Raw genomic sequence first — 144,179 nt, 5'->3', positions numbered from 1 at the left:
GAAAAATTTGTAGGATTCGATTTTTTCTAGTTTTTTCCTGCACCGTAAATTTTCTGAAAAATTTATTGATAGATAACGGGTAAAAAAAAAACTGCAGATTTGGTCGGAGTAGTTTTCAGAAAATACTCCGATATTTTCATATTTTGATAAATAACCCCCTTAAGGTGTGACCATTACAGAAGTCTGGCTTTGAAACTCCTACAGTGGCTTAAGGTAGAACCATAGTGCTGGCACCATATTTAGATGTCTGGATTGACCAGAGGTCCCACTGAAACCTGGGCCCACAGGGAGATCACCTGGTATCATGGAGGGTCTTTCAAATCCCCTGCCAAGAGCGGTAACTGTAGTCAAGAGGCAACACTACATCCGCAAGCCATTGTTTGTATGAGACTTTGTTAGTCCTGGGAACTGCCGTACAAGATCAGCTGGAGGGCTACAAAATTAGGACACGCTAGGTCAAGAACTTTTTTCTTTGTTTGCAGTATGGCTTACAGAGCTAATGTAGGTGATGGCAGGAGAAAAGAAATGACTTTTGATGAAAGCAGGCACGGTGTAAGGGTCAGCTATTGTATATGTCTTCTCACTACACTATCCTTATTATCTAAACAACAAGCCTGACATAGGCAGAGTTTTGCAATTCTAAACACAAGAACGTAGATTGGTAATCCAGAAAGAATGCCAAGTATAATAAACAGAAGAAGGCATTTGTGCATTGTTGGACCATTAGGGAGTGCACACCAGCGCTTACGGCATTGTTGTAGTGGGAGTTCTCTATAAGTGATAAAAAATAGGTGAGGAATTCCAATTGTTGAGAAGGAGTCAGGCTATCCAGACTGGTAAAACAAACAGCAAACAGCTAGTCTTCTTCTTGTAAAATAATTACTGGTTCTTAAACCAGAACGTGATGCCATCTTGGCTTAACTCTAAACAGTGCAATGCCTTGTTTGTTCTCTTATTTCTTATGTCCATTGGGACAAAATCAATGACTGTTTTCAGGCTTTCTGAAGATAAAAATTGTGCTTGTTAATACACAGGTGATATAGAGTAACCATAGATCCTGCTTATTAAATGGATGAATCAAAATGTTTTTGTTTTTTTTTCAATGAGAATTTTCCAGTTGGGGGCATTCAGAGTGTGTATGTGAATACATTTTAGAAAAATGATGGCCCAATACAGAGAGAGTGAAAAGGGTGGACATTATCCTTCCTTTCTTTTCAGTACGGGTATAGGATCTATTATCTGGAAACCTGTCATCCAGAAAGCTCTGAATTACGGCATTTCGTCGCTGGCGAATAAATTTGCGAAACTGCGTCAACAAAAATTTGGGCGCGTGTCAGAATAGTCAAAATTATTCAGACGCCCATTGACTTTAATGCATTTGGACCAAATAGGCGCTTGTATAAAAAATTGTTGTGGAAATTGACGCACGTCAAAATAATTTTCACACCCATTGACTTCAATGTGTTTTGCAAATTTTTCGCCATTTTGCGAAGCAAAACAGGACAAATTCGCCTATCACTAGCCACAACCTCTTACTCAAGCAGCAGAGCTATGGTACAGAAGCAAAGTTGATGCCATCAGGGAATGACCTACCTGCCATATAAACAGCTACAGATGGATAACCGAGGAACGAGTCTTGGAAGTCATTGGACTGCTGAGCTTCTGGAAGTCTGGAGCTACTGCCACCCTGGACCACACGGCAGCATCAGTAGAGCCACCAAACTTGCGGGTAATCAGATACAAACACAAATGTATACGCACTGCGATAGTGATGCCTGACGCAACTTGCACCTGATTTGTGTCACCAATCACCATGCAAGAGCAGTAACAGATTTTCTACACCCTGGGCACAATTGTGCTGGACAATGGGCCCCACAACAAATTCAATTTACCAAAACATTGGGAAGTTGACCTATTTTACCAAGATACATTACAAATGCCAATTAATTAGGGCATGAATGGGCCCTCTACACTTCTGGACCCCCTACAGTCTCAGGGTCTGTTTCTTCTGTAGTTACGCCCAAGAGAGACAGTCAGGGGGAAACAGTATTTGCCTGGGCCCAGTGGTGTAACTAGATGTTATTGGGCTCCACAACATTCATTTTAGAGCCCCCAACATATCCAGTTTGTCATGTTTTACCAGTATACAGTACATTATATTGAAATTGCTTATTACTTAGGGCCTTACCAGGCCCCTTCTGGCCCCACCTGCAGCAGGGTCTGCTTCCCCCTGGTGGTGGGTACAAATAGGAATGTGTCCGCAATTCTGCTGCAATTGTAGGAGAAAATGCTCCATTGCTCGGCAATTGGAATCCAAATTTGCACTTATGACACAGCACAATGACCTCCATGCATTGACTTGGATACCAAGCAATAATTAGATTCTTACATGTCCTATCTTCGACATAGACCCTCATCTGTGACTCCATAAAATTCAAACATTCCTTTCTATACATACACTGTTTAATCTGCAGCCATGAAACAGATATGATGGAGCTGTTCTATTGATGACTATGGCAAAACAAACCACTAAAAGAACAGGTGGTTAATGGTACTGCAAGTGACATTATTAAAATGTATTTTTCAGTTATCTGAACCCATTATCCAGAAAGCTCCGAATTGTGGCAACGCCATCACCCATAGACTCAATTTTAATCAAATAATAACATTTTTTTTAAAATGATTTCCTTTTTCTCTCTCATAATAAAACAGTACATGCATGGGATCCGTTATCCGAAAACCTGTTGTCCAGGAAGCTCGGGGAAAGCTGTCTCTCCATATTATCCAAATAATTCAGATTTTTAAAAATTTCCTTTTTCTCTGTAATAATAAAACAGTCGCTTGTACTTGATCCCAACTAAGATATAATTAATCCTTATTGGAAGCAAAACCAGCCTCTTGTACCTGTACAGGCATAGAACCTGTTATCCAGAATGCTCGGGACCTGGGGTTTTCCAGATAATGGATCTTTATGTAATTTGGATCTCCACACCTAAAGTCTACAAAAAAATCATTTAAAACTTAAATAAACCCACTAGGATTATTTGCCTTCAATAAGAATTAATTATATCTTAGTTGTGATCAAATACAAGCTACTGTTTTATTATTACAGAGAAAAAGGTTTTGAATGATTTTTTAGTAGACTTAAGGTGTGAAGATCCAAATTACAGAAAGATCCCTTATCATTTTAAAAAATATATATTATTTGATTAAATTTGAGACTATGTTGCCATTACCGTAATTCGGAGCTTTATGAATAATGGGTTTCCGATAACAAATCCCATACTTGTACCTTGTACTTGATCACAACTAAGATATAATGAATCCTTATTGAAGGTGACACAATCCTACTGGGTTTATTTAATGTTTAAATGCTTTTTTAGTAGTCTTAAGGTTCAGTATGGAGATCCAAATGATGTAAAGACCCTTTATCAGGAAAACCCCAGGTCCCAAGCATTCTGGATAGCGTGTCCCATAGCTGAAATATATCACTCTTAAAATATTTGGTAAAAAATTCTGTACAGGTTTGCCTAGGACAGAGACTTTATTATTTAAGAGGTCAGAGAGGAGCTCCTTGGCCCTATGTAATGTGTCTCCTCCTCACAACCATGAAATCAGCCTCCTACATAAGAATTACACGAGTCTCGCCATATCCAGAAGATCTTTGGGACGAGTCAGATATATCTCATGTTTTAATGGTCCAGCTTCTGGAACGAGAGAATAATATTATTACAAAAATGATCCGCTGTTATTGTAACAGAAGAATAATTGATGGGCTCCGTTGTACATGTCATTGGTGCTTGTAGAGGGGATGATTTCAGCTCCATGTACAAGATGCGGAGAGGCTGAGAAAGGAAAAACTGACATCTCTGAGCATTTAGCACATGCCAGCTGTCAAAAATAGGAAATTAGGGAAGTGATGTTTTTTGAAGAATATATTGAATAATAAAACATCTCATTCTTCATGGGCCGTCAGGCTTTGGCTGACATACAAGTTAAACAGGATTTCAATTACAAGTAAAGTACAGTATGTCATACAGATGCAGGGATGTATGTATATGTTTATTACATGGAGCAGTGAAGTACTTACAGTGACATTCATAAAATAAAACTGGGGGGGGGGGAGATACAAATACCAGGAAAGTGGAAAAATCTGAAGCTGAATTCTGTCTGTCCTATACTAGGGTGATCCTATGCTATGAGTTTTCTCCAAATGTAAAGACCAAAAATATATTCAAAAGTTCAAATAATTTATTAGGACATACAGATAACCGCCTAACACGTTTCGGACCTACTGGTGCACTTACTCATAGTCCATTCACTGGCACTAAATGTTTACATCTCTGGCATTAGATGCAAAGACTGACACTGGCTGGTGCAAGTACAGAGGAACACTGTGTATTGTGGGTAAAATACATGGTTGCTTTGATTTTTCTACTGTGTACCTTAACAAGACATACAGTATAGTCCTTCTTCCATATAGTTGCTTCCATTTCTTTAGATATTTAGTTTTATTTGTAACTTACCCAACCTAACATTCATTTTCCTGCAGCAAGAAACACACACACACACATGCTGTGAGTCCCTTACTTATTTTCCTTGTCAAGCAACTGATTCCAGCATTAGTCAAAGCAGCCATACAAAAGCTGATCCCATAGCCTGAAAGGATGGATATGGTGCAAAGGATAGGGGGGCCATACAACTCCTCTTCACTTCCTTATTTGTTGATATCCACAGTGCATCGATATTGGTCATGGTCATTCATCCAGCAAACAGAATTGTGCACCAGCTTCAACGATTGGGTATTATCAGCTCCCAGACAGCCTGACTGAGTGGTCTGCAGTAGAAAATGGTGTTAGTTTGAGGTAATAGATTACTTGTTTCTCAAAAACGTTATGAAAAAATACTGCATATTTGTGCACTGTAGAAGACAAGTTGCTACTGGTAATTAGTCTTCATTAGCAAACGAGTGGCTCACCAAAGTGTATCAAAATCAGCTCACCACTATAATATTGAACTAGTAACCATGTAGCAGAATAGAAGACTAGAACTTTTGATGGGTCCCATAAGGAAGCTGGGCATTAAGGCATCCACTTACCTCTCACCAGAATAGAAAGAGAGCCTTAGAATTAAGAAACTCTCCCTTAGACTGTTTAGCAGAACAATATGTCACTGATTTTATATCAACACAACAGAGGTAGAGTAAAGTTGGTCATAGACACAAAGATATGGTCGTACGAATCTTCTTATGACTTTCAGACCGCTTGTGGATTTTCTCAACATTTTTCATACCATGGCGATCAGTTGCTCAGACCGTTTAGAAGAACATTTCTCTGCCATGGATATAACTTTCTTATGATTGCTGTCATGGGCAGAACATCGTCTGATTTGTTATTTTACTACTTTATTTGATCTGATTGGTTAGTGGCAGGTCAGAAGATTGCGACGTAAGATCGTTCGTCATATACTGTAAGGTAAAATCTTCATGTCTATGGCCAGTTTAGAAACACTGAGGGATCTAGGCCCAACTTCTGCACCTCATCTGACTTCCATGAAAAATCTTGGCCTAATTGAGATAGTACCCCCTACTTGAGATAGTGCCCCCTACTTGAGATAGTGCCTCCTACTTCAGATAGTGCCTCCTACTTCAGATAGTACCCCTTACTTGAGATAGCCCAAATATTGTTTTATTTTATCCCAGAAATTTAAATCTATTAAACATTTAAGACTCATTGTAGCCCCATACCTTGTATATGAACACAATAAGAAGATATTTCAAAAAGTTGATGTTAAATTGCCTTTGTGTGTCTCAATGTTATAAAGGGAAGAGTAAAATGTTAAAGGCTTCTATATAAATAAATAACTATCCCCATACTTAGGGTGTCTTCAGAAGCAGCCCCTTGTGCCTACTCTACATCTCACCACTCTCCGGCAAACGATGAGAGAGATATGTTTAAAGTCTAGTTTGATGATCACAGACTGGCCCTCCAAAAACATACAGTCTGCTTAGTCTCCTGGCCGTATAAAGTGTTGTTACAGATGTCCAAATGTCATCACTTGAGGGACTATGATCTCTGGCCTCTTTCTTCTCCCAAGGAAATTTATCATGAAAATATAAATATACAAGTTTAGCTTCCCATAATGAGTAACCCATGGCAGGACATGTCACATCTCAAGTTACTGTTTTTTTCTCTGTGTGTGACTGTTTTTGATTCATGAATGGACAGCAGCAACCATACCGCCCATTGGTTCTGTCCTGAAAATTTAAGACTAGGGTATAAGGGGGCACATTTCCTAAAGATATTTAAAATCATCTGTAACTCACCATGTTTTTACAGAAGTCCATTTATTAAAGTAGGTACAATTATTAGGGATGCACCCAATCCACTATTTTGGATTCGGCCGAACCCCCGAATCCTTTGTGAATGATTCGGCCAAATACTGAACCGAATCCGAACCCTAATTTCCATATGCAAATTAGCGGTGGGAAGAGGAAATCTTTTTTATGTTTTGTGACAAAAAGTCATGCGATTTCCCTCCCCACCCCTAATTTGCGTATGCAAATTAGGAATCAGATTCAGTTCGGCCGGGCAGAAGCATTCGGCCGAATTCGAATTCTGCTGAAAAAGGCCGAATCCCAAACCGAATCCTGGATTCAGTGCATCCCTAACAATTATATTAAAAACCAGCATCAGATTTTTCCCAGCAGGCAATTTTATTGCTTTGTTTCATATAACGCCACTTTGCAGATGGCAATATTTGAACTTCAGTAAACTTGGATGGCAGAATAGTTGGGCAGGTGTTATAGTAGCCGTGCAACACATACTACTACATGTTTGGGATCGGTTATCTGGAAACCCGTTATCCAGAAAGCTCTGAATTACTGGAAGACTCCATTTTAATCAAATAATTCCAATGATTAAAAATGATTATTATTAACATGTATTTATATAGCGCCAACATATTGCGTAGCACTGTATTCCCGCCTTTCTCTGTAATAATAAAACAGTAGCTTGTACTTGATCCCAACTAAGATATAATTATCCCTATTGGAAGCAAAACCAGCCTATTGGGTTTATTTAATGTTTAAATTACTTTCTAGTAGACTCAAGGTATAGAGATTTAAATTACGGAAAGACCTCAGGTCATAAGCATCCTGGATAACAGGTCCCATACCTGTACTAGTACTAATAATAAACTTGCGGCACTGAATGGAGTGGTTAACTACTAAAATAAATGGAATGCCCTCTTGGCATCTTCAGAGAGGTTCCTGTGGGATTTGGCACCAACCTGAAGGACAGTTTGATTGAGATAGCAAAGTGAGCTATGGTGTCCTAGTCAAATACTACACTACCAAGGAGAAATCCTGGAACTAGATATTTACAGGTATATTCTAGACCAGTATGTGTCATTGCCAGTCAGGTTCAGCCTTTCTCCTCAATACGTTCCACATCAATGCTACATTAATCAATGCTCCAATTATTTCTCTAAGGAGAAGATTTATCAAAGATAAGATGGGAATCCTGCAAGTTTCCATTTGATCTTTGAAGGAATTTTAACGGAATCGATCAACGTAACCAAACTGAACTCAACAAAAGCATTATATATCGTAGCCTTCTACAATTTAATACGTCACATCCAAAGAACAAAAAGTCGGAGGTACTAAATCTTAAAGGTTATGGGTAATAAGTTAAAAAGTTTTAAAAGCACTTTTCCTTTTGAATAATCAATGTAGGTATTGTGACAGTGTCAGACTACCAGACCTACCAGAGATCCTAACATTGAGGGACGACTATCACAATAATTACCTATAGATGTAAATGTCATCAGAAAGGAATAGGAATTATCTTTGACCAGGGCCCACTGGGCCTAATAATCTCACAGGCCAGTCCTAACCAGTATTGGCATCAACCAGATTAGATTTATTCAGTATGGTTTTCTCTTATTCAAATATGTTCAAATTGTAATTAATAAATCTAAACAACTTTATCTATAAATATCTTTAGGGGAAACTAAATGTTTTTGTTTTGATTAATTTGATAAACCTAAAATGTCATTTCATGGTCAGGATTAATTAACTGTTCTCTGCTCCCGCTACTGGAATTCTCTTTCTTTTCTCAGAAATAGTCTGTTTCTGTTCAATGGGGTAATTTGACAACTGAACTAATATATGAAATCAGTTCTTTAAGCAGGAGGACTTGATTCATTTTACAAACTTACCTTTCCAAGTCTGAAATTTCTTGCATTGCATAGAATTATTTATGACTCAAAGGAACTCCACGAAAACGGCTTTTCTTTGCAGTTATTTCAGAACGAGGGGCCATTGGGCACTTTTTGGCACCGTCATGTAAACAAAGGATCAGAACATATAGCAGCAGAGAGATCATTACTCAAAAACCATGAGAACTAGACAAAACAAAGAAAAACTAGAGCTTAGCAAAGCTCATCGAATGCTCAGAACTCTTTAATGTTTATAGCGAACTCTGCTTCCCCTTCTTGGGCAAAATTATCTCATATATGGGAGGGGAGGGGAACCTAATTAACTTGTATTAAAAAATGCTTTGTGTATTATTTCAGCCAGGTTCAAATGTCTGGGTAAAACATTGTGGGATTTTAAAAAAAATAATTATTTAAAACCTTTAGTAAAATCTATATCATTGCTCGGGACTGTCGAACCAAGTGCCTCAATCGACTTTCTAGAGCCATCTGATCGTTAGAGCTATGAATGGAACATCAGCCTTAAGTTTTTAGCCCGTATCAGGTGAAATATATGGTGTGTCCACTAGGGATGCACAAAATACACTATTTTGGATTCGGCTGAATCCTTCGAGAAAGATTTGGCTGAATACCAAACAGAATCCAGATCCTAATTTGCATATGCTAATGGTGGGAAGGGGAAAACATTTTTTACTTCCTTGTTTTGTGACAAAAAGTCAAGCGATTTCCCTCCCCACCCCTAATTTGAATATGCAAATTAGAATTTGGATTCAGTTCGGCTGGGCAGAAGGATTCGGCCGAATCCGAATCCTGCTGAAAAAGGCGGAATCCTGTCCGAATCCCGAACCCAATCCTGGATTCGGTGCATCACTAGTTTCCACATGAAACGTTTTGAGGAGCTCATGTATTGTCAGGGCATTAGATCTGGAATAAGAGGTTAATTACCCGTTGAGCACAGTAAGTATTTTCTTAGGCTTCACCAGCAAATAGGTAATTCGTAGTGTCTGTTTCAATCTGTTCTACTGTTGTACATTACTATGTGTGCCTGCATTACTCTTAGGATGAACAAACATACCTTCTCCTACCTCATGGTACATCAAGAGCAGGTAGCAAGTACCTTATCCTGGATATTATCAATCTTTCCATTCTGCCATGTGCTAGATCAGTGATCCCAAACCAGTGGCTCACAAGCAACATAGTGCTCACCAGCCTCTTGGATGTTGCTCTCAGTGGCCAAAAACCAGCTGCTTATTTTTGAATTCCAAGCTTGGAGGCAAGTTTTGGTTGCATAAAAACCAGGTGCTCTGCCAAACAGAGCCTCATGCCAGAGGCTGCTAGTGCCCATAGGGTCTACCGAATAGCCAATCACAGGCCATATTTGTCCCCCCAGGAACTTTTTTCATGCTTGTGTTTCTCCCCAACTCATTTTGCATTTTGAATGTGTCTCATGGGTAAAAAAAGACTGGGCATAGTGAGCCCTTTTAAAAAAACGACTGTTTAATCTAGAATAAATATTTAGAATCCAATATATATTTATATAAACGTTGAATGTATTACTTTGCCCCTGTAATATGTGTTTTTTAACTGTAGAGACAGATTTTAGAATGCTATGGCAGCCATTCTTCCTTCACTCTTCTTCACAAAGGAGCTGACTTAGAGGTTAAATGTTCTGCATCTAAATCCAGGTAGAAATGTTGGTTCCAGTTCTCATGACAAATCCCTGTAACATCAGAAAAACGACTTAATCTGCTAGATTATTTAGTGTGCCTACCATCTGGTTTACTACTATAAATTATAATACTCTTCCCCCCATTTCTTCTCGTCAGCCTGGTGTGAAAAAGAATTGCTTGATGGAGTGCCCTAGTGGGTAATATGTGCAGGGGTGTAACTGCAGAGGAAGCAGACCCTACATTTGTAGGGTTGGGCAGAGGGTGTAGAGGCCCCAGTGATGCCCTAGTTAAAGTGCCTAACATTTGGCACTTCTTGGGGGTGCCAAATGTTAAGCACCCCCAAGTGATTGTATTGACTTACCTGAAACCCCGGGCCGGTGCTCCTATCAGTAGAAAACTGCACCGACCTGGGGTTATACCAGTGAGCACCATGGAGTGCTCATGCACAGTAGAGCGCAAGTCCGAACTTTAACTAAAAAGTCGACTATTACGTTCAACTGCGCATGTGTCTGCCCCGGGTAAATTTGAAAAATTGAAGAATTGAAGAAAAAGCCAAAAGAGCATCGCTCCGTGGTGCTCGTTGGAATAACCCCGGGCCGGTGCAGTTTTCTGCTGATAGGAGCAACAGCCCAGGGTTTCAGGTAAATCAATACAATCACTTGGGGTGCCTAACATTTGGCACCCCCAAGTGCAAAGTGACTTTCCTTCTCCTTTAATGAGCAATTTAAATATTTGGTATGATAGGTCACTTTACCAATAATTTGGGCACTAAAATGAATTTGCTTTGAGGCCCATCAACATTTAGTTCAACCATTGTCATCCAGAAGTTCGGCGGGTGTTTCTAAATTAAAATATTTAATGGCACAGGCCAGTGACAGGAAAGGTGCCTAGACTTCCCAACTTTCCTTTATAGTCTTTACTGAGACAAGACATAACACTATCACAGACCCAATCATTTCCCTGTACAGAGTACAGTTATGCAGAAAAAATGTCAAGGGGACATTAAGGGGCAGATTTATCAAGGGTCGAAGTGAAAATTCAAAGTAAAAAATTTCGAATTTCAAGCTATTTTTAGCTTCGACTATCAAAAAGACCAAAATTGGATCATGTACTGTCTCTTTAAAACTTTGACTTCGACCATTCGCCATCTAAAACCTGCCGAATTGCTGTTTTAGCCTTTGGTGGACCTCCTAGAACTTATTTGGAGTCATTTGGTGGACTTTGAAGAATCTAAGTTTTTTGGGGCAAATACTTTGATTTGAATTCGGTCAAATGTGCTAAAACTTAGATCCGAACGATTTGAATTCAACCGAAGTTAAAAACTTCGATTTTTTTAACAAATTTAGAATTTTATTCGAATTTCGAAGTTATGGGAGTTATAAAAAACTTACTTCGAAATTCGACCCTTGATAAATCTGCCCCATAGAAATTAAAAAACCGTGTTACTTATTATCAGAAAATTACATTCACTGGTGGAGCAATGCACACATTATGCATATTTTTGGTAAAATTTGGTATAATAAGCTCTTATTAAATTATATTGACTATGTTCTTAGTGTTCAAAATCAATGTTTTAGCAACATGGCAGCACGAGGAACAGTTTTTACTTTCGCTGTTTTCGCACAGCGTGATCTAAACTTAAAAACTATAAAGAAAAGGAGGTGAAGAGGTTTTTTACATTACATTATGTATTTTATTACATTTTAGCAATCTTCCTTGTTTTTTTTTTGCTGGTGTTTCTCTCCTAAACACCCTAAGGTCTTAGAGGTGAGAAGAGCCAGTCTATCCAATGAGCATGCCAAAGTTTTTTCTGTTAAATTATTCTGGTAATGGACTTGAAACTTATAGAATAGATTTTTATATAATTCTTCAGTAGAAGCCTATAGGATTCCGTCACAGTATGAGAAACATTTTCTCAGGGATCTTTGCATTTACGAAAAAACTAATAAATGCATGGCAAGCTAAAATGTGAAAAAAGTTCTTGCAATCTAATAAATCTGCTTTGGGTGCAGCCATGTTTCATGTTTAGCTACATTCCAGATACACAAAGGGACTGATCGAGAGGCATAGGGGCAGATTTACTAAAGGGTGAAGTGACTAACGCTGGCGACGATTCACCAGCATTAGCGCTTTCAGGCACTTCACCGATATACTAAAGGGCGCAGGCATAACTTCGCTAGTGAAAGAGACAGACTCTGTCATTCACACTCTGCCGCCAGGTGAATTTTCGATCTGGCACATGAGCGGTACTCCGCATATTCACTAAGATGTGGGTTTTACTAAAAGTTACCACTTTCTCCAGACTCGCCTTCACCAGCTCAGACCAGGCGAAGTGCAATGGAGTGCCTAGATCTTCCTCAATCTTCTGTTACTTGCATCATATTTTTAGTGGAAAAAGTTTCAAAGTCCCAAAAAACGCTGGCGTCTTTTCCTTTTTTCAGAGTGATAGCCTGCAGAGGTCAGTAACTTTTTTTGGTTAACCGGGTTCCCCCATACATTTTTCTAACATATGGAACATAAACTATACACTGGGCTCATGTGTAGGGCAATATAACAACTCTATTTTCTTTATTAAGGTTCCCTGGACTTGTGTAATGTAATGTATTTGCTGCAACATATACGTCCATTCAACTTTATAATTTCCCGCTGTATGCAAATTAACCTGAGCGTAGACCTCTAACGAATTTGCACTAGGCATTATTGAACGCTAGAGCATTTTCAGTTTGATTGCAGAAGTAACGCTAGTGAAAATTCACCAGCGTTCGGTGCCCTGGACGCAACTTCGTATTGTAGTAAATTAGCGTTGTTGAGGGAATTTTCTTCTGGCAAAGTGTTGCGATAGCTGCAAAGCCGTTGCTGGCGAATTTTCTCTGCTTAGTAAATTTACCCCATAGAATTAAGTACAGGTATGGGGCCTGTTATCCAGAATGCTCGGTCCTGTTATCCAGAATGCTCGGTTTTCCGGATAATGATCTTTCTGTAATTTGAATCTTCATACCTTAAGTATACTAGAACATCATTTAAACATTAAATATACCAAATAGGCTGGTTTTGCCACCAATAAGGATTCATTATCTTAATGTAATGAAAGCACAAGTTACTATTTTATTATTACAGAGAAAAAAGAAAAATGGAGTCTATGGGAGACAGCCTTCCCGTAATTCAGATAACGGTTTTCCAGATGCTTTCGGATAGTTTTTTTTGCATTAAAAATGTGATATGTAAAAAAAGTGTGAAAGACAAAAAAACTCGCAGCTGATGACGCATAAAAAGCTGACTTTTAACAATGATATACTTGATTCCATGCCTCTTAACCAGCCTCTTAGTTATCTAAACAGAAAACTATTTTTATATTTGATTAATTTAAATATAAAATGTCAAGAAGACAAAATCTCAGTTCAGCTCAGTAAATGACTTACCAGTGCTACTTGTCTACAGCCCAACATTATGCAACACCTCAGTGTCGACTTGTTTCACCTCAACGCAGGCATCATCAGTTCCCAAATTTGATACGAGTATTTATTCAGCTGCTTAATCACAACACAGCAAATCAGGAGGCGAAGAATTTAGTATGAATGGATATAAAATGCAGAAGGTCAGATGGCCTTTGATGGTGTGTGCAAGAATACCGGGAATGCAAATCTCATAGCCAGTGCCTTATTGGTGAGTCAGAGTTTAAAATAAACCTGGTGCATAATTAAACAGATTGACAAGGTATAATAGATTGAAGTCAACGTCTTCTAAGCCTCCAAGAATTCTAATTAGGTTATTTACAAAGTAGTTGAGTTTTAACACATCAGAAGTATCCGATGCATATACTCTGCACTCTGCTCATAATCCTAGCACCAAAACAAAAATCGGCCTCCCAAATGAAAACAGACATTTAAAACCTGCAAACGAATAACTTCCTCTTCTGATCATCAGAACATTTTGGAATTTATTGACTGCAATCTTAAATTTATGCTGGAAGATAATTTTACCATTCTTAAAAGAAAAAAATTCCTGTAGGAGGACCACAAAAGAAAAGAGATAAAAGGGCCTAAAGAACATTGATCTTTTTATCTAACTGCTCATTTTACATATGATCTACACAACTGATTTTGTTTAAGAATTATATATTATTATTAAACATTGTAAATAATAATAATCTGATATGTTATTATCACTTCAAGAATTATATATATATATATATATATATATATATATATATATATATTATTTTAGGAATTATACATTTAGGGACAGATATTTTTCAAGGGTCGAATTTCGAGGGTTAAAAAACCCTCGAATTCGACCCTCAAAATTAAAATCCTTTGAATTCGAATATCGAATTCGTAGGATTTTAGCGCAAAAGGTTCGCTCGAACGATCCTTCGAATCGAACGATTTTAAGCAATTGATCGAATGATTTTTATTCAATCAAAAAAAAACTTAGAAATGTGCTCTGGAAGGTCCCCATAGGCTAACATTGCACTTCGGTAGCTTTAATGTGGCAAAGTATGAAGTCGAAGATTTTTTTAAAGAGACAGTACTTTCATTATCGAATGGCCGAATAGTCGAACGATTTTTATTTTGAATCATTCGAATCATATGATTCGATCGTATTTGACCAATTCGATGGTTGAAGTGCCCAAAAAAATACTTTGGTAAGTAGTGGGAGCACTCACCGATCACTGGCTCAGCTTGTGCTGCACATCCGACCGAGGTCCCATCGGTGAAAGTATAATATCCAATTCATGCGTAGATGGAGCACCAAGATGGCCAAAAATCGATTAAAAACTTAGATTTTTATTTCATCATATTAAAACAATCGACAAACAGCATGCCCTTGTAATCCCCTGGGTCATGTGCTCAACGCGTTTCGTGACAGCTCGTCACTTCCTCAGGAGTAAGTGACGAGCTGTCACGAAACGCGTTGAGCACATGACCCAGGGGATTACAAGGGCATGCTGTTTGTCGATTGTTTTAATATGATGAAATAAAAATCTAAGTTTTTAATCGATTTTTGGCCATCTTGGTGCTCCATCTACGCATGAATCCAAAAAAATACTTTCAAATTCGAATATTTTTGCATTCGAACTATTCACTCGAGTTTAGTAAATCTGCCCCCAAATATTAATATATTTAGTAACATTTCCTATGTCTATTCAAAATTATTTTTGGGGAGCAATAAGCATTTTTTATTTCATATGAAGATACAGTATATATATTTATATATATATATATATATATATATATAATACACAAAAGCCATGAATATCCTGTAAATTATATCCTTATAAACGGTGAGTTCTGATGTCATCAGTTATAAACGGTGAGTTCTGATGTCATTTCTGTCACATGACTCACTAAAATTTGTGTATTATAATAAATAAAGTACCCCCAGTTGTAAATATGAGGATATTAGAAGTTACCTCGGAGTTCCATGACCTGTATAAAAACACTCGGCCTTCGGCCTCGTGTTTTTATATGGTCATGAAACTCCTTGGTAACTTATAATATCCTTATATTTTACAAGAGGGGGTACTTTATTCACTATATATATATATATAAAATGTATTTTACTGAATCTTCTGAGGTTGAGCCCATTTTTTATAGTGATGATTTTAGCAGATCAACTCGGCACGTTAGGGACTACTCTGGAGGTCCGAAAGTCAAACAAATTTTTCATTGTGCTTCATTTGCAAGGAGAAAGATAAATGGACAGACAAAGCTGAGAAGGAGAGGAGGATTCCTTTAACTACAATATTTGTACATGACCTTACCTCCTCCAGATGTCCAAATGTAGAGAGGGTTATCTGGCTGTAAATCAAACAATGGTATTTGGTAATATTAATTATGGTCCAGAAAGAAAATTTAGCTTTTCCTTGGAGGTTAATGTTATTTTTATTCAGTTCCAGAAGCTTCACAAACTCTTTAGTACCAGTGGAAGCAGGGAATAGAATTGAAATACACAGATAGTAAAAATTACATTAGTATGGCCATGGAGCTTCAAGGTGATGTTTTTATTAGTTTTATTTTTAAAATATAAAATGAGTGATACATTATAATGCAGAAGTTTTTTGTAAATAATTGCCATTCCTTGTTTTTTTGGGGGGGGGGTAAAGACTTGACTTTTTGCTTTTAACATTTCCTTTTGAAAATAAATAAAATAAATAAAAACTACAAAATAATCCCCATTTTACAGGGGACCATAAAAAAAATCTTATAAAATCTGGAAAAATGTAAAATCAGGGAAATTCCTTTTGCATTATATATTGTCGAGGCCAGAAAACACAGTATAATATGTAGGAAAACTGCAAAACTGAATTTAAAATTGAGGCACAATTGTATCACTTACATTCTATGTCTATGTGTATTTCTGCTTTGTATGGTAACATTAATATATACCCAGTAATCTAAACATGGTCATAAAATTATTCCATTGTACTAGATAGACAGGTAGATAATATATAGATTATAGATATAGATTAGATAATTAAAGGGATTCTGTCATGATTTTTATGATGTATTTTTTATTTTTAAATTACACTGTATACACTGCAAATAATTAACTCTATCATATACAATTTCATTCCTGAACCAGCAAGTGTATTTTTTAAGTTATAATATTGGTGTGTAGGTGCATCTCAGGTAATTTTGCCTGGTCATGTGCTTTCAGAAAGAGCCAGCACTTTAGGATAGAACTGCTTTCTGACAGGCTGTTGTTTCTCCTATTCAATGTAACTGAATGTGTCTCAGTGGGACCAGAATTTTACTATTGAGTGCTGTTCTTATATCTACCAGACAGCTGTTATCTTGTGTTAGGGAGCTGCTATCTGATTACCTTCCCATTGTTCTGTTGTTAGGCTGCTGGGGAGGGAGGGGGGTGATATCACTCCAACTTGCAGTACAGCAGTAAAGAGTGATTGAAGTTTATCAGAGCACAAGTCACATGACTTTGGGCAGCTGGGAAATTGACAATATGTCTAGCCCTATGTCAGATTTCAAAATTAAATATAAAAAAATCTGTTTGCTCTTTTGAGAAACGGATTTCAGGGCAGAATTCTGTTGATGCATTTTGAAAAATTTTTTTTTTGCATAACAGTATCCCTTTAAGCATATTTTCTACATCTTAAAAGTGATGCTTGGACATCACATCTCCTGCCAACAAACAAAAATCTTTGGGTCTGCTGCCAGGTTGGGTACAGTTCTGATGTTCAGTTTTGGATGGGTTAAATTTCAGGTAGTGACAAGCTCTCCAAGAAAAGGTTCCGGAGAGGCAGATAATGAGAGCAGACAAGTGGGATGGAACAAGATCAGAGTAGGCAAGTAAGGAATGTGCCTAGCAATCACTAACACTGGGTTGTGAATATAAAAAGGATTAATTTAATAAGTTAGAAAAGGAAAAGACATGAGGATCCACAATCTGGCCTTCCAGGAACCTTAAAATAGCAAGAAATGCATAGCATAGGTTTAGTGCAGCTATATTATACGTAAGGTGATTTTGCTCTACAACTAGCGGCATTCCTCAAAAGCAGAAGGCTGCCAATAGAATAGGGAATTACAGTTTCCATGGAGCAGGAGTTATGCAGGTTGGTCATCCATAGGAAACAGTTAAGAAAAAATTGAAACGTTGGAATGGCTGTCACAGTATAGTCAGGGCCATGTAGACATCTGTTGGCAAAGTCCCATGCCTGGGGCAGCATTGGATCTAAATACAGCCCTGAGTAAAGTGCAGACCTGTGCAGACTTTTCCAGGGCATTACTGCCATCAGTAAAGTTGACCACTGCGACTGAGGCCTAGCAGGTACATGGCTTAACAGGAAGGTTGGATATATTTATTTAGAAAGATTTAATCATAACATTTTTTTATCCATAACTTTATCCATAACCTAAAACATGCTCTTGTCACCCCTTGTCATTCTGAAAAAGCCCTCTCTTGATCCCTCCAATCTTGACAACCTCCGACCTATCTCTCTGCTACCTTTCATCTCTAAACTACTTGAACGCCTAGTCTACAACCGACTAACCTCATTCTTCTCTGACAATAACCTGCTGGACCCCCTACAATATGGTTTTAAGCCACAACACTCCACTGAAACTGCCCTGACCCGACTAACTAATGAACTTTTAACCGCTAAAGCCAACAATCATTTCTCACTACTAATACTGCTTGATCTCTCAGCTGCATATGACACTGTAGATCACCCTCTCCTCCTCCAGTCCCTCCATTTACTTGGCCTTCGTGACACAGCCCGGTCCTGGTTCTCTTCTTACATCACCAATCGTTCCTTCAGTGTCTCCTACAATGGAGTAGCCTCTTCTCCCCTACCTCTTTCTGTTAGGGTTCCTCAAGGCTCTGTCCTGGGACCTTTATTATTCTCCCTCTATACTTCCTCCCTCGGCAAATTAATCAGCTCGTATGGTTTCCACTATCACCTCTATGCTGACGTTACTCAGATCTATCTCTCATCTCCTGATCTCAACCCAGAACTCCTAACTCGCGTCTCCTCCTGCCTGTCCGCTATCTCTACCTTAAATTAAACCTCTCTAAAACTGAAATGGTTTTTTTCCTCCAAATAACACCAGTAACATCCCGGAAGTATCCAAGTATCCGGTGCCTTGCGGTTATCCTAGATTCTGCCCTGTCATTCACTCCTCATATCCAGTCACTTATTAAATCATGTCACTTCCACCTAAGGAACATATACAAAATATGATCATTTATCACCCAAGATGCTGCCAAAATTCTTATTCACTCTCTCGTCATATCACGTCTAGACTACTGTAACTCTCTTTTAATTAGCCTTCCCCTCCAGAGACTGTCACCTCTGCAGTCCATAATGAACACTGCTGCGAGGCTCATACACCTCAGCAAGCACTCCTCCTCTGCCACCCCATTCTGTTAATCCCTGCACTGGCTTCCACTACCTCTCTGACCCTGACATTCAAACCACTTCATAACTCTGCCCCACCCTGCATCTCTGAACTCATCTCTATATACTCACCCAACCGCTTACTACGCTCCTATATTGACCTGCTACTCAACTCTTCTCTCATTATCTCCTCACATGCTCGCATTCAAGACTTTGCAAGGGCTGCACCCCTCCTCTGGAACGCTCTCCCACGGTCTGTCCTACTTTCTCCCAACCTTTCTGCTTTCAAGAAATCTCTTAAAACGCACTTCTTTCGAGAAGCCTACCCTGACTCTGCTTAACTACCAAACGCAACACCACATACAGTACCACATTTCTCACCCATTTAATTCAATCTTGCCCACTCCCACACTGTGTGCATTACTCCCTTCCCTTTAGAGTGTAAGCTCTTTCTGCATAGGGCCTTCCTCACCTTTTGTACCGGTATTGTGATGTATGTAACTCCATATGTTCTATGTATATAATTCATGTGATTTAGTTGTTTAATCACATTTACTTTACAGTGCTACGCAATATGTTGGCGCTATATAAATACATGATAATAATAATAATAATAATAATAATGGTGTTATCTATAAGGTCACATCTGCCTTTTACACACATGACTGATGAGATTTCTGATACCTGAAATTAAATGCAGAAAATTAGAAAAATGTAAAGAATGTTTCAGTTTCTGCAAAGATAAACAACCCTCCTACCTAAACATTGTAGCTCCCATTCCCAACAAACAAGGCATTGCATGACAAAAAGCAGGTATTCATGTAAGAGTAATACACTTAAGAGCACCCACAGTTGCCAAAGTTAAAAGGGAAATCTTTCAAAATTAAGTTAATGGAAAACCCTCTTGGATCGGTCAAGATCAGTGGTCTCTAACTGTATTATTATCATGGACACAGAATATACTTGTTTTTTTTTCAGGTGGCAAAATGACTGTGCAATTTTGGAATTTACCTATAATTCAGCATTTTCCCCATAATTCCATCATAATAATTGTGGCTGCTCTTTGAGTTGTGTCCTCCACAACTGTGCCCAATATGCTAAGCTGTTGCATCAAGCATTTTGTTGGGTTGCCGCATGCATTGAAAGCAGTGTTTGCATCAGTCTGACATGCATATTGATGCAACACGATGTGGTAACCTTGGAGCGACAACCAAGTCTAAGGTGGTGGCAGCTCCTGGGTTCCCCAGCATCAGTAGGTGCAGTTGCACACCAATCAAAAGAAAAAGCAGTGGCAACAATATGGAAGTGCAGGGGCTTGTTTGAATCTAAATAACAAATTCCTTCCTCTCCAGTTCGTAGGAACTAGCACCCACATATTGCTCAGCTATCCTATCCGACATCATATGTTCAGAATGTCTATGTTGCTGACACTATTCAGCTGTGTTGGCATTTGTAATTTGCCAACACAATTTTGTAAAAAAAAAAAAAAAGCATTTACACACAAGTTTCTCTGAACATTCTGCATCCCTTTCAGCATAGCATGATATATCAATTTTCAATATGTATAATCTAATGCCTAATTCAGCATAAGAAACAGGACGGAGCTTCATTTTAGTATATAAAGATGGCTGATTGCAGTAGTGCCCTTTGCAAACCCAGTGCAATAAATGCCAGGGCCTCAAAAAAACAGGACAGAAATAAAAGATATGTCACTTTAAATGAATAATTTGCATTATTTGCTGTTAGTGATCCATTAAGTCAGACAGGTTGCTTGACTTTACCCCCCACTGTATATACTACAAACAGATCTGATCGGGATCATGAAAGACCCAATGAAAGATATAATGTTTATAATACCTTACATTTTGACTGCCCCAAAGGGAGGTGAAATCCTGTCCCTCAATGTCAGACGTAGAGCCATGTGGACTTTGTGTCTCCATCTAGCATTCATATCTATCAAACACATGTCTTTAGGCTTGGATGTTAACTGGATTATCCCAGCTGTATCATTTACTCAGAGATCTGCTGGCAGCAGCTTGCAGTGCCAATGACATGTGACAAAACAGAAGGATCATATCGTTTACCTTGCAGACTGTCGGCCAAACGAGCTTTAAATTGGATGAATTTTCAAGCTGACAGTCTACAGCCTGAGAACATCACCGGGTACACAAGGCTGTGGAGGAGAGGTATGCAGGATTGCCCTTGGTGTACAACTGATTTCATGTTACCCAAATGTTACAAAAGCTTGTTGATTAAAATAATCAAAGTGCAACTAGAATCAGCCCTGTAATACTTGCTCTATGCAACCAGCCCTATAAAACTAGCTTTATAAAACCAGCCCTATACAACAAGCCCTATTCAACTTGACCTATAAACAGTCCTATTGACATAGTTCTATACAACTTACCTTATACACCTAGACCTACAGTATAAACCAGCCCTATTCAACCAGCTCTATTCAACTAGCCCTATACAACTAGACGTATAAACCAGCCCTATACAACTACAAATATAAACCAGCCCTATACAACCAGATCTATAAAACTTGCCCTATAAAACTAGCCCTATACAACTAGACCTATAAACTAGCACTATACAACTATACCTATTAAACAAGCCCTATAAATCCAGTCTTATAAAACCAGCCTATTCAACTAACCCTATACAACTAGACAAAAAAACAGCCCTATACAACCAGATCTATAAACCAGCCCTATACAACAGACCTTTAGCGCCAACCCTTTAAAACTAGGTCTATGCAACTAGACCTATAAACCATCCCTATACAACTTGACCTATAAACCAGCTCTATACAACTAACCCTATAAACCATCTCTATACAACTAACCCTATTCAACTTGACCTATATACAGCTCTATTGAACTAGCCCTATACAACTAACCTTATACACCTAGACCTATAAACCAGCCCTATGCAACTAGCCCTCTACAACCAGCCCTCTACAACCAGCCCTATACAACTAGCCCTGTACAACTAGCCCTATTCAACCAGCCCTATTCAACTAGCCCTATAGAACTAGACGTATAAACAATCCCTATACTAGTAGACCTATAAAACAAGACATATAAAACTAGCCCTATACAACTAGACCTATAAAACAGCCCTATAAATCCAGTCTTATAAAACTAACCCTATTCAACTAGATGTAAAACCAGCCCTATACAACAGACCTTTAGAAAAAACCCTTTAAAACTAGCCATATAAACCATTCCTATAAAACCAACCCATTACAGCCTTATAGAACTAGACCTATAAACCAGCCCTATAGAATAGACCTATAAACCAGCCTTATGCAACTAGACATATAAACCAGCCCTATACAACTAGGCATATAAACCATCCTTATACAACTAGACCTAAAAACGAGCACTATACAATTAGACCTATCAACCAGCCTTATGCAACTAGACCTATATACCAATCCTATACAACTAACCCTATACAACTAGACCTATAAACCAGCCTTATACAACTAGACCTATAAATCAGCCCTATACAACTAACCCTATACAACTTAACCGCTAAAACAAGCCCTATGCGCCTAGACATATACCAGTCCTATATAACTAGACCTATGAACCAGCCCTATACAACTAGACCTATAATCCAGCCCTATACAACTAAGCCTATACAACTAGACCTTCAGAACCAGCCCTATAAAACAAAACCCTATAAATAATAGACCTATAAACCAGCCCTATACAACTAGACCTATATACCAGCCCTATACAGCTAAGCCTATACAACCAGACCTTCAGAACCTTCACAACTAGACCTTTAAACCAACCCAATACAACTAGATCTATAAAACTACCCCTATACAACTAACCCTATACAAATAGACCTTTACAACAGATCTATAAAACTAGCCCTATGCAACTAGACATGTAAACCAGCTCTATACACCCAGCCCTATAAAACTAGCCCTATATGACTAGATCTATGAATGAGTTCTATACAACACTATACAACTTGACCTATAAACCAGCCTTATACAACCAGTCCTATATGACCAGACCTGTAACACTGCAGAAAACGGTGGTGTGTTTTCTTCAAAAGGCCTTGCTGGCTTCAGGGGCTGACTGGCCTTTTTTAGAACAGGTTCACAAACTGATGAGTTGTCCCATCCTGAATGAGAGAGATTTGCGAAGAATGCCAATTTTCTCTCTTTGAAGATTTATTAGGCTGTAATATTGAGTAAAATCCACATTTTTGCATTCTCCTTGGAGTTTGGTTGAATGGATGATCAAACAATGTCTATTTGTAAACTTGTTTTGAACCAATGGGGCCAGATGTTTGTCCTCCAAAGGGGGCTTAGAATGGAACGGTCTAAAAAACCCTCTGCCTTAAAAGTCCCATGACACCTATATTTATATGTTTCATTGTAGAAAAATATGTTGTATACAGCAGCTATTTCAGGTATCCATATTCAGGACACAAGGGTGATTCAATGCATTTGTGTTTTGGCATCATAGATTTGTGAAAAGGCCACCTAGGCCCGGGCCTAGGGCGGCAGGATTTTAGGGGGCGGCATGCTGCCCAACCACACCCACATTAGTTCAAAAACACTGGGTATGCGCAGAAGATACAATAATTTTGTAAATTTCCTGTGCCCAATCCACATTGCTCCAGTCCTGATTATGAAAATCTGCATGAATAATGGGGGGGTACGGGCGATGAATGGCACTGGGCCTAGGGGCACCCGCTATGTAAATCTGGCACTGATAGAGTGAGAAAAGTAGTTTCACGTGGCGCAGTTTATGTCAAAAAATTGTCATTATAATCTAAGGAACTGGGGGACCAGCTTTTTTCAACAGATTGAATCTAGCCCTAGGTAACTTCCAAAGCATTTAAATTGCCATCTACACAATAATGTAAATATTTATTAGCCAACGTATCTAAGAATCTAATTACATTTTACAATATTAACACAGGGTGTTTGCTGAGAAAGTACCACTACACCCCAACAGAATGGCACTAAATTGTGTCTTGCCAACTGGACAGTATAAGCCAATACATCCATACCCACCTGCCTAATCACTGTGAGTATTTGCAGAAATAAGTCTTATTTAGCTGTGCAGGCAACTATATGCTACCAAATGCACCCATGAGCGAGCAAAGAGTATTTTTATGATTTTCTGGGCCCTGTTAGAGGCCTTCATATCTCTAATTTCTCTATCCTTGTGTTGTCCCCCTCGTCACATTATCATGGTATAATCATGTGCCTGGTCTGAGATTAACAATAGGCCTGGCATATTCAATAGATAAAAGCCATATTGGCCAATATGGTCCAATAGGCTTGTCCGCACCAAGTCTAGTAACCCATCAGTAGGTAGCATTTCATGGTCAATATTGGTGTGTGGGTCGATAAAAATCGAACCTGCATCCAACCCTAACTCGATCCATCCCCACCTGGACCTGACCTAGTGCGGCAGCTCTATTTATAGACCCCCCTGTCTGACCCGCCCATCTCTGACATCACAAAAGATGGTGGGGCAGGCATGCAAGTCATTGGGAGCTTGCAGAGCAAGGTCGTGGTGGGGAGAACGGAAGGAAGAGCTCAACCCATCTGCTCACCTGCGGAAGTGAGGGGGTATCAGGCTGGCCTGCACATCACTACTGGTCACCTATCTGTTTTTGGTGGGAGAAAACCAGAGGAAACCCACATAAGCATAGAACACACAAACTACTGCAGATGCAGTGCCCTGGCTTGCAACAAACCTAGGACCCAATAACTACAAGGCAGCAACACCATGTACTTGAAAGAATTGACTTCTATAGGTTACTAGACTATTAATCTTTGAAAGCGATATAATAAATGCATCTCACTGGGGTCACACAAGTCCAAAGTCCAATTTTTGCAGTGATGTTGGTATCCCTTCAAGCCTCACATTACAGAGAAAAAGTATAATTAAAAAGTATAATTAACTAATATTCTAATAAATGAACCATGAACTCAATTTCACATATGGTTAAAGAGACACAAAACACCTAATTAGCAGTTCATTACATGCATAAAACAAACTTATTATATCATTAAGACCATGAAATGTTCAAGACGTTACCAGAATTATTACCCCCATTAATTTTACCGCGGTTGTTGATATAATTGCACAAGGCGTTATTAGCAGAAAGTGATGATCTTGTCACACTGCACTCAGATGTCATGTAATTACAGTTTAATGGGAAACATTCATTCTGACTTAAGCATCTTTTATGGGCTCAGTACGTCTGCATGAGACACTGGGCTTATTCTAATCAAGTGCGGCATTCATTATTCAGAATTCATTCATAAAAAAAACGCTGCACAACAAATCCACTGTTACAGCTACAAAAGTGTGAAATGGATTGGCCTTTTCTTTCTCTGGAGCATATTTGTGGTTAATAAAGCCACGTTTTCCTGTAGCAGCAGAGCAGCTAAGTATTCCGACTGTTGGACAATGTGCAGAACTGTTCCCTTTATTGAGCCGAAGACAAAAGTTGAAATAAAAGGCCGAGAGGCTGCAGACACGTCCTTGCTTTCAAGAACATGACAAAGAATATTTGTCTTATCTTTTTCACACTATGGAGGCATTGGTTTATGTGAAGGACAATCTGCCGCTTTATTCCAGAGGCTAAGAGGCTCTTTAATAAGAGGCACTTCCTCTGCAGGGTCGAAAATTGGGAAGAAAATGCTTTTTTGTGAAGAGAACGTTCCCTCAAATGGAGATGAAGATAAACAGAAGAAAAGACAGATCTCTAGCCTGAAAGGCTATCTAATTGGCATGAAATTGCTCTGATTTGATATTGTCTTTAAGGGCAATGACACTTTAATAGTAATTTTCCTAGAGGAGAAAGCAGCAGCAAAACACAACAAACCACATGAAATGATTTAGCAACTAGGAATTGCATGGTGCATAAGGGATCAATTATAATTTTGGACACAAATCGCCACTCTTTTAAAGCCATCATGCAGCATGTTCAGGGTCGGACTGGTGTGTCCGGGGCCCACTGGGAGCACGACTGTCAGGGTCTTCCATGAGAATTAAAGGGCCTTCCTCCCAGCGCCCCAACCTTGCATTGTCCCCAACCCCATGCGTATGATGACAGTGCGTAATACCCACCTACCCTGTTATCTGGTCTGGCCGAGGGGGGGAGAGGGGACGTCCAGACAGGGAAGCTCTGACCTATTGGGGCCCATGAAGATCCCACCGTGTTTTTCCCTGATGTCCCACAAGCCCAGTCCGACAATGAGTATGTTTGCCGCAATTCTATTGTCAATGCCTCCAAGTGTTGAGTTGTGTAAACGCAATAGAGCCCAGTGTTGCAAAACAAACACAAATGCACTCATGTTTTGCAGCAAATCGTTTGCAAACAGCAGGTGGGGTCACTTTCATTAGCGTATCTTTAGGGACAATTCTGTTTCAAGTATTGACACAACCTGTGGTGGGAAACCTTGACTTTCCTCCATGTTCAGGGTGGCAGTAGCTTTAGGGATCCTCTGGGTCAATAGGTGCACTTGTGTGCTATTCAGAAGACAGAGGGGGTGGGCACAAAAACTGCTGTTGCAAATCCCACTTCCACATCTGTGTAAGTTAACTACAAATATGATCATTTGACCTGTAGACTAGTTAGGTCATTTGACCATCATAATATGTGGAGATCATTACTTAACTTTGCTCTTCACTACTCATTTCCCTGAATACCTACCAATATACAGTATTGACTTTCCTGGGAAAAAGCTAAATATGCCTTAATTTTCTTTAATTTTGAATCTTTGGCCTAGATCTAATGAATGTCAAAAAAAATCCATTCAAATAATTGGCCTTTAAATCCCTAAAGCTGGCCATAGATGTTGAGATTTTTAAAAGATCAGATCCTGATCGTGAGACCACGATCTTCTCAGAACAATCGTACGAATTTACCATCAACTAAAAAGACCAATTTGCCAGAAAACAAAGGGGAGCTGCCTGCTTGTCCCTGCAAACATAGATAGATTGCACTGGGACCGACAAAGATTTTTTGATCTGGCCGATCAATTTCCTGACAGAAAAATCGTAAGATGTACGATCGTTCGAATCCCACTAACCGCACGATAATTTCGAAAGATTGGTCAGGCTTCCCTAAAATCGGTCGTTCGGCAAGAAGAATCGTTGCGTCTATGGGGAGCTTAACTGTTTGGTAGATAGGTAACACAGATACAGTTAAACACCTGGAATAAACTATCCATAAATCAGGGGTTTGCACTCACCAAGAATAATGACTTTATGGTTTTATAGTTTGCATGTTTTATTAATCCGTGGGAATATCCTACTAATATTTTTAAACCTGGTTGATTGTTGTTGCAGGTCTGCAGTGTCGTTCTACTGCATGAAAGCTCCTTGTATTGATAGTATGAAAGTCTACCCAATATAAAAATGTGCTTTAAACTTGGAAGATCATGGAAAGATCTCTGCTGCCCCCATCTGAATTGCATTTGGATATTTATCAAGAGCATCTAGTGAAGAAAAACACTGTTTATATTTTAATAATTTGGTGGAGGGTCAAACAACTGATTTGTGCAACTTCAAGCTTTTCAGGTGCCTCTAAGGTATCCAATGTAGCTTCTAGACACACTGCCCCTACTATTGGCCCTAGAGACAAACATCAGTTTGAGACTGAAAACAGGTAAGAGCTTTATTACAGTTTGAAAAACAAATTCTGTTATAAAATACAAAAGAACATCTTAAATGAACCAGCTGTGGTTACCGCAAGCAACATTACATCGACCTTAATATTAATCACATCTCAAATTCTTGACATACCAAGACCCCAGGTATAAGGCTGTCTACTGGGCCATCTACTTAATGGATCACATCAAACTGGCAAATGAGGGCAGGTGATATGACTCTGATCTCCATGGACCTTTCCCCCGAGGAGACTATGCAACCTGTCAATGGCACCAATTATTTGGGTCATAGCTTGAACCCCTGGCAAGCATTGGTGTGCCAAACTGTATATGCACACAACTTTACATGCAACACACATTTTCATGGCTGGATCTCACAATCAAAGCCCTCCATATGCTCCTATGCCTAATCAGGGGCTCATACACAGCCTCATCAATAGGAAGCATAACTGCCAACATTTGAAAGTCACTGCTAGGCTAATTTGCTACTTGACAAGATTCCCAAACCATCAGTTCTTTCTATTCTCTTTTGCCCTGTCCTTATCCTTAAATGGGAACAATTGTGAAAATGAAAATATAATATTAGATTCATCATACTCAAATAAGAAGTTTTCTAAATATATATCAATTAAAAAAAAAAAATTCTGTACAGTTTCTCTTCAATATTCTTCTCTCGGCATCTGTTTCTCTTCATTCTGTCTTCATTCAGGAGTTGGGTGTCAGATGAATGATCCAATATATCTTATAGGGGGGCTCCTTTTGCCTAGAAGATCTATTAGAGCTCACTTTATTAAAATCTCCAGAAATCCTGTCTCTCTACATGCAGAATTTATGTGAAGGGCAGTTATTTTGTTCGATTTTGTTTGTACTGGAATCAGTTATTTGAATGAGCTCTAATACATCTTCTAGGCAAAAGAAGCCCCCCACTATAAGATATATTGGATCTAACTGTCAATAATTATCTGACACCCAACTGCTGTAAGAAGAAAGAATGAAAAAAACAGACGATGAGAGAGGAATAGTGAATATAATCTTGATTATTTCAGAAATGATGCAGAATTTTTAATTTATTCTATTTACAAAGTTTCTTATTTCAGTATGGTAAAGCTTATATTACATTTTCATTTCTGTCATAGTTACCCTTTTATCCCTAACTTTTGTTTATTTTACTTTAAATAAGCATTCTGTAGAAAATGCATGTAACACATATAGTGGGTTTGCAGGTTAGTCACCTGCACAATACATTCAGGCTTATGTTCCAACATCTGATGAGAAGCTGCAAAAACATCTTTCCTTCATGCAAAGACTAAAGGAACATAATTTCAATTAAGTTGACTTTTGAGGCAGGTCCACCACTGAGAAGAGAGCCCCCAATAGTCCACAGTGTTGAAGAAGCTTGCAAGGCAGCCACTTTCACCCTTGTTCATAGCCTGTACAGAAATACAGTATAGCCATAAGTTGGACTGAAATAAGCTAAAAGCAGCAGTTCCGACCACCTCAGTTTGCTCATAGTCTGTAGAGTGAGATACTATACAACGATGCCACCATAGATATTACCATGTAATGTACTAAGAACAATTTATCAGGAAACTCTGAGTGTATATGGTCCCTTTAATTATCTATGAAAATGTGTTCAAGCTAGTTTGTTTCATGGATACACTCGGAATTCCCTGTGTTGTGGTGGCCATTTAAAACAAAGTTTCCACATTAGTACATGGAGGAATCCTTCGGGATGTTTGAATATTTCAGTATGAGAGATGAGCGCTTCACAGATATCCTCCTGCCCTGGTAGCAAATGTTTTGTTGCTTGGTTTTAGTGGACACTCTGCAAATGCCATATATTAATATATTTGTATACGTCCCTGGGAAACTCAGTCCACACTGGAGATCTCAACTGCTTTAGTCATTGAACTGCCAAAATATTTACTCTGGTTCTTTCAGGAATTTGGGCATCCCTTGCAAAGCTACTGTATGATTGCTTTCTCTTGTTCCACTGCTAGCTTAAGAAGAGCAAAGGGGTGCAAATTCCGCAAGAAGACTGGAATGCAGCAGGTGGCAGAAAATGAGAACACTCGATGAGAAGAATGGACTTAAATGGTGGGAGTGGACTCACAAATGTCATAGATGGACCATTTGCAAATGAATAATGTCAAGATCTTCAAAGAGGTGGAGATGAACTACTTAATCCCTTCGTGACTACACTTTATTTCCACTGTGTGCAAAAACATTCCGTGTAGATGTCTCTTTCAGAACTTGGATACAATTCCTCCAGGAGAATGAAGGTTTCTCTTATGATGTTTATTTTGTTGTCGGAGGTGAAACAACAGTGAACTAGGTTGAAAATGTATGACGTGACACAAATATGCTTGATATACAATACGAGTTGTATCTAAGGCATCCTAAATAGTATTAACCCAGTTGACAGCATGACATAGGACCTTATTAGCTGTGACACCCCCTTTCATAATGGACCAATTCCATCTGCATATAATGTAATGATCTAACCAGTAGAAACGCTGCACTTATTCCAGTCCAGAAGAATCAACACTAAAGGAGGCCATACACTATAATATCCGCTTGTTTGGCGAGGTCGGCAGATCTTTCCCCGATATGCTCAGCAACAGCAGGGTGATATTGTGTTAATCTATGGGGTTGTAGGACCACATCAACCAGCCGATGCGGTCCTCAATAGCAGGAAAATTTAAACCTGCGAGATTGATCTCTGGCCAATTTTTGGCCAGATATCGATATGGGAGACCCATCAGAAGCCCCATACACGGGCAGATAAGTTGCTGAATCTGTCTAAAGGACAGATATTGGCATCTTTACAGGTCTGGACTGGTAGTCAAAATAGGCCCTGGCATTCCAATTACAGAGAGGCTCAAACAGTCCCCACAGCAGACCCGGACTGGCAATCTGTGGGTTCTGGCAAATGCCAGAGGGGCTGCTATAAGGTGCCATAGAAAGTCAGTATTTAGTGGGCTGATTGGGCCTCTGTGTACCTAAAACGCCAGGGCCTATTTTAATTCTCAGTCCGGACCTGCCCCACAACCCACTAAATAGTGACTTTCTATGGCATCTGACAGCAGCCCCTCTGGCATTTGCCAGAACCCAGTCTGGACCTGCATCTTTAATCTGCCCCTGTATTGCCACCTTAGGATTCAGGTGCAATAACAGCCTACTAAGAATCTCAGCAAGCCAGAGATTTGCACCATCACTGTATTTACGGACAGCATTTGGGACCCAGGCTTGCCCTAGCTGTGGCACAGATATGACAACCTGGGCACTCAAAAAGGTTTTAGAGTGGGCATTGCACCAAATTTAAAAACAAAACCTTTGCTTGCAGTAACAGAGACAAGGCATGAGTCAGATGGCAATAATAATTCCCCAACAAACAGTGCAGAGTACTACAGACTGCTTTCCATTACTCAAAAACCTCATATCAAAGAAATTCTGAATTACGGGAAGGCCATCTACGATCGAGTCCATTTTAAGCAAATAATTCCCTATGTCTCTGTAATAATAAAACAGCAGCATGTACTTGATGGTAACTAAGCTACATGAATCCATGTTGGTGGAAAAAGAATCCTATTGGGTTTAATTAATGTTTATATTATTTCTATAATCTGATTTATGGTTGGGTGATCTAAATTATGGAAAGATCTCTTATCCGGAGAACTCCAGGTCCCGAGAATTCTGGATAATAGAACCTATACCTGTACAAGAACTAATAGTATTTAGGATGGTAAGTGAAAGATCGGGACAGTGCGCTAGAAAGCAACATGGCAGCCAACAAAGTTGGAGCTAGTTAAAGGATAAGTAAATCTTAAAAATAAGTGAATGTAAAATTTATGAGGGTGCTATTCTCAGCACTTTTGCAATGTACATTCGTTATTTTTTTTTAATTACAAGATATTAAAGGATACATGTACTGTTAACATGAATTAATTTTGTTACAACAGCGCCACCTGCTGGTCATTGTCCCACCAGTCTGACCACCAAGTAGTCAAGGAAGAGGCTGCTCTAGAAACCTTTCTCAAATCTTTCCTAAGCAGAAGAACATCAGAGCAGGCTCTGTCTTTCTCCTGACAACTTCCTTGACTACTTGGTGGTCAGACTGGTGGGAAAATGACCAGCAGGTGGCGCTGTTATAACAAAATTCATTCATGTTAATAGTACTACAGGAAATCCTGTACAAAACAAATGCACATCAGCCAAAAGGTTCTGCAATTTTCCATCATAATCTAACCACAGTGGGGCACTCTTTCAATATAGTCTATGTCTGAAATTATATCTTCTCAGTGCTTCTCAGTGCTCACAACTGGATATCCAGTCAGGTTCATATAACCCAATATGCTGTTTTTCTAACTATTTGTAGCAAATGTGAAATATGAACTATCAATCGTGACAGTGTGTGCAATGAAATCCCTACCTACATAAATAGCGTGATATCCTGGGCAGTCACCAGAAACCCGTTCTCATACTCATGTCGCTCACGTTTGTGCTAATGTGTATTTTGCCTGTGTTTGAAATATACTCTGATTTTGCATGACAAATATATATCATTCTGCACATTTGTTATTCAAATACATGCCCATGTAGTAATGTAATGCCTGAACCTAACGATGTTTCGGAATATAGTATTGGGCGGCCACTGGCTCTTTGGATAATCATAAAGTGGGATTGTAAGCATACAGTATCTCTAAGGGTTGCAGGCGCCTGGGGTCCCTAAGCATTGCAGTTTAACATCATTTGTAGGGACACAATTTAGCTATTCCTTTGTGTATATGTAGCCTCTATTCTAATTTCAATTCAGGTATGGGATCCATTATCCGGAAACCCGTTATCCAGAATGCTCCATATTACTGAAAGGCTCCCATAGACTCAATTTTATCGAAATAATCTAAATTTTTTAAAATGATTTCCTTTTTCTCTGTAATACAATAAACAGTATTGTGTACTTGATCCCAACTAAGATATAATTAATCCTTATTGGAAGCAAAACCAGCCTATTGGGTTTATTTCTTGTTGACATGATTTTCTAGTAGACATAAGGTATGAAGATCAAAATTACGGAAAGATCCATAATCTGGAAAGCCTCAGCTCCTTAGCACTCTGGATAATAGGTCCTATATGGGACCCATTCTCTGGAAAGCTCTGAAATATGGAAAGGCCATTTCCCATAGACTCCATTTTATCCAAATAATCTAAATCTCTGTAATAGAGAGATGGACCTCGGCTCAGAAATGCTCCTTTGCTGGAGACTGGAATTTTTTGCCTTAAAGGGGCGGTTTCTATTCTCTTTCTATTCAGGCCTCTCCTATTCATATTCCAGTCTCATATTCAAATCAGTGCATGGTTGCTAATTTGAACCCTAGCAACCAGATTGCTGAAACTGCAAACTGGAGAGCTGTGGGATAAAAAACCAAATAACTCCAAAACCACAAATAATAAAAAAAATGAAAACCAGTTACAAATTGTCTTAGAGTATCACTATCTACATCATACTAAACGTGAATTCAAATGTAGGAATTATTGTAGCATAAAAGGTGGACTTGATGTTTGACTTTGAGAGAGTGGCTGCATACTTTTAGTGTGATGTAGAGAGTGATATTCTGAGACAATTTGCAAAAAATGTTTGATTTATTAAGCTTTTTATTCGGCAGCTCTCCAGTTTGCAATTTCTGCTATCGGGTTGCTAGGGTCCACAATGCCCTGGTAACCATGCATTGATTTGAATAAGAGACTGGAATATGAATAGGAGAGGCCTGAATAAAAAAAAGTAGCAATAGCAATAGATTTGTAGCCTTACAGAGCATTTGTTTTTTAGATGGGGTCAGTGACCCCCATCTGAAAGCTGGAAAGTGTCAGAAGAAAAAGGCAAATAATTCAAAAACTATAAAAAAAAGAAAAAATGAAGATCAATTGAAACATTGCTTAGAATTAGCCATTCTATAACATAGTAAAAGTTAACTCAAAGGTAAACCACCCATTTAATAACAACATTTTGCTTCCCGCCCCCAAACAAGCAAAGTAACATTTTATTGATGGCGAAACTCAAGCACCGAGGATTGTCCTTATTTTGCACTGGGGACTAGGGGACGGAAGGAGAGAAAGACACATACAGTAGGTCATTTAGCTCATATGTCTGTCTCCTTCTGTCACTGACACGTGTTTTTGATTTAGCCTTTGCAGCAGGCTATACGCTGGCATTTACGTTGTGTGAAATGAGCGCTTTATTAGCAGTATTTGCTACTTACCCAGGATCCGCACATTAATCTGCTCTGGGGCCACGGCTGGTTTGTGCATTCCAGTTTGGTATGTTTGTCATGTGAATAGCAGACTACATATGTTGTGCCCAGGCCGACTGCCACCGGCTCAGACCTTAGCATTACAAGCCTGGCTTTCTATTCTTAGCTTCATTAAGCCTTTTATCAAAGCCCTCGGCATCTCATTATTCCATAACTGTGTCGCTTTATAGCTTTTACACTAATGACTAATTACACTTTGACACCGCGGCTCCTCACGCAACATGCCGTTACATAAGGGCTGTAATGAGCGGCCATAATGGAGAGGCTTAACTGGCTTTGTGAAATCCACTCCCCTAATGCCAGGAATTTCCTTCAAATGTGGAAATAGGTTTAGGCCACACTCTACAGTCAAGTGCCAGCAGATTTTTTTATTTTTATTTTGCCCCCCATGCACCATAGATATTTTATAGGACGAGCAGTACATTTACAGAACTCAGCTCAGGCCAAATTGATTCAGACTCAATACAAAGTATGGGGCAAAGCAAAAAAAACTGTCGGTTATTTGCTCTTTGCACCTGCCTGATGCCCAACGTTTACAGGGGTTGTTTTAAGTTAACTTTTAGTATAATGTAGAAAGTGATTACAATTTACAATTGGTTTTCATTTTTTATTATTTGTGGTTCTTTAGTAATTTAGCTTTTTATTCGGCAGCTCTCCAGTTTGCAATTTCAACAATCTGGTAGGCTAGGGTCCAAATGACCCTAGCAACCATGCGTTGATTTGTATAAGAGACTGGAATATGAACTATACTTTACTATTCTTTAATTAAAAAATGTGTACCGTTTTTATAAAAAACCGGACTGTATACAGTAAAATTGTCCCTTCATTTACTGCTGTGGATGTGAGTTGTCAGACGGTCCCTCACTGCTCTGCAGGGAAACAATCATACTTATGAACAGCAGGGGGAGCCCCCGCCTTACTTCCCAGCCATGCAGAACTCAAGCAGCTTTGTTTGTTTCCCTGTAGAACAGTAGGCGACTTTGTAGAGATTTGTATTGGATTTTATTTTTGCCTTTACATCCCCTTTACTGTTTCCAACTCCAGCTCCAGGGACAAAGATCATGGAGCCAGATTTAAACTGATAAACTTGGATTCTATTTGGAGGATTATTTTGATGCAGCCACTGGTTCTGCAGAGTTGGAGAAAGTTTGTATTAAACAATACAAAAACTATAAAATCTACATTAGATTACATGACAACACAGGACCCAGTACAGTCTGTATATTCTTATTAATCATTTTTGCTTTATCGGCTTCTGGCAGATATTATTTGACTTGTGCTGTTTTGATAATTTATGACGATCCCTAAGCAGCCCAGACCACACTGAGCATGTGCACAGTCTTAGTCTTGCAAAGATGTTTAATAAAGTTACAAGATGGTGACCCCCTGTGGCCAACTTTGAAAGCATAAATCATTTGTTTGATTAGACTTGTGGTGCAGTAAGTTCATGTTTATATTTAGTATACAAAATACAGCATTTCTAGCCTTATTCTATCGGATACTTTCCCTTTAAGGACTTATTTACAAAGGTAGGGGAAAGATGCAAGTGCAACCTGTCTCACCATGTATGCCCACTAGTGCCGGTCTTTGTTTTCGGAATGGAGTACAAGGACATACATGTTCCTAATGAATATAGCACTGCCTGCATTTGATAGTATATAAAATGATGGGATGGAACAGGAGAGGCATGTAAGCGATTACCTATAGCAATCAGTGTCCCGGCAGACTAGTTTGGATTGTGCTTATTGTCGCCATTCCTTAAAGGTACTTGCGTCCAACACTACCATAAATTTAATCTAAGTGCCGTAGTCTCTATCCTGCCTTCTGCAAGCGCTCCTATTGCCGCTGGAAAACTGTGGTAATTGTTTCGATACAATGAACGCAAATGTGGCAGTTGCAAGTCTTCACATGACTGTAATTTCTCTGGAATTCTGGGAGGTAAAAAAACATGGTGAGTTGTATCCAAAAGCTGAAGTTTGCACATGGACCTACCTATCTAAATGACCCAAACAGGGGTCCCCCAACTTTTTTACCCGTGAGCCACACTCAAATGTAAAAAGAGTTGGGGAGCAACACAAGTATGAAGAAAGTTTGTGGGATGCCAAATAAGGGCTGTGATTGACTATTGGAAGCCCCTATAAGGACTGGCGGCTACAGGAGGCTCTGTGTGGCAGTATATCGATTTTTATACAACCAAAACTTGCCTCCAAGTCTGGAATTCAAAAATAAGCACCTGCTTTGAGGTCATTGGGAGCAACATCCAAGGGGTTGGAGAGTAACATGTTGCTCATGAGCCACCGGTTGGGAATCACTGGTCTAGATAATATACCAAGAAATTAGATTCCACCATTAGCACATCAGCTGTCCCATGTTAAAGAATGGCCTTGGCCATGCAAAAACACAGTTTAAACTCATTATTCTGCGAACTTTAGTCAAGATTTGGATCCTTTTTGCAGCTGTTTCAATGAACATTCCAACCTGCTCCATAGTTGCTACGTATGGTGCTCTCTGCCATTGCTTTGCCTTTGGGTAACGTCTTTATACGGATACCAGATCACAGTAGCGAGGTCTTATGCAACAAATGTTCAATCTCTTTAAACGGCCGTGCTCGTGGGCCCATGTCCTTGCGCAGTTCAGTTTCCTCAGCTAATCCAGCAGGGACGGTGCCAAATATCTGAAAGCATTGTTGGAAGGCTGGCATACGTCGCTGCTTAGGTTACATATCTCTGTCCTGTTTATCACAGACAGACTGTACTCTGGCCAGGCCAAGAGACTGCTCGCTTCAGACCACACATATCTAAGATGATTTTTCATTTATTTTTGAGTCTCCTATAAATACTTCAGAGTCCCAGCAGTATGTTCAATGGATAACTCACATATGTATCAGTCTTCACATTGGCCGGTCTATACCACCGCGAGGATTAGAGGTGCCAGTCACCTAATGGAAAGGCCTAGACTCGTAGGCCACGTGCTAAGCAGCCGGTGAAGTGAGTATTTGTTGCATCCTGTTATTATCATGTTTTACCGCTAGGCATGTGGATTCTTTTAATACTGTTGAAGAAAGGCTTAATTTCCTGCGCCTATTAGCTGCTCCTATTATGTAACGGCAGGAATCTCTGCAGCTTGGGACTTGGTATTCAACCCCCAGCTAAAATACAAGCTGCCCCTACATAAAATTGAATTTTCTACCAACATTTACAGTATGTCTGCTCTCACTCTCTGTACAGGTATGAGACCTGTTATCCGTAATGCTCGGGACCTAGGGCTTTCCAGATAATGAATCTTTCTGTAATTTGGATCTTCATACGTTAAAGTGGTTGGTCACCGTTAAGGTAACTTTTAGTATGTTATAGAATGGCCACTTCTAAGCAACTTTTCAATTGGTTTTCATTTTTTATAGTTTTATAGTTATTTGCCTTTTTCTTCTGACCCTTTGCAGCTTTCAATTGGGCATCGCTGACCCCTTCTAAAAAAAAAAAATGTTTAGTAAATCTACAAATGAATTGTTATTGCTTTTTTTTTATTACTCATTTTTGTATTCAGGCCTCTCATATTTATATTCCAGTCTCTTATTCAAATCAATGCATGGTTGCTAGGGTAATTTGGATCCTAGCTACCAAATTATTTAAAATGCAAATTGAAGAGCTGCTGAATAAAAAGTAGGGATGCAATGAATCCAGGATTCAGTTCGGGATTCGGCCAGGATTCGTCCTTTTTCAGCAGGATTCAAATTTGGCCGAATCCTTCTGCCCGGCTAAACCGAATCCGAATCCTAATTTGCATATGCAAATTAGTAGCGGGAGGGAACTCACATGACTTTTTGTCACAAAACAAGGAAGTAAAAAAAAATTCCCCTTCCCACCGCTAATTTGCATATGCAAATTAGGATTCGAATTCTGTATTCGTCTGAATCTTTCAAAAAGGATTCGGGGGTTCGGCCGAATCCAAAATAGTGGATTTGGTGCATCCGTAATAAAAAGCTAAATAACTCAAAAACCTCAAATAATAAAAAATGAAAACCAATTGCAAACTGTCTCAGAATGTTACACTCTACATTTTACTAAAAGTTATTTTAAAGGTGAACAACCCCTTTAAGTCTACTAGAAAATCATATAAACATTAATTAGACCCACTAGGCTGGTTTTGCCTCCAATAACGATTAATTATATCTTAGTTGGGATCAAGTACAAGGTACTGTTTTATTATTACAGAGAAAAAGGAAATAATTTTTATGCATCTGGATTATTTGTATAAAATCGAGTCTATGGGAGACTGCTTTTCCGTAATTCGTATTTTTCTGGATAATGAGTTTCCGGATAACGGATCTCATACCTGTACTGGCATTTTCTTAGAATAAACCAGCTCAGTTAGGAAACAAGTGAAACTTTGTATAATCCTTGAATATACCCAAGAATATTCTTCAAAACCTCAAGAATGTCGGTATTTATTAAAGAAAAAAAAAAAAAACAAGAAAGTTCACCTTGAAAAAATTGGCAAGTAAAAGCTGGCAAGGTTCAATAGAAGTCAATGGGAATAGTCTGTAACAGCTTTATTTATTTTCTCAGTTTGTTAAAACATTCCAGTTTATTAGCCTCATTAAAATAAAAGGAACAATGTGATTCTCGCTAGTGTGCAGCTAGAATATTAAATAAAAAATTAAATTTTTTTGGTTGAATAAGGAAAGTGTTCAAGGAAAAAAAGTTGTGCATGTTTTGTTGCGGCATAAAGATCACCCAGAATAAATTCCTTCGGTGTGAGCTTAGTGTGAGAGTGCTGAGGGCCGTATACATATAAAACCTTGGTAGGACCTTCCTGAAATTGACTGATTGGGTGAAATCCAACTGTTAAAGCCCCAATGACACCTATAGACTAGGCCAGTTTTTCATAGTCACCATGTTGGTGGTAGGCCCTCCATCGTTGCTTCTCTTGCTATAATGCTGATTAGAACCCTTGATCCTGCCCGGTATTCTGCTAGACAGACAGAATTTCATAATTGGAAAAAGGTGGAATGAAAATCTCAGCATTTATAAAGACCTAAACTTTAGGCTTGCAAAATTATTATTGAGATGCAGCCATTGTTCTCTTTCTTTATGGAGCAATTGGAAGTTAAAGGGTTTGTTCACCTTTAAATTTATGATGTATAGAATGAGATTCTGAGACAATTTCATTTTTTATTATTTGTGGTTTTTGAGTTATTTAACTTTTTATTCAGCAGCTCTCCAATTTGCAATTTCAGACATCTGGTTGCTAGGGGCCAAATGACCCCAGCAACCAAACAGTGATTTGAATAAGAGACTGGAATATGAATAGGAGAGGTCTGAATAGAAAGATGAGTAATAAAAAGTAGCAATAACAATAATTTGTAGCCTTACAGAGCATTTGTTTTCTAAGTGGGGTCAGTGACCCCCATTTGAAAGCTGGAAAGCGTCAAAAGAAGAAGGCAAATCATTAAAAAACTTTAAAACAAAAGAGAAAATGGAGGCCAACTGAAAAGTTGCTTAGAATTAGTCATTCTATGACATATTTAACTTAAAGGTGAACCGTCCGTACCCTGTTCTGTAGGAGTTCATATAATCTGAAGTTAATATTTGTTGACTTTACGCCACATCCCCCAAAATCTGAAAATAAATGAAAAAACCAAAACAGAATGAGCGACTGTTTTCCAGATTATTTTTAACAGGCTAAAAGATTTAGTGAGTTTTGCTGCCAAGCCTTATTGGAACATTTTGTAAAATAGTTTACCACTGTTTAATTGTTCCTGAATCTGCACCGTGTCCAATAGGGTAAAACAAAAACAGCTCTTGAGCTGCTGGAGCGAAAGTCACAACAAACGAGGATATTTGTGCGTAAAAAGTCTATAAAAAAATCTCCTAAGCTCACGCTTATGCCTACTTAAATGATGATTTCAAATAATAAAAACCACTATGAAAGGGATATAGGATTAACATTAATAGTAATTAGGGACATAACTAGTGTTGCCACCCGGCCGGTATTTTTCCGGCCTAGTTGGTAAAACACCAGCCGGGGCCGGTATTACAAATTTACCGGCAATTTAGCTGCCAGTAAATTTGTAATACACCTAAAAAAAGCCCCGTGGCCTGCCCCCAGCCTGCTCCAAACTTACCTTTCTTCCTGGGCTCCTTGCCAAATTTGCGCATTTGACTGCGCCCCGTTGATGTCACAAACCGGCCAGCCAATAGCGCATCACGGTCCCGCCCCCTTTATCGTCACAGTCCCGCCCTTTTAACCCCGCCCCCTCCACCTGCCGGTAAAGATTATTTTAAAAGGTGGCAACCCTAGACATAACACCATGTTCTAATGTACATTAAACATCTTGCTCCTTAAAGGGATACTGTCAAATGATTTTTTTTTTCAAAACGCATCAGTTAATAGTGCTGCTCCAGCAGAATTCTGCACTGAAATCCGTTTCTCAAAAGAGCAAACAGATATTTTTATATTTCATTATGAAATCTGACATGGGGCTAGACATATTGTCAGTTTCCCAGCTGCCCCTAGTCATGTAACTTGTGCCTGCACTTTAGGATGGAATTACTTTCTGGCAGGCTGTTATTTCTCCTACTTAATGTAACTGAATCAGTCTCAGTGGGACTTGGCTTTCACTATTAAGTGTTGTTCTTAGATCTACCAGGCAGCTGTTATCTTGTGTTAGGGAACTGTTATCTGGTTACCTTCCCATTGTTCTGTAGTTAGGCTGCTGGGGGGAAGGGAGGGGGTGATCTCACTCCAACTTGCAGTACAGCAGTAAAAAGTGACTGAAGTTTATCAGAGCACAGTTCACATGACTGGGGGCAGCTGGGAAACAGATTTCAAAATTGATTTCAAAATTGAATATAAAAAAATCTGTTTGCTCTTTTGAAAAATGGATTTCAGTGCAGAATTCTGCTGGAGCAGCACTATTAACTGATGCGTTTTGAAAAAAACATGTTTTCCCATGACAGTATCCCTTTAAATGCAATGAATACTATTTTACAGAGTCCCATTACTATACTATGCCCAAAGTCAGGAAACATTCAATCCGCTCATTTTAAATTACTGTTTTTAAGGAGCCATTCATTTTGTATGTGGGATCATTTACATCTACAAGTGCAGTGAGCAAAATGCAATTCCAAGCTCTATCACCATGTTTTCCCCCAAAATGCAGCATTTCCCCCTGGAATTGTAGCATTTTCTTGTGATCACAAGGGGGAGAGGTGTCTGAAGCAATTGTGCTGCTCCTGGTTCAATTGCATCCAATGCACCAAAATAAAGGCAACTGTCCTTACATTCATGGCAAACCGTAAGCAATTGTGCAGAACTGGGTCTGGCGTCTTTTCCAGGCACCCAATTTATTCACAGCACAAAGAGAATCCTGGAGCTACTTCCTGGTCAGGAGGTGGTGGTAACTCCAGGGTTACCCTACATCATCATCAGCGCTTAATTTGTAATGGAAGACAGGAAGGACTGATTTAATTTTCTGTTTTAATTACTAATCAGCCTTATATTGTGACATTTCTATTCTATGTGTACTGTATATTGTGAGTGGGTCCCTAAGCTCAGTAAGTGACAGCAGCACAGAGCATGTGCAGTGAATCAGCAGAAAAGAAGATGGGGAGCTACTGGGGCATCTTTGGAGACACAAATCTTTACTGCTAAAGGGCTGTGGTTGCCTTGGGCTGGTACAGAAGCACAAAACATGAAACCGTGAAATAAAATATAAAGTAGTTAAAGTATAATATAGGATAAAGTAGGTACTACAGCCAACTCAGCCAACAGTGAGACTCCTAGTTTAGACAAGTCCATAATAAGAAGAAATATCACTAGACCTTTCTATAACCTTGCAGATAACTTCAGTGTGTGCATTTCATTGTGTGTGGGAGATTACTGAACAACTTTATTGCTTGTAACTAACTGATCAGATTATCTGAAGAATAATGCTATTAGCAGGACAAGACTGATTGCAAATTGATTGCAATTAAAGGTAATCAGTCTGAAATCAGCGCAGTCATCTTAATGGCAGTTTCTATAAGAGCCCCTAATTCTTCAGAAGATATTAAACTCGATCTTCATGTAACCTAACCTGTTAATAACACGTTACAGTTGCAAATGGAACAGCCCAAATATGAACAGGTCCATTCTGTGGGGTTCCTATAAATCACTGGGAATCCAAGAGGTCAGAATGAAATCACAAAAGTCTTGGATATTGTCCTAGTGCCAAGCCTGGCTTGACTGGTCTCTTGCTTGACCTCCCTCTTGTGTAAAGGAATATAAGAGAGACCAAACCAGCACACTGGGCTTCATCTGTTGTAACTTAGGATCTGACACAGCCAGTGGCATCACAACTGATTTTTATATAGAAGCATTTTATATTTTAACTGTCTAAACTATTTGTACCCCTGAGGAAGCCACAGCAGATGCAACATTGTGGGTTACACTGCTGTACCCTTTTCTTCTGTGGTTGAAGGATCCCTGGTATTATCTGTATAAAACATGGATAAGGAATCATTCACAAACCAGATCTGATTTTATATTTTGCTTTTTAAAGAGAACAAGAGCTAGGCTTTTTGTGTTTGATATGAATCACAATGATTTCATTTTCTGACCCTTCTGGATTTGGGATAAAATGTATAGTAAGGAGAGATGGTACCTATAGTAACAGCGGGATAATAGTCTCTGGGAAGGGAGTGTGGCTGTGGGATAGCAGGTATAGTAGGGAGAGATGGTGCCTATAGTAGCAGTGGATAATAGTCTCTGGGAAGGGACTGTGACTGTGGGATAGCAGGTATAGTAGGGAGAGATGGTGTCTATAGTAACAGTGGGATAATAGTCTCTGGGAAGGGAGTGTGACTGTGGGATAGCAGGTATAGTAGGGAGAGATGGTGTCTATAGTAACAGTGGATAATAGTCTCTGGGAAGGGAGTGTGACTGTGAGATAGCAGGTATAGTAGGGAGAGATAGTGCCTATAGTAACAGTGGGATAATAGTCTCTGGGAAGGGAGTGTGACTGTGGGATAGCAGGTATAGTAGGGAGAGATGGTGCCTATAGTAACAGTGGATAATAGTCTCTGGGAAGGGAGTGTGACTGTGGGATAGCAGGTATAGTAGGGAGAGATGATGCCTATAGTAACAGTGGATAATAGTCTCTGGGAAGGGAGTGTGGCTGTAGGATAGCAGGTATAGTAGGGAGAGATGGTGTCTATAGTAACAGTGGGATAATAGTCTCTGGGAAGGGAGTGTGACTGTGGGATAGCAGGTATAGTAGGGAGAGATGGTGTCTATAGTAACAGTGGATAATAGTCTCTGGGAAGGGAGTGTGACTGTGAGATAGCAGGTATAGTAGGGAGAGATAGTGCCTATAGTAACAGTGGGATAATAGTCTCTGGGAAGGGAGTGTGACTGTGGGATAGCAGGTATAGTAGGGAGAGATGGTGCCTATAGTAACAGTGGGATAATAGTCTCTGGGAAGGGAGTGTGACTGTGGGATAGCAGGTATAGTAGGGAGAGATGGTGCCTATAGTAACAGTGGGATAATAGTCTCTGGGAAGGGAGTGTGACTGTGGGATAGCAGGTATAGTAGGGAGAGATGGTGCCTATAGTAACAGTGGATAATAGTCTCTGGGAAGGGAGTGTGACTGTGGGATAGCAGGTATAGTAGGGAGAGATGGTGCCTATAGTAACAGTGGATAATAGTCTCTGGGAAGGTAGTGTGACTGTGGGATAGCAGGTATAGTAGGGAGAGATGGTGTCTATAGTAACAGTGGGGATAATAGTCTCTGGGAAGGGACTGCAACTGAGGGATAGCAGGTTCAATCGTTTCTGCAAGTGGATTTATATTTACTCTCTGCTCTTTGTTTTAGTAAGCTACTTTTCTCTATAAGAGTGAGAGTCTGGCAACTGGTTAGATTTTTGCTAAATGTATATACCCTATCCCATAGCTACGTAGCACATTCCATATCTGATGTAAAATGATTGGCAGAGTATTGAAGTGTCGAACTTCTCAGCCCAAATTGCTGTGCCAGTTATTAGTAGAGCAAGAACACAGCGAAGGAACATATTTTGCAAATAATCCCCATCTGGTATTAGTTATATCAGCATCAGTGTTAAATCATCACGCGTTTACAATATAATGAAAGCCTAAATGTTCAGTATTTCCTGTACTCAGTGCAGTGTCTGGTTCCATAAGACTTTGCAAGGCCATTGAACAACAATCACTACTCAGGGGCAGGACAGGTTTTGATGAACTATAATATTAAGCATGTTCCAAAAGGCTGACAAAAAGGCAAGTACAAAGGTCAAAACTTTATGGGAAAAGAAATAACCAAGGTTTTGGACCTTTATAGTTTTGGGATGTTTATAGAGCTTTGACTGAAGTCATCTGGATGTAGCATCATAGGATTATTATTTTTACCTGGGATTGGGTTGTTGGACCAATTTGTGGACAGATTTGGGTAGAATTCCTTTTTGCTCTCCTAGATACTCCTGGAAATCTGCCAGAATCAGACTGGGGGTCTGAGGTCCACTGGAGCTGCCTCCCCAGGGGCCTGCACACCCGGGCCTCAACCACAACCCCCTTTCACTCTGTCCCAAATGCAACCTATTATCCGCCTCTGGGCCCCCCACCCCAGGCGCAACCCCCCCCCCTCCGCCTCCGACTTCCCCCGACCCAGCCCCAACCCCCCTCTGCCCCTCATTGGGGGAACTATTATATAAGACTATAGAACTCTTTTTGGGGAGGCTAAATCTCCTACAGCTTCCATTAGTCTCTCCCCTACTCCCAGGAGTAAGGAAGGCCTTGGATTTCTAACAAATGCTTCCCATGGTTTGAGAAGCTCTAACAAGTTTTTGCTCCATGGTCTTGCAACTCTTTATTTGCCCCTCTCTGTATCTTAGTACAAAACCCATCATGTTAGGTGAGAAGGACTCAAGGGCATGGAAGAACCCTTCACAATGCAAGAAAAGCAATGAGAGCTTTCTTAAAATATAAGATATGTACATGTTTCATGCTCCACACATTGCACAAAATCAGAGGCTTAAAGGAGAAGGAAAGGTTAAAACTATCAGAAAGGTCCACCTAAATATACCAGTAAACCTTTAAAGTAATGCTGCTCGGAGTCCTCTGTCAAAAGAAACACAGCATTTCTTTCCTTCTTTTGTGTACTCATGGGCTTCTGTATCAGACTTCCTGCCTTCAGCTTAAACCTCCTTGCCCTGGGCTTGAGCATGCTCAGTTTGCTCCTCTTTCCCCTCCCTTCTCTGCTGTAATCTGAGCCCAGAGCTATGAGTGAGCAGGGAGAGACTCACATGGAGTGATGTCACACCAAGCTAATACTGCAGCTGCTATTCTAAACAAACTGAGAGCTTCTAGAGCTTTTTACTCAGGTTTGGCAAAACATTCTACAGAATAAATATAGCATTCTAGCTTGCATTATTGCAGCTAATCTATTGGCAATAAAATGCCTCTGTAGCTTTCCTTCTCCTTTAAATTACTCCTTTATGGCCCTATGGCCAACTATTCATCCAGAACCGCTGGTTTAATTGCACAGATAAAGTGTAGTCATGTATCTAAAACCTGCATTCAAGCTCAAGACCTCATCAGTACAATATATTGCAACATGGCTTCTGAGGAGCAGGACTTGGTGTGCAACCACAGCATACCTCCCAACTGTTCCGCTTTCCGCGGGACAATCCAGATTCGGACAGCTCAGTCCGAAGTCCCGGATTGTTACTGAAATGTCCCGAGATTCTCTTTGATCTCCTGCGCTGAACAGCCAGAAAAAGATACAAAGTTTCTTAAACTTATTTGGCTTTTGGCAGAGAGCCCAGAATAGATACTTTTGTAACTACTTAAGATAAGCAGGTCTCTTGGGGAAACTGTGACTTGCAGCTTAAAGGGAAATTCACCTTCATTAGCAAAACTGTAATAACACATAAAAACCACAGAAATGTGTTCAAACTTTCATAACCTGAAATTGCGTAAAATGAACATGGTAATTATGGAGTGTGGCCTCAAAAATAGATGTGGTCAAGAATTTTCACAGCGCTACGCGTGGCTGATCTTTTTGTCCATCTTTCTCTTTCCAAAATGTTGGGAGGTAAATACGTTCTGTTTGAAGAAGGCGTTAATTACATATCTTGCATTGTAAAGGACTTTTTTGACTCCATTGATCTATTTCACCCTAACTGAGACAGTTCTTCAGCTTGGTTGCTCTCCTAGCCCTATTTTTCAGAAGCCAAGTTCCATTATATTTTGCACTGATAAGATCTAAAGACATTTATACAGGTTGTCTGCATGTCTGGATACATGGCTGAATTATAAAGGGGTATCTGTGCTATTAAAGGATAAGTAAACCTTAAAAATAAGTGAATGTAAAATGAAGGAGGGTGCTATTCTAAGCACTTTTGCAATGTATATTCATTATTTATTTTTTAATTCCAAGATATTAAAAGATACATGTACTGTTAACATAAATTAATGTTGTTACAACAGCGCCACCTGCTGGTCATTTTCTGACCTGTCTGACTACCAAGTAGTCAAGGAAGTTGTCAGGAGAAAGAAAGAGGCTGCTCTGATGTTCTTCTGCTTAGGAAAGATTTGAGAAAGGTTTCTAATTTTATTCCTAAACAGAAGAACATCAGAGCAGCCTCTTTCTTTCTCCTGACAACTTCCTTGACTACTTGGTGGTCAGACTGGTGGGAAACTGACCAGCAGGTGGTGCTGTTGTAAAAAATGCATTCATGTTAACAGTACATGTATCCTTTAATATCTTGGAATTAAAAAAAATGAATGTACATTGCTAAAGTGCTTAGAGTCGCACCCTCGTCAATTTTATATTCACATATTTTTAAAGTTTACTTATACTTTAAGTAAGTGGCTCTGGAGGCACAGTTGGCCACATTTGCATGTCCATGAGCGGGTTTTACATTCTGTTTATGTTATATTCTGTTTTAAGAAACCTTTCACTGCATCTCGATATCTTATTTATCACTTGATAACAATTCAGCCTTTTTTGTAAGAAAGAAGCCTATTTCTCCCAAAAAAAAGATGTTATAACGTATTCCCTTAGTTTAATCTGCCACATCCTGCTAATGTCACCCGATTATATCTGTCCCCGTGTCATAAGTCCTTCCTGTAGTGTCCTAAGTGAGAAATGTAATAGGAGCTTAGGGCCGTCCATGTTTCTGTCTGCCGGGGTCACCTGCTGTACTGGCCTCATCCGAGAACTATGCACTGCCCTGATACCAGACGGAATGTAAGCCCTGATGTTTGAGATTCACGCCAGTGCTCCAACCTTAGGTAATACTCAATCCCGGAGCCAAAGCTGTGTTTGAGAAGACATAAAAGCATTGGGTTTCCCTTGCTGTTGGCAGGACTTCAAGGACTATCCCAATGAAGAGATCTTAACAACATACTTGCAAACTCCGCAGGCCGTGGGGGTTTTAAACAACGGATTATTTATGAGCCGGGCCTCATCTCTGAAATAGTTGCCATGTTGAAAGTGAACATTCGGATCTTCCGTGCTACCCAGGCCGGGCCCACCTGCCACCTGTTAATTGGTAGTGAAAAGCTCTGTTTTGGCTCTCTGGAGTAGGGGGGCAATTTAGCACTTACAAAATGAAAAGCTGTCAAACATTATGCACCCTCAGACAAAAAATTCAGTGGGGGTAATGTAGGAAAGGGTGCAAAGTTTGCTAACCCATAGTAGCAATAGTAGTAACTAGGGATGCACCCAATTCACTATTTTGGATTCCAGCGAACCACTGAATCCTTCACGATAGATTCAGCTGAATATCGAATAGAATCCGAATCCTAATTTCCATATGCAAATTAGGGGTGGGAAGAGGAAAACATTTTTTACTTCCTTGTTTTGTAAGAAAAAGTCACGCAATTTCCCTCCCCAGAACCGGATTCGGTTCGGCCAGCAGAAGGATTTAGCCAAATCCAAATCCTGTTGAAAAGGCCAAATTCTGGCCGAATCCAGAACCAAATACTGGATTCGGTGCATCTCTAGTAGTAACCAACCAGCAGGCAGCATTTACTGCTCAGCTGTCTGAAAACAAACATCTGATTGGCTGCTACGGACATAACATTACCCTGATTTGGTCATACAATTAAAGCTGGTCATCAAATAAACAGAATGTTGTCCAATTTGGCCAAGCACATGGCTGTCCTTGTTTTTTTAACCTGCTCGATAGATATCTTGGGGTAGGAGGACTCAGCGAAGACAGAATTTGTTTTGAGGAGACCCAGTTAATGAAGCACATTCAGTGTTAGTGTTGGTCCTACTGTGATGTAGCTCATGTAGAAGCACAAGGCACTTAGGGAGGTAGGTAATGAGTGGGGTAACCTACCTGCATGGAGGTAACTTAAAAAATAAGTAAATCTTAAAAATCAGTGAATGTAAAATTAATGAGGGTGCTATTCTAAGCACTTTTGCAATGTACATTCATTATTTATTTATTTTTAATTCCAAGATAGTAAAAGATACATGTGCTGTTAATATGAATGAATTTTGTCACAACAGCGCCACCTGCTGGTCATTTTCCCACCAGTCTGACCATGGGGGCAGCCATTTAAAGCTGAAAAGGAGAAAAGGCACAGGATATGCAGCAGATAACAGATAAGTAGTATACAATGGGTTGCATCAGAACGTATCTGTTATCTATTGTTTATCCTGTGCTTGAATGGCTGCCCCCATGGCTACACAGCAGCTTGTTTATATAAACTATAGTAGTACTTATCTGTTATCTACTGTGTATCCTGTGCTTGAATGGTTGCCCCCATGGCTACACAGCAGCTTGTTTATATAAACTATAGTAGTACTTATCTGTTATCTACTGTGTATCCTGTGCTTGAATGGCTGCCCCCATGGCTACACAGCAGCTTGTTTATATAAACTATAGTAGTGTTTCTGAAGCAAACACACCAGTTTTACCAGTGTATGCTAACAGTACATTATATTGTCATTCCTTTAAAAAAACTTTCAGTTTTTGGAGTTACTGTTCCTTAAAAGAAAGGCAAAATAGATTATTAAATGGCCCAGCAGTCACCAAGTGCCATCTAGTGCCCTTCTCAGGTACTACATGCCAACAAATAGCAGCAAAAGCCAACTCATATCTGGTGATGTAACTCAGGGGCAGGCCAGTAGACTTAGCATAAATTATGAAAGTTCATACGATGGTCATGTCAGATGCACGCAGTGACAACGTCCGACATTCCTATTACTTACCTTAGATTGGACGCATCCGACGTGTCGACACCTGCGCTTCCTCGCATCGGAATTTAAGGTATTGGATGTGAAAACGCCTGTGTAGTTCTATCCAAAACTTGGCAAGCACTAGAAAGCCGAGGTCCTATAGAAGAAAGTGGGAGCTGTGCACTGATCCCATTGGACGTTTTTCATTTTGACTTTTTAGGTTTTCAGTTTTTTTTTTATAATTGTCCAAAAAAGGAAGGCGTTCAGCTGCATTGGCTTTTTCACTGTGCATATACAGGTATGGGATCCATTATTAGGAAAACCCATGATTCAGAAGGCTCCGAATAACAGTAAGGCCATCTCCATTTGGATCGAATAATTGGCGTAACTTGGATAGCGAAGGAAATAGACTCTAGCGGTACTTCGCTCCCTAGCGCCTGGCAAATTTGAGCTCTGGCGAATGGACGTAACTACGAAAAATTCACTAAGATGAGGATTTGACTGAACGTTACTTCTTGCGCCAGACTTGCCTTCGCCACCTCAGACCAGGCGAAGTGCAATTGAGTAGATAAGACTTCTTCAAAAAATTTTTGAAAATTTTTCAAAGTCCCAAAAAACGCTGGCAACTTTTCCTTTTTCAGGGTGATAGGGTGAAAAAGAACGTAAATTTTTTAGGGTACCCGGCTTCCCCCCTACATTTCCTAACATATGGCACATAAACTATACACTGGGCTCATGTGTAGGGCAATATAACAACTCTATTATATTTTATTTCGTTAAGGTTTCCCGGCTTGTGTAATGTAATGTATTTGCTGCAACATATACGTCCATTCAAATTTAACTTCCCGCAGTGCTAATAGTGATATTGCAATTAGGATATCAAAATGCAACTCGTGCCTTCCATCATCATCAGCTGTGCTTTGGGAGGGCTACGTTATCATATCAGGTTTAAAATCCAAGGGACATAGGGTTATGCCTTTATGGGATTCCTGTATTAGAATGATTTCAAGGGCAAGTCAACCCTAAATTTAAAAAGGGCCTAATAAAGGAAAACATCATTCTAAGCAACTTTCCAATATACCTTTTATTAAAACTTTTCCGTGCTTTTAAATTTATTTGTAAAAACGATTGCTATTGAAAGCAGCATTTGCTCAACTCCTAGTTGTTACCTTTTGAACAATGTTGCAAAAGTCTTAGTTCCCCAGCAAAGACAGGTCTGTTAATCCGCTGCCTTGTCTTACATTGTATCAACAGTCTGAACCACCAGTGCAGAGAATAGAAAGGGACAGACACTGCTTTCAATAGTAATACATATACACATAACAAACATAGAACATTTGTAATGAATAAATATGGCAAAGTTGCTCAGAATTATGTTTTCTTTTATTAGGCAAAACATATTTTTGTTGACATTGCCTTTAATTCTAGTATCCTGTTCCTATGAAACGGATATGATGTCATAAAACTCCTATCTTTAGGATGCTTCAATGAAAATACTGGAAATAATGAAACACTAATGCTCTGATGTTCTTCTGCTTAGGAAAACAATTAGAAACCTTTCTCAAATCTTTCCTAAGCAGAAGAACATCAGAGCAGCCTCTTTCTTTCTCCTGACAACTTCCTTGACTACTTGGTGGTCAGACTGGTGGGAAAATGACCAGCAGGTGGCGCCGTTATAACAAAATTCATTTATATTAACAGTACATGTATCTTTAAATATCTTGGAATAAAAAATAAATAAATAATGAATGTACATTGCAAAAGTGCTTAGAATAGCACCCTCATTCATTTTACATTAATTTATTTTTAAAGTTTACTTATCCTTTAAGTGCATTTTCTTACATAAGGAGGTTAATCTCCCAAAACTTTCTCCTAACTCACCAGGAGGTGGTGCTTTTGTTGACATTTTCCTATATTAGAAGTGTAACATGCACTCTCATTGCTTTGCATTATTGCATATTGGCTTTGCACTATCTTCTCTATGCCTGTTATGCCTTCTCTCTGGGCTGCATCCTCCCCAGGCTGAAACAATATGAAAACATTTTCACAAAAATAAATTTTCAGGGACAGTGTGAGATGAGCAAAAAATTTAAAGCTGATTTTATTCTTGTCAATTTCCACTAGAGGGTGCTGTGTATTCAAACAAAGATCAGAGTGAGAGTGGATAAGAGGAAACTTATACAGGTATGAGACTGTTCTGCAGAATGCTTGGGACCTGGGAGTACTCCAGTTAACGGATCTTCCTGTAATTTGGATCTTCGTACCTTCTACTAGAAAATCATATAAACATTAAATAAACCCAATAGACTGGTTTTGCTTCCAATAAGGATTAATTATATCTTAGTTGGGATCAAGTACAAGGTACAGTTTTATTATTACAGAGAAAAAGGAAATCACCTTTTAAAAATTTGGATTAATTGGATAAAATGGAATCTATGGGAGATGGCCTTCGGTAATTCAGAGCTTTCTGGATAACAGGTTTTTGGATAACTGGATCCCATACCTGTATATGTTTATATTCCATGGGCACAGGACCACCCAGGGTCTTTGCGCGATGATTGGACGAGAGACTTGGTCTTCTTCTTTTCAGGTCTGTTCATCAAAGTCTCCAAAGTTATTTGTAATATGATCATAATTTACAACACAGGGCATTTCAAGCTGTGATAAAGCACTAATTCTAACTGATAATGCAATGCTTAGGTGCTGGCTCCCATTGTACATGGTCAGCAACCACTTCGATTTCTGCCTATAAATCTAAACTTTCAAAACAAATGAATACAAAATTGTTCATAGCACTCTCCCAAGTTTTTGCATTTATTTTCCCCTTCATTATCAAGATATTGGCTGTTTTTTAAGGCTGCAAATAAATTAACAACAGCGTCACCTGCAGGTCAGTTCTTGCATCAGCTGGGAGAGAATGTCAGAAGCTACTGATGTTGCTCTGCTTTGAAAATGGTAGAGACATGTTGGATGAGAGGGAGTGAGAGATAGTGGTGTGGTTAAGACTCAACTGAAGATCTCTATAGTGTTCTTGGGTGTTCTCCATCAAGCTCTGGAGCCTTATGCTTCTATATTTATATATATTTAATGTGCTGTGTCCAGGGCCACCATCAGGGGGGCACAGGGGTTACTGTTTTACCGGGCCCGGGCCTAAATGGGGGCCCAGCTGTGATCCACTCCCCCTTGACAGTGCTGAAGTCGTACCGAACCTCTGAAGTCCTGAAGAGCCAAAGAGCTGAAGTCCCTAAGTGCTTATGTATTAGGAAGCTGACCTCCTGGGGTGCTCTAAGAGTCAGCTTGCTCCAGGTGAGGTTTTAAGCCCAATGTCTCTGATGTTATGAAAAAGAAACAAGTTTTGTTGTAGCTTAAACATATAAAACCTGACATTATTGGAATGAAAGTATGTGTTTATCTAATAATGCCTCTTGTGCAAGTATGACCTACTCCAGTTCCGAGTGACCATGTCCTCTCCTGAACTTCCTGCTGCCCGAGGTGACTCACATGCCAGTGGCGCTCAGTCTATAGGGAATCCATGACCTGATGTCATCATGGAATGTTGATGAGGCAGACAGGATTTGCCCGAGGCACTGATGGACAGAATGATATTAGAAATGCACAGAATGACTTGTTTCCGGGAAATCATTCTCTATGGACTCGATATACATTCATTTTTTGTTGAAGAGAACAGATGCGCTACTGTATCAATGCAATAGGCTGCAGATCCGAAGAACGTCATAGTGTTTCATTGACAATGCCAAGCTCACTCTAGTTCAACCATCAAACATACCAACATGACCTTCACGAGGAAGGACAGAGTAATCAAATCCAATCAGTACTCCGACACTACAGATGCCTCGTCTAATCCCCTCTCTCACACTGCTGTCTGCAATAATGAGATGATCACTTGAATCACTTGGACAATAAATCAATCCATGCCGAACAAAAAACACACACACATACATGGATTCAACACATACAAAAGCAGCATCTACCAACAGTGGGCAAAGTACTAGGCAAAAAAACAGATGCCAACGTGTGTCTCTAATAATGTTTCAGTATGTTACTTAAACTTATTTCAGCCTCCCTACCAACCTCTCTACCCTTCAAACTTAGTTTGCCCATGATAAACAGGCCAAAATGCAGAGATTCAAAGAGCAGATCTACCATCCATCATTTCTGGAAGTGATACAGACAAGATGGAAGCTGCAGGAAAGGTGGACAATCTCTGCTTCTTCTGGCTTGGTAAAATGGGCTAAGGTTACCAGTTATCCAATGTGAAATCAGGAGACAGCTCCCCTACAGCAGAATCATTTGGCACAAAGACTAAAAGAAAATTGGGACATACTTGAGCCAATAGCTGCCAATAACTCTGTAAGGGGATACTTTTCTCCAGGGACTAAAGTCTTGAAATGGGACCTATCCCCATGAAACGAGGACTGATGGGCACCCTATCATGGGCATAATAAGATTTTTCAGGGCAAAAATTATGCATTTTGGTGGCAGAGCAGGGGAACATTTAAATTAAGGTCGCAGAGGTATTCGCAGTCTTGCAACACTGAGCACAATGCATGCTCCATGACCAGGGCAAGGGGGAACTCAACAGAGAGGGTTGATGCATTCAGACCATTCATACAAAAACACTAGTGCAATTCCCACAAAAGTTTCTGAGCCAAAGAAAGTGGCCAAAAAATGTTTCTCATATTGATAAGGTTACATTGACTTAAATTGTCAATCACCTGCAGATTTCCCCACAGCTTCTTCCATTCAAACAAATCATGATGTTCCCGTTATTTTAAGTGGATGTTGGCAGGTTTCAAAAACCTGAATTTTTTAGTGAAGACATGTGAAAATAAATACACGTTGATGAAAGGTGAAAAGCAGTTTTTTTCATCAAGAATAGATCTTTATTAAAATTCTAATTTTCAGAGAAAACTTGCATAATCACGACAAACCATCATTACAGTTTTTCATTTTTATTCAGATAAATCTATTAAATTAAAAAATCGACAAAAACACTTCTACAGCAACTCACAAGGTTTTACGGGACAAGATTTGTATTTATAATTTTGTATGAATACAATAAATCTCAAAAAAGTTGAGGTTAAAAATGCAATAAAAAAATTTCTGCAAACAATTTTCCCCAAAAGGCGCAGTGAAATTTAATAAATGAGCCCATTAATGTTTTTTTGGCAACAAGATAGCATTTAAACCACATGCTAATGAGAGATAGAAATGGAAGGCACATTTTAAAAAGAATCATCAAAAACTAGCAAAATGTAATTGTTTTTTTTACGGAATAATGATACCATTCAAGATAAAGAGTGAACCCTGATGCTTTTATATGTAACAATGTTTTCCACAATTTGTCCAGCATGAAAAAAAATGATATATTATATAGGGATGCACCGAATCCACTTTTTTGGATTCGGCCGAACCCCCGAATCCTTCACGAAGGATTCGGCCGAATACCGAACCGAATCCGAACCCTAATTTGCATATGCAAACTAGGGGTGGGAAGGGGAAAACATTTTTAACTTCCTTGTTTTCTGACAAAAAGTCACGCAATTTCCTTCCCCGCCCCTAATTTGCATATGCAAATTCGGATTCGGTTCGGCTGGGCAGAAGGATTCGGCCGAATCCGAATCTTGCTGAAAAAGGCCGAATCCTGGCCGAATCCCGAACCGAATTCTGGATTCGGTGCATCCCTAATATTATACTCCCTATAGAGCAGAATGGTGTAGAACCGCTCAACGCAGTGGAACACATTCTGCTGAATTTACAGATTTTCTTTAATTAGGGATTAGCGAATTTATTCGGCAAGCATGGATTTGCGGCAAATTTTTGCAGTTCATCACGAGTGAATGTTTTCTCTAAACTGCGGCAAAAACTTACGTGACAAAAAAAATGTGTCGCTTGCATGCGTCAAAATTATTCGGACACCCATTTACTTTAATGTATTTGGACAAACGAGTTGCACATATAAAAATTGTCGCTTGTGTCAAAATTGTCGCATGTCAAAATGATTTTGACACCCATTGACTTCAATGCGTTTTGCTAATTTTTGGGATGGATTCGCCCATCACTAGCAGATGTGTCAGTTATTGGCAACACTTGCCTGACAGCTAACAGAATTTTCCCAACAATTAGGAAGGTAATAATAAATGGCGAAAATAATGAACTGCTGGGAAACAATTCAATCAATAATAAATATGTCCCTATGAACAGGCCAATCTGTAATATAATAAGAATTAATGTGAACTACTTAAATCTTTTTTTTCATTGTTTATTAGTTTGTGTGCATCATTTTGCTAAATTTTGTACCTATTGTATTGTCAGAGTGATGCATCTGTAGACTCAAGGAATGGTGTTCAGGACCAATTGAGGCATAGAAAACAGCAGAGAATTGTATAGTTCCAGACTTTGTAATGATCGGCCCAGTTGCATTGTTTCAAGATGTACTACCACATTAGTTAAATTTGTCTAAATTAAAGAAAAAGGTAGGCATGACCTTCAGGCAGTAGTCTCAAACACATGGCATAGAGTAAGTTTTGGAAGCTAAGGGCCAGGAAGGAGAAGTCAGTAGCTTAAATGCACAGATTCCTACATTGGGGAGGATTGCTGAAGCCTATCACCACATTCCATCACAAGACAAAGATCTCAAGAAATGTAGGAACTGTGTCATTATCTGTAACTAAAAGAGGTGTCCACACCCTGCAGACATGTCTCAGGGACCAGTGACAGATTAGGCCCCAGGGTTTCTTGATCTGTGCACAGGTACACACATTCACACACATTCACACACATTCACATGCAACTAAGCAAATACGAGAAGCATCTGCCCTCAAGCACAGAGCTCAATATCTCTCAGACATTGGATGACTACAGTTTCCTGCTATATTCTACTACTCTTGGGTTTCTGAAGGCTTCCTGTTGACTTTGGCCACCTCCAAAGTTCTGGTTCTGTACTCATCACTGCAGATAGCTACTGTGTTATAGTTATTAAGCTTGTGTAGTACAAGCCGGCAACCTCACAATGAAAAATGTTTCTCAGAAAGTTAAGGTGGCCATAGACGTACCAATTACTGTCTTTCTTGGAAAAGATCTTTCCAAGAAAGATTGTTCATTTCAATACACACGTGTAGAGCTGAATTGTCCGATATACAAGTGGAAACCATAGAATTCTACCTGTATCTGACGATTCAGCACTAACAATGGCTGATGTTTGGGTGCCTTCAAAGGCACCCGATCAAAATTTTCTGTCTAGCCCGATCAACGATCCGACCAATATTCAAGTCTTCTGCCGATTTCGGTCGGCTCTTTTTCCACCATTCTCGCATCGAATATCGTACAAAAAATTTTTTGTACGATATTATCTGTGTGTCTATAGCCACCTTAACTGTCCACATAGTGAGCCCAACTTTTCAGAAAGCGGGATGTATAAGGGATCACTTACGAAGGCCTAGAAACCATAGAAGGTATTCAATAGAAACCATGGATGACATTATTGTTATCTTTGCAGATCAAGCAGTACAGCAACACTTAAATATGACACAAGTACGGCTGTCTATTTAGAATGAACTTGAGCGAGGTTTTTTGGCCATGAAGCAGGGTGATATGTGCACCCAATGAGAATATGAAACTTTAACAGATGAAATTCCTTTTTCTTTACGGCCAAAGGATCGGATCACAACAATGTTTAAAGCAAGGACCACATCAACGAGCTGGTATTTTTAAACCCAACTGATCAATATCTGTCCGTTTCTGGCTCTCAGGCACAATATATATACAGTAAAGAGTTCCTTCTTATGGTTGATGATACTGTTACCCCTTTGCTCCTGCCTTCAGAAATTGAGAACCACCCCTTTTCACGTTTCTAAAATTAGAGGGTCCTATTTCTGTAATAGTGCCCCTATCATCGTCTTCATTATCATTACAATCATACATTTATATGGCTCAAGCAAGTTACGCAGACCTTTACAATAATGTATAACAAACAGGGGTCTGGCAATAATTTAATAACCAAGGGTTCCACAATAAAAACGGGATTGGTGGCTTGCTCGTAAAAGCTTACAAGGACTAAGATGATATGGGGGGAAAGTAATTACAAGTCATTATTTAAAATGGCATCATTGCAAATGCTTAGCACTGCTCAAAATGTAAAATCAGTGGCTGGTGAATATTATATGGCACATTAGCGCTAAGAAAAGGTTTAGCATTAACATTTGTTGTTAAAAGACTTTGCATTTGCAAAAATGAATTACATATGCTGCGAATGTTTGCAACAGCCATTTGTTCACAAACTTTGCGTTGAAGTCTTTGAGATCTTTAATCAGTCAAAAAGGACCCAAACATGGTCGCTTACATTCTCAAGCTTCTTTGCACAGTTTTTGTGTGCTACAGAAAAATATTACAAAGGAACGTTCCGTTGATTGAAGACTACATAAATATTTCTCTCTACCTGCACCCAAGTTCCAACACATTTGCCACTACTCTAACCCCCCCCAAAAAATACTTATATGCCATCATCAGAAGTCTTAAATAAAACCCCTCCATGCCTTAAAGATTAACTTACCAACAGAAAACCAGACCTACCAAAACCTGTTCCCTTAGAGGCATTCTTTGAGCACCCATTTGGTAGACAGACCCTTTGTAGAGCACTCTGGGCATAAACAATTTCCATTAAGTGCAAATTCCATTTAGTGCTTGATATCCCAAAATATATAGTTGCTCCATGACAATCTTTCTTTCCTTTCCTTCACCCATCCCTTTGTGTGGACATCCTTCATCCACCCTGCCCTTATGCTAGGTTAATTCCACAACCTTCATCAAACACCTTCTGCTCCATAGTTCTCCTTTCTTCTGCTTCACACAATTTATAAGATACATATTTACCCTTGTATCCTCTTTACACCCAAATATTCCTCTTCTCTAGTGATGGGTGAATTTGCGTCGTTTCCTTTTGGCGAAAAATTTGCAAATTTCGTGAGAAATTCAGGAAACTGCGAAAAAATTCACGAAACGGGGTCTAGTTTTTGACGCCGGGGTCTGTATTTTTGGCGAAAATGCGTCGGCGAATTTTCGTCAGCGAGTCCGTTTCGTGAATTTATTCGCCAGCAGCGAATTGCACAAATTCCCTGTGAATTCGCGCCTGCCAAATAAATTTGCCCATCACTACTCTTCTCCTTTCCTTCTGTGGCCTCTCTACCTTCTGACCCTTCAGCTCCACTCTTTCCCTTCCTTGATTTCCTCACTGGACTATTTCCCTTTGTTCTTTTATTCAGAAACGTAAACTAGAATGGGCTTGGACACAAGAAACTTATATGATAACAATTATTAAACTTATTATTGACACCAAATACAGATGCTTGCCTGCAGTGGCTAAAGGTGGCCATAGACGTAACAATTACGATCTTTCTTGGAAAAGATGTTTCCAAGAAAGATTATTCGTTTCAATACACACGTGTAGAGCGGAATTGTCAGATATGCAGATAGAAACAATAGAATTTTACCTGTATTCAGCACTAACAATGGCTGATGTTTGGATGCCTTCAAAGACACCAAATCAAAATTTTCCATCCAGCCTGATCGACGAGCCGACCGATATCCAAGTCGTCTGCCGATACTGGTCGCTCTTTCTAACCATACATACACTGAATATCATAAGAAAATTTGTTTAGTACGATATTATGTGTGCGTTTATGGCCACCTTTATACACCACCAATAATACATTTGCCTATTGTGAAACATATGTCTGATATGTATTACATTATTATGAGAGTAAAATTGCAAATTCCTTCAACAAAGGCAATCAAAGGCATGTTGGTTTAGAGGTCAAGGCTCGCCTGATCTAATGCAGGCAATTTGTGAAGGAAAGAAAGCACCTCTTCAGAAGCTATTATTTTCAACCTAGTTGGTGTGTCAGTTACCTAATCAATTCCTTTATTAATATATAATTCTAGAGGGAAACGATTTGCTCTGATGATACAAATAAAAGGAAATTGCGTATGTATGTAATATACCATAAAATTACCTTCAGAAGCTATTTAAAAAAAATATAGGCTATAAAACGAAGCACGTGTTTCACAGTTTGTGGGTTAAGATTTTTTATAGTTTGATCAAACAACAGCCATTGGATTGCGAATGTTTCACTTGCTGCTGTCTTATGCCAAGAAATACATAATAATATAGTCACAAACAAATCCATAGTTCCAGTGAAGACTTGTAAAGTTAACACAGAACCCTATGATCTTCTGGATTCTAAATATGCTTGTTGGTCTAGGAGACATATTCCTACTCATGAATGCTGTACTACCTATTTCCTCCAGTTGTGGGAAGCCATTCTGTCCATTACATCACCCTTTCAATGGTGATACGTGATTGGATGCTGGCGGGCTTTTACATATCAAACCTTCTACTTCACAGGTTGAGTTCATCATCATTCTCTGATGGTTGCACAGGTAGATGTACTTTGCACCTCCAAAAGCCCCTGTGTATTGTGTTAGCAATTATGTTGGGCATAACCCCCAAAGCAACCCTCACAACACACTGTTCTTTCAACTGGCAGCAAGGTACAGTTCACCTTTTAGATTTGTTTATTTTTTATAAGTGGTTTCTCTAACTCTCTATTGAAATTTGGTGCAATGTTTGGCTTTACTGTGAACAGATGCTATTTAAATAGTAAAAAAAAGGGGTGTTTTCTGCCAGCTTCTGTTGAAACCCTTTGCTGTGACAGTGCCGTCCTCCATCTACAATTCTTTCTGTTTACAAAGTATAACTACTCCATAAACTCCATCTACCAATCACAACACGTAGCATGTTCATCAAGACATAGAAACAACTCTAGACATGAGATGAGTCTCCTAGAAGTCTCCTTGTTTTGAAGGAATCCCTGAATGAGCAGGAAAACAGAATAAATAATGTGAAAATACAAGAGAAATGGTTGGAGGAAGCCATAAGTGGAAACAGGTGACAACTAAAGTGAAGGGACAGAGACAACAAAAAATGAAAGAGCAGAGTCAAATAGAGAATGAGAGTGAATGGGGTGGGGAAAAGGAAACCATGATTAAATGGTTGATAAGATGATAATTCAAAGAAGAGTAAAGAGGAAAGAGAAGATTAGGGACAAAGAGTTCAAAAATAAAAGAGAAATGTGATTGGAGAAGCCAAAAATGGAAGAAGATAATGAAAAATGAAAGATCAGAACAGGCATGGAAAGAACAATGGAAGATATGAGAAAATGTTCTACAGAAAATACAATAACAAAACAAAAGGATTGGGAGAGAGCACAAATATGATAAATAGATTGAGAAAAGAAAAAGTGAAGATGAAAAAGAAGGAGCGTTTTAAATATTTGAGACACGAGACTGTGCTTGAGTGTTTGTGCTGAAGGACTCTCCCATAGCTATGTATATATAAACTCCCAGACAGCAGGCACAAATATTTACACTTGCATCCTGTTTCCTGTTCATACACCACCCTCCCGGTAATCCTAAAGGTTGCAGAGGTCCCACTCACCATTTAACTTGATTTATTTCCCATGTATTTCCTTTTACATAGTTAAAGTCAGCCTGTTTCACTCCCCCCTTCCCGGGGAAAATATGCATTATGTATATTATTATTAGCCATTATTTATATATCACCCACACATTTACTTAGAGCTTCACATAGATCAGCCCATGCCCAACTGGAGCTTACAAGATCCCTATCACATTGACACGGCACATTGGGTCAAATTTATCAAATGAATCTGCCTGTGTGTGAGGTTCATTTTGTTTGTTTTCTTTTAAAAGCTCAGATAGCATGGGCATAGATAATTCTGCACAATGGGCATTTTATATCTACATATTTGTATCTATCATTATGTCAGGGATGCTCCATTAGAGCTGTCTTTATGCAAATAAGAGCTGCCCTGTACCTCATATTAGTGCTCCATGCAGTAGAAGCTGTAGGTAGGATATTAGATATAGACAGGTGGCATTAGTCAATCAGTTGATTCAATTGTTGCTTAACCTGTGGCTCCCAGCATTGGTCAACAGCTAGAGGCTGTGCAGATGTGGTTTTGTAACGTAGCAGTTGAGGGGTCACAGGTGTAAGGCTCTGCTGGGGCTTGAACCTTTGAGTTGTTGACTGCTCGCCTTGACCAATGAGAGCAGCTAGCATGGACTCAGCTCCTTTTCCCCTATTTCCCTGACTGTGTTTTATCATCCAGGCACCCTTGTTGGTTGGGTGGGGGTCAACCAGTCAGGGCTGATTTTGGGCTATATAAGACCAACCCTTCTCACAGCTAGTGGTTGAGTATTGGCCTTCCTCAGCAACTCAGCACTATGACTTGTCCCTAGCCCTTCTGTTCCTTGCTCCTTCTCTAGACCCTGGCCTGCTCTTGTCCCACTCCTGTTTAGCTCTTATTCCTGCCCTTGTTCTCACTCCTGCTGCAGTCTTGCTTTTGTTCCCTGTTCCGTCCTGTTCCAGATTCTATCCCTTTGTTCATGGCGTCCTGGTCCACTCTGTCCAGTCACAGCTTCTCTAGTTGCTCTGTTCCAGATACTATTTCTCTTTGCCCTCACTGTCCCTATCCTGCCTGACCTTGATTCTTTGCCAATGACACCCTGTTCTTGATCCCATTCCTTCATCACCCCTTCTTGACAATCAGTCCTCGTCTGAAGGACAACGCTACATAGAACCCAGGGGCGTAACTATAGAGGAAGCAGACCCTGCGGCTGCAGGGGGGCCCAGGAGGTATAGGTGGCCCACGAGGCCCTAGTTCATATACAATTGCAATAAATATTGGAGAAACAAGTCAACCTCTAAACATTTTGGGGGCCTGAAAAATAATTTGCTGTGGGGCCCAGTAATATCTAGTTACGCCACTGATAGAACCCCTTACAATCCCTCACAATAAGTTGCCTAGTACTACTTTATATGAATAATGGGCAGCTCTGTATCTGTTTTTTAGCTCTGGACAATGGAACAAAGAATGATGGCCCTTGTTGCAATATTGTGTTCTCCACCTAATTAGTAAGTTATATTAATAGACTCCAATGTTGAGGTGCAAAATTCTTCTTAAAATGGAGACTACTGGAGGCTACTCAGGCCCGGATTTGTGGAAAGGCCACCAAGGCTCAGGCCTAGGGCGGTAGGGTTTTAGGGGGCGGCATGCTGCCCAACCGCACCCACATTAGTTCAAAAACACTGGGGATGTGCTGGAGATACAATCATTTTTTAAATTTCCCATGCACCAATCCCTATCAAGGGGAGGGGACAGGGGCGACAAATGGCAGTGGGCCTAGGGTACAATATCAGTTTGCTCAGCTTTGCCCAACAGTGATTTTTCATTGAAGAATCTCTCAGGTTTAATGCACTGGAGCATGTTATTCCTAAAGCAACACGTACTGTATATGTGTAAAAGACAGCAATTGAACTAATAGCCAAAAATATATTTGGTTTTAATGCAGTTCACCTTCAATCACGTGTCTTTCTTGAGGTCTTCAAGATAGCATATCAGTGCCAATGGCTTATGCGAGGTTTTTTTGTTATCCAACTAAATTGAGCAGCAGAAGGGTTATAGTCTGCCTCTCTCATGACTTCTCTAATGTAATATTAAACAAGAGAGTTGACAAGACATCACCCTGTCTCAACTGTCGGTTTACTTTAAAACTGTTTGATAATTTCCCTTCAATGTTAACTTAACATATTGTCTTCCAAAGGGTTATTAGGACTAGTCTTAGCTATGATTTGCTTTTTCAAGGCCTGGCATAGATTTCAATGCTGTCAAAGGCTGATATAAAAGTCAGTGAACAACTGATGTACATTAATATTATACTGTACTCAGTACATTATTCTAAAACCTGTCTTACCATAAATATCTGGCAGATCTACTGTATAAAATCCTGTGATGCTTCATGGCCATAATCTTGATTAAAATCTTGTACACCGCACCGAGCAGGGCTTGTCATGATTATTTCCATGCTCTGGTTTATCACACTTTTTATGTATTTAGCTGAGGATTGCTATACTCCACTTGATATTAAGTTTTCTACATTTCCCAGTCTCCACAATGAGCTATAAATAACGTTAGTTGATCTCCTCTTTATCATCTCACTGCAATATTGTCTTTTCCTGGGGCTTTGTTGTTTTTTACATTCTGTAATGGAACCTTTGACTTTCTCTAGGGTAGGTTGGAATAGTTTTCTCATTTGTCTCTTTCTTCTTCATTGTCTTCTAGTCTTTCTCTGCCTCCTCTGAAACTGCTCTGCCACTCCATGGCCTCCACTTACACTTACCTACTTCACCCCTCAAGCTAAATAATAATACATTGTTTCTCATAATCTCCCCTCTCCTCTTCTGTTTATCTTCTTCCAAGTTGGCCCTGGTTATTCTTTGTAGCATTTGTATTATGGTCTCATTTCTCTCCTCTGGCTTTCTCCTATGCTCCTTATTAAACCAGGCCTGAATATTTACCAGATCTTTATCAGCTACTTTATATATCACATCCTTCACTGCATTCTGTGTTTCTTCTTTCCAAGTCTTGTTTATTTTGGGAAATGAGTATCCATTTTCACTTTATATTTCTTGGGTTTCATCATCCTGTTTAAATATATGTGGCTATTCATTGCCCACACTTTTTGCTTATAGTAGCAGTGCGACGATTGCCTCTGAGTATAGGGTCTAGGGGAGCATAGGTTAAATACTGCCCTGTTTATATAAATAAATAAATAAATAGATGTATTGTATGTGCATGCTTTGCTTTAAACGTTTTTACAATATATTTTCAATAACTAAAGCAAGTTGTGCAAAATAAACAGGACTTTGATGACAAACAACAGTTTTGTGTTACACAAACAGTTCTCTTGGTGTTTACTTTCAGTGCTTTGTGTGGGTAGGGTATGGAGGGGCTGTAACTTTGCCCTGGGAGCTGTGTGATGGATGACAGACGTTGGGAGGCAGGATAGGGTCCGTATCTGTTATCACTATACATATCAATAACTTGAAAAGTAACCGTGTAAAGTCTGTTCACATTGTCGGATGTGGAGAAATTGAGTTAATTCCCATGGATAAACAAGCATGGGAATTAAGGTGTTATGGTGGCCGTAGACGTAGAGATCCGCTCGTTTGGCGATGTCACCAAACGAGCGGATCTCTCCCCGATATACCTACATTGAGGTGGGCGATATCCGGCTGATCTGACCGTGGGCTCTAGGGCCCAACGATCAGATCATAATGCATCCAATACGGGTGGTCGGATCACGGGACCACATACACGCACAGATGCGGCCTCGATCCAACGGGATTTTTTAACCTGCCCAGATATCGATCGTAGAGAAGCCCATTGGATGGCCCCACACACAGGCCAATAAGCTGCCGACTCGGTCTGTTGGCAGCTTTTATCGGGGGCCTTTACTTGTTGGCCTTTATTTTGGGTTGTAGTTGCCTACCACTGGATTTCCTAGTTAGTTCTTAGGGCCAAGTGGGCCCTAGATTTTCCGACAGTGACCAATTAAATATAATTTATTTTATTTATTCTCCCCCCCCCGACATTTTAAGTTTCTCTAACACAATGACTTATAATATTGATATTTAACTGATCATGACATGAATATTTGTTTTTTACTATTTTCCAAACTGAAACACAATGCAGGTTGGATTATTATATATGTATTGCAATTTGGGTAGAACATTCATTCATTTTTCACCAGGTAAAATTTTGCAGTGAAAAGGTTCATGGGAAATATTCATATTCAATCGGTACTAGAAATTGCCATGAAAACACGGTCTCTTTCAGCAGGAAAAGAACACAGAAGTCATTATTAACTGCCCCTTGCCTTCCACCTCAACCAAAGGGATGGGAGCTCTCCCACTGTCTATCTAAGAAGCTGTCCAGGCACTGGTTTAAAATAAATTGGCGATGCAAGAGACTTCTCTAATAATTACCGTATATACTCGAGTATAAGCCGAGTTTTTCAGCCCCCAAAATATGCTGAAAAACTCTACCTCGGCTTATACTCGGGTCAAGCGCAAAAACGGTCGCCGGCGCCTTAGAATAGTAGCCGGCGCCTAAGAATATTCGCCTGCGCCTTAGAATAGTAGCCGGCGCCTAAGAATATTCGAATCCAAAAATAGTCATCCAAAAACGAGATTGAAACTTACCAGAATCTGCTGCATTTCTCACCCTCGGCTTATACTCGAGTCAATAAGCTTTCCCAGTTTTTGGAGGTAAAATTAGGTACCTCGGCTTATACTCGGGACAGCTTATACTCGAGTATATACGGTATAGGGCTATGTATAAACTATCACAGAGCTTAAAACATTATTTCACAGGCTCTAAAAAAAATTTCACGGTTTTTAAAAAATGTTCCACTTAATTTTATCCTAAGAAAAAAAGTTAGCTCATCACCTTTTCATCAACTCATCAATATATGTGTAACCTTGTTATGAGCTAAGGTGGGACCTGATCATAGGTTGGACCTTCTAGTGGGGCTTGATCTGAAAACCATTGTCCTAAGCATTCAGTTAAGGTGGCCATACATGGGCAGATCTGCTTGTCCGGAGAGGTCGCCACATGAGTGGATCTTGCACGATATGCCAAACTTGAGTGGGTAATACCGGGGTGATCCGATTATGGGCCCTAGGGCCCAACAATCGGATCACTATGCTGGGAATGCAGGTGGTCAGTGGGAGCGCCGCATCAACGAACCAATGTGGCCCTCAATTCGACAGGATTTTTTAGACCCTCCCAAACGACGTCTGGCCAATTTTCAAACAGATATCGATCGATCAGATCATACACTGGCCAATAATCTGCTGAAGTCTGTTGGCAGCTTTTACTGGCCTTTGTATGACCACCTTTACTTACCTGCTGAGCAGAACCTACCCTGGTACACAGTACAGTCCATATATTCCAAGTTCATCAAGCCAATGAGACGTCAGGTGTAATGTGAAAACTCCTTTATCCAAGACTTGTTCCAAAAGGGCCTTGCCAAGGAATAAACTCAGCCCATGACTCAGAGCTAAAAATACCTTAGATTTCAGGATCCGTATTTTATTTTCAACAACCCCTGGAAGCATTACTGAAAGGTTATTTGCTTTCAGATACCACTTCTATAAATATGTTACGTCTCTCTAAAGAATACCATTTCATGATGCTTTGTCCTTCTATTAGTCTGCTTCTGTGGGCATCATAATTCTGCCGCTCTTCCTCTCTGGCACACACAAACTTTCAAAAAGCTCTTAGCTAAATTTAACTTGGAGGCTTCTAAAAGACTGAAGCCTGACGGAGCGAGGAGATGGATTATTTTTATCTCTAGACATTTTGCCAACAATCGTCAAATAATTTTTGATATATTAATATCTGTTCTAGATATGAAGCAACAGACAGTTTTGGAACTTTAGAAAATCAATATGTCATTAATACAGTCAAACCTCAATTAAACATTTAAAAATGGTGTCTGGTTGCCCAAGTGCATAGTGGGACCTCTGGGGTCTTTCTTAAAGTGCAACAAAGTTACATGTGTGTGCCAAACTGAAAATCTACCCTGCTGTTTGGAAGTTGGAGGAATCAAAATATTTTACTTAGAGACCCATTAAAGGGGTGATTCTAAGTTAATTTTTAGCATGTTATACAATGGCCCATTCTAAGCAACTTTTCAATTTATAGTTTTTGTATCATTTGCCTTTTTCTTCTGACCCTTTACAGCTTTCAAATGGGCATCACTGACCCCATCTAAAAATAAGTGCTCTTTGAAGCTACAAATATATTGTTATTGAGACTTTTTATGACTTATCTTTATATCCAGGCCTCTCCTATTTATATTCTAGTCTCTTATTTAAACAAATGCGTGGTTGCTAGGGCAATTTACGCCGTAGCAACCAGATTGCTGAAATTGCAAACTGGAGCTGTTGAATAAAATCCACAAATAAAAAAATGAAACCCAATTGTAAAATGTCTCAGAATATCACTCTCTAAACCATACTAAAAGTTAACTCAAAAGGTGTACAACCGATTTTAGTAAACTTTAAGGGGCTTACTTCGAGTGAAGGATTCTAAGTAAAAAAACTTCGAATTTCAAGTAGTTTTTTGTGCTCCTCGACTTTCGAATTGACGTAAATTTGCCTGAGTAGAATGATTCGAATAGATCGAGCGCAAAAACGCTGTGACTATTCGCCTTTCGATAGTCGAAGTACTGGATCGAGCGTAAAAACGCTGTGACTATTCGCCTTTCGATAGTCGAAGTACTGTCTCTTTTAAAAATACTTCGACTGCCTACTTCACCACCTAAAACCTACCGAATTGCTTTAAAAGCCTATGGGAAAGTCCCATAGGCTTGTTTTCCAAGTTTTTGATCGAATAAAAAGGCATTCGATCGAATGAAAATCCTTCGAGCGAATATTCGATCGAGCACCTATTCGCCTGGCGAATATTCGTCAATTCGACTATTCGCCAGCGCGATCTATTCGATTCTATTCGATTCTATTCCCCAGTCGAATTTCGAGGGATTTAACCCCTCGAAACTCGACCCTTGATGAATTTGCCCCTAAGTATATTATAGAACAGTCAATTCTAAATGACTTTTCAATTGGTCTTCATTATTTATTTTTTATAGTTTTTTAATGATTTGCCATCTGATGCTTTCCACTGACCCCATAAAAAAAAATCAAATGCTCTGTTAAAGGTATAAACTTATTGTTATTGCTACTTTTTATTACTCTCCTTTCTAAACTGTGAACTCTTGCCTTGGACATGCCCTACTGCCCTGGGTATTACATTTTCTAACAATTTACACATTTTTAAATTTTAAGAATTCCAAATGAATTGAAGTTTTTCATACATTTAACACATCATGGTTAACCCGATCTCCTAAGATTAAGATTATAAATTCGTTCAAAGTTATGTTAGTAGCTAAATGCTCTCTGCATGGCTGACTAAGGTCTATTTTCTTTTGACTGACACTGTCACCCACTCCCAAATCTGAACTGGAAGGTGACACAGGTCCACTTTAATTCAGCCTTATCTTCATCCTATCCCTAAAGGACAGGTTTAGCCTATCTAACTTAAAAGACCAGCTTTCATAAAAAAGGTGGGTTACATGACCTGAGCTTTGGTGGTGGAAAAACACTAGTTCTGGTCAAATGTAGGAATTATTTAGCCCTCTGCTAAACCATTTTAGCTTTACAAATTGTGGTTGGGATCTCTACAACGTCTGAAGCTTAGCATTAGAAGAGTTGTAGAATTGCTAGAAATAGCATTAGCTTAGGGTTGTCCAACTAAATTTCAGGGACCTGGTGAAGCTCTCAGCAGATATTTATGGCTATCACATGACATATGTCAATAAGATAAAACACAGTGTAGGGACCCATAGGGTTAATATGCCCCTATGGCTTTAATTCCATACCCTTCCTCCTTTTCCCTACTTGCTGGGCAAAAGCCCATGTATCTAGTTGACTTTCACCTATCCAGTTATTGGCCAAGAGGTGTAATGCCCACTTCCTACCACACTCCAATATAGTGTTTGGAAAGGGGAGGATCTTCCTCTTTGGCTTCTGGTGTCCTTACCTACTCGATGTTCCCATTGAGCCTGGGTACACCAAGGCCCAGTAAAGCCATTGCCCTAAAGGGACCAGAGTTGGGGAGCAGGGAACCCTATGAATGAGGTTAGCTAGAGACAGGAGTAGATCTGTTATAGATTCTCTAGGAGAGTAAGATAGTGAGGAGAGAGAGAAAGAGCATCTTTGCGCTCCATCAATGATCTGTAACGGGGAGAAGCTTAAGCATACATGTTGGTACAGGGCACACTGGTAACTCACTTATTGATCAGACCGGAGTTTATGGATAAAAAAATGAATACTTTATTTATATAATCATCTCTCACCTGACGCGTTTTTGTTTAGACTTGCTATGTGATGTCATTTTCCATTTTCTCCTCCCTCTCCTTTTGATTGGTGGTTCAGCCTTTAAATAATGACCCATGTCTGTAAATGCTCAAGCCTATGATTAAGTGTCCCAGTGACACGAAACGCATCAGACGAGAGATGATTATATAAATAAAGTATTAATTTTTTATCCATAAACTCCGGTCTGATCAATACGTGAGTTACCAGTGTGCCCTGCACCAACATTTATGCTTTAGTATAAGGATTGTCTTGGAAGGGCTCTCTCTATATGGGGCCAAAATCATGACCTTTCTTGTTAAAGGGGAACTAATGCAAAAATTAAAAATTAATATAATCTTGCTCATACTGAAATAAGAAACTTTCTAAATACAATAAATTAAATATTCTGCATTTTTTCTGAAATAATCAAGTTTATATTCAGTATCCCTCTCTCAGCATCTGTTTCTCCTCATTCTGTCTTCATGCAGCAGTTGGGTGTCACATAGTCATTGACAGTTAGATCCAATATATCTTATAGGGGGGCTTCCTATCCTAGCAGATGAATTAGATCTCACTCAAATAACTGATTCCAGTACAAACAAAATCTAACAAAATAAATGCCTTTTGCACAAATCCTGCATGTAGAGAGACATGATGTCTGGAGATTTTAATAGAGTGAGCTCTAATACATCTTCTAGGCAAAAGGAGCCCTCCTATAAGATATATTGGATCATTCATCTGACACCCAACTGCTGCATGAAGACTGAATGTAGAGAATCAGATGCTGAGAGAGGAATAGTGAATATAAACTTGATTATTTCCGAAACCATGCAGAATATTTAATTGTTTGTATTTAGAAAGTTTCTTATTTCAGTGTGATAAAACTTATATTAAAATTAAATCTTCCATTGGTTCTGAATTTCCATAGATGCCACTGGTGGCCTGGGGTCCAAACAGTTAGATCAGCCTGATTTACCCACCACTTGCTTATCAAAACTTAATCAATATTGTGACCCCCAACAAGCATATGCAGAAGTTGCATGGACTAAGGCATCCAATGTGCTTTGGACCTTTTATGTACAGCTATGGGACCAGTTATGCCCAGGACCTGGGGGTTCCAGATAATGGATCTTTCCGTAATTTGAATCATTATACCTGAAGTCTACTAGAAATCATGAAAACATTAAATAAACCCAATAGGCTGGTTTTGCCTCCAATAAGGATTAATTATATCTTAGTTGGGATCAAGTACAAGTTACTGTTTTATTATTACAGAGAAAAAGGAAATCATTTTTCAAAATTTGTATTAAATGGGAGACGGCCTTTCCGTAATTCGGTTTCCAGATAACGGATCCAATACCTGCATATGCACTGGGTCAGCAAACCTGGAACTATTTGGTAGCTGGTTGGAACAATAGATAGCAATAATATTTTGTAGTCTGGTAAGAAGACCACATTAACTTCTGGATCTACTCCCAAAATATCTTACCTCTTTTCTATCAAATGCAAACCTTCCTTCCTTCTTAAGAAATTAAGAACAATTCACTCACTGTATTTAAGTGGATTCATATTTCAGAGACTATAATAGGAACTGATTAAATCCATTGATTATTCGGGTAAAAAGCCCTGCGGTATAGGCGAGTGACTTTAATTTCAATGATGCTGAAATATTGTAAATGATTAATAGGAAAGGTTATTCATGAAATATACAGTTGTTCTCTAGATTATAAATCAGCATCATTGTTTCTTTTATTGTTTTTAATGACAAACAGGCAGCGTTTAATAATTTCGTTTGATTTCTGCGCTGGTGTAAGTGGGAGCGCAGATAAAGGAAATGCAGTGGAAGGAGATTATATTTAGATTTTGAGGAGGTTTCTTTGCATAGTCATGGGTGCAATTTAACTTGCAGAGCAGCATTTGTACATGGGAAATGGTAGGTGTAGTCAGGGGTGCAAATAATGTAAGAGAAAAAGGCCTGGCACACGGTGCAAGTTAAACCGGGGTCCTACCCCTGGTGTGTTTATTGCATCAAACAACGTTTCGGAGGGCGTTCCCCCTTCGGGATCTGTTATCCAGAAACCCGTTATCTAGAATGCTTCGAATTATGTAAAGACAGTCTCCCATAGACTCCAAATAGTAAAAATGATTTCCTTTTTCCCTGTATTAATAAAACAGGAGCTTGTACTTGATCCCAACTAAGATATAATTAATCCTCATTGGAAGCAAAACCAGCCTATTGGGTTGATTTTCTTACATGATTTCAAGATCCAAATTACAGAAAGATTTGAGCTTTCTGGATAACAGGTCCCATACCTGTATACGATAGCAAGATGGTGACAGTTGAGCGATGGCCACATTAAAACTTTATGACGGTTTAGGCAACCTTTTTATTTACTGTTGAAAGTACAAGTCTACTAGAAAATCATGTAAACATTCAAAAAACCCAATAGGCTGGTTTTGCTTCCAAAAATTATATCTTAGTTGGGATCAAGTACAAGCTACTGTTTTATTATTACAGAGAAAAAGGAAATCATTTTAAAGTTTATGTAGAACCCCAGCGTTCCTTTGCAAAAGCCCGCACTTTTCATAAATGGCGAATACGTTTGTTCTTTTCTTATTTAGTTTAATCTCCTGAGAAACTTCTGAGAAGGATGATATTCCTTGGGCATCACTATCTCCTCTACCCAGACATTGCTGTAATCCCTTATCCATACACAGCAATAACGTTATTGAGATCATCGAACAGAGCACCGGAGAGGATCACTGGCGGCAGCAGGTGTGGGAGTTGGAAAAGGCAGGGATTACTTTATTATGCTGACAGGTAACAAACAGTGTCTACACTCCGTCCTGCTGCAGGATTATGGCTTATGCTGACAGTGACGGTACAATATACTCTGCCTCTAGGATGCTTGGCTATATATATATATACATATATATATATATACATATATATATATATATATGTGTGTATATATATATATATATATCATTTATATACAGGACCAGTCCTGCAGCGAGTTACCTGCAAAAACCTGCGGTACCCTGCAAGTGGAATTTCCGGGTGCGGATATAGACGAGGGTCGGTGGTTGTGCGGGTTTGCAGGTCGGGCCGCGGGTCTTCTCAATGGCGATTTTTACTCCTTTTTTCTGAACACGCCTACTTCCGGTGATGTCACTTCCGGTTTACAATGACAGCACTTCCTGATTCTTGATGGTCAGCGGGTCGTGGGTCCTGGTTGTTGAAAAGGTACTTGCGGGTCAGGTAGCGGGTCCAAGCGGGTAAGAATGCGAGTTGCGGGTCCATGTTGTGGATTGCAGGTTGCGGGTACGGGTCTGGTACGGGTTCCAAAAAATGGACCTGCTAAGGACTCTAGCCTGGGGGGTTTTGCGGGCCCCTGATGTAGCAGCCCCAGTGGGCCCAGACCCTCCCCTGAGTTTGACGCTGGCGATAAATATTCCTATTCACAGAAGGGAGATTTAAATTATGTATTAATGTGTCCTCCAGAATGGACTCCTATTTTTAGATCAAATTTTTAATTTGTGTAATTTTAGAGGCTTGTTCTACTTATACGGGGAACAAAGAAACACCTGTTTATTAAAAAAATCCAAATATAAAAAAACTCAGTTTAATAAAATCGTGGGAAAACAACTCAAATAACTTCAATTTTTGAGCTAACAAGCCCAAAAAAACATCTGAAAAACTTGTGAAACTCAAAATGGAAAAAATTCCTTGAACATGAACTCGGCAGCTTTTCGAGGCTAAATTTTTCAATCCAAGTTTGTGGTGCTTATTAAATCTCTAAAATTCTAGATTTAGCTAAAAACATCTTAAATTGCGGTGACTCTGTGTGTCCATGTGTGTAACCAAACTAACCACTGGGCTGCAGTCTAACCATCAGGTCAACCACATACAATATCCAATCGATGGGCCTGCAGTCCAAATGGATAGATATTGTACTAGGAGGCCATAAACATACTCACCAGCTTTGCATTGGTCCATTTATTTGTACTGAACAATCAGAGGAACCAGAGAAATGCAGCATCTCTTCACTTCCTTTTGGTTGACCACTGGAAATATTCCATCAGGGCCAATAATCCACCTGGATTGCAGAATTGTCAATTAGAGGAATTCAATTTCACAAATGGCCATCCCTGTGCAGATGGTGAGAGAGTATGGCCAAAAATCACTGCTCAACCTGATCTGAGGGTGTATAACCAGCTGCTGATTAGGGGACTTTTCTTCTACTTAACATGAGAAACAAGGTTTTTAATTACTTTGAGTGTAAAATGCAATGTTTGCTTCAACATACAGATATGGGACCTGTTATGCAGAATAATCAGGAACCTGGCGTTTTCCGTAATTTGGATCTCCATACCTTAAATCATGTAAACGTTAAAGAAACCCAATAGGCTGGTTTTGCTTCCAATAATATGAAAATGATTAAAAGGGGCTGTTCACCTTTAAATTAACTTTTAGTACGCTGTGGAGAGTGACATTATGAGGTTTCATTTCCGAGTTAGTTGCTTTTTATTCAGCAGCTCTCCAGTTTGCAATTTCAGTAATCAGGTTGCTAGGGTCCAAATTACTCTAGCAACCATGCATTGCTTTATAGACTGGAATATGGAGATATATAGGAGAAATAGGAGAGGCCTAAGCAGAAAGATGAGTAATAAAAAGTAGCAATAACAATACATTTGTAGCCTTAGATGGGGTCGGTGACCTCCACTGGAAAGCAAGAAAGAGTCAAAAGAGCAACAATAAATTATAAATAATGTAGACAAATTGCAAAGTTTCTGGGAATTGGACATGCTGTAACATAATAAAATTTACCTCAAAGGTGAACTACCCTTTTAATTATATCTGAGTTTGGGTCAAGTATAAGATACTGTTTAAGTATTACAGAGAAAAAAAAATGTGGATTATTTGTATAAAATTGCATAGGAGACGGCCTTTCCGTAATTCTGAGCTTTCTGGATAATGGGTTTCTGGATAATGGATCTCATACCTGTATACATTGAAATTCAACACAAAATGGCATATTTCAGGATGAGCCAAATAATTTATCCCTAAAGGAATGGCTTATCTGTTTATATCCCAATAATTACCCAACACCCTTACTTCCCCCAGGAGGCTGGCGGCCCATCCAACAACACCCTGGAACCCTCTCATTTGAATGTTCCATTAATTAAAAGGAAACAAAGCTCTGTTTATTGTCTTTCCTTTTCCTATTATCTATCAAAGACAGTGGCCCGCCACCTAAATACCTTTGTGCAAGCACTGAGTTCCATGTGAAGTGTTAAAGCTATTGTATGGGCCGGCAGGTAATGAGCCTGAGCTGCTTATCAGCTCTTGTGTCACCTGAGAAGGAACAATGCAAAGTGTTTAATGAGGAAATCACTGTGTCAAAGGCAATTTGTGTAGAAGGATCTCAGTGGGGCTTCATGTTCTATTGGTTTATGTTTAATACACGTGAGCATGGAGGGTAATGGCACACAGACAATTATTAGTAGCTCCAAAGGTGGCGCCATATTGTCCCATTTCCACTATACCAATCGCCTGAAATCTCTCCTGCAAGTACTATCTATAGCAGCACCCGTCTATTTCTTTCTTATTTAGTTTGCAATGTTCAGATCAGCTCAGATTCTTTGGTCCATTCATTGCGACTGTTGCTGCTCCACTATGTGGTACTTATTCTGTATGTATTATAAGACTATTATAACACTTTTGCTCTGTATATGGATATTAGATGTCAGTGGGATCTGTATAAAAGCACTCAAGCTGGCCATACATGGAGTGATACATGGAGTGATACATGGAGCTGCTGCCTCTCCAGATGGCAGTTTATCAGCCTGTGTATGCAACTCAATCAAATTTAGCCAAAAATCTGACATATATTTATTGGGCAGGTTGGAAGATTCTGATGGGTGAGTATTGGATCATAACCAGCCTGTAGGTGGTCAAATTGAGCAGTGATCCGCTTATCTGACTATCTCGCCAAATAAGCTGATCTCATTGTGTATGGAACCCCTCAGTAACCTCTAACATTCTTGTAATTTACAGTAGGGGGTCCATTGTCCCTTATAATACATGAGTGATACTCAGAGTTCCCTGTATAACTCAGCCTGCAGCCTTGTGCCTTTATATAGTCACAGAACAACCCCTCAGTGATTTCTAATATCCTTATCATTTACAGTAGGGGGTACATTATCCCTTATAATACATGAGTGATACTCAGAGTTCCCTGTATAACTCAGCCTGCTGCCTTGTGCCTTTATATGGTCACAGAACAACCCCTCAGTGACTTCTAATATCCTTTTCATTTACAGTAGGGGGTACATTATCCATTATAATACATGAGTGATACTCAGAGTTCCCTGTATAACTCAGCCTGCAGCCTTGTGCCTTTAAATGGTCACAGAATCCCTCAGTGACTTCTAATATCCTTATCATTTACAGTAGGGGGTACATTATCCCTTATAATACATGAGTAATACTCAGAGTTCCCTGTATAACTCAGCCTGTAGCCTTGTGCCTTTATATGGTCACAGAACAACCCCTCAGTGACTTCTAATATCCTTATCATTTACAGTAGGGGGTACATTATCCCTTATAATACGTGAGTGATACTCAGAGTTCCCTGTCTAACTCAGCCTGCAGCCTTGTGCCTTTATATGGTTACAGAACCCCTCTGTGACTTCTAATATCCTTATCATTTACAGTAGGGGGTACATTATCCCTTATAATACATGAGTGATACTCAGAGTTCCCTGTATAACTCAGCCTGCAGCCTTGTGCCTTTATATGGTCACAGAACCCTTCGGTGACATAAATGGGGCTCACAATCCTTCATTTATGGAGCGTTGGATAATAGTGATCAAAGTCAGTGTAGAATTCAGACAAATATTTTATGGAGGGATAGCTATTTACTGGAATCCAAAAATAATTGGATTCAGCACATCCCAAAGTCTAAAGGAGCTGCTCTTTCCTTTGCAGACAGTAGAGATATAATTAGAATTTCAGATGGCCTCATTACATTATAGTTGTTTCAGTAGAAGGTTAATGTCTGGGGTTTTTTTTATTTCACGTAGTCTTGTGTCCAGCCTGGGCTCTTGTACTGGTTTAGCCTTTAGCCCACTCGGCCCTGTGGCCTCCAGTCTTTTCTCCATTCCAGCAGCTGAACCTCTGTCTGTTTCTCAAATCATTTCATGCAAAACAAATTCCATTGTAAGCGAAGTTGAAAAAAAAAAAAAGACACAGGTTTCGACCTTCGGCTCAGTTCATTTCTAAGTATCTTGTCGCTGATCCTGAGGATGAAGCCGCAGCGAGAGAATAAAATCCTGTCTATTATTGTCCCAGGGATACTCAGACTTGCCCTTTAAAGCTGTGAGCGATGTGACGGTCAGTTAGAAAAGAGGAAGTCGGTGTTTGTGCAAATGCCAACTGAATGGGCAGTTGGGGGATCCCTGTGCCACCCACTTCCCCTGACTGCCAGCCTTGTCACTAAGTGGCAGTATGAGTGGCCCCTAATCCCTGCGTGTTGCTAGATCAGTCTGAGGGGCTGGAGCAGACTCAACCCTCCATCTGGGACATTAATTCCTATTTATCCTCTTAGCTCCACACGCTCACTCCTGTACTCCAACTGCCCTTATTCTCTGGGCTGCACCCCCCACACTCACAGGCACAGGAGCATCAGGAAAGGGGGAAGCAGGAGGAATGGTAGAGGCCAGTGGGTTGGCTTGTGGATTTTGGGATGTAATTTGGGAAGAGGGGGGAGGAGGGAGTGGGAGTAGACACATATTGTAAATTGCTTTCTTGTGCTGTTTGCAGTATTGTGGTGGGATGTCAGTGCACAGAGGGGCCCCTCCTACACGTGGAAAGTCCGCTCTCTCCTGTCTGTTCTAACCCTCTGCCTCCACACACCATTATTAAGGATTTAAAGGGACTGTTGCCTGGCAGTGTGATTGTGTTCCACAGTTTGCTTTAGGGATGGATTGGCACAGGCTTGGCACATTGCTGCTTCTGGCAGTTGCAATTGGACTCTCTTTGGGCACCAAGAAACCCACTACAAGGAGACAAGGTAATGGCTGTTCTGTTAACCCTAATCATGCCGGAGCGGTGGTGGTGGTGGGGGGGGGGGGTTTGTTGCAGACTTTACTAACTTTTATTGCTTCTGCCTCTCCTGTGTTTGTAAATGAAGCCTTTGCAGCTGTATAATAATTCATTATTGTATCCTCTAGGTGTGCAGAGGGCTAGAATAGAAGTCGTACTAGGGGCAATAAAATCACTACTGTATGGCAGCTCCCACACCGACAGCTGAGCTTGTGTCTATAAAAAGCATTGAAGCGTCTTAAGCAAACACTGCCAGTCCACTTATAGCAGTCTTTTATGTTGCTTGCCCTTTAAAACACAATCCCATGGCACTCCAAGGCTCACGCTCAGGGATCATCTGTACTTTGGCCTAACTGTTCTTAGACTACAACTCCCAGCATCCCACAACAGCCACCAAGGATGTTGGGAGTTGTAGACCAAAAACAGCTGGATGGTTTATCGTTGTACAAGCTGCCAGAAAACATCTGGGCTTAATAATAAGAACACATTCCTGCTGCGGAGAGTACAAGAAAACAAAAGAGCGACTGCAGGACTTGGGGGGATCAGAGTACATGAGAAGTCCTTTGTCTGGGCATGGTGCCCTGTATTCTGCTGTACTCAGTGCTGTACCCCTTGTAACTGCAGGAGGGCCCCAAGTGTCACTGCTCCAGGCACCCTGATCCCCAGGAGCCTCTCTCCTGGGCTCCTGCCTAGTCCATTATTCTTTAATCAGTTAGTTACTAGCACTAAACAACTGAGTATTAAATCTTTAACCCTAAATAACTAATGAACTAAGGGGTTTAGTACATTTATAGGGCATGTGGATAATTAGTAGCTCTGTATAGGTATAAGGACTATCATTTACAAGTGACAATCATAGGCTTTGCTTATATAGCACCAACACATGCAGTGGCGTCGCCTTACTGATTAATAGTGTAGCCAGGGAACTGAGGCAGGACTTGAGGATCAATGAAGATAAGAGCAAAGTGATCCTGCTGCCTTACTGACAAAAGCTACATAACTTTGCTTGTATAATTAACTCACGCCTTGGGGCCCTTATAAACGTCTCTCCCCTGGTAATTAGTAGCATGGCCAGTTTAACCTCTACTGTGCCAGGCAACATTACCCCAGCTTAGTCCTCTGGGATCAACAAACAGGATCTAAGCATATTGTTTGGGATGATGTTGTAATGGGTGACTTCCTGGCTGGCAGAGGATGCTGGGAGTGGACTATACAGAAAACTGAGTAATCATTTACTTGGATATTGGTGTTTCTTTAACCCATTAACTGTCATCACAGAATATCTAATGAACAGGAATTGCATCTATGAGGTTGACTTGTCCTTTTTAACCATTTCATGAGTTGATATTGCTGGCAGCATCTTAAAAAACTGTTTTTATTTATTCTAACCGAGGCAAAGCATGCTGGGAGTTGTAGTCCAACTGCACCTAGTTTAAGAATAGACACTGCCACGCACTATTGGCTGAAGTTTTCTGCTACCTGCCCCAATGTCTTCCTTAGCATTCAGGAATCTCCCATGAAATCAGTGCAAGCTGGTGGTACTTGTATATAGACCTGTTGTACAATATGTGAGCAAAGGGCCCAGAGCTTGTTACAGCCACAGCCTGTGTCCAGCATAATATCAACCTGTATTCCTTCTCCATTTCATAGATTGTAAGTTCTTGGGGCAAAATGACCTGCTTTCTGTTTGGCAGTGAGCTATTTCATGATTCCCTTAGTGTTAGTGATTCCGTTCTTATATCTGTTGATTGTTTGTTACCCTTAGGGGCCATACTATGAATAAATCAGTGTCAGTCTCCTCCAGGGGGAGGGCTTGTGGAATCTCATGGGGGTCAGAGATTGTTTTTTATCAAGCAAATTATATTCATTTACTAGGACTGAAAGTCTGTAACATTGTAATATTCTTCCTAATTCTGTTAAAATGCAGCCCTAGGAAGTTATTACAAATATGGATATAAACCTAGAATAGAACTTAACCCATGGAATGCCACGACACAGGGGAATATGATCATTGTCTGGCTAAAGAGTCTTCATTTGTGTATTAGCATTCTAAAAATCTATTTATTTTATTATTATTATTATTATTATCATTATTTAACAGTTATAATCCACAGAACAGACAGAAAGTATTAAAATATATGTAATGTTTAACTGGTGTCATGAGAAATCTGCCAGCGTGAATTCTACCAGCCACAATATACAGAATTGCCCTTATTATAGGCAATAATACTTACAGCTCCCCGGGGTCTGGGAATGACAGCTCTGTATTGGAATTGCTGGCTCCTAACAGATGGGCAGCTGGGAGTTGCACCGAGCTCAATAGCAGCACCCGTGCTCTGATTTCATTCAATGTCTCAACAGTACAACTAACTACACACACAATAACTGGTTGCAAAGGCAGAGAATACGCAATAGAAGTAAAGGGTGCAAAGGAATGGAGAACAGACGGGGGAACTGAAAGTGTGAAGTAAAGGGTGGCCATTTCTCTGTATACAAGTATTCTGTTTATTTGCAATCACCCATCTATGAGACTGTGCACCCCACCAGATGCAAAGCACTACTTTATTCATCTCCTAACAGGGAATATCTGCATGCATTGTCTATATACACCCACCTAGAGTGGAAAAGGAGCAAGAGCAGTGAGTAGAGTTACAGATAACAAGGATAAGGATTGATACCTTTTAATAAATCAGAAACCTCGCTATTATCTGTGTTAATAATTCATATTATAATGTAGTGATCTGGGCACTCTTCATTCTGACCTCAGAAATATCCACTATATGGCCAAAAGTTTCTGGACACTTTGTCCTAAATGACATGTTGTCTGTAAAACACTCACTGCTGAGTTCCAAACACTGGAAGCAATGCCAGCACAAGAACGATTGGTAGGGAGTTTGGGTTTTTTTATGGGTCATCAGAGGCAAACAAACCTCACATCACCATGTGCAATGCCAAGTGTTGTCTGGAGTGCAGGGGTAAATTGCATTTCACCATTTGGCAGTTTGAGGGAAAAAGGGGGTTTGGCAGATGGTAGAAGAACACCACCTGCCCGGGGGCTCCTGGTTCCACTGAAAGCAAATGCTACACGGTACAGGGACATTATCCACAATTTATGTTTCCTACTTTGTGGCAACAGTTTGGGGAAGGCTCTTTCCTGTTTCAGCACAATAATGGGTTTGCTCAGATGGGAGTGGAAGAATTTGACTGGCCTGACTGGAATCCAGTAGGATGAATTGGAACAGGGTTGGACTGGGGGTATGCAGGGCCCATGTGTGCTGATAGTCTAGGGGCTCTCCACACCCTATATGGGGCACCCACTGCCCGGGAATGGAGGGCAGCAGGGGAGCAATGGCAGGCAGTAATCAGGTCTAGGTCTGCGGGGCTCACCAAGTTTTCTCCTGGTGTCCTGCTGGCCCAGTCCAACCCTGAACTGGAAGCTCAGTTCAGGGTCAGAGCCAGGCCTGATCCTCCAGCAGGGCCACCATTAGAAATCACGGGGGCCTGTACAGCAAAATGTTCTGGGCACCCCTGGGTTCTTAGGATCTTCTTCAGCTTCTTCAGCTCCTTTTGTGGCTTTGGGTCTTTTTGCAGCTTCGGTTCTTCAGCTTCAGCTACTTTCATGGTTTCGGGTCTTTTTGCAGCTTTGGGTCTTCAGCTTCGGCTACTTTCGTGGCTTCTCATCTTTTTGCAGCTTTGGGTCTTCAGCTTCGGCACCTTTCATGTCTTCAAGTCTTTTCGCAGCTTCAGGTCTTTAGCTTTGGCTCCTTTCTTGGCTTTGGGTATTTTTGCGGCTTCAGGAGTTCAACTTTGGGTCTTTTCACGGCTTCAGCTCCTTTAGCAGCTTTGGGTCTTTGACGCTTCAGGTCTTGGCACTTTTTTGGCAGTTCACTTAAAGGGGGCAGGCTAATTTGAAAACTGCAGCACAGCTGGGCCACCTTTCAGGCCTGGGCCCGCCACAGTTATACCCCCTTTGCCCCCCTGATGGCACCCATGTCCTCCAGTATAAGTGTCCAACCTCACTAATGCTCCTGTGGCTCAATGAAAGCAAATCCCACCAGCAATGTTCCATAATCTAGTGGGAACCTAGCGGGAACCTTCTCAGGCAGGAATGGGAAGCAACTTTATATTAGTACCATTAGTTTATGATGATAAACAGACCAGTGTCCAGATACTTTGTCCATTTAGTGTAAATGTCCATTTGAGGCATGCTGGAAACAGCTTCAGATGGACATTCTGCTTTTTCAAAGCTAAAAATGGATCACACGATTAAGAGCTGAATATCTTGACAACTATTTTCCAATAGATTTAACCACACACACAACAAACTGCTCTTTGGGGGTTGGGGGAGGGTATGAGTTGCCGTTTTAAGCATTACTTTGCATTTTAGCTCATAGATATGTATTGATCTTCCAGAGACAAGAATATGCCTTTGTCTCTCTTTCCTGAATGGGGTTTAGAATTCCCAGTCGCCCCCTCTTATTCTGACCACAGGGCAGTGATGTCCTACAGTTCCCTGCTGCACTTAACTTGGGAGACTAATAGAAAGTATGGCTGAGCCAATGCAAAAAAGTCAATAGATTCCTTATAAAACAAGCTCGTGGTATGTAAGACCCATGTGGCTGCTCTCATGGGAGGTACAAAAAAGTAACCAAATCTTCACTATAAAATACATACAGTTTTGTGACAGATTATCTTTAGCAATGCTGACATTTGCTCACTGTTTGTTTTGTCTGCTCACTTGAGCATGAATAGGTATTTACATTTGTCTGCTAGCCCAAGTCTAGTGCTTCCTTAGGGAGAGGCCTAAATACAACCTCCACTTGCTGCTGGGATGCTGGGAGTTGTAGTTTAGTAGCTGGAGGGCTGCAATTAGACTGTGAGCTAGATTGTTTTATCTGCTTATCAAATGTAAGTCTTTGCATCTCAGAAGAAAAAAATTAAGTGTTAATGGATAACACATATGTCCTCCCCAGCTTGTCATCTCACCATGATTTATAGCAGAAATATGAATGAGCTGATAAATTCCATGTTTCTTCCCATAGTCTCAAGTCAGTGTTATTTTAAGTAAGGAATGTATTTAATATTGTCTTAATTTCTCTTTGAACCTAATAGCTTTCTGTAGTCCCACGTTCTGAGCTATAGGATCTTGGCCACAGTAGGTGAATGTTCTAATTGTATTGCCCTGATGAGCCCTTGAACTAAAATAAGACAGTTATAGTATATAAGTAGTCTCAGAGATGGGCTTAGTGGTGGTAGGGTCTATGGCAAATAAGACTTTGAAGATGGTAGGACTGCCCTACTTGTGTTCCTTCAGCTGTTGTTGAGCTACAACTCCTTGACCCTATGGTGGGTTAAGAAGTTGTTCTTGAAGGATCACATTCTGCATCACTGTCATCTTGTCCTACTATCACCATCTTGTCTTACTATCACCATCTTGTCCTACTATCACCATCTTGTCCTACTATCACCATCTTGTCCTACTATCACCATCTTGTCCTACTATCACAATCTTGGCATACAGCTAATATTTTCCTCTGCTATTGCCATCTTGCTCTCCTTTCACAATCTTGTCCTAATTGCATCTTTCCGTATTATTAATATCTTGCCCTTATGTCATCATGTCATCCTTCTATCTCCATCAGCTCAGAAACCAGCATAATTACCATCAGAATTTAATAATCAGCCCTGTAGCATCAGCTTTTATTACAAGCAAACCTGCTTGATAGTTTGTGACGACCCCTAAGCTTAGCTTCTCATCAGCTGCCCAGAACCCACTGAGCAAAAATCCAAGATGGGAAACTCCTGTGGACAACTCTGAAGGGCTGAATCATTACTACTATAGAGATGTTTAACCTTTGGGTAGATTCAACAAGTTCAGTATATAAAATATGGCATTTCTAGCCATATTCATTTTTAGGGTTTCGTTCTCCTTTAATTGTACTGTACAAGTGTTCTTCTCCATATGACACACCATAATGTCCTATTAATAGAAACATTAGAAACAAACAAATCCTTGGTTTTTGTCATTTTTGAAATCTTAAGTGGAAGAAGGGTTTATAGGCTCCAAAATAAACTGGATTATGTGTCTGTTTAGGCTTTGTGTTGTTCCCATTCCTGTTAGCAACCACACTCTCACGGAATGGCTTATTAAATAAGAGTCAGCTGGCATTAGAAAGGAATACATGCAATAAATGCAATATAATTCTGTTTGCCCAACGTCACGGCCAAGTATACAAGGTATGGTAGTCCAATATCAAATAGTAACTCAGCAGGTAATGGAAGAGGCCCAGGGGCACCACCCTGAGCCTTCAGGAAGGGGAGCGGTTCAAACCAGGAATTTGTACAGCAAATGAAGGCAATCTTCCACCAAGCAATAAAATTAAGTAAAAATGTTTATCTAAGGGCAGGACTTGACGACGCGATTGGAGCAGACACGTCGCAATGCGTCTAGACACATGGGCGCTGCATTTTCATCTGACAGTCGGATAAATGTAGTTGTTACCTGTGATTTCTCCTTCACTTCGGTTTTCTTTAAAACATCCGCATGCGTTTAATCGCATTGCGACGTGTCGGCTCCAATCGCGTCGTCAAGTCCTGCCCTTAGAGAAAGGGATATTCTGAGATAATTTGCAATTGGTTTTCATTTTTTATTATTTGTGGTTTTTGAGTTATTAAGTTTTTTGTTCAGCAGCTCTCAAGTTTGCAATTTCAGCAATCTGGTTGCTACAGTCCAAATTACCCTAGCAACCATGCACTGATTGATGTTATCAAGAGACTGGAATATGAATAGGAGAGGCCTGAATAGAAAATTGAGTAATAAAAATGAGCAATAACTATAAATTAGTAGTCTTACAGAGCATTTGTTTTTAGATGGAGTCAGTGACCCCCATTTGAAAGCTGGAAAAAGTGATAGGAAGAAGGCAAATAGTTCAAAAACGATAAAAAAGAAAAAAATGAAGGCCAATTGAAGAGTTGCTTAGAATTTAGCCATACTATGACATAAAGGTGAACCACCCCTTTTATGTTATTAATAATAAAATATTCACTGGAAAAATATATGTAATGGAAGGTTTTCAGTGCACCCCCCTAGACTATGAAGGAGATTGAATTTCAAATTGGGGGAAAGAGTTGATTTCCCTTATTAATCGCACAACGTTGTATGTTTTATGGTCAGCTCCTGGAAGCCCCGGCCCACCCTTCTGAGTGGTTTCTGGCTGCTCATTCATACGCTCAGAGCATCCATTGCATTTATATAAATAAATGTTGCACTGGAAATTGAACACCATTAGATCCTGAAGAAGCGGATAATAGATGGTTGCTGTTGGAGGTCAGGGCTATTAACCTGGAAAATTGTGTTACTTGAGTTGTGTGTGCTCTTTACAGCCCATATTGCATAGATGGGATACGTTTGCATCACAATAAAAAAAAAAGAAAAAAGTGATTAAGTTGCTGGTTTTCTTATGTATTCAGGTTCCTTAACCTTCCTCCCGGAGGGACCCTCATTAAGCCTGGGAATTAGATCAGAGACCAGGAATTTATTTACAATCATTCTGTACCATGTTTTGTAGAGGGAAAAATCACTTATTGAAGCTGTAGACAGAGGGTCATTTTCAGGGGAGGCTAATTCCTTTCTTATTTCCAGTGGTTTAACTTTGGGGGGCCCGGGACCTCCTGCAAATTTTATTTTTCTAGGCCCCCACCCCCTCAGCGAAAATCTCAAAATCACAGGCCCCCCTACAGGCGAAATAGTCTGTAAAACTGTAGTTACACCACTGATAATATCCCAGGACCAATCCCATAATAACCCAGAACACATGGTAGATAAATACAGTGCCACTATATATATATATATATATATATATATATATTTATATATATGTATCACCTCCAAAATAACAGGAGAATAAATTCAGTGCCAGTTTTATTCATAATATAGAAAGAATTCCAGTGGCACACTGAATGCTGAAAGAGTGTAAAATTTATTCACCCCAAACACATACAGAAAATTAGTTTAGGGGTTCTCCTTTAACGGATCTTTTCGTAATTTGGATTTTCACATCATAAGTCTACTAGAAAATCATATAAACATGAAATAAACCCAATGGGCTGATTTTGCTTCCAATAAGGATTAATTATATCTTAGTTGGGATCAAGTACAAACTACTGTTTTATTATTACAGAGAATAGAGAAATATTTTTTTTTATTTTATTTTTTTTAAATTTGGATTATTTGGACAAACTGGAGTCTATGGGAGATGGCCTTCCCATAATTGAGCTTTCTGGATAATGGATCCCATACCTGTATAATACCCTTCTGGGTGTTTCAGGAAGTTAATTGGTGTTGGTTCCAGGAGGCCCATCCTTTCCAATTCTTCATTATAATCCACCTGTGCTCCTAATACCCATTCAAAGGGCTCTTACAGACGAGCATTTGAAGCTGCGCTCCCCTGCGTTCCGTTTTTATGCGTTCAGCCGCAGGGGATCGCAGGAGTAGATGCAGTTCAGTTTTTTTTCAATGGGGTTGTACTCACACAGACGCATGTAATCGCCGAACGCAGGTAAAATGCAACATGCTGCGTCCCAACCTACATTCGGCGCTTACATGCGTCTGTGTGAACTCATAAAACCGGAACACAGGGGAGAGCAGCTTCAAACGCCTATGAGTAAGGGCCCTAAGACCCATTGTTAAGAATTACTAGCCTAGATATATTACTAAAACAACATATTTCTAGTTTTTCGTATTTCTAGTTTGCTTGTTTTTAATGACTTGTCAGTATTTTTACGGACTACAATCAGAATAACAAACATTTTGATGGCACTTGTTATTTTCCCAGGTGCATAAAGACCCACCTATGATCGGTGGTTAGTTGATAGCTGAAAAACTGCCAATTTCAGGAAAAACTGTGCACCAGTTTTTTTCTTCCAAATTTCTCTTTGTTATCTCTAAGCAATTTTTCAAATGGGGGTCACTGACCCATCTAAAAACAAATGCTCTGTAAGGCTACACATGTTTTGTTATTACTACTTTTTATTACTCATCTTTCTATTCAGGCCTCTCCTATTCATATTCCAGTCTCTTATTCAAATCAGTGCATGGTCGCTAGGATCATTTACATCCTAGCAACCAGATTGCTGAAACTGCAAACTGGAGAGCTGCTGAATAAAAAGCTAAATAACTAAAAAACACAAACAAATTCTCAGAATATCACTCTCTACATTATACTAAAAGTTAACTCATAGTTGATCCGTCCCTTTATAGGGGTTGTTCGCCATTAAAATAACTTTTAGTATGATGTAGAGAGTGATATTCTGAGACAATTTGTAATTGGTTTTCATTGTTTTTTTGTTTTTTTTTTAGCTCTTTGGCTTTTTATTTAGCAGCTCTCCAGTTTTTATTTCAGCAATTTGGTTGCTAGGGTCCAAATTCCCCTAGCAACCATGCATTGATTTGAATAAGACTCTGGAATATGAACAGGCAAGGCCTGAATAGAAAGATAAGTAATACAAAGTATCAATAACAATACATTAGCCTTACAGAGCATTTTTATGGGGTCAGTGACCTTCATGCGAAAGCTGGAAAGAGTCAGAAGAAGAAGGCAAATCTTTAAAGCAAAATTAAAGAAAAAAAAATAAATAGTGAACGGCAATTAAAAAGTTGCTTAGAATTGGCCATTCTATAACATATTAAAAGTTAACTTAAAGGTGGTCCACCCCTTTAAAGGAAGGGCCCAATAAATACTGCAGCAATGGGGTTTTTATATTGTTTTAACTCTGACACCACCAACAGACAATAGAGATGAATAATCCAGCTATCGCCACTGCTCCCTGCACACAATAGGAGAGTTAACGCATATCTATTACTCAATGTGGCCTTTGTTATGGGTGAGATATTGACACTAGCGCAGAACTGACACTTGTGCTCTGCAGTCTGTGTGACACCTAAATGAGGCAATTTGCTGAAGTTTTGCAGCAGAACACTGATTAGCATGTTGCTGAGTTTGCAGCTGGGACTACGGTGGGATCTCTGGAAGAAAGTGTCGTTAATGAGCATTTTATTCGCTCTGCCCCCCTCTCTCTGCCACAGATTGGTAAACTGCAAATTGTGCACAAATCTTTAATGATGCCATTCATAAAGAAATTATGAAAGAGCATCCATGAGCGTTATTTTTAACTGCGCTACACCACCGATATCATCAAAAATAATAGCGTTGTAAAAAACGGAAATGTAAATTCGCATAGAGGAAATCTGCCTAATGATAGGAATTCATAGCTGGATATTGATATACTGACACATCGGCATTGGGTCGTGAGGTTTCGCCTACTTCTGGATCAACTTGTTTAAAGCTTTAAATAATTACAAAAACATTTTTTATATGTTTTCATATTTTTATATGCTTAAAGTTTCACCTTTATCTCCACCATAAGCTTCTCTGCCCTCTTGACATCATCACCACATTATGATTCAGAAAGTGATAGCCAACAGAATATTTCAGATTTTCTGGCCAATGACTGGGTTATATTGCGCTCATAGACCCCTAGGCCCTGAATCTGGTCATATGACTATAATAAATGTAACCTGTGAAGTCACTGGCCTCTTGGGTTGGCCAGTGACATCATATACAGGTATGGGACCTGTTATCCAGGATACGTGGGACTTGGGGTCTTCCGGATAATGGATCTTTCCTTAATTTGGATCTTAATGCTGTGTGCTTCGGTTCCCTCACTATCGTCTTGGATTCAGTTACTACCAATAAAAGTCTGCACTTTGACCATGAAATCTGGTTATTTGTAGACAACCTGTATAATTATGAATTTTCCTCTAGAGCCCAAACATATACTTAGCCATCAAAACACTGTACGACTGCACTAGTACAGGTATAGGACCTGTTATCCAGAATGCTCAGGACATAGGGTTTTCCAGAAATTGAATTATCATAACTTAAGTCTACTAGAAAATCATGTAAACATTAAATGAACCCAATAGGCTGGTTTTGCTTCCAATAAGGATTAATTATATCTTAGTTGAGATACTGTTTTATTGGCTAAGTATATGTTTGGTCTCTACAGGAAAATTCATAATTATACAGGTTGTCTTCAAATAACCAGATTTCATGGTCAAAGTGGAGAATTTCATTGGTAGCAACTGAATCCAAGGCGATAGTGAGGGAACCCAAGCACCACACCAGTAGACCAACATCAATCACTTGAAAAAGGATCCATGTCGATCCGGAACATGTTATGGTCCGAATAAAATCGATTGCAGCAGAGTCTGCCTACTGTGTGCTCCATCCGATACTATTTTGAGTGGTACTACTGAGATGTGACTGGATGAAGCATCAACAAGAAAAAAAAGACACTGAATTGCAGGAAAAGAACTACAGCTATAGGATCTATTATCTTGCTTTGGAGCTGAGGTTTACTGGATAAGGGATCTTTCAGTAATTTGGATCTCCCTACCTTAAGTCTTCTAAAAAATCATTTAAACATTAAGGGCAGAGGCACACGCTCATATTCGGGGAGATTTAGTCGCCTGGCGATAAATTGCCTTTTCTTCGAGTTGACTAATCTCCCCGATCTTCCTCCCGCCGGTGGGATTGCACTTGGATCACTTTGTTTTCCGAAGTTACCTTGTGAGGCAACTTCGAGCGACTTCGGAAAATGAAGCACACTGATTGCCATCTCGCTGGCGATTTACATTCTAGATGGCGGGAGGCAGTTCAGGGAGATTAGTCGCCCCGAAGAAGAGGAGCTTTGTCTCTGGGTGACTTATCTCACCGAATCTGAGCGTGTGTCTCTGCCCTTAAAGGGATACTGTCATTGGAAATTTTTTTTTTTGAAAATGAATCAGTTAATAGTGCTACTCCAGCAGAATTCTGCACTGAAATCCATTTCTCAAAAGAGCAAACAGGTTTTTTTTATATTCAATTTTGAAATCTGACATGGGGCTAGACATATTGTCAATTTCCCAGCTGCCCCTGGTCATGTGACTTGTGCCTGCACTTTAGGAGAGAAATGCTTTCTGGCTGGCTGTCGGCAGCTTTTATTGGCCCGTGTATGGCCACCTTTACTGAATGTGTCTCAGTGAGACATGGGTTTTTACTATTGAGTGCTGTTCTTAGATCTACCAGGCAGCTGTTATCTTGTGTTAGGGAGCTGTTATCTGGTTACCTTCCCATTGTTCTTTTGTTTGGCTGCTGGGGGGGAAAAGGGACGGGGGTGATATCACTCCAACTTGCAGTACAGCAGTAAAGAGTAATTGAAGTTTATCAGAGCACAAATCACATGACTTGGGCAGCTGGGAAATTGACAATATGTCTAGCCCCATGTTAGATTTCAAAATTAAATATAAAAAAAACTGTTTGCTCTTTTGAGAAATGGATTTCAGTGCAGAATTCTGCTGGAGCAGCACTATTAACTGATTCATTTTGAATTTTTTTTTTCCCATGACAGTATCCCTTTAACAAACCCAGTAGGATTGTTCTATTTACTTACCCCCAAGTACAAGCTACTGTTTTTTAATTACAGAGAAAAAGAAATTGCTTTTAAAAAAAAAAAAAAAAAAAAATTAGAACGGTCTGCTTATAATTGCTTCTATGGGAGATGGCCTTCTTGCAATTCTTAGCTTTCTGAATAACGGGTTTCAGGATAAGGGATCCCATACCAGTGAACAAAGCATCGATAAGAGTTCTTGAGTTTTGGTACATGCAAACTTTTTGACAGTCTAAAGGCCCCCATACACTGATAGATATAAGCTGCCGACATATTAAATTGGCAGCTTATTGGGAAGTATATGGTGCCCTCCGATGGGCTTCCTCGATTGATTTCTTGATGGGCAGGTTTAAAGATCCCGTCGGATCGAGGACAGCATCGGTTCATTAACATAATCCTCGATCCGACCGCCCATATTCTTCTCGTTGTGATCCAATCGTTGGGCCCTAGGGTGGACATATCAGGGACAGATCTGCTTGTTTGGTGACGTCGCCAAATGAGAAGATCTCCCAATGTATGTCCGTCTTGAGAAAATCTTGTACCATGGAGTGAAGATGATTATGCTTTGTTAGAATACAGTATGCAGGCCCGGATTTGTGGAAAGGCCACCTAGGCCCGGGCCTAGGGTGACAGGATTGGATTTTAGGGGGCGGCATGCTGCCCAACCACACCCACATTGGTTCAAAAACACTGGGGATGCGCTGGAGATACAACCATTTTTTAAATTTCCCATACGCCAATCCCCATTGCTCCTGTCCCCCTGGAGGGGAGAGGGGCGACGAACGGCAATGGGCCTAGGGGCGCCCACTATGTAAATCCGGCACTGACAGTATGCATAACAAATACACATTTATTAAGGTTCTCTGTTTGCAGATATAGATCCTGCATTCGAAAATCGTCAGCCTGTTTATAAAAGGGGAATTTTGTCCACATGTTCTCCAAAATTCATGCTTTGTATAATTTTGTTAGAACGTGTCACATGGCAAAGAAAATCGACCTAAATATGAATAATTACAGAGAAAGGCGAATATTTGTTAGCTCTTCTATTGTTTTCATTGTGAACTCTTATCCAGCATTTTTGTTTTGAAACAGATCGCCTGGGGCCTCCTCTGGATATTCATTTGGAAGCTTTGAACTGCACGGCCTTCAGCGTACAATGGAGAATGCCAAGACAGCATGCGAGCACCATCTCTGGCTATACAGTATGTGTCTCAACCAACAGTACACTAATATTCACGTAAGAGTACATTATGTAGCAAGCAAACTAGAATGACTTTGGTAACATACAATACAATGGCATAAAGACAGAGAGCACATACCTATAATGCTAAATTTTTCCTTCCCATGACCAAATAAAACTTACAGCATTTCTCAGGCTAGTCCAGCAGTGATGAAGAATTAGCAACTTCATTAGATATTCATTTACATACATTTCTCCATAGCAGATATCATGGTTTGGGCCTGAGCCCTTAGTCATAGTCTAATAGAGTGACCCAGTGGCTCATGAACAACATGTTGCTCTCCAATCCCTTGGATGTGCTCCCAATTGCCCTAAAGCAGGTGCTTATATTTTGTTTGTTTTGGCTGCATAAAAATCAGGTGCTGAGTCTCCTGTAGGCTGCCAGTCCACATAGGGGCTACCAATAGCCAATCACAGCCCTTATTTTGTGTCATCCAGGAACTTTTTTCATGCTTGCATTGCTCCCCAACTTTTTTTACATTTGAATGTGGCTCACAGGTATAAAAGGATGGTAAGGATCCCTGGTCTAATACCCGGGGAGGTTTATTACCGTATATACTCGAGTATAAGCCGAGTTTTTCAGCATCCAAAATGTGCTGAAAAAGTCTACCTCGGCTTATACTCGAGTATATACGGTAACTAATATGCTTGACAAAGGGGTACGCCCCGAAACGTTGCATCCGCAAATAAACGAGCAAGGGTTTCCCTGCCAGAAATATCCTGTTGTGCCGGTGATTTTCTACTTCTCTGTCTGTTGTGGAGGCTGCCAATACCTCCTTCATCGAGCACCAGGTTTTGCAAAATTCGGACGGCCAGGGTGTGCGAGGTGACTCTTCTTGTTTTCCCAGGGGTATTAACTAAAACACATATTTATTTTTTTATTAAAACAAAATCGACCTAGCTCCCATCCACGAACTTAACTCATTTATCAATAATTATTCTTGAAAATTCGGTGCGAAAAAAAACCTTGCAACAAAATCGTGCATCGACCGCATGGCTTTTTTCTGATTTGACGATTGGAAAACTCGACTTTATCGAATCGTCGCAGTGAAAACTTGATTTTATCAGATTATCGGACAAAAACCTTCGCAGAACACTATGTCAAGATACATCTTCAGGGACATAGGCCATTGAATTCTACACGACCTCTACAGGTTTAAGATGGAGCATTTTTAGATTTTTAGCAGCTTGGAGGTATAATACATCTCTAAAAATTCTAAGGTTTTTTGCCTCTAAAAATTCGAATTTTCCCCTTTAAAAACCCGACCAAAAATATTTGAGCTTTAATAAATAGGCCCCTTATGACTAAGGACTTCGACCTGTAAGGCCAAGGGCAGATGGAGTGTTGGCTATGCTGCTTTCAGCCTGGGTATTTTTCTTCAGGCTGAGAGAAGTGGATCCGCTCCATACAACTGAACTGCTTCCGCTTGCGTGTAGTGAAGTGGAGTGTGAGCCTGCATACAAGCGGATCTTATTCAATACAATGGAGATGGTGTAAGAAGTAGATCTGCTTCTCTCAGCCTAAACAGGCCCAGAGCAATGGAGCCAAACCGTCTGACCTGGGCCTAATGCAGCAGATATGTGTGTAACATCCTTAACATCAAAAAAACGAAAAAAGTCAAATCAACATGTTTGATCCACTATAGCAGCAACATCCATAACCCCAATCTTTAAAAGATACTCGATCCAGATATTTTTCCATTCTCAGTCACATGTCAGTGGGCCATCTATATGTGTAGCTAGATCAGGGGTTCCCAACCTTTTAATAATTGTGAGCCATATGCAAATGTTAAAAGAGTTGGAGAGCAACACAAGCATGAAAAGTGTTCCTGGGGTGCCAAATTAGGGCTGTGATTGGCTATCTGGTAGCCTCTATATGGACTGGCAGCCTACAGAAGACTCTGGTTGGTAGAACTCCTGGTTTGAAGCCACTGGGAGCAACATCCAAGGGGGTCGGTGAGCCACTGGTTGAGGATCACTATGTTAGACTATACAAACATATGTATGATCAGCCTACAGACCAGTAGTCAGAATAGATGGGCACAGTGATCACAAATTAAGGGACCTTCATGTTTACTATTTTCCTATGTTATTAACCAGTTCAAGGTCTTAGAGACTTTTTGTAGCGAGTCCCAGTTGGCTTAGTGGTAGGACATCAGATGTGCAAAGGAACGATGGCTTCATCCATAAACATGGCCTTATATATTATTTATCTGATACACTCCTGAAAGCTTTTTTGTTCTGATTCCCATTTTCTATCATTCTCAGTCTATTGTCGTTAACATTAGGGGGAGATGCTGCCATGACTTGTGTTCAACCTCATTCTTAAACAAGTACAGGTATGGGATCCGTTATCTGGAAACTCATTATCCAGAAACCCTGAATTACAGAAAGGCTGTCTCCCATAGACTCCATTTTAACCAAATAATCCAATTTTGTAAGAACGATTCCCTTTTTTTCTGTGATAATAAAACAGTAGCTTGTACTTGATCCCAACTAAGATATAATTAATCCTTATTGGAAGCAAAACCAGCCTATTGGGGTTATATAATGTTTCCATGAGTTTCTAGTAGACTACAGGTATGACAATCCAAATTACGGAAAGATCCATCATCTGGAAAACCCCAGGTCCTGAGCATTCTGGATAACAGGTCCTATACCTGTACTTCCAGTGTTACTCCATATTTATATCCAATAAAATCACAACACAAGACAAGTGATATCTCCCTATCAATCAGCACAGACATCTCAGTATAATTTCATGCCGGGGCACACAGGCACTGTATAGTCACAGTCTACTAACTGGAAATGCCAACCATCAAGTTACTTCCTATGGGGGAAAAAAAAATATTTGATAAGTATCAATATAAACAAAAGACTCTGAGTTGCCTTTAATGAGAATGAAACAACAGAAGACAAGGTTAATAAATTATTGAGGAAAGTATCTGAGGAAAATAATTGCACATAACCCGTGGGTATTGGAATCCGGTGCCAGACACAGAACAATTACAGTTATCGATGAAACATGAAATGATAAATCTTCATATTTTTTGTTGTAAACCCGATGCAAAAAAAAAAAGAATGAAAATGCCAGCGACAAGGTACAAGCAAGAATCCTTCATGCGCCATTACAGATACCCCCATGGGTCTGCAATGAATCTGAAAGATGCCTGGTGTACTGAGACAGAAAATGAGTTTATCCTCCTGAGATTATACTGATAAAGAGTTGTGGGTTTGTCTCTTGTCAGCCTGTGTTTGATTTTACTTGTCATATATTTAACATGATAGGGGAGCTAGATTAATCAATACCAGGCTCTGGCTGCAGGGCTGGATTCAGAACGGTGTCCTATAGTATAACACACTGATCTATAAGGTTGGCACATAATAGTGAGTGTTGTTTCCTCTGAAACGGGAACGGTGCCTTTAATTCATACTGAGACTTCTGAACTGATGGCTGCTCTGCATTCTTGATACCCTTAGGATGGGCAATTATTTTATTGTTTCACAATGTGCTTTCTGTTCTTTAGTGTGCCAGCCATTAGCATAACTAAAAGCTATTGGGCCCCTAGAAAAAGGATTTTAGGCCCCCTATAGTTCCTGCCAGTGTCGGACTGGGCTGGCGGGACACCGGGAAAAAACCCGGTGGACTCCGGCCCAGCCATGTTCCCTCGATCGGGCGCCCCATTAAAAAAACTTTTCCTGCTGCGCCTCTGCACAGAGCGCACAGAAGGAAGCCGGGAAGCGCGAGAGGGAAGCACACAGAGGAAACCCAGAGGGGGCCCCCGGTGACTGCCTGTAGGGGCCTTCATGTGGCAGCCCCAGTGGGCCCCCATTACTCCAGTCCGACCCTGGTTCCTGCCAAAGCCCCTTCCTCGCAGTTGCAAGGTCTGCTCCCACCCACATCCCACCCAGATCCTGCCCACTCCACATCACAGTTAAAAGACCACACAGACATCAGCACTAAAAAAGGTAACCCCCCCACACACACAAGTTATAAAAAGCTATTTATGATCAGGGCCCCCTTATAAGTTAAAAAAAAAAACTGTGGCGCCAGGGCCCCACATAAAAGTTTTTTTTAAAAAATTGGTAATTCAAGTTAAAAAAAATAATTGGTAACTAGGGCCCCCCTATAAGTTTTAAAAAAAACATCGGCCCCCCATAAAAGTTCTTTTAAAAAAACATTGGTGCCAGGATCCCCTTTACAAGTTAAAAAAAATTGGGGCCTCAGAGAATATTTTTTAAAAGAACATTGGTGCCAGGGGCCTATAGGGTATTAAAATATTACATTGGTAGGCAGGGGATTAAAAAAAATAAAACACACACATTGGTGTTCAGTAGAATTAAACTCGTGGCTTCAGAACTTCAGCTTTGCCTCCGTTCGTGACTTCGGGTCTTTTTGCCTCTTCGGGACTTCAGGAGAGGCGAGGCAATGCGGCATGGCTTGGAAATATGGCTGCCCAGCTAGGCCCATACACAAGTGCCATTAGTCAACGCACCAAAAGCTAGCGTGCCACAATCACTAATGTCGAACAGCATGTGATATTAAAAAAGCCTTTTATTATTGTGAGACATTGCTTTGTGCATTTTATTGCTGAACAGTTTAAATATTGTAAATGTTTTTTTTAAGGTTTTCTATACAGAAGTCATTAATGACAAACATGTGAAGCAGCTCTCTCAAGATGTTCCCATTAAACTGGACATGCTAACACTGGTAAGTCTGCAAGAGACTGGCGGATTATTCCCAACCCTCTGGAAACCATTTGGGTTTATTACAAGCTTTTTATTGCAGAACGGGAAATTGTACTCTAAACAACTATTTCTAGTGAGGCTCTTCCTCTGCTACTCATAAAAACATGTCAGTAAATTGAAAATGGATGTTAAAAAAGGGTTTTTAATTGTTTTCAGCACGATCACTGTCTTTTATGTATACAGGGCCACTAGGTTGTACAAGGGAATACATGGACAAACAGGGGTCAGAGAAAGCTCAAAAGCTATAAGGCACTAGCATACCTCCCAACTGTCCTGGGTTTTTTTCGCAGGACAGTCCCGATTTGATAGCTCAACCTGCATTTAAGATACACAAAAAACAATTGTAACAATTTAAGATAAGCAGGTCTCTTGGGGAAACTGTGAGCTGCAGCTTAAAGGGCAATTCAAAACTGTAATAACACATACAAACCTCAGAAATGTCAAACTTTCATAACCTGCCAAATTTTGTAAAATGAACATGGTAAATAGGGGCGTGGCCACCAAAATGGGAATGGTCAAAAAAGTTAGCTGCGTTACACGCGGTAAATCCCTCTTTCTATTTCCAAAACGTTGGGAGGTATGCACATTTTAGTTAAAGCCCCACTTAAAGGTCCAACTTTTGACCAGGTCCCCTTTTGCAGGTTCTTTGGTCAGTGCTAGTGATGTGCGAATTAATTTGCCAGGCACGAATTCACGGTGGATTTTCCCCAGCGGCAAAAAATCTGGCATGAAAAAATAAAAATCTGAATAGTCACGAGCATAAAATTGTCATGCGGCAAAATTATTCGGAGGCTCATTGACTTTAAAGCATTTGGACAAAATAGTCGAGTGTATAAAAATTGGCGCTTGCATCAAAATTGTTATGCGTCAAAATAATTTTGATACTTATTGACTTCAATGCCTTTTGTGAATATTATCACCGTTTCGTGAATTTTTCGGCGAATCGAAGCAGCACAGATTCGCCCATCACTAGTCAGGGCCCCTGAATTAAATTCTCTATGTGACTAATTACAGGAGGTGATATGGGATAGAAGGGAAAGGAGTGAAAACAAGAAAGAACCAGACCAAGCCTAATTTTAAAACAACCATTTAAATCTGTATTAAGTTCACAAGACTAAAGTATTATATTCCATTTAGCAGATAACATACAGTATCTCATGTTGTGTAAAGTGTTTCTAGCTTTTAGTAACTAAGCGCACTTGATACAGCTGCAATTGCCATAACCATGTTGTAAACTTGCTTAGTTACTCTTTGCAGACTCACCTACACATAAGTGCAACAGTATACCTGATCCCTTGCTCATTGGTGTAACTATAGAAGAAGCAGACTTCATGGTTGTGGCGGCAGATAAATTGCAATAAATTCCCCACTTCCCAATCCCTTCCGCCGGCTAGAATGTAAATCAGCGGCAGAATGGCGGATTCGTTTCCCGAAGTCGCCCGAAGTTGCCTCACGAGGAAACTTCAGGTGACTTCGGAAAACAAAGCGCTCCGGGTGCCATCCCGCAGGCGATTTACATTCTAGCTGGCAGGAGGCAGTTTGGGGAGGTTAGTCGCCCCCAAAGAAGAGGAGATTTGACGCCAGGTGATTAATCTCCCCGAATCTGACCGCGTGTCTCTGCCCTTAGACAGCACTTAGCACACATATACATATCAAAAGGAAACAACAAGGGGCAAATTCACCAAGGGTCGAATATCAAGGGTTAATTAACCCTCGATATTCAACTGGGAATTAAAATCCTTCGACTTCGAATATCGAAGTCGAAGGATTTTAGCGCAAATAGTTTCGATCGAAGGAATAATCCTTCGATCGAAAGATTAAATCCTTCGATCGAAAGATTAAATCCTTCTAATCAAACGATTCGAAGGATTTTAATCCAACGATCGAAGGATTATACTTCGACCAAAAAAACTTAGGCAAGTCTATGGGGACCTTCCCCATAGGCTAACATTGAGTTCGGTAGGTATTAGATGGCGAACTAGGGGGTCGAAGTTTTATCTTAAAGAGACAGTACTTCTACTATCGAATAGTCGAACGATTTTTAGTTTGAATCCTTCGATTCGAAGTCGAAGTCGTAGTCGAAGGTCGAAGTAGCCCATTCGATGGTCGAAGTAGCCCAAAAAACACTTCGAAATTCGAGCTTAGTGAATTGGCCCCCAAATATTTTATTAGTACAATTTTCTTAAGAAGAATGAAAAGGGTAGACTAATAAATGATGATAGATTTCCTGTAAGAAATCTGTAATATAAAAAAAACTGCCGATAATTTAAAAGATGATAGATTTCCTGTAAGAAATCTGTATTATATAAAAACTGTGAGATAAAATATGGCGATAAAGAATGATTTGTCTGAGCATATCTATATACCTACAGATACAGACAGAAATACATTAAATTATCTTTGGTTATTAGTGTCATTTTATGTTGTGGGATCATATTATTCCCCCCTGGATGCCCCAAATCACATTATAAATGTATAAATAAATGGGCAAGACTTTAACACACAATCCTATAAGACAAGCTTCATTTCCTTCTCTTCTTTTTGCAGGGGCAACTGGATGCACTCGTGACTTTTGTAAGTACATTTACTGTATTACACAGCTGAATACTCTGCAGATGTACTTTCTATTTTACTAGCCATTATTCCCCATTCATTTAGGGGCAGATGTATTAAGGGTCGAATATCGAGGGTCAATTAACCCTCGATAATTGACTGGGGAATTAAAATCCTTCGACTTCGAATATCGAAATCGAAGGATTTTGTGCAAATAGATCGAACGATCAAAGGAATAAGGATAAGGAAGGATTTTAATCCATCGATCGAAGGATTATCCTTCGACCAAAAAAAGATAGCCAAGCCTATGGGGACCTTTCCCATAGGCTAACATTGCCTTGGTAGCTTTTAGGTGGCGAACTAGGGGGTCGAAGTTTTTTCTTAAAGAGACAGTACTTCGACTATCGAATGGTCGAATAGTCGAACGATTTTTAGTTCGAATCATTCGATTCGAAGTCGCAGTCGAAGGTCGAAGTAGCCAAAAAAACACTTCGAAATTCGAAGTATTTTTTCTTCTATTCCTTCACTCGAACTTAGTGAATGGGCCCCTTACTGTTCACTTGTAGTATGTTATAGAATGGCCGATTCTAAGCAACTTTTCAACTGGTTTCCAGTCTCTCATTAAAATCAAGGCATGATTGCTAGGATAATGTGGACCCTAGCAACCAGACTACTGAAATTGTAAACTGGAGAGCTGCTGAATAAAATGCTAAATAAACCATAAATAACAAAAGATGAAAACCAAATTGTCTCAGAATATCCCCTTCTACATCATACTAAAAGTTAAAGCAGAGGTGAACAAACCTCTTTAAATAAACTGGAGATTTTGTCCAAAGTTGATGTTTTAGTCTATCATAGTTTGCACTAAATCCTTATTTTTGTGGTTATAGGTAATAAGGTTTTCTCTCTGTCTCCAATCAGGAAGTAATCCTAGGAGATTTAAAGGCCGGGACCTTACATCGGGTGAGCGTAGGAGCTTACAGCTGGGCAGGGAAAGGAAGACCAAGTATGCCGAGGGATGTCTCCACATTACCCCAAGGTAAATGTCTCGTGTAAACAGATTTCTCTCTGCTGCTTATAATGACAGCTATGCACTTTAATGATCTGTTACCTTTATTTAAGTGGAGCTTGAATTATAGATTGTTATGGATTCTGAAACCCTGCAGAATGATTATCCATGCGAGGCTAAAGTATTCCTTTAACTTCCCCAGTCAGATACACATATGATCAATAAGGAGTCCCAAGTCCTGTTCGAGAAAGGCGTAAGCTCACATACCCCAAAACCTGTGCTTGCTGAAACTCATGATGTGTTTGATAAAACTTTTTGCACTGCAGACATTTGGAAAGATGTTTCTTTTTGTTCTGGCTTATAGTGATTTTCGTTTCTGAACAAACCTTGCTCTTTAATATGATGGACTGCCTTGGGTAATATACATAATGTCTGGGAAAATATATATATATATATATATATATATATATATATATATATATATATATATATATATATATATATATACATACATACATACATACATACATACATACATACATACATACATACATATATATATATATATATATACACAAAGTACTGGATAGGTGCACTCAGAAAACAATGGAAATGCCTAGGTGCTGGAACATATATCAATATCAATAGAGCAAAGAAATCTGCACTCATAGGTCTTTTGTTATGAAACAAATGGGGTTTATTCAACGTTTCGGCTCTTAGACTCTTAGATTTAACGCAAATACTTTGATCGATCGATTGAAGTAAAAATTGTTCGATCGAATGATTAAATCCTTCCAATCGAACAATTCGAAGGATTTTAATCAATCTATTGACCGATTTTTCTTCGATCAGAAACAGTTTACAAAACTTATGGGGAAGGTCCCCATAGGCTAACATTGGAGCTTGGTAGGTTTAAAGTGCCGAAGTATGTAGTCAAAGTTTTTTTTTAAAGAGACAGTACTTCGACTATCGAATGGTCGAATAGTCGAACGATTTTTAGTTTGAGTCTAAGTCGTAGTCGAAGGTTGAAGTAGCCTATTCGATGGTCGAACTACCCAAAAAAAACCTTCGTAATTCGAAGTTTTTTATATTCGAATCCTTCACTCGAGCTTAGTAAATGTGCTCCCAAATATCATGTAGCTACCGAGTTAATTTTGTTGCCCAGACATTAGGATAATTAGATCTGTAACAGCTCAAACCCATTTTTTTCATCACAAAAGACCTATGAGTGCGGATTTCTTTGCTCGATGTATAAATATACAGCCAATTGCACTGTACTGCTGGTTTGTCTGGGGTAATATACGTAAAGTTACTTGCACTTTATTGCTGGTTTGTTTGGGGTAATATACGCAAAGTTACTCGCACTGTATTGCTGGTTTATTGGTGTAATATACATAAGGCCATTTGCACTGTATTGCTGGTTTGTCAGGCAGGACCGCCATCAGAAATCACGGCCCCATACGACAAAATTTCCTGGGCCCCCTGGGCTGTGCCCACCGCAAGCCCCACCTACAGGTCCACCCACGCCACAGGTCCGCCCCCCACCACACAGTAAAAAAACAAAAAAATATTGGTGGCTAGGGTTCCCACATGTTAATAAAAAATAAAAAGATATTGGTGGTCAGGGCCCCCATAAAAAATTTTTTGTGGCTAGGGCCTCCCCATTAAAAAATATTGGTGACCCCCACATGAGAAAAAAAAATTGGTGGCCAGGCCCCCCCCCCACATTATAAGAAAATTGGTGGCCAGAGCACCTTAAACGTCGATGCCTTCCCGAAGTCAGCAGCTCTCAGAAAGATGGGGGGCCCGGCTAATCAAGTAAGTGTGGCGTGGTCGGGCCCCCCTTACCCTCGGGCCACCTACAACTCTCCCCCCTGTCCCCCCCTGATGGCGGCCCTGTTGTCAGGGGTAATATATTAAAAGCCAATTGTACTGTACTTGCCTATTTGGAATAACAGAATGTTTGGTCACTTTATTGGTGTCCTGCCTGGGTTAGTAGGCAGAATGTTTACTACATTGTATTGCAGGCCTGTCTGTGGTTATTATAAACAAATCTCAATCATTAGCACAGTTGGTTGTATCACTGGGGTCCCGAGATCAGTTGCGACTTGTGCAAAGAGTTTTTCTGTTATCCGTGTGCCTGCTTGGGTTTCTTTAAGGTACTTTAGTAACTGCCCCCCAATGAAAACCATGTACTCCACCACTAAGCCTATAGAGGATGCTGCATGTTACTATCTCTGTATAAAGGTACCAGGAAAACATCATTATGAATTTTTTTGCCCCAGATCATTTGTTAGTGGCACATTCTATACGGTGTGAATGAGAGTAATGTACCCAGTGTAATCACAGCAAATACAGCCCAGCTGCCAGTTTCCATGGCTGGTTCTCTAGTTATCTACAAATCACACTTAGCGAAGAGCTGTGCTGCCATTGATTTTCTTTTTTATGGGTTGTTGTAGCAGTATCTCACAAACAAGCTTCTCCCGATGTAGATGAATATCATAAATCAATGGTGTAATCATTTACAGCTTATACCTGGCCCGGTGCATTAACTGGGATTTACTGCGGCTCTCGTAATGATTGGCTTCTCTCTTCTAATTTATACGTTGCTTTAATTTACTGTGTCTCGTGGATTTCCGAAGCCCTCTGCTCTTGTGTCTTGGATATGAATCAAGCTATTGATTTGTCCAATTTTTATTTATTTATTTATTTTTTTCTGTTCCTTAGAGAGCTGCATGGCCCCCGGTGCCCCGGCGCAGCCGCAGGCGGTGGTTGTCTCTGATACGGAGGTCGCTGTTTCATGGCAGCAAAACACCAGTGCAGGAAGCCCCCCAGTCCAGTATTACGCAATGGAATATATCAGGTCAGTATAGATAAAATCAACACTTATATAAGCAAGTGGTTCTGGGAATCCCATAGGACTTTCCCTTCACAGGCTGTTACCATTCTAGTACAACATGAATACATCACATCCTACCAGGGGTCTCTACGCTAGTTGCTGTGACTAAGGTCCATCATTGACCTTCAAACTTGTCTACAAATCTGCTCCACCATTATATTACTAACCTCATAACTTAATTTGATATGAGCTCCATAGATTCTAAACTTACAAAGAGTCAGAATCCCAAACAAAGGAATCACAGTGGGAGAGCACAGAGATATTGCTCCACAGCACAGAAAAACAAAGAACTGCTCTTACAGCCAAGCAGGTGGCTCTGCTCTCAAGGCCAGGCTACTAGTGACCAAGACTTGCTTGAGAACAGAATCCATCCAAGTCAGGAGGGCTCACAGGGGGAATCTGCATACCCAGTATTTTTATTCTCAACTCAAGCCTCTAGAGCTGCACCACTTTTTCCATCAGACTTTCTCCTTGACCTTCCAACCTTCAAGCAACCTCAGTTTGCATCGGAGTACCATTACTCGATCCCACAAATCCCATATTCTAAATTACCCAGTGTATATAGTTCAGTATACAGTATATATTATATCGTGTATTCAGTAGATCCATTTTAAATAGCAAGCTTGAAAGAGCACAGACCTGTCACCTCTTGTATTGGCACTTGTTGGGAGAAGAGGTTGGCACTTAAATAAATAACTGATAATAAGCAATTCTTCCAGTGTACGAGTTGTCTGTTATTTGAAGTCCATGTAGTTTGGTAATGAAAAAAAGCAAGCCTTAAGGGAAAGTGCACAAAGAGAATGAAACTCTATAAATTTCAATAACAATGTTTATAGAAGGGATGTAAGGAGAAAGCTAGGGAAGGGTGGGCAAAGGGAATAATCATAGGAAGGAGTTTTAAAGAAGCAGGCCTCAATCGTTGGTATATTGCTAACTGGAGATAATTGCATTTTTGGTATTTCCTGAATCAGTTTGTATCAACAGATAAATACAGGAACAAGGTGAGACAAAATGTATGACAATGGCCATGTATCCTTAAGAAAAAGATAATATATAAACTCCTTCTACTAACATTCAAAGCCCTTGACCCCTCTGCTCTACTACATTTCTTCTCTTGTCTTGTCTCGCTATATGTTCCTGCTTGCCTTCTCCGCTCCTCTCAGAGTCACCTCCTCTTCACACCATCCACATACACTGCCACCTCACGTCTCAAACTCTTCTATCTTGCTGCTCCTTCCCTCTGGAATTCCATCCCTTAATTCCTCCATAAGGAATCCTCTCTTAATCTCTTCAAGAAAAGAGTCTACCTTTTGGATCACTAGAACATTAGCCTAGTCCTGTGCCTACTGACTGTGCCTTACCTTGTGCACTTTTTTATCTCCAATTTGTGCCTGTATTTTAGCCTCCCATCCACTTAGACTGTAAGCTCTACAGGCCAGGGACCTCCTTCCCACTATGTCTCTTACCACAAAGCACTTAAATGATTTCTGTGTATATTTATTATGTGATTTGTCTTCCCCATGTATACTTTTATATATATATATATATATTGTACATTTATGCACTGTATAGCGCTGCGCTTCTTAACACCGATTTACAAATAAAGTTATACATACATAAATACATACATACATACATACATACATACATACATACATACATACATGAGAAAGCTTGGGTAAGCAATTAAAAATGGATATTTTAAGTTTTGGGAGAGCCTTGGGCAAAGCTGGGTTTTTAGATTGGCATTATTTATTATAAGTAAGAGGATCAACCCTATGGCCATTACCATTTTTTTTGTCAGCTTACCCCACTGTTACCTTCTTACTCTGCTTCTCCCCCCACAACTAACAGCTGCTCTATTGGGCCCCACATGTGGAGACCTGAGCAGTTATTACCACCAACAAAGGCAGGTCTAAATGAAAGATCATGGCAATGTGTATAGAGCTACTATAGTCTACATATGTTCCTCCCAACCTTTTCTTTAATCACCTTGGATTTGCTATGACTTCATTGAAAAGATTTACTTAAAGGAGGTAAAACTGTTATCTTGCTTGTCAGCAGTGTCAGAAGGGGTATCTGGGGCCCATCATTTGAGGCATGGAGACCTCTGCCACCACACTTTATATCTGCTCTTGCTGGCGCTGCTGATGGCTGTGAACTTCCAGCTAATGGCAAACTGTTCCCCTGTGCCAAAAATCTTGGGCAGGCAAGGGCCCTGAAGCATCAAGGCCCTCCAGGATTTTTAATGACTGACCCCCCCCATACAATTTATTTGGCGGATTTGAGGTGGTGTGATCGTTCCTCAGCCCCAAGGGGGTGTGGGTCGGGGTGCAATTGCACCTACAGCCCCCCCGGTAGTTCCGTCCATGGGGATTAAAAAACTAATGCAGTGCACAATCCAATAAATCAACAAAGAGCACAAAACATATATTGTGCACAGAAGCTACAGTATGCCCTCATATTATACTGCATAACATAATGGATGGCTTTTCTTATGAAGGGTTTATCATTTCCCTTTGAGTTTAGGAATATGGATTTTAAATAAATCAATGTCTTGATTCATGTCAGTTTAGGCTTTTGTAGCTTATTTGTTATGTTTTAAATGTGCAATTTTCAAATGATGTTAATGCCCATTGTTGCGTCACTCATTTGTGTTGTAATTGAGTGCATGGGTACAGTTTGTCCAAACAGATGCTTTCAAGTACTTGGCCCACTTGTTTAGCTGGCACTTCACCAGCTGTTCCTGAACACACACAGGCAGTGGCATGAGTTCAAGCAATGCAGATCATTTGCTTAAACGAACCCACTTGTAAATACAATAAGGGAAGGCTGTAACATGCATTTGTTCCTTGCTATTAAATGAAGTTTTTTGAACCAGAAGGAAGGTCTCACTGGAACTCTACCAACTGTTTAACAGGACACTTGTAGTTATAGGTATATTCTTCCCTTCCATGGAAAGTCTATATTGCCTAACACAGAAATTAGAGTATGAACTGCAATTACAAGAACGGTTCTGACTTCGTTACTCCTTGTATTTATAACACTGATGCTCTATATCTGTTTTGAAATACAGGTATGGAATCTATTATTTGGAAACCTGTTATCTAGAAAGCTCTGAGATCTGGAAGTGCTCTTCCAATAGTTTCTTATTTTAAAAAGATAGCATACATCGATATTGATTGTAATACAACACTTGGGATTTGAATGTTTTTAGAATATTCAGGTTCTTCTTTATGGGTTTTATTAGCATCTTCTAAAGATCAGGCTCTCCAAAAGTTGGAATCCACACATTGAACATCTCACCATGCCGCCTGTTAATTCATAGATAACACCCCAAGTGCCACTGGGACTTAACCAGTCTTGGGTGAGATCCACTGTGTGGCCTCTGGGTAGGTTATGAGTCTGTATATATCATGGTAAGGATGTGAGAACTTGCAATCAGACAGGTCAAAGCAGATCTTGGAGAGCAGAATCATTAGGGAAGTCTAGGTCTAAGTTCAAGGCAGCCAGCATTCATTCAAAGAGGAAAATCACACACAGATTAAAAACCCAATTATAAACAAAACAGAGAAATCTGGCTTGGGCTTGGGGGTTTTAAAGGGAATGACAAAAGGTTGGAATTACAGTCCAAGGTTTCCTCCCATGTGCATATCAGACAACTCAAAACAAAACCTATGTAGCTTTAAAACTTAAAGTTGGCCATAGACATTGGCTGTCACCACCATTGTCCAAGTCGGTAGCCATATGAATTGTGGAGTTTATAATTATTATCATTATTATTATTATGGATTTTTTTATGGGCAGGGTGGAAAACCAATGTTACAGTCACAAGGTGGACCCATACAGAGTAATTTTGTCGGGATGGAAGGATTATTTTGAGTGAACCTTGGAGAGAGTTACTATTTAAATCAACTAAAAGACTAAACAGGAAATGAATGAACAAAAGTTTAAAAGTTGATGGATATTTGTCCTTTTCTGTTTTCAATGTAGACATTGCTCAGAGTGTTTTGCTCTGCAATAACTGCTTAATGGGTGCAATTTCCTGCATTTAAGAGTAAAAGGCCACCTGGAAATCATGTTCCATAAAGCTCTCTCGCACGTGGCTAAATAAAGACACTGCTCTGTGCTGGAATAAAAGCAAAAACACAAGCTCTGTTCTGCTTCTCTCCGGTGACTTCTGTGTACTGATTCTTTGATAGGGAAATCCTACTCTCTCCTGGGGCTCATCCTGCACCTAATGACAGCAAATAGATGCTTAATGCAAGTGTTTCACAAATCAGCCCTTTCCGTGCTAAACAAGGGGGTCTGTTTGCTCTTATCAAACAAAAGAGCAAGTCACTTTGTACAAGAAAACAATGGCTCTCTTCTTGGTGGTGGGTATTAGGGTAGGGACACACTGGGCGATTTGGGGAGTTTTAGTCGCCTGGCGACTAATCGCCGCGACTTTTCTCCCCGAATGCCTCCCCTCGCTCTGCGCCTGGCTAAAATGAAAAATCGCCTGCGCTAATCACACGCGGCGATTCGTTTTCCGAAGTCGCCCGAAGTTTCCTCGTGAGGCAAGATGAAGGCAATCAGCTGTTGGAAGGTAAATGATGTGCCTCTCTAAGTTCTGGAAGTGGCCATATAGATAGACCAAACGCTACAACTCATCCGGTCACCTTGTAAATAAAGCCCTTGAAATAATTGCACAAATTACTATAAATTTCGATTTGGGTTTTTATAGTCCAGTGTAAAAGAAAATAATTTTTTTAGGCTTGTAAGTGTTGAATGAAACATTTTCAAAGATGGAACCTATAGGGACTTTAGTAGAAGCTTTCACTCTTGCAATATGGAAAGGTTTATTTTTTTTAAAAAGTCAATACCAAGTGCTAAATGCAAAATTTGAATGCAGACTCCCTTTTTGTTTCCCACAATGCAATGATCCCCCTCCTCAGAATTTCAGTGTAAATGCAGTCACTCGCTTAGTTACATCAACCACTCCTTGAGACACCAATAAGAACATTATAAGGGCATTACTTTGCAAAGCTACTGATGCAACCCTAGATTTTCCACCAGCTTCAGGTTGCCCATAATTGCAGGGTTCTGTTGCTTTAATGCAGGATGAAGGGAGGCCGTGAGTTGCAAGGAGCATGCATGGGCACAAATACGTTTCTGAATAGCATCAATGTGTGCCCAATTTTTCATCCATTTTAGTACTTTATACACTCAATTGCATTCATATATGATCATTGTAACCTCTTATCCATAATACTTTTGGAAATGTTAAGTAAATTCCTGCAATGTTCTCTTTCGTATTTTTTGGGACCACTCAAATAAATAGATTAAAGCCCATCTATAAATAAAAAGCAGAGCAGCCCCATCACCTGTTACATCACTAAGTTGGGTAAACATCCTTGAGAGGGAAGGAGATCTCATGACAAACCACAATTTGCCCCCCACCCATCTTACACACCATGTTCTATGTTCAGCTGTTCTTAGTGTGGATGTTGCACAGATGGTCCAACTCTGGGAGTTGGAGGGGTCAAGATCATTGTTATTGTCCATATATCAGTGGTAGGAAATATATTACCATGATTGTCAACAATTTTACGGCTCCCTCTCCTGGTCTCCCACAGTAATAGGCAAGTCTCCCGCTTCCCATAAACTGCACCCAAGTTAACTTGAATTTCACATTACAGATTTTAAATACTTTTTTATTTCCCTTATGGTTTGATAACACATTTTTCTGTATCACTGGAGAAAAAGATGCTGCTTTGTCTTGGTTAGGTGTTTAAACGTCAAGTTTCCAAAATGGTGAAGCGTGAGGTCAATGGGCAAATGCCCCATCAACCATCTGTGGACACCAAATATGCACCAATAGAGTTTAGCTTGAAGGTTCAATGTTATTGTAATGAAAGTATCAGGAAAGTGTCTGTCCAAAATGTATTTCTCAATTGCCCATTAGTGCATTAATGGAAGGCAGACTCTCCTGTCCATATCAGTAAAACCTTATTTATTTCAGTATGTCCACCTTGGAGCCTTTGAGCTGTGTGTATTTTAGCAGATGATGTAGGATAACTTTTCGAGTATAATTGATTTATATATTATCAGGTAGTTGTCATGGGTTTGGGGACAGTTTGGGGAAACACCTACTGGATTTCAGTTGTTGTACATGGGAGGACTTTATCAGTCACTCCAGATTGAGTTGGAAGCTTATTGGTTGTTTATGGGTCAGGGATTGAGCCATAAACCCTTGAACTGAATCCCCTGCATCAGCAATAGAATTATGGATGCAGTCCTCCTTTAATGAGCCTTCCTAGGCAGCTGTTATAATCTAATTGTTGAACCAAGGGACAAGAGACTGGATCAGACCAATTTGGCCTATCACTGAATCAGAAAGAACACTTGTCAGAGTAGGCACTCATGAAATCCCACATAAACATGCACTGTAACAGTTATTTTATTCACATATTAGGTGAGCCACATCCTTTATATTTCATGCTTTATGCATTTAAACATAGGCTATTACCAAAATAGGGCAAAAAAAAAATCACTTTATGACGATGTTACCAGAGAAGCAGGTCTAGCTTTATTCTACAAATGAAAAGCAGATTCCACCATAAGGAAAGTGATACATACAGCTACCCTAATCTGTTTTTATGGACATGGAATGGAAGCATCTAGATGCATAATGTCGTTAATGTTGCACCATGTCTAGTAAACCCTAATGACCAGCCAAATATTTGCTTTCAAACAGGTCACTCATAAATGCTGCCTTGTTACTGGAATGGGAGCATATTTTGGACCCTTCATTAGGTTATTACATGTCCCATCTTCAGACAACCACTGCTCTAGCGAGACAACCAATGCTTATTATATTTTGCTCTTGTTCATTTCAGGCCAGAACTTGATGGGATTTGGATTCCCATCAGAGACCAGATACAAATCAATTCCATGGTCCTGAAGGGTCTGACTCCAAACACCAAGTACCAATTTGCAGTCAAAGCCGTGAATTCATTCGGGGAGAGTCCACTCAGCCGTGCAAGTGAAATCATCAGGACATTCGGTAAGTACTCACTTAACAACAGTAACAGTATCTCGCTGGTTTGTAGCTGCTCCCAGCCACCAAATATTAGAGAGAACCATATTAAATCTAAGCACAGGTAATATTCTCCAGACTCAGAGCAAAGACAAATCCTTCCTATACTCTCGCTCCTGAGAGCACAAACAAGATTTATACCTGGATCACCAACTACAGATACTGTGTCACCCCTTGCAATATTAATAAATAGAATTATATTGCGGATAACGACAGACAGGACATTGGCGGCTTGAAATCGAACGCTCTCTCAGCATGAACCTTTAACATTTGAACCTGCACATGTTGGAAATCTGTTAATATTGCATTGACTTTAAGAGATGATTGTATTGTTACATGGTAGGGCACTGCATCTGACATGACCCAGGAGAAATTCTCTAATGAAATGAAACTGGAGAAGCAAATTCTTATTTCCCGGTGATGGGTTCTTACAAACTTTATGGCTTGACTGCAAAATAGTTTTATATTGTTTAATTGTTGAATTACTGATAAGAAATTATTGTTTACTGGAAAAATATCATCAAGAGAACTGTGGTTAGAACGACAGTGCCGGGGTCCAGAACTTGATTCCAACCAAGGCAAAGAGGCTGAATTTTGTCTGCATAGTTTCTCTCTTGGTTATCTGGTTTCTTCCTACAATATAAATGCCAACAAAGGAAACAATAACTGAATGCTCTAAAGTGGGCACAGTCAAATGTTGAATAGCAAAGTGGGACTTGAACCCAATACATCTGAAAACCTCTGTTGTAGAGTGAGATTTCCAGCCACCAAATCCAGAATTGCCTTGTGTACAGTACAACGCATGGTACTAAACAGCAATAGATGTTCAATGTTTGCTCCTGGTCTAGTAACTCATAGCAACCATGCAAAGCCTGGAACTTACTTGCCTGCTATTTGAAAACAGACATTCAATAGGACTTGCTTTCAGCTTTTAAGATTTTCCTTGACGTGGTATGGTGGCTTACCAATTTTATGATCATAACTTTGTAACTTGAATAGAGGCTATGGGGGGAATATTATTAAAGAGCCAAACAATTCGCATCAATAAGAATAAAAATCCACATCTTGCAATGTAATATTGTTCCTTATCTGTTATTGCATTGCGAATTTTAACTGCGCATTGCGAATTTTAACTGCGCATTGCGAATTTTAATTGCACACTCTGAAGAAGTGCTTGAAGGTGTCGTTATCTTTTGGAGAAAACATAATGACTTTTTCAGTAAGAAGTTTTATTACATTGATTGCGCATTGGCACAAACTATGAAATTCGCAAACAGTCTTCCACTGTCGGAAGTGGTCACTAAACTGCTTCCGGGTTCGCAAAAGGCATAACTTTTCCCATTGCGAATTGTTTTTCCGTTAGCAACTTTTATTACATTCCCCTATAAATTACTTATGAGACAGGGGACCAGGGAATGTGCACTGATCAACCCCCCTTTGTTTCCTCTTATACATACCAAGCAATCTCCTCTCTCTCACTGAGGTCTCTCCTCTAGTCATGGTTGGCCACAAGAATGATCACATGATTAATGCAGAAGTCCTAACTGTGTCTAAGCACCTGAATTCCATACACTTTGCTTCCTATGTTGACTCAAGTGTTTGGAAGGCAGCAGCAGAGCTACAGAGGATGTTTACATTATAGACACCAGGTCCCACCATGTGGTTTTGGGGTCATACTTCAAGCATTCACTGGCAGCCTTCTTTCTCCAGTGACTCAGCAGATGGTGGGGGCTGTTAGTTGACCCCCTTAATTTTCATACTCTTTCTTTTAAATTCCTCAGTCACGGCTTGGATTCCTGAATATGCCTCAGTATTGGCTGCTGTTACCTTGTATGGCTTGGTTTAAAGCCCATTTACATAGTTACATAGTTACATAGTTAAATTGGGTTGAAAAAAGACAAAGTCCATCAAGTTCAACCCCTCCAAATGAAAACCCAGCATCCATACACACACCCCTCCCTACTTTTAATTAAAATTCTATATACCCATACCTATATTAACTATAGAGTTTAGTATCACAATAGCCTTTGATATTATGTCTGTCCAAAAAATCATCCAAGCCATTCTTAAAGGCATTAACTGAATCAGCCATCACAACATCACCCGGCAGTGCATTCCACAACCTCACTGTCCTGACTGTGAAGAACCCCCTACGTTGCTTCAAATGAAAGTTCTTTTCTTCTAGTCTAAAGGGGTGGCCTCTGTACGGTGATCCACTTTATGGGTAAAAAGGTCCCCTGCCATTTGTCTATAATGTCCTCTAATGTACTTGTAAAGTGTAATCATGTCCCTCGCAAGCGCCTTTTTTCCAGAGAAAACAACCCCAACCTTGACAGTCTACCCTCATAATTTAAGTCTTCCGTCCCTCTAACCAATTTAGTTGCACGTCTCTGCACTCTCTCCAGCTCATTTATATCCCTCTTAAGGACTGGAGTCCAAAACTGAACTGCATACTCCAGATGAGGCCTTACCAGGGACCTATAAAGAGGCATAATTATGTTTTCATCCCTTGAGTTAATGCCCTTTTTTTATGCAAGACAGAACTTTATTTGCTTTAGTAGCCACAGAATGACACTGCCCAGAATTAGACAACTTGTTATCTACAAAGACCCCTAGATCCTTTTCATTTAAGGAAACTCCCAACACATTGCCATTTAGTGTATAACTTGCATTTATATTATTTTTGCCAAAGTGCATAACCTGCATTTATCAACATTGAACCTCATTTTCCAGTTTGCTGCCCAGTTTTCCAGTTTAGACAGATCACTTTGCAAAGTGGCAGCATCCTGCATGGAACCTATAGTTCTGCACAATTTAGTATCATCTGCAAAATAGAAACAGTACTTTCAATGCCCACCTCCAGGTCATTAATAAACAAGTTGAAAAGCAAGGGACCTAGTACAGAGCCCTGCGGTACTCCACTAACAACACTGGTCCAATTAGAAAATGTTCCATTTACCACCACTCTTTGTAGTCTATCTTTTAGCCAGTTCGCTATCCAGGTACAAATACTATGTTCCAGGCCAACATTCCTTAATTAACCAGTAACCTTTTGTGTGGCACTGTATCAAATGCTTTAGCAAAGTCTAAGTAAATCACATCCACTGCCATCCCAGAATCGAGGTCTCTACTTACATTCTCGTAAAAAGAAATTAAGTTAGTCTGGCAAGATCTATTACGCATAAAACCATGCTGGCACAAACTCATAGTATTATGATTTGCTATGAAGTCCAGTATCTTATCCTTTATTAACCCTTCGAAAAGCTTTCCTAATACTGACGTCAGACTAACTGGCCTATAGTTTTGAGGCTGAGAACGGGATCCTTTTTTGAATAGAGGCACCACATTAGCAATTCGCCAGTCTCTTGGCACAATACCAGATCTCAATGAATCCTGAAAAATTAAGTAAAGAGGTTTGGCAATCACAGAGCTAAGCTCGCTAATTACCCTGGGATGAATACCATCTGGCCCTGGACCTTTGTTAATCTAACCTGTTCAAGTCTCTTTTGAATTTCTTCTTGTGTGAACCATGCATCATTAGTTGTATTACTAGAATTGGGAGTGTTAAGAAGGAAACCTTCACTTACTGGTTCTTCATTTGTGTAAACAGATGAAAAATACGAGTTCAGAATCTGCGCTTTATTTGTTTTCATCAACCAGCTGATCCCCCTCTGATAGTAAGGGTCCCACCCCTTCCTGCTTCATTTTTTACTATTGACATATTTAAAAAATAATTTGGGATTTTTTTTACTGCTTGCTGCAATATCCTTTTCTATAGCAATTTTAGCTTGCCTTATAGCTTCTTTGCATGATTTATTGGCCTCCTTGTACCTTATAAATGTTTTGGCTGTACCAGCTAACTTGAAAGCCTTAAAAGCACGTCTTTCTTACCCACCTCAACACCAACGCTTCTATTGAACCAAAAAGGTTTTGCTTTGCAACGACGTTCCTTGCTTACAAGTGGAATATACTGACAAGTATATTTATTAAGCAGCATTTTAAAGACTTCCCATTTTTGTTCTGTGTTTAACCCTGTGAAAAGCATTTCCCACTTAATATGTTGCAGAGATGCCCTTATACTGTCAAAGTTTGCACGTCTGAAATTTAGTGTTTTAGTTACTCCCTTATAGAATTGCTTCTGCAACAGAATCTCAAAGGAGACCATGTTATGATCACTATTCCCTAAATGCTCACCTACACAAATGTTAGAGATGAGTTCAGTATTGTTAGTTATTACAAGGTCCAAAAGAGAGTTATTCCTAGTAGGTTCTTGAACGAGCTGGAATAAAAAGTTGTCATTCAGCATATTTACAAACCTACTAGCTTTTCTGTCTTAGCAACCCCATTACCCCAGTCAATGTCTGGATAATTGAAGTCACCCATAGCAACAACTTGACCCAGCTGTGAAGCCGCTTGTATCTGCAAGAGTAGCTGGGCTTCATACTCGACACTTATACGAGGTGGTTTATAACATACACCAATGATAATTCTTTTTGTTACCTTTTGCCCAGTCGAAATCTCTACCCAGAGTGATTCTACACCCTCACCAGTGCCAGCTATTTTATTTCTTTAGCGCATGGCTTTAATTCAGGCTTTACATACAAACCCACTCCTCCACCCTTTTTAATCCCTCTGTCCCTCCTAAAAAGGGTGTAACCATTTAAATTCACAATCCAGTCACATGTTTCATCCCACCAGGTCTCAGTGATACCAATTATATCATAATTTTTAGAGCATGCAATTAATTCTAGGTCTCCCATTTTACCTGACAAACTCCATGCATTTGCCAGCATACAGCGGAGGTTACTACTTTTACTTTTGAAATTTGCATTACTTAGTGAAGAATTATACGTTAAGTTAGTATTATTCTGTTTTCCTTGTAACAGAGGGACCTCCTTAGCTGGTAAACTGTATGCCCCCCTCACTCCTCCCCCATGACCCCTTACTAACCCCACTACCCCGTCTACACTAGCTTCCCCATAATCCTTTATCTCACCCACCCCCCTCTTGCCTAGTTTAAACACTCCTCCAACCTCTTAGCCATTCTTTCCCCTAGCACCGCGGACCCCCTTCCATTGAGGTGCAAACCGTCACGGCTATATAGGTTGTACCCCAACGAAAAGTCAGCCCAGTGCTCTAGGAACCCAAACCCTTCCTTCCTGCACCAAGACTTGAGCCACGCATTAAGCTCCCTAATCTCCCGCTGTTTTCCTAAACTTGCACGTGGCACAGGCAAAATTTCAGAAAAGATTACATTGGAAGACCTTTCCTTGATCTTAGAGCCTAGATCCCTGAAATCATTCTTTAAGGTCTTCCATCTACCATTTATTTTGTCATTAGTACCGATATGCACTAAGACAGCTGGGTCGTGCCCAGCCCCACCCAATAATTTGTCTATCCGATCAACCACATGCCGAACCCTGGCACCAGGTAGACAGCAAACTGTTCGGTTGTAGCGATCCGGACGACAAATTACCCTATCCACTTTCCTAATAATTGAGTCCCCTTCAACCACAATCTGCTTAGGCCTGACTATACTCTCCCCCCACCACTACTAGAGAAACTGGTCTCCCGGCTGTTAGAGAGATCAGCCCCATCTAGAATTGCCAATCCAGAGTTCATACTCCCATCATCTTCACACAATCTGGCAAATTTGTTGCGATGTATAATCTCCGGATCAGCCTCCATTTTCCTTTTGCCCACCTTAGATTTTCTAACTGTCACCCAGCTAGCTGCCTCAACATCCTGCTGCTGTTCTGTTCCCCCCAAACTATCTGACCCCGCTAGGTCCTGCTCAGTGAGCAAAAGACTCCTTTCAAGATTGTCAATCGACCGCAGTGTTGCAATTTGTTGCTCTAGTGCTCTAACTTGAGCCTCCAAAGTGGCAATTTGCTCACATCCACCACAGAGGTAAGCATTTTGGATCTCTTGTTCCAAATCTGCATACATATGACAGACTGTGCACTGAGTCAGACCTTCAATCTTGCTAGCACTCATTATCCCAGTTACAGATCAAAACAGGAAAAAATATAAATAAATATATAGAAAAAAAATGAGGGTTTAGAACAAACTTTTGACCTACAGTAGTTTGAACCTCCTTTAGTTTTCAACTCCGGTGTTTGTAACTCCACTTTTACAGATCCCCCACTTTTACAGATCCCCCACTTTTACAGATCCCCCACTTTTACAGATCCCCCACTTAATGAGCTAACACTAGAGCAAGCTCCACTGGAGTCCCAGGGGTTCTATTTATACAGTCTGTTCAGGTGCAACTAATCAAACCCCACCCCCTCAAACGGAGGGAAAACTGCAAAGTAAAGCAGGTTGTGACAAACTTGCTGTAAGCACACTAGCACACCAAACTTTGCTGTTTAGCACCCAAGACAGAAAAAAAAAAAAAAACCTTTTAAAAAAAAAAATTAAACCACAGTAGTTAAATATAAACCTTAATATAAAAAAGCAGTTAAGAAATACTTATCCTTTTCAGATGATTTGTTTGCTTTAAGTTGCTTTAAACCTGTCAGCAGCCTGATTCAAACAGAGCAGCCTGATTGGCAAGTTCTTGGCAAGGATGAATCATGAACTCCATTCACATATACTGAACTGGCCAAGACTTTTCTGCTCATTGATTGCAGGACTGATTTTAAAGACCTTCTACTGTGGCCTTTTATCTCTTCCTTGAGGACCAGTATTTGTTTATAGTCTTTTTACATTATTACTCGTTTCGTCCATACAAATATTGTCGCGGATCCTTGTATCACTTGTGAGCTGCCATATTGATTAAGACTATTACAGAAGATATGAACAAAACTGTACTTCTACTTCCCAGACCCTCTTTGTAGATAATATATATCATATATACATATAGATCTATAGTGCATAGATAATTATATATAAAATAATGTTTTTCATGATTTCCATTTAAAATAACCTTAAATGACCTCAAAAGCCAATGAACAAAATTGGCTTCAGTGATTATTCATAGGGGCAAATTCACTAAGGCACGAAGCGCCGAACGCTATCGTTTTTTCGCTAGCGTTCGGCATTTTCGCTACTGCGCAAATTCACTAACGAACGCTGGTGTAGTTTCGCTAGTGTTACTTCGCAACCTTACGCCAGGCGAATTTTCGCTAGCGACGAAACTACGCAAATTCACTAACTTGCGCAGTGTAGCAAACGCTACCTTTTACGCTAGACTTCCTTCGCCACCTCAGACCTGGCGAAGCGCAATAGAGTAGATAGGGATTGTTTAAAAAGAAGTCAAAATTTTCTAAGTCCCAAAAAACGCTGGCGTGTTTTCTACATGACGGGTGATAGGCTGAAAAAGATTGAAAATTTTTTGGGGCTCCCCTTCCTCCCCCCTACATTTCCTGACTCATGGCAACTTACCTAGACAGTGGGCACATGTGTAGGGCAAAATAAAATTTTTATTGGCTGATTTGAAGGTTTTCTAGGCATTTGTAGTGCAGATACGTGTTCCTCCATTGAAATTTGAATTTCGCGCCGTATGCAAATTAGCCTTCGCTAGCGCAACTTCGCTTTATATAGCGAAACAACGCTAGCGCAACTTCGCAAACTTACGCTACCCCTGTGCGCAACTTCGCATTTTAGTGAATTTGCGGAGCGCTGGCGAAAATTCGCCTGGCGAAGTGCGGCGAAGAGCGGCGAAGTTGCGCCTGGCGCAACTTCGATTCTTAGTGAATTTGCCCCATAGAGTTTATGGCATTTATTCACAGTTACACCAGAACTATGACTGCGACCTATACTCTATAATAGCACTTTGAGCATTATGTGCCCCTGGTCAGTGGGAGCTCAGCCAACTAAGGAAGGGGATGTGTATATAATTCTACTAGCACTGTTCCCAAATTATTAGCCTCTGCTTCACAGAGCTTACATTCTAGAGTTAGTGACTGGGCCACAGGGAGGTTATGCAACCTACTCAGAACTTACAAGGGAGCCATCAGCTGGAAGTTGAATCCTGCACTGAAACAAGAGGTTCAAATGACCCAACAGCTGCTGGGGGTGGGGCAGGAGTATAAAAGGTTTAGGTTATGAGACCCACTGGGGCTCGTGTATAAACTTCGCACAGGACAGATTTGTTCGCACAGTGAATATATTTGCCCTGTGCATGGTTACATTTCTAAATCTGAATAAGTGTGGTGCAAACAGAATAGCAAATTTTTTTCACAATGCGAATGTCTATAAGAGCATCTTAAATATGTCAAAATTGCAAATTGTGAATATTTATGTGCAAACTCTGCGTTTGAATGATGCTACAACGTGCGAATTGCAAATTTAAGTTACTTTCAACACTATTTTTGCTCACAGCAACCTTGCACAATGGGCGCCAGGTTCAGACTGGCACGGTGGAACACCGGCAAAAAACCCGATGGGCCCCCGCTGAGCCAGACCCCCTCTCCGGATCTCCTGGGCCTGAAAAAAAAAACAATTTGGAAAGCCGCGCAGTGCTGTGCGGCTCCATGCACACTGCGCGTGTGCGGTGTCGAGTATGGAGTCCAGGGGGTCCGGAGGGGGGCCCTGGACAGCAGTCCCAGTGGGCCCTGGGCCCCCCAGTCTGACTCTGGTGGACGCACTCACGCAAACACTTGTCTCATTTGCAAATGCAAATTCACAAAAACCAGAAAGACAAACAGAGCAATGTAATATATTTGTGTTCAGGAAAAAGCATGGGCAATACAAACTTTTGCAAATAAATATGTGCTGCACAAACTTTATTAATGACCCCCACTGTGTTCTACTTACCCTACGGTTCAGAGCCCAGCCTCAGAGCCACTTCTTGCTTAGACTGTTTTCACCTTTATTATATGGTTTTAACATACAGTAGAACCCCCATGTTACGTTTTTCAGAAGACCAGAAAAAAATGGTGTAAAATCCAGGAAAATGTAAAATGAGGGAAATTTATTATGCAATTTTATAGGTGGGACCACAAAACAACAATGTAAAATGAGGGAAAACTTAAAAGTCAGGGGATGTAAAATTGAGGTTACACCGTAATTACATTATTGTATAAAATAAGATGAAATGATGCAGAAATTCCCTGACTCACTGATGCCCACAATATATCTAACACTCGCAGAATATATTTTTATACTTTTTGTTCACAATAGTTTTCCCCCAGAGACCCAGAATTTAATTCCAAGAGAATTGGTGCAAGACATTTCATCATTTGGGGACTCTTACTGAGCTCCCCAAAGGCTTTCATCTAAAGACTGCTAAATGCTGGGAAGGGAAGACAATAAACAGCCACTGTGGTATATTTTCTGTCTAGTTTCTTAACCCTTCCCGGCACCTTCATAAAGATACTGTGTATATATATATATATATTTGCAGTTAGGGGTTAAGCAAGTGATTAAAAAGCATTGCGCAGATTCTCCCTATTTAGGAATTTAGCCGCACCACCCAGTTCTATCTAAAACGACTTACACAATATGTTATGCTGTATAAAAATCAGTAACCTTTAAAACAAGGACATTAAGGACAGGGGCGTAACTATAGAGGAAGCAGACCCTGCGGCTGCAGGGGGGCCCAGGAGGTATAGGGGCCCCACGAGGCCCTAATTCATATACAATTTCAATAAATATTGGAGAAACAAGTCAACCTCTAAACATTTTGGGGGCCTGAAAAATAATTTGCTGTGGGGCCCAGTAATATCTAGTTACGCCACTGATTAAGGATCTCCAAAAACGTTGGAACAATGTGTAATATATAAATACAAAAAATAGTAAAAAGACAACATATCAAATACTGAAAAGGAGGAATATTATTGTCTTCTGCTCATTTTGAATTTGATGCCAGTAACACCCTTCAAAAAAGTTGGCCGAGGAGCACGTTTCCCACTGTGTTGCATCAGCTTTTCTTATATAAGTGTAATAACTCTATTTTGAAATGATCATGATGTTAAAAATTCAAATACATTTACAGACAGGAGACAAAGCAATCTCCATTAAATATTTCCAACTGTTTCTTGGATAGAGGAGCCTGGAAGAAGAGCATGAGGTCTCGTATTTTCCCAATCTGCTATGTTTTGGGGAAGGAGTTAGAAAATATTAATTAGAAAAACTTACTCATAACCCCCCTAAGAGATTCCAACTTTTGCCCCTAAATGACATAAACATTAGGGTAAAGGTCAGTGCTCCCCCACCCTGGTTTCTAGTTGGATGAAGCCTTTGTTCTTATCATTTGCTAAAGATAACTAATAATAACAAAGATACGCATGATGTTCTTTTATTTTTTCTGAGCCATGTAATTGAAGAAATTCGCAGTCAGAAAAATATGTTATAAGCTCCAGACCACACAGCAGCTCACCCTATCTATTCACATTAAAATCCTTCACATACCAGCCATAAAATAAGAGGCAATATAAAGCTGACCATACATTATAAAATCCACTTATTTGGTGAGGCCTGCATAGATACAATGCCCGTATTGTGTTCCTTGAGATCTACGTTTCAGCCATTGTTTAATGAAGGTGTCCCAGGCCACAAAGAGTATGGCTTTGTAGCTTCCTCTTCCTCTTTGCTGCCAAGTTCTGATGTGTTTGTTGACTAAGAGGGGTAAAGATGACCAAGATGGCTACAGCAGGGAATTAGGGTAACAGTTTCAATCTGTCAAAGTAGCCTTTTAGAAGTTGAGTTGTAAGCACCCACAAACAGCCAAAAAGGCAAGGAGCAGGGGTGGGTGCAAAATTGGTTCCCAGAAAAGAAGCCTCTCACAAAGGTGTTTGTGCCCAGTAGAACCTGCTTTGATGAATAAGGTACTCAATATAAGCTGTAAGAGACAAGTTATCCCTGGAAAGCCCTGAAATTCCCTGTTCGTTGCTTTCCAAGCTCCTTTTAATAGTTTGCCTACATGCACTCCAATGTGCACCAGTTAAATTGCTTTTAAACACCATTATTTATGCTATATACACTTATACAACCACATCAACATCATTGCAACTTGGACCAGATTTATCAAACAGAAGCTACTTTTTGGACTATATTGGCCATTCAAACATACAGTAGGTAGTAGATCATGCAATTCTGGGAAAGAGGTTTGTATTGTTGGATAAAAAATTGTAGCCCTGTCTCTTTGCACAGTGGTGTAATTACCTGGGGTGTAGCGGGTCCCAACTGGGGGGGCAGTTGCAGTTTTTGGAACCAGGCCCGTGGTCCCCTAGTTACAACATTGTGTTTGCACTTAGTACTTCAGTAACAGCCAGAGTTGAAAGACTAAAAAGTCCTAGGTTATATGGATAATAGCTTCCTTCAAGGTCTAGCTTGCTCCACCAAGTCCCACCTCAACAGCTGACAGTTGCACATGTGACTGCCGTCTGTTTAGAGCCCTAGGAGATCTTGCCACGCATTTCTTGTAGCATGTAAATGCCTGCAGTGCAGACAGCTTAAAATGCATAATTTCCACCTATTGAAACAAGTTTGCAAATAATTTGCTTTCATGCTCAGGAGCCCTTGGATTTCACAAATGGAAAGTTCTTAATCAGTCACAACTATTGTAAAAGGCAGCTGATGTGAAAACTAGGTTAAATCAAACAAAAATCTAATGGCACTGTGCGTGTTGCATGCATCGATCAGTGTTTTGAGGCAATCGTTATGCCCTTGCCAAATGCCTTCCCTATTATAGACAGTGTAATTGGATTCAGTTTCAGTGCTCATTGGTATTGATTTTGAGAGTTCCCCACCCCAACACATCTGGAGATTCTGCAACTGTAAATGATGTTCATAAAAGCTGAAACTGAAGATGATATAGGGAACAGTGTTCTCTCCTTCTCCAGGTATTGTAGAATATAAAACTCTAACGCTATGGCACCCACAGACCAATCCCTTTGACCTTTGATCCTTAGGGCAAATGATCGGATCATGTAGGACTTGGTCGCAAATATGGACATTCAAATCACATGGATTCCTCATTATATGCGTGAGCTGTAGAGAAACGTCGGCTCCTTTCATTTCTAAGACTTTTGATGAATAGGGGAGGCACATTTATCAAAGGCTGAATTTCGAATTCATATGAGTTTTTTTTTAAAACTCCCACAAACTCAAAATTCGACCAATCGAAATGTATTAATATTGGTCTCAGCTCGGAGAAATTGATTCGATTCAAATGTCAGGAAGGCTGCAAACATCACCAAATTGATCCCTGGACCTCTCCCGTTGACTTATACAGAAATTCGGCAGGTTTAAGGTGGCGAATGGTCGAATTTGAGTTCTTAAAGGGCCAGAGTATGATAAATCCCAAAGTTCGAATTTGAATTAAAACTCATATCGAATTTGGACAATTCAAATTTGAGAGTTTCGACCCTAAAAACAAAATTGGAAAATTCTAATTTGAATTTTCACCTTGACCCTTAATAAATCTGTCCCTTATTGTTGATGTGGGACAAATTTAATAAATGGGTCATAAGAGTTGTCATAGGTGCCACCACAGCACCCAACAGGGAGTGATGGCCTGCCCATCTAAATCTAAATTCACCTAGTTAATTGCTAATTAAAAGTAAATCAACCCAGTAAATCACTTAAATCATGTTAATGTTAAGTTTGATGGAACTAGTATCTGCCTGTAGAATCCTACTAACTCTTTAGCCAATTACAGACTTAAGTGAAGGCTGTCATCTTCATGGTGGGTTTCCCTGACCCTGACAACCTTCTTCATCAGAGCTAAATGGCTAACTGCCCATGGAAGAATGAGATAATTGACGCGTACCTCCTACAGACACTAGACTGAGGGTTCTGGGGCTCACCGGGGCTATCACCAGTGTGGCCCCCAGACCTGTCCTCATAAACCGCCCATCACAGTTGTGAGGTCCTACATGGACACCGCAACCCCCTCTCTCCCATGCACGTAACTTGTAACCTTCATCGTGGCTATAGTCGGCTGGAGAAGTTTCATACAGGTATGGGTCAGCAAGGCCCACCGGGATTTTTCCCGGTGCCCCGCTGGCCGAGTCCAACACTGCTTACAGATGTACGTGAAGGTTAGGTTTTTGCTGAACAATTAGAGAATGCTGATGTTTCTCTTTAATTATGTGCTTTGCATATACATACCCCCATATTTATGACCAGTAAATTCTACCTGCTGATTGGTTGCTATGAGTTACTGCTCCTGGGCCTTTTATTACATAACCCTCATTGTGTTTTATGACCATTACTTCCACAAAAAGCAAAGAAAGAAGAAAGGACTCACTGTCATGTTGTCTCTCCTTCTAGGTACAGAAGAACTGGGGTCTGGAAGCTACGGTGAAGGTTATGTGACAGATCCTAAAAGTGATGACGATGGTTATACGACCGATGACTCCGATGATGATATCTACATAGATGAAGTGAGTGGAAAATACTCCATCACTAAAGATACAAAAAGGATTCTTTGTTTTCTGTTTTTATTGGTTTCTCGGTTTAACAAAAAATTGTCATTAAAGTAAAAGGAAATAATATAAACCCTATTATTAACTGTAAGGATATTCAAATTCACAAAGGAGATGCATGACCATATAAAGGTGTAGATATGGGACCTGTTATCCAGAATGCTTGGGACCTCAGGTTTCCCCTGATAAGGAATCTTTCCGCAATTAGGATCACCATACTTAAGGTCTAATAAAAAATCTTTAAAACATTGAATAAACCCAATATAATTATATTGCCCCCAGGAAGGGGTTATTATATCATAGTTACCATCAAGGTACTGTTTTATTATTACAGAGAAAAAGGAAATCACTTTTTAAAAATTAAAAGTATCTGATTAAAATGCAGTCCATGGGCGATGACCTTCCTGTAATTCAGTAATTTAGTCTCTGCAATGTTTTTGTCGCAATGAATCTTTCCGCAGCAAATTTTTTCCCTGGTTTTGCAAAATTAGCTGATGGCGAAATGCGGAATTTCGATGCAAATCCATGGCTGCTCACTAGTGACATCACTAGGCACAGATTATAACTGGTTACATCACTACAGCACTTTCACTAGGATACAGACAGTAGTGGTAGTCTAAGTAACATATGTTGTTTTTCTGCTCTGCCACTTTCCAGTTGGTACTTCTACTGCCTGGGAGCGAAGATCACTCAGGAGATATGGGATATGGGTTTGCAATTAAAATAATTGGAAAACATACAATATATCCCCGTCCCCCAGCCCCCTCCCCAACCACTCAATCACAGGCCCTCCAATTTAACTGTTCTCCTCTACTACCTCCACGACTTAAGAACTGTGTAGTGGTGTTGGTGACCACCATCTTTGGCCAGCTTATATCCATTTTTCACTAATGGTCTTTGTGATTGGTGAGCAGGAGTATACACTCTGGGCCAGGACATTGAGCCTACACCTTCTTGCTGTTGATTGTGACTATGGATTAGAGGAAAAGTAGCATGGCCAAAGATTGCGTCCACCAAGACCTCTGTGTAAATTCTGGAGGCATTGTAACAGAACAACTGAGTTGGAGAACCTTTGATTCATTGACTGGGCATTGGGGGATAAAGAGATACATTGGGGAGGGGGTTAATGCCCATATAATATTGATGTAAAAATCTATCAATTTCAGTAAAAACAATAGCCCTGCTTTGCTTTATGGCAGGGAGCCTGCATATACAGGTATAGGATCTATTATCCAGAATGCTCGGGACCTGGGCTATTACAGATAAGAGATTTTTCTGTAATTCTACTAAGAATCAATTTAAATGTTAAATAAACCCAGTGGATTTGTTTTGCCTCCAATAAGGATGAATTACACCTTAGATGGGGTCAAGGACTAGGTACTGTTATGGAGTCATTTTTAAAAATGTGGATTATTTAATTAAAATGGAGATGGGAGATGACCTTCCCATAATTTGGAGCTATCTGGATAACAGGTTAATGGACGCTGTATCTGTACATTCAGGATCAGCAACTGTCTAATAAGATGTCTCATTTACATTCACTAACCTACTGCTCTACTGCAAATTGAATTGGGCTGCTGGAGAAAGGAAGAGATTGTTCTAGGTATTCCATACAACTCTCAGCAGGTCTGTCAAATGTCACACAATTATCTAGAATTGCAGACTTCACATAGGTATCTGCCTATCAGTAACTTTGTTAACTTTTTTTTTCAAGTAACCTCTGTATTTTCATCTTGGTACAGCTCAAACCAATGACTTCTGGGAAAGCGGGGAGCACAAAGGTTCTGGTTGATACTAAGGTGACCCCAGGAACTTACACAAAGATCATCCCATTGACATCAAGATCTACTGTGGCCACGGTCACAACTAGCACATCGACAAAGGCTCCATTGACTACTTCTGTGACCATAACCTCAACACCGGCCTCTACCACTACTACTACTCCAGCTAGAACCACCAACATGAAAACTGCCAAAGACCGCAGCTTAGGCTTCCCCCCGAGGCTCTTTGATCTGACTTGTGAGGAGACATTCTGCCCAGCAGACAGCTTCTGCCTAAATGACTATGACCGCGGAGGATCCCAATGCCATTGTAACCTAGGAAAAGGTGGAGGGACCTGTGAGAATGGTGAGACTATTTGTCATATGACAGTTGCTTTTGAGTTGGTAGTCAAATTGCTTACATATGATGGAAAAGACCTAAGTCTTTGGAAGCAATCAACCCTAAATTATTGTAGGTTGTGTAGAATGAAGTGATAAGTCTGCTGAGTGGGTTGGTGTCTGGAGCCTTTGCAGCAATGCATTATACACCTGGGGTTTGCACCACCTAGTGGCTGATTGCAGAATATAATAATACACTTGACACTTGACTTACATACAATTACTGTTTGTAAGTCAAGTTAAAACATAGAAATAAAAACACCATAAATGAAATATGCTTTACCTGACCCTTTTAGCTCGTCGCTGTCTATAGGGTTAATAATTATGACCCTGTGATTTGAATTCAGTGCAATTAGCGCTGCAGGGAAGGTCATGGGGAACCAGCAGGCTTTTACTGAAAAGGAGCACCCCATTTCACAATTATGCAGCATATTGATTTGATGTTGGTAATTAGCTGGATAGCATTAGTAGGTTAATTAGATAAATCAGGGGCATACAGTATGGACACCGGGTAGCACAAATAAGGGCAATTTTACAGATCAGTCCCCCCCCCATGGAATAGTCAAATAGTGCAGCCATCGTGCCACAAAGTGCTAATGATAGGGATCCACCAAATCCAGGATTCAGCTAGGATTCAGGCTTTTTCAGCAGGATTCAGCCAAATCCTAATGCCTTGGCGAACCGAATCCTAATTTGCATATGTGGGAAGGGAAACCACATTTTTTTCACTTTTTGTCACAAAATAAGGAAGTAAAAAATGTTTTTCTACTTTTCCCTTCCTGTCCATGCATACGCAAATTAGGATTCGGTTCAATATTAGACCAAATCTTTTATGAAAGGCTAAGTAAACCTTGAAAATAAGTGAATGTAAAATTAATGAGGGCGCTATTCTAAGCACGTTTGCAATGTACATGTACATTATTTATTTTCTTTTAATTCCAAGATATTAAAGGATACATGTACTGTTAATATGAATGAATTTTGTTACAACAGCACCACCTGCTGGTCATTTTCCCACCAGTCTGACCACCAAGTAGTCAAGGAAGTTGTCAGGAGAAAGAAAGAGGCTGCTCTGATGTTCTTCTGCTTAGGAAAGATCTGAGAAAAGTTTCTATTTTTTTTCCTGAGCAGAAGAACATCAGAGCAGCCTCTTTCTGTCTATGTCTACATCATACTAAAAGTTCATTTAAAGGTCAAACCCCCCTTTAAGGATTCATTTTATAACTGAAATTGTGGGATTTCTTTCAGTATTGAGACCAGCTCTGTGTTTAAATGGTAACAAATTGTCTTTTCTTTCAGATATTAATGTGCAGTTCCCCCAGTTTTATGGACACTCATACATGACATTTGAGCCCCTAAAAAACTCCTATCAGACATTTCAGATAACTGTGGAATTCAGGGTAAGTTACTGACAGTGAAGAGCTCTGTTATCCCATTGGTTCAAAGTAAAGCTGAGAGGGCAGTTGTGTTGGACCATCAGCACCAGGGAGCCCCTTTGAGGGAGACACTGGGGGTCATTTATCAACACTGGGCAAATTTGCCCATGGGCAGTAACCCATGGCAACCAATCAAATTGCTGCATTCATTGTTCTACTTGCAGCTGGCTTTAAAAAGCTAATCACTGATTGGTTGCTATAGGTAACTGCCCATGGGCAAATTTGCCCAGTGTTGATAAATGAGCCTCACTGTATATAGATAAACAACAAAGGGCTGTTTTATTGTATTTCGCTACATAAGCAGGAATGACAAACCTACAACTATTGAAGATGTGTCACCTGATTGGGCCTCAATCATCTTACATTGCCCCCTATATCTGTAAATCAACCCTGATTATTCCACAAACTCACATATCCATGTTTGTCTTCAGGCTCAGAGTGATGATGGTTTACTGCTGTACTGTGGGGAAAATGAGTATGGCCGCGGGGATTTCATGTCGGTGGCCATCATTCGCCGAACTGTCCAGTTCCGGTAGGTGTGTGTGTTCAGTGTCCCTCTTTTCCAGCATTAACACACCAAGGGGCCGATTCACTAACTTCGAGTGAAGGATTCAAAGGTAAAAAACTTCGAATTTCGAAGTTTTTTTTGGGCTACTTCGACCATCGAATGGGCTACTTCGACCTTCGACTACGACTTCGTTCGACTATTCGACCATTCGATAGTCGAAGTACTGTCTCTTTAAAAAAAAACTTCGACCCCCTAGTTCGTCATCTAAAAGCTACCGAAGTCAATGTTAGCCTATGGGGAAGGTCCTCATAGGCTTGCCTAACTTTTTTTGATCTAAGGATATTCCTTCGATCGTTGGATTAAAATCCCTCGATTCGAAGGATTTTATCGCTCGATCGAAGGAATTATCCTTCTATCGAACTATCTGCGCTAAATCCTTTGACTTCGATATTCGAAGTCGAAGGATTTTAATTCCTAGTCGAATATCGAGGGTTAATTAACCCTCGATATTCGACCCTTAGTGAATCGGCCCCCAAATGTTTATAAAAAATGTTTTTCTGGTTTTCAAGATATTAGAAATGAAATGATTACATTATTAAATTATTAAATTATTACACCGCTGATATAATGATGTTAAACAACAGCGCCACCTGCTGTTCAGTTTGGCTGTAGTCAACACCAAGAGAAACAGAAGATGATTCTTTTCTCATCTCTAACTTCATGTTCTGAGCAGAACAACATCAAACAGAATCCTTTGTTCGCTAACTAAAATATAATATTGATAATTGCAAAAGTGCTCAGAAGAGCATTTTGGCAACTTTACATTCATTTGTGGATTATGCAAATTGCATAACCCATAGGAAATGACTGTGTTTGACCACTGGATTGTACTACTGGATTCCCCAGTTTACTATGTATTAATTAAATAATTAGACCATGACTGTTCAATGAGGCCAAGGTAACAAGACTGCAATGTCTCTCTCATTCCGTTCCAGGTTTAACTGTGGCACGGGCACGGCTGTTATCACGAGTGAACGTAAAATCAAGCTGGGCAGCTGGCATGTTGTGCGTGTGTATCGTGAAGGAATAAATGGATGGTTACAGCTTGATAACAGCTCCCCAATATCAGGCAAATCACAGGTCAGAATCAAATAAATGTTTGGTGATGATATTTTCCAGAAATACAGCCCCTGCAGTCCTCCAGATGGTCTTAAACCAGGGATCCTCAACCTTTTGAACCTATGAGCAACATTCAGAAGTAGAAGGAGTTGGGGAGCAACACAAGCATGAAAAATGTTCTTGGGGTGCCAAATAAGTGTTGTGATTGGCCATTTGGTAGCCCCAATGTGGAATGTCAACCTACATTGAGGCTCTGTTTGGCAGTACATCTGGTTTTTATACAACCAAAACTTGCCTCCAAGCCTGGAATTCAAAAATAAGCTCCTGCTTTGAGGCCACTGGGAGCAACATCCAAGGGGTCGGTGAGTAACGTTACTCACGAGCTACTGGTAGGGGATCACTGTTTAAACTATAACTCCCATAAAGCCACCAGCCATGACTTATGCTGTGGAGTATTACTAAAACCCACCATCTTCACTCCCTGCAGATCAGTTCAGCCCAAATGAATAAAACCATAAAACCATGTCAATACCATGCATGGCCAGTCATATGGTTTCCATAAGTTGGGCTCATGGGACATACAGGTGTACCACCCGGTTTTATCAGTGTGAAGCTCCCACTCCTATCAGGAAGAGTAACCTCTGCCCCCCAGAGATGAACTAAAACTTTTAGATAGAAGAATTTAAATTAGTTTTTCATTATCCACCAGTCATTGCTCTACTTTTTCCTCCTCTTCTCAGGGGCAGTACAGTAAAATCACGTTCCGAACTCCATTCTACATTGGCGGTGCGCCCAGTGTCTACTGGTTGGTTAAGTCAACAGGGACGAACCGTGGCTTTAAGGGTTGTGTGCAGTCTCTGTCTGTAAATGGGAGGAATATTGACATGAGACAGTGGCCCCTGGGAAAGGCTTTGAGTGGAGCCGATGTGGGTGAGTAAGTAGTGCAGGTTGAAGAGCCTCATCATGTCCAGATCTGAAGGACTGAAGTCATGGAATTCTTTTGTTCCCAACACCTAGGTGACTGCAGCACTGGGGTCTGTGATGGGGCTCCCTGTGTTAACGGGGGAACCTGTCAAGTAAGAACAGCTGATTTGTACCTGTGCCTCTGCCCTGCTGGATTCCGGGGTCGCCTCTGCGAGGAAGGTAAATTTACTTGTTACTGCCCTACCCCTTCTTCTTAGAAGATAAGAATCCATATAGCGAGAATTACTTAAACAGGGGGTCTCAGTACTGGGAATATATTAGCTAAAACACACTTTATTTATTCCAGATTTAAAATACACATACATAGTAAAAAACTGCACATAGCAGCAATGTGTTAGTTGTAGCATCAATCCATTTGTTTCACTAAAGTAAAGATAATAACACATTTAATTGAGTACCCGGGTACTGTTAGGGATTCAAAAAAGATTCCCATACAAATAATGCTAGCAGGTGATACGTATTGGCCCAATGCCTCAGTTGCCTTCCGGCATAAGCAAAAATAAATAATTTTTTACAAAATTGAGAGCCTACAGTGAAGGCAATGAAGTCAACCTCCTTGCACTGCACAATCCTTTAGCCTTCACCATAAAGGAGAATTCAACAGTTAACTATAAAAAACCCTTACCCTCCTCCTACATAGACCCCCGCCCTCCTCCCCCCCAGCCTAGCTGCCCCTAACTTTTTAGTTACCCCTTGGTGCAGATTCAGGGATCGCAGTTCACGGCAGCCATCTTCTGGGTCTTTGGTAATTGGAGAATGACCCCGGCAAAGCTGCGCATGCGCAGTTGGAGTAAATTTCCCGGTGTGCGACAACTGCGCATCCGCTGAAATGGGCGGAAATTGCAGAATCGTGAAAAGAAGACACGAAGACCCGAAAGATGGCTGCCTTGAACTGCTATCCCTGAATCTGCACTGAGGGATTACCGTATATACTCGCGTATAAGCCGAGTTTTTCAGCACTGAAAATGTGCTGAAAAAGTCTACCTCGGCTTATACGCGAGTCTCTCCCCTGCTGCTGCGTGCTCGTTCCCAGTGCCCAGTATCAGACAAGCCGCGGCCATACCTCCCAACTGTCCCGCGGGACAGTCACTATTTCCTGTGCCTGCGCATAGTAGCAAAGATGTCCCGCAGACCCGTGCCGGCTGTTCTTGTTGTTGGATCCAGCATGGGCAGCGGCATCTTGCTACTTCCGGGTTTTGAGTTCGGGTACTTCCTGCTCTCTCCCCACACATCAGAGACAGGGGTTGGGGGGCGCTGATTGCCGGGAGGGACGGAGATCTGGAGGAGGTGGAGGGTTGGTGAGTGGAAGTTGATCTATTGCCTCACATACCTGCCTGTCACAATAACAGCCGAGCTCTCCGCACTCCATAAGATTTCCGTCCTGCCCCCAGTGTCAGTTTGTGCTGCTCGTAGTGACAATAAAGTTTAGTGACTGGGTGGGGAGAGACAGAGTGTGGACGTCGGGACAATTATGCACGCCCCTTCCCCCGTGGCTTTGCTGGCTGGAGTCAGACTCCAACTATGTGCCTGCTTTGTGTGGGGAGACTCTGAGAGAGGGAGAGACTGCCTGCTGCAGTCTGCTGCCACCCACCACGACCACATGGTAAACCTTCTCTTCTCTGACTTCTTCTGCGCTCACACAGGCTCACAGAGAGGTGTAGGAGAGAGAGAGGGGAAGGAAGCTGTTCTGCTGCAGAGCAGTGCTTTTGACACTAGGAAGAAAGAGCTGAGGCTGAGCTCAGCACTGAGAAGACAGTGTGGCTACTTTTTTTGCAGGGGGAGGGGGGAGCAGCTTTTAGTAAAATGTAGCTGTGCAGGCAAAAGTGTAGTATAGGCTTATACACGAGTCAATACAGGTTCCCAGTTTTCCTAGGTAAAATTAGGTACCTCGGCTTATACGCGGGTCGGCTTATACACGAGTATATACGGTAGTAAAAAGTTAGGGGCATTTCCGGGTGGGGGCAGTTAGACTGTGGGGGAGGAGGGAGGGGGTCTATGTAGGGAAGGGGGTAGGTTTTTTCTTAGTTAACAGTTGAATTATCCTTTAACATTGTTGCAAGTCCACCCCAGCTTGCACCTCTAGCTGCAGTTTTGGGATATTTTATTTTTTTCTTCTACCTCTGCTTCTTCCAGGTTCTCACTGGCAGTTCTCACTAACCCACACTTATGTCTCTAACTCACGCACAATTGCCTCTGGGGGTCTTACTCCAAACACTAAACTCCTCATTGGGGCCACAATTTGGCCTTTATCACCATATCTCTACTTCTCCTATCAGGAACATCTTGTCCCCATGCAGGGCCGGATTTACATAGAGGGCACCCCTAGGCCCGCTGTCGTTCGTCTCCCCCAGTCCCCTCCCTTTTATCTGCTTAAATTTTCATTATTGGGACTGGAACAATAGGGATTTGCTCAAAGGAAATTTAATAAACTATAGTATCTCCTGAGGATCCCCAGTGTTTCTGAACCAATGTGGGTGTGTTTGGGCAGCATGCCCCCCCTAAAATCCTGCCACCCTAGGCCCGGGCCTTGGTGGCCTCTCCAAAAATCCAGGCCTGTCCCCATGGGTTACTACACTGTCTTTAGATGTTTTTTGGTCAGAGAGTAATATCCTGATTCCTACCCCCTGTATATATGTTTTTCTGGGCCTGGGGCCTCCCAGAAAAAATCCTCTACAGTGTCTGTTACCCACTGGACTAACTAAGCATTAACTATTTATAGCCAAAATGTATATTCCGTGTCGGACTGGCCCGCACAGATACCAGGAAAACTCCCGGTGGGCCCAGGTGTCAGTGGCCCCTCATGCTGCTAAACTTTTGGCCGATTTCATGGTCATTCCCTATTTCTATAAGAACAAAGAGGCTAAATAGTTGGAAAAATAGATTATAGTATGTAAAGAAAAGAGACTAGGAGAATAGAGGTTGAGTGAGGAGAGGAAGAATAATAGTACTGAGGGTAGGCCCCTGGTCTAAGATTAATTGGTGGGCCCCTGGTCAAAGGTTTTTGGGTGGGCCCCTGGTGTCCCAGTCCAACACTGTGTATATTATATCTCCTTACAGGAGAAACGAGCAGTTCATATTTTACATATCAAGTTAGGTTACACTCTAGTTGAATCAGCATCACACTAGTTACTGTTACTTAATACTAATCATATATGCTGATGGTGAAATCTCCTTTCCTCTAGTCTCTGGTCACCTACTCCTTCCGGTGGGAATTTTGTTTTTAAACCAAATGTTATACTACATCTGTTTATAAATCTTGATTATATCCCCCCCATGTGAATATTTACCGTATATCTAACACACTGAACTGGTATAAGCATGTGAGCAGGTTGATGGTACAAACATTTGTCTATTATAAATTATAAGGTATACATTGCCGAGAATGGATGGTTCTAGTTACAGGAATCATTTTCCTGATTTAAGTATTAGGAAACTGGTTGATTGATAACAGGAGGCATGGTTTGTATGGGCTGAGAACAGTTTGGGGCTTGTATTGCTGGGAAATATGATGACAATAATAGGGATTATTGTTGTTAATCATTATGGGATTTCCATTGCTGGATAATTGATTATTCCTGGAAAGGAAAGCATTTCTTATGTATGAGGGCTAATGAACTGGCCTAAAGAAGTTAGAAGTTGTAGCTCAAGTAGTTTGGGAATTAATCTCTTATATAAGTTAAATAGATGTTTTTTTTACTTAGGGAGTAATCTACCTGTGGTGTAATACGTAAGGTTTCTAATATATGAGGCCGTGGTTGCCAGATTTTTTAAACCATCCTTGGAGGTCCAATGTTTGGCCAGGGCCCTCTTAGCTCATAGCAAAGTTACAAATATAGGAATATATCAAGAACATAAATCCTCTAATCTCACTCTGACCTTCAAGTTGGGTTTTCAGGTGTATCTAGGAGATCAAATAGGCTTTCTCCCAAATGTTCAACCAAACTGGCCTTCAGACCAATAGTTTGGAAACCACTGATAGGTTACAGTTACTATATACAGGGTCGGACTGGACCGGGAAAAACCCGGTGGGCCCCGACGGCCCATATCCGCTCCCTGCGCCTCTGCCTTTCTTCCTGCCGTGGCAAAAAATCTAATTGAGTGCACGCGTACACGATCGGCGAGTGGGGGGCGGTCGCGGCAAAAAAGCACATTGCGCTCACTTTGCAGCAGCTCCGGTGGGCCCCTGGCCCCCCAGTCCGATCCTGACCATATAATTCCATAAGCATGTGAGGCAAATTAAAATAGAGGTGTTGTATTGCCATATAAATGTGCCCACTGTATAGTTTATGAGCCATATGTTAGGAAATGTAGGGGGGAAGGGGGGTGTCCCCAAAAAAGTTTACGATCTTTTTCAGCATATCACCCTTAAAAAAGTAAATGACGCCAGTCAACTTTTTTTGAAGCAATCCCTATCTACTCTATTACACTTCGCCTGGTCTGAGGTGGCGAAGGCAAGTCTGGCACAAGAGGTAACGTTCAGTAAAATCCGTGTGAATCCGTGTGAATTAGTCAGTGAATTAGCGTAGTTATGTGCCTTCGCCATATCGCAACTTCGCCTGGCGTAAGGGTGTGAAGTAGCGCTAGAGTAGGTCCACTTCACTAGCGTTAGCCACTTCGCCCTTTATTAAATTTTCCCTATGATGATTTATAAACTTAAAGTACATTGCAATAATAACTAATAAGGCCATAAAGCACCATTAATAAGGGTATAATTTACAGGTATTTGCTCTGCATTCCAGTTATGACGTTTCTTCTGTTTCTCAAATTTTTTCTTAAGCGTTCACCCTGGCGATTCCTCAGTTCAATGAATCAGCCCGTTCTTTCGCAGTGGCAAAGTGGCCTTTAGAACCTCATCACTATCTTTCTTTCATGGAGTTTGACATGACGTTTCGTCCAGACACAGAGGATGGGACCATACTCTACAGCTATGATACAGACAGTAAAGACTTTATATCCGTTACCTTGATCAATAGCTACGTGGTGTTCAGATTCGACTGTGGCTCAGGGACTGCAGTGATCAGGTATGTAAGAAATATAAGGGAAGGCAATTTGAACATTCATTATCAGGGGGTAACTACAGAGGAAGCAGGTCCTGTGGCTGCTTGGGGGTCCAGGAGGTATAGGAGGCCCCATGAGACCTTAATTAATATACAGTTTCAATAAATATTGGTAAACAGGACACTCTAGACATTTTGGGGGTCTGAAAAATTATTTGCTGTGGGGCCCAGTGATATCTAGTTACGCCACTGTTCATAATTCATAATATTTGCATCAATGCTGGGAATTGTCTTTCAGCAACACCAGCCCCATCTTCCTAAGAACCACAGCTCTGCGGAGCCCCTGTTTGCTCTACTGGGTGCACATGTTCATTTAGACTGACCTTTGAGGACAACACTGAGTGGGTTATTTATTAAAATTGAATAAAAAATCGATTCGGGAAAAATCTCCGAAAACAATTTGGGTTTTGGTTCTATTTTTTTTTTTGTGTTTGTCTAATTAAATTGTGATTTTTTTTTTTTAATAATAAATTGTGGATTCTAGTTTGGTCAGACTTTTTTGATTAAAATACTAGGGATGCACCGAATCCACTATTCTGGATTCGGAAGAACCCCTAAATCCTTCTCAAAAGATTCGCCCGAATGTCGAACCGAATCCGAATCCTAATTTTTTAATTCCTTTTTTTTGCCAAAAAATCACGCAATTTCCCTCCCCGCCCCTAATTTGCATATGCAAATTCGGATTCGGATTCAGTTTGGCCAGGGAGAAGGATTCGGCCGAATTCAAATCCTGCTGAAAAAGGCTGAATCCTGGCTGAATTCCGAACTGAATCCTGGATTCGGTGCATCCCTATAAAATACTTCCCTATAGTATTTGCTTGCCTTGATATTCTTGGAGCAATGGGTGAATGGTCATACAGTAATGTTTTATATATCTGTCATCATGTTATGAGCCAAGGTTAATGTATACTTGCCAGATCTTCTATTATTTGACCAAGTGCTGAACTTCTAAAGGACGGTTGAGTCTGAATTCTGAAAACCATGGTACTACAGGCAATGGCATGCTGTTTAGTTTCTTCCAATAAGTGTTTTTATCTTTGCATTTGTAACATAAGTTTCCATATCATTAGTATTTTCTTTATTTTACCTACAAAAATCAGGGCTGAGAAACCAGTTACACTTGGGCAATGGCATGAGCTGCAGTTCTCACGCACGGCCAGGAATGGGATCTTACAAGTGGACAACCAAAAGCAAGTGCATGGAGTTTCAGAGGTTGGAGTCCATTTTCACTTTCCTTTGACTCTTCATTTGACTTTCCTTTGACTCTTCATATCATTAATTATTTGGGGTGCAAGCCATTCTGAACGATGATCATATATTCTATCTCTTCTAATGTTTTCCTTAATCCCAACCAAAGAAATATTGGCCATGGCGACCCATGATATGGAATATTCTTCAACAATAACTATTTCATACCCTACAATTACCTTTCAGCAAGGCCACCTTTCCACGTCCCGTCCAAACATATGTGCAACTTCAATATTGTATATTAGGAAAGGATACGACCAAAGGCAGAATAACTGCAATGTGCATTTATTGACACAACATGTTTCGGGTATAACAACCCTTTATCAAGTGTTCCATGATATGGAATCCCATTACAGTTAATAAACTTCTCCAATGAAATGGTGAAACCTACACTGCTCTATCCTTCTTGTCACCAGTAACAATGAATTTATTAACATATCCCTAACTCCATCTCTGGAATAAGAAGCATCACACGAGGTTCAGATTTTTTAAAGGGCCCTGTGATTCTGATTTGTCCCCTTCTCGGAATAAATAAAATACACAGTACATCCCTAGTTGTGTGGCATGTCTACACTAAAAAAAGTGCAACCTCAAAAAAGAATGGCTTAGTGTTCTTGGACTTTCAAATGGTTGAGTTGGGAAATTACAAAAAATATTTTGTAGATTGCAATTATTTGGCAATTTAAGACAAGTTTTTGTGTCATTTTTACTATGTTTCCTTGCTGCATACATGTCATCACTACCTCAAACTGGCAAATGATTAGAGCAATCCCGTCTTGTTCCTCCTGCAGCCCTGCTGTCTCTGTATGATTAATGCCCTTGGAGCTAGTTCATTTCAGAGTTTGGATCCTATTTGTCTTTGTTTGTCTTTGACATTGGGAAGGAGCAGGATTGGGCTTTTTTGCTTTGGCACAAAGCTGTGCAGTTGTGTTTAATTAGAGGATCATCTCTAATGGAGAGACAACCCACCTATATAGACACTAGGGATGTGCTAGTGTTTGTTTCTTGGGTTCATTTCTTTCCACCAGTCAATAATAACATGACATTCCTGAAAGAGAACCTGGAGTTTGTTTATAATGGCAAAAGGAAAACATTTATTTTGCCTCTTAGATGTGAATGGGGGCCCTGATAAAAAGCTCTTCTATAAGCTATTTTAGTCTATTTATTTACAGTCACCAGAGAGAGGACCACACTTCATTCTTACAATACTACCAGTATGGAACCTGTAATCCAGAATACTCGGGACAAGGGGTTTTCTGGATAATTTACCTTAAGTCTACTAAAAATAATTTAAACATTAAATAAACCCAACAGGATTGTTTTGCTTCCAATAAGGATTCATTTTATCTTCGTTGGGATCAAGTACAAGCTACTATTTTATTATTATAGAGAAAAAAAGGAATAGTTTTTAAAAAAATCCAACAATTTGATTAAAATGGAGTCCATGGAAGATGGCCTTCCAGTAATTTAGAGCTTTCTGGATAATGGGTTTCTGGCTACACAATTCCATACCTGTATTGGTGTATTTTTTAACATTGCAAGCAGTGAGTTCAACAACAACATTTGTACATTCATATTAAAGGAAGACTATACCCCCCCTAAACAATGTAGGTCTCTATAAAAAGATATTGCATAAAACAGCTCATGTAAAACTCTGCTTCATGTAAATAAATCATTTTCATAATAATATACTTTTTAGTAGTATTTGTCATTGGGTAATCATAAATAGAAAATTGACATTTTAGAAAATTAGGGCTGCCCCCTGGGATCCTATGATTCACGGTGCACACAAACAAGCAGACAAACCATACGTTAGGTCACATGAGCCAATTATCTGTTGCTTTACTAATAATTTTGGGGGTATAGTTTTCCTTTAAAGTTGCTTTCATTTGAGCCATGAATCATAGCTGAGAAAAGAAATCCCTGCTCATCTTTCCATGTACTTTGTACAGTGTGATTCCTGCAACTCTCTGTTCTGCTGCAACTGTCATTATTGGCTCGGTGGTTCCAGATCAACCATGTGTTATACTGTATATGGAAATATTCATTAATTTCATTGGATAGTGTAGACCACAATATAGCTCCTGGCCTAATGACACATTTAACATGCCATTAGCTGAGATTTCAAACCCATCCCAGCATTTTTAGAAGAACAAAAGCTAGAGACAAGTTCTCCTCATAGGTCCTATTAAATAATGTTCTTTCTGTTTTAGGGCGGCTTCACTCAGATTAAGTGCAACACTAATCTCTTCATTGGCGGGGTTCCTGATTATGATACCGTGAAAAAGAACTCGGGGGTCCTTAAGCCTTTCACTGGGAGCATTCAGAAGGTGAGTGAACATCAGCTGGATCAGAGTTCCATCCTTCTGATTAGGAGCTCAGTTTTGCACATGTTGGTTGGGGGTGCAGGGAATTAATAGTATTTGCAACTACACCAGGAGAAAAGTATCCTAACAAATCCTGTAGTAGACCCAGCTAGGGCAAGATTATACGGATTCTCCAAAGGCAGAGAATCTGTTACCCAGCTGCTTTCCTTCACTTCCTCACTACTGCAGATTTACTGCAAAATTTCTAGTTTTGGCGCTGAAATACACAGAATGTGTTTGCACTGAAGCTAACACAAGGCTTTTAGGCGCAATCACAGAAGAGGATTCTGCTCAATCAGCCCCCAACTGCCCCTGAGGCAGTGATCCAAAACCAGTAGCTCATGAGCAACATGTTACTCACCAACCACTGGGAGCAACATCCAAGGGGTTGGTGAGCAACATGTTACTCACCAACCCCTTGGATGTTGCTCCCAGTGGCCTCAAAGCAGGTGATTATTTTTGAATTACTGGCATGGAGGCAAGTTTTGGTTGTATAAAAACCAGGTGTACTGCCAAACAGAGTCTCAATGTAGTCTGACAGTCCACATAGGGGCTACCAAATAGCCAATCACAGCCCTTATTTTGCACCACTGAAGAACATTTGTTATGCTTGTATTGCTCCCCAACTCTTTTTACATCTGACTGTTTCTCATGGGTAAAAAAGGTTGGGGACCCACGTCCATAAACAGCAACACTTTAGCAATCTTCCAGTATGCTATAGTCCTAATGGGGTTTAATAGCTTCTATGAGTAGACTGCAAATCACTACAGGTCAGAATATTCTTATCTAGAGAAATGTATACATATGGTGGTCATGGGGGACAACTATAGAGTACATTGTTACCTTTTTTCTTGATTGAATGTCTAGAGAGGACATTCAAAGCCCCATTTCTCTTTGTTTTCTATGTGCAGCTCGTACTTAATGATCGGATCATTAGCCTGATACAGGGCTTGAGTTCTGGAGTCAATTTGGAAAATGCAAACCATCCATGCGCTAACATACCCTGTGCAAATGATGGGAGCTGTAGGCCACAGCATGATAGTTATGAATGTGATTGCCCTTTAGGCTTTGATGGAAAGAACTGTCAAAAAGGTAAGTGATTAATGAAATTCATGTTTATTTTAAAACAAATTTACTACTGAGAAAATGTAAATTTGAAAATGTATGTAGAGTTGTCTCATTCCACTTGTATTTTCTGCATTGAGTTTACCTTTTCTGTAAATTTGTGTTTACATAGCTGAGTTTACTGTATTGTTTGCCTAAAGCTGGCCATACACAGATCAATATTAACTGTCAAAATAGGCCAAATATCTATTGGGCAGGGGTTAAATCCAACCAAGCAAGAACCTCATTGACTTGCTGATGTGGGCCTCTGCCAAGACGTCCCCGTAGTCCAATATTATGATTTAATCATAGACCTAGGGGACGAATGATTGGATCAGACAAATTTGGCTTAGCACATGGGTGACCGAATTCTGTAAAAATACACTTATGCGGTGACCTCAATAAAGAGAAGATCTTCTGTTATATGGCAGGCATAAGGCATTCTCTGTAACCACAGAAGCACTAGTAGAATTGATAGATTAGGGCAGGCTTGTTTTGTTTCAGAAATGGTTGTGTTGTATGACCGAGACATGGTTAAATCTCAATTGCACAAAGAAAAGATTTCATGTGCTGAATGCCAATGTTCTGTCTTTTTTGCTGGCATGTGGCAGAGTGTGGAAATTACTGCATTAATAGTAAGTATTGTGAAATGTCACCCGGGCTACCAGGAAACCCTGGAAACCTTCAGTAGATTTGGGTAGAAGCCCAGAGCTGCCTTTAAAGGAATCGAGAGGGGAGACGCCATCCCATATCTGTGTTCCCTAACCTGTGGCCTTTGAGCCATTCCTGAAGTACTTCATAACAGCACCCGCAGACAACTTAAGAACAAAATAGGTTTTCTCCAGCCCAACAAAGCTAAACGAACCTCTACAATCCATCATGCATGAGGATATTGGATATTATTACCAATCCAACAGTGATCTTCTATTCCCACAACGCTACATAATGATTTGGTGTAGGCTACCACATTCCAATTCTGTTTCTGTGATCTGAAACACCTAAAAATGTAAAGCCTCTGTAGTAAAGTAGGGAACAAGGTTACCGGTTTCCCACAGTCAGAGGACCCCGCCCTGGGTCTTCTATAATCTATAATCACCAAAACCATCTATGGCTAACTATATGGGGAAAAGGATGTGTAGGGAACCAATACCAGCTGCCTATTAGATGGAGCAGGAACATATTAATGGCATTCCCTGACATTTCTCTTTTTCAGTCATCACAGAAGCAATTGAAATCCCACAGTTTATTGGTCGCAGTTATCTCATATACGACAACCGAGACATTCTTAAAAGGTAACAGTATATTTGAACCTTTTAATGTAATGATAAGTCATAAAGTTTAGCACAGAATTTTCTTTGCAGAACAAATGTCGCAGGTTAACTGGCTCCTGGCTAATTGGCCCTAGTGTGTTGTGTGAATGTTATAGGGAACCATCGATTTTAAGCTCCATTGGGGCAGGGACTATGTAAATGATGAACAACTATTAAATGCTGGATATCAGGGTGGTTATATACAAATTAAGGATAATAATGCAATCTCAATAGACCCAACAACAAAAAAGGTAGTGCCATCCCATAATATATTACTCTATTATCACCTTTAAAAAAATAAAATCAGCAGGTTGGTTCTATTATGCTTGTAAGGTCTCTCGGTGGTACCATAGCTGTGACATACTGTGTTAATGACATCATTTTTCTCCAGAGTCTCCGGCTCCCGATCAAACATATTTATGAGATTTAAGACCACAGTGAAAGATGGTTTGTTGATGTGGAGGGGGGACAGCCCGATAAAGGCCAACACTGACTTCATTTCCCTGGGGATCCAGGAGGGAAACATTGTTTTCAGGTAATGCTTATATGTGAGATTACTAATTAGTCTTCTAGTCTTACTTTCAAGAGATTTTAGCTTCATTTGCCAACATACTGGATTGCAATCACTCCATTACCCATTTCAGCTCCAATTACCAACATGTTGGGTTGCAAGTAATCACATGACCCAATTTAGCTCTATTTGTCTACATATTGGGTCTCTGGTCATCTCATAGACCACATCAGCTTCCCTTGTTAACTTACTGGTTACAAGTCATCACATGACCCAATTTAGCTCCATTTGTCTACATATTGGGTCCCTGGTCATCTCACAGACCACATCAGCTTCCCTTGTTAACTTACTGGTTGTTAAGCTATCATATAGACCACATCAACTCCATTTGCCAACATATTGGGGTTTTGGAGTATCCTAGATCTGGAGGCTGCGATTTTTTCCTGGGTCTAAAAGGATCTTGCTACAATGTTTGCTGTGGTTGATAAATAGAAAAATGGGTGGAGTTACTGTAGGTCAGAGATAGTGGTAAGATGTAAGTGAAAGTAGAGTTGGTATAAGTATGAGCATATCAGTGTTTTTTGCAGAATGGTATATTATTATTTTGTTTAAATGGAAATGTTTAGCTTCTGCTGCAGAAAAGTCTAAATATTTTTTTGAAGCAAATTACATAAATTCGTTGTTTTCCATTGCAAATGGACAGACATAGAGAAATTAAGTTTTTTCATCTTTTTTTCCTGTTCTTTTTGTTGATGCAGCTATAACCTTGGCAGTGGCATGGCCTCTATTGTGGTCAATGGCTCTTTCAATGATGGACGATGGCACAGAGTAAAGGCTGTACGGTAAGGAAAATTTTGCTGGGACATGAAGGGGGTTATGTAATAAAAGGCACTAAGTTTGCCCAGGAGCAGTTACCCATAGCAACCAATCGGCAGGTAGCTTTTACTAGTCATCTGTTTAGAAGCAAACATCTTATTGGTTGCTATGAGCTACTGCTCCTGGGCAAACTTAGTGCCTTTTATTACATATAGGGGGAATAGATTTATTTTCCATTCAACCTTCTAGGTGTAAAGGAATAGCAAAGCTTAAAACAAATTATTATTCATATAAAAAGCGTGTGTCATTAGTCAAAATGGCGACTGTGAACGGGAGCTGACACTATGGAGCCCAGTCAGCTCAGACACCTGAATATTGTTGTTTTAAGAGAGACTTGCCTTGTCCTTTGATGGAAACTTTCCATTGAGTTGTCTGTAAGCTGATGCTAGATGTAGATCATGCAATGCAATGGTCCATTCCATAGATATTTTATTTAAAGCCCCTTTAACAATATACTTTACACATTTTATTTTAGGGATGGTCAGACTGGAAAGGTTACTGTGGATGACTACGGCGCTATAACTGGGAAATCGCTAGGACTTATGCGTCAGCTCAACATTAATGGAGCCCTTTATGTTGGTAAGTGCCAGCCAAATTCCAATCAATATTCTCATTTGCTTTTCAGCTGGAGTTAAACTACCTCTTTAAATTGTTCAGTGACTCTGGGATATCTATATCCATTCATAAAAAGAGGTCAAGGGAAGATGAATAATAATGATGATTGGCCACTAAAGCCTTTAAATGAACATCTACATTGTGGGACCATATGGATAGACCTTCTTAAGAGACACAGTCCCTAGAATGAACATTGAAAGTTCTAATAATATACAGAGGGAAGTGATAGAGTGATGTTAAGACTGGAGCAAAAAATACTGGGAAAAAAGGGTCTATTATAATTTATAATAAAGTTATCTTGATTAAGTATCAAGAACAAAGGGCACAGGACAAATGAAGGTCAAACATAATCATTGCAATAGATATGCAAGAGCCTGGCAGCAGAGTGGACATGGAAAACCAATAAGGAACAATGACAGAATGATTTGCACCATGTGTGTTACATTTGGTTGTAGGTGTGTATTGTAACATTGCCCTCTGTTTTAGGCTGTGTGCAACCAGTGTGTTAGTGGGACTGAAGACAAATTGTAACCAGTGAAAGCACTAGAATATCTACAGGGATTGACAATCCTGTAGCCAATAAAAAATTTAGAATGTTTAACTAATGCAACAAAGTGCCAGGGATGGGTGATATGATGCACAAGGAAGATGGAAAACAGTGGAAAGCAGCAATAGTGTGAACCATACTTTGCAGAGATTAGCCCTAGCCCATATGCGGCTATCACAGGAGTTATTTTAGCTGTTGAGTGAAGAAGGGACTAGAAGGCTAGGACAACTATAACTGCACCTCAACCAAATGAGAATCATACCAAGCAACCAGTGTTGGATTGGCCCACCGGGATACCAGGAAAACTCCCGGTGGGCCAAGGTGTCAGTGGGCCCTCCTGCTTCTAAACCTTTGGCCTATTTCATGGTCATTGCCAATTTCTATGAGAACAAAGAGGATAAATAGATGGATTAATAGATTATAGTATGTAAAGAAAAGAGACTAGAAGAATAGAGGTTGAGTGAGGAGAGGAAGAATAATAGTACTGAGGGTGGGCCCCTGGTCTAAGGTCTTTGGGTGGGCCCCTGGTGTCCAAGTCTGACACTGTGTGGGGGCCCCCAAGGTAACAGTCCCAGTGGGCCCAGGACCCCCAGTCCGACACTGCAAGCAACAATAAGAGCTGATGAGTAAATGTACCTGTGATTATACAACAATGGTCTTCCATGTCTGAGGGGTATTTTGGGAGATGAATGCATCTCATGTTATACTTTATCTTCTGCATTTTTATCTCTTAGGTGGGATGAAGGAAATAGCTCTGCATACAAACCGGCAGTATTTGAGGGGCCTGATAGGTTGCATCTCCCACTTCACGCTCTCTACAGACTTCCATATTTCACTGGTTGCAGATGCAAACGATGGGAAAAACATAAATACCTGTGGAACTAAATGAAAACAATCCTATCAGGGTGAATTCCCTGTTATTTCCACTCTTGGAACAGTGAAGAACTTTGCACTCTGAGGAAGCTTTGCTGCCTGAAGGTCATTCCGAATAACCCAAGAAAGGAACCAAAAAAAACCATAATTCACTTTTTATAAACCAAGTGTAATATTTTGTAGGATTTTTTAAAGCGAAGATCTTTTAGAAATACAGAACTAAAGTGAGAGAAACGTGTGCCTTTCTCCTCCTAAATAATGTTCCCTTGAGGTGTTCCTCCCATCTAGGTGTGTTCAGCCTTCACTGAGACTCTTACACCACGTGACACATCCTGATGGAATTTGGCAAAGCTTGTTTACTGAGTGCATATGGACTGAAGGGAAAGTGACTAGAGACTGGTGGTTCATGCTTTAGGCACAACACACCTATAGCTATCAAGAATCCAAAACCTGTGACTCCTTTTTATGGGCATAATGGTCTAGTAGATACAGTAGCTTTTTCCAGTCCATCTAGTATCGGATACAAAATCTCGGTCTGTTTACTAAATGTTTTTGGATGGATTTTTTTATGTTACATCATTTCACAAAAAGTTATTTTCTATTGCTTTCATGCATCAAAAAAAAAAAACTTTTGGACTTTAGAACCAAAGAAAACAAATGGAAAATGTCTACTAACAGCCAAGTACCGAATTTGGACCCCAGAACATCCAGCAGGAATCATAAAAACACTGAGCGATATTTCACTGTGGTTTGTTTGTAGCAGGAGTTGATTGTTATTGCAGGTAATGAAGTTATTTCCAACAACACTCTTTCTATAAGCTTTTATTTTTGCCCTTTTTGCTAATTTATTTTATTTATGCCCAGTCTCTAGGGCTGAGATTGTTCGGGTCAGTGTTAATCATGTACATTAAACTTTCTTGCTTTCCACTTTTTAAAGTAAATACTGATTTACTTGCTTTATTCTAACCTGTTTTAATGATTGAAGGGGAAGTAAAGTCTAAGATAGAATAAGGCTAGCAATTCTGTATTTTGTATACTAAACATAAACATGAACTTACTGCACCACAAGCCTAAACAAACAAATAATTTATGCTTTCAAAGTTGGCCACGGGGGGTCATCATCTTGTAACTTTGCTAAACATCTTTGCAAGACCAAGACTGTGCACATGCTCAGTGTGG

The 144,179-nt window shown here is 40.1% G+C and overlaps 1 protein-coding gene across 2 annotated transcripts; it reads left to right on the top strand.

Annotated features, from left to right (window-relative positions):
* The first annotated feature begins 76,327 nt into the window (after window positions 1-76,327).
* Window positions 76,328-143,927, top strand: egflam.L (EGF-like, fibronectin type III and laminin G domains L homeolog). Of its 2 annotated transcripts, XM_041569564.1 has the most exons (24): window positions 76,328-76,856; window positions 90,470-90,579; window positions 95,245-95,328; window positions 97,914-97,940; window positions 98,841-98,958; window positions 101,656-101,791; window positions 108,709-108,875; window positions 122,133-122,245; window positions 124,030-124,414; window positions 125,746-125,846; window positions 126,314-126,414; window positions 127,386-127,530; window positions 128,250-128,439; window positions 128,527-128,652; window positions 133,271-133,514; window positions 134,651-134,762; window positions 137,012-137,128; window positions 138,076-138,256; window positions 138,880-138,903; window positions 139,482-139,560; window positions 139,970-140,113; window positions 140,848-140,931; window positions 141,441-141,544; window positions 142,862-143,927. In XM_041569564.1, the coding sequence occupies exons 1-24, from the start codon at window positions 76,766-76,768 to the stop codon at window positions 143,014-143,016; spliced, it is 3,138 nt and encodes a 1,045-aa protein (XP_041425498.1). In that variant the 5' UTR covers window positions 76,328-76,765; the 3' UTR covers window positions 143,017-143,927. The 2 variants fall into 2 exon arrangements, with proteins under 2 accessions (XP_041425498.1, XP_018121818.1); XM_018266329.2 differs by lacking the exon at window positions 138,880-138,903 and having other exon boundaries at window positions 76,332-76,856.
* The last annotated feature ends 252 nt before the right edge of the window (window positions 143,928-144,179 follow it).

This window comes from Xenopus laevis, chromosome 1L (genome assembly GCF_017654675.1).
Source record: "Xenopus laevis strain J_2021 chromosome 1L, Xenopus_laevis_v10.1, whole genome shotgun sequence".
NCBI classification, from domain to species: Eukaryota; Metazoa; Chordata; class Amphibia; order Anura; family Pipidae; genus Xenopus; species Xenopus laevis.
The sequence above is the reverse complement of the archived record's forward strand: the minus strand, read 5'-3'. Positions and strand labels throughout refer to the sequence as shown.

What these genes read in the sequence shown, in the direction of transcription:
- egflam.L (XM_041569564.1), top strand. Translation starts at nt 76,766, where the DNA reads ATGGATTGGCACAGGCTTGGCACATTGCTGCTTCTGGCAGTTGCAATT. An exon ending in ACCCACTACAAGGAGACAAG is followed by an intron (nt 76,857 to 90,469) that starts GTAATGGCTGTT and finishes GTTTTGAAACAG; the next exon opens with ATCGCCTGGGGCCTCCTCTG. An exon ending in TGGAAATTACTGCATTAATA is followed by an intron (nt 138,904 to 139,481) that starts GTAAGTATTGTG and finishes TCTCTTTTTCAG; the next exon opens with TCATCACAGAAGCAATTGAA.